Source organism: Hermetia illucens, chromosome 5 (assembly GCF_905115235.1).
Source record: "Hermetia illucens chromosome 5, iHerIll2.2.curated.20191125, whole genome shotgun sequence".
Classification (NCBI taxonomy): Eukaryota; Metazoa; Arthropoda; class Insecta; order Diptera; family Stratiomyidae; genus Hermetia; species Hermetia illucens.
Window position 1 is genome coordinate 71,536,769 of NC_051853.1, and position 144,179 is coordinate 71,680,947.

At 39.0% G+C, this 144,179-nt stretch overlaps 6 protein-coding genes across 7 annotated transcripts; 2 read left to right on the forward strand and 4 right to left on the reverse strand.

Moving 5' to 3' along the window:
• Positions 1-5,677: 5,677 nt before the first annotated feature.
• On the reverse strand, positions 5,678-29,791 carry LOC119656651 (cysteine protease ATG4C). The gene is made up of 7 exons (XM_038063116.1): positions 29,017-29,791; positions 8,401-8,601; positions 8,143-8,338; positions 8,012-8,088; positions 6,995-7,270; positions 6,742-6,938; positions 5,678-6,663 (listed from the first exon to the last, which is right to left on the reverse strand). Exons 1-7 carry the CDS (start codon positions 29,549-29,551, stop codon positions 6,412-6,414), a joined length of 1,734 nt encoding a protein of 577 aa, XP_037919044.1. The 5' UTR covers positions 29,552-29,791; the 3' UTR covers positions 5,678-6,411.
• Positions 29,792-30,095: 304 nt separating this feature from the next.
• LOC119656652 (signal peptidase complex catalytic subunit SEC11A) lies at positions 30,096-36,267 on the forward strand. Its single transcript, XM_038063117.1, has 4 exons — positions 30,096-30,294; positions 35,300-35,559; positions 35,617-35,797; positions 35,867-36,267. The coding sequence occupies exons 1-4, from the start codon at positions 30,226-30,228 to the stop codon at positions 35,915-35,917; spliced, it is 561 nt and encodes a 186-aa protein (XP_037919045.1). The 5' UTR covers positions 30,096-30,225; the 3' UTR covers positions 35,918-36,267.
• Positions 36,268-43,307: 7,040 nt separating this feature from the next.
• On the reverse strand, positions 43,308-55,077 carry LOC119657862 (TBC1 domain family member 22B). Its single transcript, XM_038064987.1, has 8 exons — positions 54,448-55,077; positions 54,078-54,318; positions 53,841-54,021; positions 44,650-44,811; positions 44,397-44,583; positions 44,141-44,323; positions 43,854-44,077; positions 43,308-43,791 (listed from the first exon to the last, which is right to left on the reverse strand). Exons 1-8 carry the CDS (start codon positions 54,680-54,682, stop codon positions 43,657-43,659), a joined length of 1,548 nt encoding a protein of 515 aa, XP_037920915.1. The 5' UTR covers positions 54,683-55,077; the 3' UTR covers positions 43,308-43,656.
• A 332-nt stretch (positions 55,078-55,409) lies between these two features.
• On the forward strand, positions 55,410-73,761 carry LOC119656578 (major facilitator superfamily domain-containing protein 10). Its single transcript, XM_038062968.1, has 8 exons — positions 55,410-55,633; positions 64,099-64,542; positions 64,601-64,942; positions 65,018-65,091; positions 68,323-68,498; positions 68,555-68,722; positions 68,789-68,926; positions 73,415-73,761. Exons 2-8 carry the CDS (start codon positions 64,108-64,110, stop codon positions 73,507-73,509), a joined length of 1,428 nt encoding a protein of 475 aa, XP_037918896.1. The 5' UTR covers positions 55,410-55,633; positions 64,099-64,107; the 3' UTR covers positions 73,510-73,761.
• On the reverse strand, positions 73,680-117,159 carry LOC119656579 (prion-like-(Q/N-rich) domain-bearing protein 25). Of its 2 annotated transcripts, none has more exons than XM_038062969.1 (5): positions 116,470-117,159; positions 74,547-74,837; positions 74,179-74,427; positions 74,000-74,121; positions 73,680-73,936 (listed from the first exon to the last, which is right to left on the reverse strand). In XM_038062969.1, the coding sequence occupies exons 1-5, from the start codon at positions 116,612-116,614 to the stop codon at positions 73,733-73,735; spliced, it is 1,011 nt and encodes a 336-aa protein (XP_037918897.1). In that variant the 5' UTR covers positions 116,615-117,159; the 3' UTR covers positions 73,680-73,732. The 2 variants fall into 2 exon arrangements, with proteins under 2 accessions (XP_037918897.1, XP_037918898.1); XM_038062970.1 differs by lacking the exon at positions 116,470-117,159 and adding an exon at positions 78,984-79,127.
• Positions 117,160-135,572: 18,413 nt separating this feature from the next.
• On the reverse strand, positions 135,573-137,024 carry LOC119656580 (omega-amidase NIT2). The gene is made up of 5 exons (XM_038062971.1): positions 136,850-137,024; positions 136,453-136,787; positions 136,221-136,389; positions 135,828-136,061; positions 135,573-135,771 (listed from the first exon to the last, which is right to left on the reverse strand). The coding sequence occupies exons 1-5, from the start codon at positions 136,866-136,868 to the stop codon at positions 135,674-135,676; spliced, it is 855 nt and encodes a 284-aa protein (XP_037918899.1). The 5' UTR covers positions 136,869-137,024; the 3' UTR covers positions 135,573-135,673.
• Between the last annotated feature and the right edge of the window lie 7,155 nt (positions 137,025-144,179).

The following is a 144,179-nucleotide window of genomic DNA, read 5'->3' on the forward strand; positions in this document are numbered from 1 at the left end:
TTTCGTTCCCGGGTCCGACGTTGTAACATCCATCCAGTCCAAGGCTCCTTTCGCGGTTTTGTGACATGTGGTTTTTCATCCAGCTTTGTCAACCCTAACCGACCCCCAGCCCGGACCACTAATTAGTAGGATTTGTCCCGTTTTTTGGGCGCAGAAGACTCGCCTTTTCCGTCTGCAGTTTTTCATTAAGAAAGAACCTTCAGCGATTCATAGTAGAGCTTTTAGTGTTGGCTCAGCAGGCTTCATCCATACCAGTCCATTTTCTACCAAGGACGTATACTACCCTTTGACCACCAACTATAAATACTATACGTATATGTAGATACAAAATTTCGCCATATTACGTACACAAATCCGATTAGGAGAAGTTCATTCTGCTAGCGGGCAAGGCCAGAGCCCTGCCATAGATGCCAGAATCGGCTCAGAGCTAACCCTTCCCCGTGCGCTTTAGATTTATTTTTGTGATTGTATCCCCTACATTATAAGGCCTTTTGACCGTTTAGCTTCTTTGGGATTGAAATTTTCGATGGTATCAATCTGCCTTGAGAATTCACTTCTCTATTACAGTAGTTTACCCCGGGTTTACCCGTGATAAAATCTCTGTGTCCTGACAGATAGATAGATAGATAGATAGATAATATTTGAGAACTAAGAACCCCGGCCCTCATCTCGCCGAACTGCTAGCATTCAGGTTAGCTTCAGCGCGTGCCGTCCGGTTCTATATATTATCTTACGCAATCGGTGTTCACGACTGGCAAACCTGTTAGGGAAATTTGGTTGGTTAACAAGCTTGGTGACCATGTTGGTGCCTACTCCCACCGTAACCACTACAGTTGTTGCGTAATGGTTAGATAAATGGATTACTTCGATACCAATAAAATTATCGTAAGAGGCGACTAAAAGGGATAGAAATTTGTGGGCTAGAAACCTGCAAATTTTGAAACCTTATTGCTACCGAAACGTCAACAACGTCTCGGATAGGAACTGACTTCACAGCTATCGAAAACGAACAACGATTGGTTTCTAGAATGCCCGCATACTCCTTATTGACGATATCGAAGGAACCCAGTATACTAGCTTTCTTAACTAAAGCTAGAATTCCAAAAATATAAGCTGGACATTCTTTGCCTAAACGAAGCAAGGTGGTGGGCTTCAGGAGAATGGTGGGATTGTTACTGACGGTTAACACAAGGATCGTTCTCTTCATCTAGTAGCCGATTTCCGACAGACTTCTGACTGCGAAATTTCGGTCCAGGTTAAGAAGCATCACAATTCTACAATGCTACGCACCAGTGAAATTTTCCGATATAGTAGAGAAGAATGCTTTCTACAAGCAACTACTGGCAATTCAAATGATGATTTGAATGTCGAGGTGGACTCTAACAACATCTTGCTTGGACATGTGATGAGAAAATACGGTCTTGCCGACCGTAACGATAATTGTTGGAGATTTGTGAATTTCTGCAACTTCCATCGCCTCATCATTGGTGGCATATTGTTTGAACACAGAGCCTGCCATAGGATCAGTTGGGTTTCAACTAATCGACATCCTCCATGCAACCAGATTCACTACTTTGATCCGCAGTAGATTTAGAAATTGTCATCTGGATTTGCGGAATAAGAGAGGTGCCGAAATCGGCATCCGATAGTCGCTTAGGTGCGCTTGAGTGTTGCGTCCGCCACTTCTCGCAAGGTTGAGGAGGTGTGACCCCCCAAGTCCTACATCAACCGCTTGTATGATCCAGAAATCACTCGACAGTGGGAGCGCTATCTTGCCAATCGGATGGCAGGCTTAGCAACCCATTACAGTATATCGATGAGCATTGGCTGCCATCGAAAATGTTCTTTCCTCGGGCGCAGTGCAAGTCGTCGGCCACGTTCCGAAGGGGCGTCGTAAGAAGTGAATAGCTGTGAAATCGTGGAAGCGGAAAGGGTTGAAGGTTCTATTGACTCTTGTGAGTAATTGTGGCATGACAGTCTCAAACTCCGATGCCAAGCGAAATCCCGAGAACTTCAGCGTAGTGTTCGTCATGACAAGAGAGAATTTGCTATTATGTTTGTCAGGAAAGCGAATAATGCCGCAGAATGCAATGATTTCAGAACTATATACCGCATTACGAAAGAGCTTGCTGGTGGTCGCAAAACATTAGATAGTCCTGTGAAAAACCTTAACATCATCCACGATGCTGCTCTTCATCGATTTCGAGAAAAATTTCGACAGTGTGAACAGGGAGTGTACCTGGAGTGCTTTACAAAGACGGGCATTCCAGAGAAACTAATAGCTGTTGTTAGAGTGACATATGATAACGCAAAATGGGACATGCTACAACGAAGTAAAATCTGTCCAGTAGTTAACCCATACCGTGTTCCAATATAAGGCTGATATAACAGCGTTACAAAAAATGCGGTGGACCCTTTCCTGGACAAGAGCCAATACAAAATCCATTATAGTGGTCATTCAAAAAGCTAAAAAATGAAACTATGCACTATGCACTCTGTGCTTGTGAGGTACATTTCGAAATAAAAACCTCATTAACGTTTTCGCCCCTACAGAGGAGACGGCAGAGTCGGAGACGATACCTTTTACGAGACAGTAGAACGAATCCCTGAAACCTATCCTAGGTATGATATCAAAATCGTACTAGGAGATTTTCACCACTAAATAGGAACACAACTCATATTTATACCACATATTGGTTGCCATAACTCACATGAAAACATTAATGATAAAGTCGCACAAAATGGTTATTGGAAGCACCTGACGGGATCATTTTCAACCAAATTGATCACAGATTAATTGAACACCCCCGAAAATGTACACTCGGATTACTATCTCGTTGGCATAGTGTCCCGAGCTGAAATAGCAACACCGCCTAGAATCTCCACTGACAATTAGGTGAGAGTGGACACTGAAGCCATCCACAACAAACCCCTTCGTAACACATATAAGGGAAATGGATATTACAATAACCGCAGTTGACAGATGTCCTGAGGATGAAATATTGACAAATGATCTTCACAACCACCTGAAGATGTATTTTGTCCCAGTCGGAACGACTGGTACGGCGGTGAATGTAAATTAGCAACAGAACGGAAGAATAATGCATACTGGGCAATGCTGCAGTCTCACAAAGCGCGGACTTCACAGATGGAAGAAGAAAGTCTGAGGGGACTTACCAATAAGTCAAGTCAAGTAAACTCAAAAAGTACAGGGAGTAACCGTACCAATTACATCAGGTGGTTCATCGACTAATGATCAAAGGCAGCGAATCGATGTCGAATAATTGACAAAGAAACATTATCTGCCTTATACATAAAAAGGGGGATATCACGTAGGGCCATAATTAAAGGGCTATCATGTCAGATAATCCGATCCGCCCAGAACATCATCAGTATATATAGAAGAGGCTTCACTCCAGGCAAATCAGATGAGACTTTCTTTGTGCGGCAAACGATGGGAAAACTGTAGGAATATAGCCTTCAGTTGCATCAACTTTTCATCGACTTCGGTGCTGCCTATGATAGCACAGTCAAGGTAAGACTACACACGGCAATGAGAGCATTCGGTATCCCGACTAAATTAATAAGACTGACTGACGATGAAAAATGTGCGAAGCCTAATAAAAACAGCAGGTTCGCCTCGAGAACGTTCACCATCAATAACGGTGTAAGATTAGAGGATGCCCTATCATCCATCCCTTTTAAGCTGGCCTTGGGAGAAGTGATCCATGCTGCTGAGGTAAATGTGAGAGGTACCTGCTCCTTTAAGTCTTCCTAACTACTGGCCTATGCCTGGGAAGAAAAACCTGAGATGTACAATCTGCCTTCATCTAGATCTGTAAATCTAACATCCTTCCTTATCGTAAACCAAATTTATCAGAGAAACATGATCATAGTTAAGATTCATTTAGATTTTTAATTATCGGGGGCAGAAATATATTTTTATTTATCGGGGATATAACACAAATTCAAGTTGCTCCTTTTTACCGTAATTTGCATTTGAAATTTACTCAATTGTATTTTTATTGGTGTAAATACCATTCGAATCTTAATAATAACTTATTAATATAGGTCAGGACAATCATGATTACTTTATCAACTTGAATTGTCTTTACAGTCGCAATAGGTCACAGCAACGTAATTTACACATTACCAACATTATTAACGCAATTTTCAAACAGCTGTGTGGATAATTTAATCTGAATAAATGCCGTGAATATGGGCTTGGTGCAATTTTCGATTATCGACCTTGGAATTGTTCGTGTAACTCTGTGTAATTCTGACTAGGATTTTTCGCACTCATTTATTAAATTTTAATATTTTTTTCGTCGGTCAGAAAACTAGGCTGATCAACCGGAAAGGAAAAGCTGAGCAGCTTAAAGCCAATGGTTAGTAGCATTTAATAAACGGATGGTGTCATTATCCTGCAAGAAAGCAAATGGAATATCTTTCCGTCCCCTAAAAATGGAAGTAAGCAAGCCTCAAAGGTTCTGGTATTTCTGGTACTTTCGCTATTCGAGCCGGAGAAAAAGCCAATTGGACTTTACCGTAGATACTAGTAACCGACAAAGCCATAAAGGAGACACCAGCGAAGTTTCAACCAGAAAATATTTATTAAAGATACGAAAATAGCCAGGGCGCCGAAGAGATAGAAAAGGGAGGACCCGTTTCTTCCTCTTACATGTCCTCTCCGCTCCCTCTTCTTCTAGGGGTGAGGTTGGCAAATCTTACTTTACTATGATGATATAAAAATGTTCCCCATTTATAGCGCCATAACATTTTAAGGAGGGTAACCGCCGCAATTTTTGAACAGGGTTTAAAAAGGAGGACTTCCCTCTTCTCCCATCGTACCGTCCCTTCCGTTAGCGAAGTAGGGTTCAAAATTAAAACCTACCCTTTTGATATGAAAATAGCCCCACTTGGGAGCTCCATGACTTTTAAGGGAGTTGCTACCGCACCAACTGTTTAACGAAATTAGAAGGGTGGAAACTTCCACTTTCTTCTACATGTACTCCCTATCCTCTCCTCCTTATGAGGTAGAATTAAACTTTAAAAGTGTACGATGATCATATCAAAAAATTCCCAATTCGACGAATCATAATGTTTTAAAAGAGGATGGGTGACCACCACGAGTTTTGATCTCATTTGAAACGAAGGAACCTTCTCTTCCCCCCAAAAAATTCCACCCTCTCCGGGGATTGGATTTAAAATTCAACCTGTACCCAAAAAATTATTTATGCCTAATCAATTAAACACAACATTTCAAACGTTTGAATTTCACTTTCAAAAAACGCGTAAATTTTGAATGATATGAATATACCATGTAAGTGATTCCTAAGAAGCGTATTTAGATATTGACGGGAAACGTATTCACTTGGTCTCTAAGGGAGCAATCATTGAAAAACACATGGGCAGATCTATGCTTCTCGAGAAGCCTTTTTTCCAATAGGAATGTGGAAGTGAATATGTTAATAATATACAATGAATGTACATATTTCGATATATTTAAACTACATGTTTAGTTTGAAAGGGAAAAAGCAGAAGCAGAAGAGAATTGTACGTCTGAATCGAAACTGGAATTCATTTAAATATTTTGATTAGGTCCTTAGAGTCAATAACGGAAAAATTAACAGCGATACATATGAGCAGAAAGGAAAGCAGGAAAATAAATCCTAGATTGATTCAGTAGTATCTTTATTGATGTCAATATCCTGCTCAAATTGTTACAATTTCCAAAAAGAAACTCAATTATTCACATTTTTCATTATATACATAATAAAACCAATCAACTATTCACTAAGAATAACCAAAAAATCACTTGCTCCATTAATCGCCTAACATGTCTAAAGTAAATAAATATCATTAAAGTATTATCCAAAGACTACTGCCTACACTTACAATATTTACACGTGCAATTGATTCATGTTGAATGAAATTGAAAGAAAAAATCAAAGTTGATTCACTTCTAGATTGACTCCGTAAAATAAATAAGAATGGAAGTGAGTGTATGAGTTTTTCATTAAGTCTCTTTATATATTCAGTCTTCTTGTTAAATAAAAAGTCCTATCCCAAAGCTAACATTAATGCATATTTGTGAGCTTTGATTAGTTTCGTTTCCTGATGATAGCGTTTAATATCAACATTAGCAGACTCAGGAATTTTCGCGGAAGAAAAGCAAACACAACATCTTCGTTATGTATGTAAATGGATTAGTGGAATAGTTTCACACTTTTGTTACGAGACCAGTATCCCATTTTTCGCTTGTATACATAATACATGCAAAGGATTGCCTTGTCTAATTGTGAAAAAGAGAAGAATGATTGCACCTGTAAATATATGCCAATGCATAATAAACTTAACTAAATCACTTCTACCATGTATAAGCAAAACATAGTCGTCCACTTAAAACTATTAAAGTATCACAAATTCTTCGCTTTCATCTTCGTCATCGTCGTCGTTGTTATAGACCTGCTGACGGATTTGCGCCAACTGTTGGTGCAATGGCTTGTACACCGACTCGGCAATCTCATCTGTGTGAGTGTCAGTGTTTCGACCACGAGAGAAAACAAACATGGGATAATTCAATTCTTGAGATTGCTGCGATGATGGGCTACCACTAGCTGGGCGATCAGTTGGCTGTAAGTTTCGAACCGGATGCAGGTACTGGAAGGAATTGAATACATGTTAGCGTCTAGCGAGGTTATTTTCGATCAAATGATTTATTATAAGAAGGCTACTTACTGGCTGAACACTTATTATGAAGTTATCGAACTCTGCTCTTGTCTGGCAATAGAATCCGATACAGCAGCTGGGATCCATCTTGTTGATTTTCAGCTTTCGTGGTGATTTGCAATGAAATGTATGAACCGGAAAATTCTCCTGATTTACATCAACCATCTCTTGGCAATAATGTGGATCAAGATGTATGAGTTTGTCTTCTGCAGTTTAACAACAATGAATATACATGTAGATATTGAATATCATGAACACGTACCTTGAAACCCAACGAAATATAAGGAATGTTTCGGTCGCCCGCCAATAATTCCAATGCAATATTCAGTACTTAGTAATGATTTCAAACTATTCCCATAGTTCAAATTGATGTATTTGTCAGCTCCCAATCTTACAGGCACGAGTATGATTAAAGCTTTCCAACGCATTTGGTTTTGAGATTGAGTTTCCCCATTGGCAGTGTGTTTGAAGGGACGTTGCCAAGGAGCAGGTGGCTGCTCTTCAACAAGACATTCATCTTGGATGTCTTGGATGTAAACTGAAAGGAGCAAATATATAATAAGGAATTATTCTTGCTATGACTCTGTAAAGGACAGCATTGAACCTAAAGAAATTTTTAGCATAACAATCAACGGAATAAGCGAGACACTAAACAAAGTATCTGATCAGTGCTATGAACCTGTCTATCGAGATGAATTTGGAAGGAAAAATCAAATAACAATAATAATAAAGAAATAAGGTCACTGATGTTAGTCTACTTATCTATCCATTTGTAATGATAGCCAGAAGAAAAACAAAAATTGTATTAAATACACCAAATCAGCAATAACATGATACTTGAACTCAAATAAGAAAATATGATAAAATTTCAAATGAAATAAGCCTACAATGAATTACTAAATTGTTGGCCAAGCCCATTTCGGCTCTGAAAAATAAAAGCTACGTAAATTAAAATTACTTTGATATGTTTCTGCACACAATTGAACTCGCCTTTATCTATAATCTCTAGAACAAACATTCCATATAAAAACTCCACCACATGCGTATTTTTGATTACAAAAGCGATAAGGAGTCGCTCTACAACAAGCAATTAAATACAAGTAAAATACTGAATTGAACTCCAAAAACCAACAAAACTAAGAATGTTCTGATAACAGTAACAGGGTAAAATATAAACGAGACATAGTTCAATCACTTCATCGCGGGTTTTGTTATTCTTTTTTGCATACTCCCCTTAGATGTAAACACTTATTTATTATTCACATATCAGTTTACTCACTTGTGCAGTCTTTTGCCACATAAACATTTATATCATCCAAATCAGCATTTTCTTGGGCCGCCTTTTGCACCGCTCGCCTAAAGTAAAGATAAATTATATTTACAATGGGATTGTTGACAATTTGTAATTACCTGATAAGGTGGGCAACGGATGACGGTCCATACCAATCTCCAGGTTTTTTCCCCATTTCTTCCCCAAGGGTTACTAATGTGTGAATAGAAAAGGGACTATTTTTCGAGGACGTATCACCAAACCATCTAATAATTTTCCGATGCATATTATCTTCAATTGTGGAGTGTATTTGTGTTTCCGGATCCCAGCGCCATCCTGCATGAGGTTATAAAGTTACGTGGGTTTCTTCTTTCTGCGTATTTTTTAAAGATGTTTACCTCTTCCAAGGAAGTGACAAATTAACGCTTGCGCAAGTAACATTTGTCCACTTCTCAACATACAGCCCCATCCACAATCAGAGGTGTAATTAGAACCGTTCATAATAGGAAATTCACGGCGATATGTCATCCATAAACGACTATAAAAATCACGTTTAAATCCTTCAATTCCTTCCTCCCATGGATTTTCAGCATTTTGTCCTGAAATGACAAGATATACAAATAAATTATTTTAGCTTTTCCACTAAATACTACAGAAAAAGAATCTAAATAACAATTTCAAAGAAAAAGCTGGCCGTCTACTTGTTTTCAAACTTGGTATTAACAGAAATACGCCATTTGAAGACTAATATTGTTAAATACATTTTCCTTCATAGGTAATTTGGAACCTGAATCATAGCCGCTCCTCTCTGGTACCTTTTCAGATATAAATTTTTCCAGACAAAGAAGCAAAGCCCTACGGCTATAGTATTGTAGATTAAATTTTAATTCCCTCCAACCATATTTTACACCCTAATTTATCTTTAAACTCAGTTTTCCAAAAGTTTCCCCAGAACTATAATACAAGGTGTTTTTTGTTAGTAAATAATTCGTCACCATAAGGTGTTTGCGGATTATTATAAGAGCGCGGATAATATCCAGGAACCAATTCAATAACGATCCTCCCAGAACAGAGGTGCCCTGGACGAAACCCTTGTCATCTGTATTTTTTGTACATTAGGTCCTAACCCAAATAGAGGGGTCCATGTACTAAAAAATGGGAGAACATTTCTCTCCAATTGTCCCGGTCCACCATCAAGTGGATGGCCGATAATAGATAGTTTTATCCAAACCCTACTAACGCCAACAACCTTAAAATAGGTTAAAATTTTCTATTTCGTGTGAATTTACTGCCCCCTAAGATATCATACATAGTATACATTCCATATGTATATATCATCAATGTCATGATAAAGTAAACCGCCTAAGATACGAGGAGCTAGTATTGTACATATGGCTAAATTTTTAGAGGTGCTATCGTTTTTTCGCTTTATCTAAATATTTGGATTTATACGAAATATAGTGCAATTAAAAGTATACATGTCAGATTTTATTTGGGATACTTATTGCAAAGTCCGATTTCACACTTACTTTTTTGTTGCGTTAAAATTTTAGCACATGAGTGCATTATCAGCATAAGAACCTAAACAAATGCTCCCTTGCCGCAGTCACATTGACAGGTATTGCAGATGTGGATGTGTTTGATTTGTTTATGGTATCACATTCATTTTTGGAACCTTCTACTACGTAGAATATAACAAAAATTGATCAAATCTTAAATCTTAACAAACAGTCTACATCTTTCACCAACGTTCGGGAATATAGAATGTTGACAATTAATTATATTTTTTGATATATTAATAAATAAATCATGAAGACAAGACATTTTTCCTCTTTAGGCGATGGTAATAAATTTTATGCGATAAGTTCTTGGTTAAGCTGCTTGGATACGAAACAAGTTTATCAAAGTATGCTAACTTCAGCTGATTAATTTCGTCGTTTATTTGTAGGATCCCCAAGTCACGGTGGATATTGTAGTTTCTGATGTACCACGGTGCGGAAATAATCGTTCTCAATATTTTAGACTGCATTCTTTGAAGGATTTCGATGTTGGATGTGTGAGTAGATCCCCAAAGTTGTTCACCATAAATCCAGATTGGCTTTATCGCTGCTTTATATATCAACACTTTGAATTCCACGGGCAGCTTGGAAAATTTGTTGAGTAGCCAGTGTAGGTTTTTGAATCTTAGGTTGACCTGATTTTTAATAAGTGAGTAAGCCTTCTGTCTAGGTTCCTAGGTATTTTACCTCCTTAAATGAGGAATGGATACGCCGTTAAACTTGACCAGGGGGCATGTTCGTTTCTTCAATGTGAAAGTGACATGACTACATTTTGTTTCATTTACTTTGATTCTCAGCGGGCCAACCATTGCTTAATCTCTTTCATGTTATTCACGAGGTCTCGAGATGCAACACTAGGATTGGAATGTGTGCAGAGAGTCGTCGTATCGTCAGCGAATGTAGAAGTAAAAAGGCGCTCGTTTGTTAGCAAATCTGCAGTGTATATCAAATAAAGTAGAGGGTCGAAGGCACTACCTTGGGGTACCCCCACTTTGATGTTACATTTTCGTGAGGTGAAAGGTTTTTGTTTAATAACTCTCCTGCCAGTTAGGTACGACTCAAGAATTTTATGCGTATTCACAGGTAGCTTTTCATTGATTTTGTAGATGAGATCTTCATGCCACACCTTATCAAATGCCTGCGCAGCGCTGAGCAGTACTTTCTACCTCCCAAAGCGCAGTTTATTTCGGAAGTAAGTCGATGAACAGTCCCATATTTTCTTCTGAATCCAAACTGGTGGGAAGGAATAACCCCTTTTTCGTCAAGTGTTGTTCTACCTTGGATAGTAGAAGTTTCTCGAATAGCCTCGATAGTGAGGGAAGCAATCTTATCGGTCTATAGAACGTGACGAGCATAGCATCTTTACCTTACTTGGAGATCATCGTTATTTGCGATAATTTTCAGCATTTCGGAAAGTAGCTAAGGTGTAAAATACCATTAAATATGTGTGTCAGTTGAGTGAATGCAGATCTCGGCAGTACTTGGATTATTTTGCCCCCAATAAGGTCGAAACTAGGAGCCTTTTTGGGATCAATGTGGTCTTGCGAGAATCTTAAGACTTGGGAAATGTTGAAACGAAGCGGTTGGTGTGCACCGTTGGGAATCGAAGGTAATAATTCATCTTCCGTTATATGTGGGTTCGGTTGGAAAACGCCTCCCAAGTGTTGAGCAAAGATTGAACCTTTCTCGGCATCACTCCTCGCCCAACTGCCGTACAACAATTGGATTGGTGATTCGCGCAGGATTGGCCTATTGGGCTTCTTCACCGCTCTCCAAAAGGAATAATTTATGGTCGGAAAAGGTGTTAAATTTTCAAGGAAACACTTCAGATCTTTATGTTTCTCCTTTCTAGCCGCTGCCAGATTTTTTCGAGTTCGGCGATCCAAACTGTTGCGATTCATGCCTGTTTTTTCTTATAATATAATAATCGTTGGCGCAACAATCCATCCATGGATTAGGGCCTTGAAGTGTGTTAGAGCACTTCATTCAAGACCGTTACGGTACACTACAGGACTAGTATCCTCTTGGAGGCAATGTGGTCAGCATTGCGCTCACCCGAGATTATTACCCTGATTTGACTCAGGTACTCATTCACAGCTGAGTCGACTGGTATCCGGCGTCAAATCACGATACAAATTCCACTGCCACCAGTGAGATTTGAACCGCGACCTACCGTACGACAGTCTTGTGCTCTAACCACTCAGCTATCCGCTGGTCTATTATTTTTGAACACTTTGGATGATCTGAAACTGCAGTTTCAGATGGGACTTCGATGCTACATGCAGGGCAGTAGATATTAATACATCAGTGAAACAATGTACCGCCTGGTCGAGTTCGATTGTTTGATTGATGCGAAGAGATATATTTTTGATACTTAAGCCAACCAGATTTCTTTGCCATTTGTTTGGTAGATTCGGTAGGCATTGTTTGAAAAAGTTATGCGAACCGATGAATAATCCGAAACCAAATCAAAGCCGGCTTGCGCAGATAGTTGGTTTCTTTTTATATTTATCATTATGCCAAAGTCGATAAGATCAGGTATTTTATGGCGATCAGTTGGCCAGTAGGTTGGATGGCCGGCCGATAATATATCGATTGCATAGTTCGCCGATATGGCAGCCCGGAGAGTTTTGCCTCTAGGCGAGATCAGTCTGAAGCCCCAATACGTGTATCTGGCATTGAAGTCCCCAGCTACAAAAAATCTTCTACCAAGCGAGTTGAAGAAGCTTACAAACTGTTCTGCAGAGATAGTAAATCCCGAAGGGCAGTATACAGCGGAAATTGTAGCCAGATCCGCCCATTCTACTACGCATATAGATATGGCCTGCATATAGTCCTTAGCAAAGTATTCCATGACGTAATGCTTTACTTGATTTGACCATCACTGTGTTTAGTATGGTAAAATTTGTAGCCAGGTATCATAAAATTATATTTGTTGATGAGATGAGTCTCCGATATAAAGAGGATGTCGAGCCCACTGTTGACAAGAAATAATTGTAACTTCATTTTATGTTGGTTATAGTACCATTTGCATTCCAGTGGCAGATTGTAGTAGAGCTCATTTTTTGCGAAAAGGGTTTGGACCGAAAGCTGGGCACTTTTGGTATAAAGGTTTTGTGTTTATCTCATGTAAAGAACATATGCACTTTTTTTTGTACATAGCTAAAAATTCAAAATATTCCTTCATATACCTCTAACCTAGCTCACTTTATATTATGATAAAGTCATAGAGTCCAATAAATTCACATGAAAACAAAATACACATTTTGTGCCTTCACTCCCTTATGTTTCATCTAATATTAAAAATGTAGTCTAGTCTCGATAATTCGTATGATCAAGGGACAGACGATTTGGTACGAAATATCGGGATTACCAATTATCGGGAGTGCAAAATAATGAAAGAAAATTCTACAGACCGGCAAATTTTGTACGAAATAGCCGGAAGTACGTATAATCGATGTTCGAATTATCGGAATTTCACTTTAATATCATTTTTGAAAAGTTATCGAGTCCTTTCATTGGATACTCCATATTACCATATTCTGTAATCTCAACCCCTCCCCCTTAAACCTAACGCAAAATGAAGTCGGTCGTTGGATGCAAAACGACTCACAGACCTCATCTTCTCACCACATTCCCTGATAATAACTTCAACTCTTTCTGAGTAAATCGTTCTATAAACCTAGCGGTAGGAAAAATAATTGCAAAGATGTGATTGAATAGAGGTAAATCTCTCCTACAAACTACTGCATAGGCCGGGCTAATAAAAAAAGCTTCCTTCTAATTAATGGACTTATAGATTTATTAATCTTTATTATTATTATATTCTCTTTTAGAAAGTCGCCCAATACCATAAAAAACTCAGCTTTTCGTGCTACTGGGAATAGCATCATACCAGTCGATCGATAGGTGTACCGAGTTATGTAAGTCACACTGTGACTATTCATTATCTAAATGAAAATTCATCAACCAAACAATTCGTTTTCATCATTGTGGATGCGACTGTCCTACGACGAATAATTCAACCTATCATCAGAATGAAGCTGAAGACTCTCTACAGCTATTTTCATAAAAAATATATAAAATTATTCTCAGGGAAAATATCCATAGTAAATTCCGTTGTATTCAATTATTCTCTTTGGACTTTTTCTAAAAATAGTAACATAAAGACAAATTTATGCATCCGCCGCGTTGTTTTTGAACTTACTTACACTAAAGGCGCTTGCTGGTCTATAGACTTTGAAAATTTTCTCAAAATCAATAATGAACGCATCCATACACTTCTCTCAAGCTTCCGAAATAGCAAATATATCTATTGAAAATTATCTGTTTTAATTAAAATGGCAAATAGGAAAAGTCGAAAACATTTTTAACTTGCTACAAATTGACACAAAAATTCTGTTTCCTTTTATTCGCGCGTCACCATCATCAACTGTTTAGCATCCTTTTCGACTAGGTGTTAATTCATTAAAAGCTTTCATAATTACATTAGCAAACATAGCACTATTCAATACAACTTCCATAAATCAAACACAAAGTGTCCACGTATAATCATCATACAATAGCCATTGTCAGTAATGAAATAGCCACCGCCTTGCGAATCTAGTCATTTGAAGTCGATATCCAATCTATAAAGCAGTAACTGTCGAAATTTTCGATATCGAGTATTCCACTCGTTAATTGATAAAACAACAATACTGAATAGCCTAGGTTGTATCTTCTCAAACGTAAGTTTCCACGTGATGGAATGTTATAATTTTCCGCGCGAATTATCTATTTTAGCACATGGTTGTCAATTCTTTAAATATTTCTTAGAATAACTAGATCGGAATGAAAGAATTTATATTCCGATAGATACTTGCAATTTTTGCTCATATATATACAAGCCGTTGATATTACGCAGAACTTTTTGGCGTGGTTACAACTAAACCACATTAGATCACCCATTTATTTTATATTGATTAATTGTATTAATTTCGAAACGAGCATAATAATTTATGTCGTGTAGATCGAAATTTAATATTTGCTTCAGCTGACCACTGAGATTTCAGAAACGACGATTAATAATTATGACATACATCATAAATTATTATAGTAACAGCAAATGAATTGGCCAGCAAAATGCAAGTTTCTATTTGAAGGCATATTTATCTGGTCATATGAAAATGTTTCTAATGGGCGTAGCGGATAGCGACGCATAACTTGAAGAGTTCTCCATATTATAATTGAAGAAGATATTGAGAGAGAAATGTAGAGAAAATCAAAGACAGAACCTTACAGTAGCACATCTAAACTGGAAGCAGATGCAAGAGCATCAAGTTATCTTGTAAAATAGGTAAGCGGGTTGCCTGGTTGGCAAGGAGTGCTAGTATGCTTCTCTATTAGATTGATTGATTTTGTTGAGTTACCATCTGGGAAAGAAAAGGAACAGTCCACCCGCTGCCATCAAAACACTCAATTTCGCACACGATATGAACTGAGTTTGTAAAGTCCTAAAGGGACCCTGATACACGATTTCCTTCTTTCGTCATACATCTCGTTTGTCGTTAAGATTATCAGGTTGTCCACAAAGTTTTCGCACAAATATTAATGTGACAATTAAAAAGCAATTAGCAGACAAACCAAAACAGCAGGTACAACATGTGATATCCCAATGGAAAGGTCAGAGTCCTAACTATAAAATGCATGGTAAATTATCCTTGAAGGATCAGTGTTGTGAAGGATATTCAAGGATAAACATGGAATTCGACAAAGTACATTTTCGTCATTGCATTTTGTACGAGTTTCAAATGGGGACGAAGGTGCCGAAGGCGATTGAAAATTTGTCGAAGGTATTCGGTGAAGGAAAGGTAAAGCGCAGGACAGTTTACGATTGGTTCGAAAAATTCTACAGCGGAGACCTGACACTTGAAGATGAACCTCGCTCAGGAAGACCCTATACGATTGACGACGATATCCTGCGCAACAAACTGGAAGCGAATCCTTTTCTTTCGACACGTGTGCTTGCAGAGGATCTCGGTGTATCAAAATCAGGAGTAGCAGTAGCCATTACGCGTCTTGGATATGTTTTGAAGAGCACAAAGTGGGTACCGCACGAACTGACTGAGCGAAATCTGGCCGATAGAGTGAGAATTTGCTCCGCTAACCTTTTACGGAACGAAAACGACCCTTTTTTGAATCGATTGGTAACTGGCGATGAGAAATGGATTGTGTACGAAAACGTAGCGAAGAAACGAGCCTACACTCATTGAGATCAACCGGGTCCATCGGTAGCAAAGCCGTCTATTCATCAGCAGAAGCGAATGCTCAGTATATGGTGGGACGTTCGTGGCCCCATACACTACGAGCTTTTGGGACCAAACGAGACCATTACCGCCGATAAGTACTGCGAGCAGCTCGACAGATTAAACACCCAGCTACGTTCGAAACGACCAGCATTGGTCAACAGGCGAAATATTGTCTTTCATCATGATAACGCCCGGCCGCATACATCTTTAACTACTCAGCGAAAATTGAGTGAGCTTGGCTGGGAAGTTTTGAGTCATCCTGCGTATAGTCCCGACCTTGCTCCTTCTGATTACCATTTGTTCAGGTCCCTCCAACATTTTCTGGATGGTAAAAAAATGACTTCTGAAGCTGACCTCCAAAGTGCACTTCGCACGTACTTTGAGGGGAAGGGAGAAGAGTTTTATAGAGGGGGGATTTTGAAGTTGCCCGATAGATGGAGGGAAGTCGTATCTAATGGAGGCAATTATATATTAGATTAAATAATTAAAGGTTTTTATAAACTTATCTGCTGAATTCTGTCTTTGATTTGTGCGAAAACTTTGTGGACAACCTGATAGTATAACTAATATACGTCTCTATTTCTGAAATTTTCAAACTGCTATCTCTCAGGAGGACCATAAACTGATGGCTCAGGGGTGGAATATATATGATTGGTTTTACGGTAATTTCAGTTTACTTAGCTATTTCTAGTAAAGTTTCTGTTCGAAACGTTGTATCAAGAGAAACAACGAAAGAAACAAAAACTGATCAGGAATGATTGTAAAAAAGTGGCATCAAAATGAAAATGCAACATTGATATACACTACCGTAAGAATTTGATAGCCACATTACTACACTGACAAAGAAACAAAAGTTATCTAAAAGCAAATTTAAAGTTAGTTATGACGGTTCTTTTTGATGTAATATATTATGATATGTGCCAGTTTTGTCGACATTATCTGGAGTATGAATGTGAAAACCAAAGAGTATGGAAAGAATTCAGTTTCATTGTATTGCTTATTGGGCATTACTGGCATAAAATAGAATAGAAGGAAAGCGGAAACTGAAAACTGAGTTTTTCGTGCATTGACGTTTTAGTAGTAGCAAGTAGGTTTTTGATTATGCGCGCAGCCAGAATGCAATTGTATGTCCCAGGTATACAACTATGAAATGCGGATATTTTCTCCATTTGGGAAGAATGCTAAAACAAGATTTATTCAAAGTATGCTCCATTATCAATTACACATTTTCCGACCTTTCAGGCAATTTCTGGAAACCATACCGGCACTATTCCTCCTTTGCCACGAGACATTCATCGAGTCAATTTTTCACATCTTTCCATGAACTAAAGCACTGCAAAACGAGTTCGTCGCCCAACGATCTAGTGAGTAAGTATCATAGGAAGTTCTCAGTTGAGTGCTTCCAACGTTTCACGAACTGATGTTACCGCATGTGTTGAGGCATCGTGACGAAGTAAAAAGAACCGATTTTGCCTTTTTTGTATTCTGAGCCTTTTTACCGAACTTGAACAGCTTATAATAGACTCCGTTCTTGTGGCTCCACGAATCGCAGAGCGATTCGGTCTTACGGTCGATGTGGGCTTGAGATTCTCAAAAAAAATTTGTTTTCATCATCACAAAGTCCATGAAAAACAACCTCCTTTTGTAACGTGTAGGCAAAATTTCACAGGCCTTTCCATCACTCCCTCGTTCAACTCAAGTGTTACCTATTTGCCGGTCTTCTGATTCTGTCCCTTTTTTTGTACGTGTTCAATTAATACGCGTGCAGTGTTTGTATTTGCGAAAAAGTAGGATTGTCCGTGAATACTTCTTATTCAGTGTAAATTTCGACATATTAAACACAGTAAAATGGCGTAAATGTCAAATCACTGTATTGTGGTGCACCATGTTTTCTCCAATTCGCATTTCGTTGTTGTACACCTGGTATATTTTAGAGTGTCAAGCAATTCACTGTATCGTAATTTTGCTATTCTATGATTTTACAGAATGAGGTAAATTCATACAGAAAACACAGCCTTGAACAACTGTAATTTTCTCCATAGAAAAAAAATAGTTCGCATATTATTATTAACTCCATTTGGCTAGATAATCGAATAATGGAAGTACGCCTGATAAGTTCGCAGTCTAAGATATTTAGCAATGACTATTCATATCGGCTATTATTATTTATTTCCGAGTTGTCACAATCTCGGCAGATGCCGAATTTTACCTAATACTAGCATGAAATGCCAAGCATTTAGTCTCCGGCGATCCTACCTACTTAAAAACTAAAAGGGCGCTAGTGGTAGAAGCCCGGCCGTTGAGAATTCCCCGTAACATCAAGCACGTATGCAGAATGGTGTACTTCTGCATGGTTTGAACCAAACTATGTGAGAGCCCCAGGACATCAAGGAAAGCCGTGAGGGATTAAGGTACAATACCTGTAGCTGACAATATTATGGGAACCACAACCACCGGCTCGTGACGCCAAATTTCTTTGATTTCTCGAGCCGTTCAATGTCGCTATTATGGCGAATAGCCACATCAATAATATACGCGGAGCGTCCCGTTTTGCAACTATTATTTATTATTATTGGTTAATTGGAATTTATACCTGGAACAAGCAAAAACACCATGTCAACGAAAACTGGAAAATGGAACAAATAGAAGCACTGTATTGTGTTCAACTTCTTTATTGAAAAAGGAAATACTCCACAATAAACTTTTCAAAACATGTCATCTTAAGGATGCTGGACCTTGATAAACGGATAAAAAAATAGGTTCAGCTTTTTCAACAAGGGAGAGAGACCTGTGAAGATGAATCACCGCCCTGAAGAAAATGTTCAAAAAGTCAAAAACTTAGTACTGGCCCATCGAAAGATAAAACAAGTTAGAAACCTGAAGCTAGACCCTTCAGGTATAAAACGTTTTGTGTTTCCCTATGTGAGGAACGATGAGTCCATGGCCGTTCTGTGTGTACATAGTTAAAAATTCAATTGCCTTGTATTTTTGAAAGAGCCATTTACACAAAAAATTTGATCTGCAAGGCACTGCATTGATAATAGTCAACCTCATACGCTTCACACTAGGAATTCAACATTATTGACAAATGTGAAGAAGTTTACCTACAACAGATTCAAACAAGTCGGAATACCGGAAGCTCGCGCTTCGGGTATAAAGGTTAACATATTGCTTCATATTTTTCCAAAGACTTATAGATTTTATCGTCACCCTAAACAAATAAACTGCTTATTACCGAATACTGTGCATATACATATACGTATATAAACCGATCGTACCCATATTTCCGAATTACTTCGTGCACAAAAGCATACATATATACATATACATAGTATAGCCATAAGTTCTGTCAGTCGAGGCGTAAAGCGAGAAATGTTAGGCCGCCGAAACTGGCAACATTGTGCATGCCCCGCTTCCGTCAGACTTTCAGCTTTCGAAGGTCAGTAGCGCGTGAACGACAACACGATGAAGTTCGGTAACTACGAAAAAAGAATCGCAATTATTGCGTTGCACCAATGTGGGAATATGCTGAAAAAGATTCATAGTTTGTTAAAAAAGCTACCGATAAACGAACGATTCGTTTTTAGGACATTAGCTCCATACCGTGAAAGATATCGGAGCCGAATGTATTTTGAGGCCTAGATTTCGTAGAGAGGCACCACTGTGATTTGTTTCAGATTTTTTGGATGGGATGTTCTGAGAACGACACCTGCTTCACTTTTTGGGGCACACATTTTGAGCCCTCACTCGTCTATCTTTCATCCAGTATCAGAAACAAGATCATTTGTAGAAAGTACTAATCGAGCCTTTTCATTCGATACTCCCGTGTGACCATATTCCATGAAAAAAATTTACACCGCTCTTTCACATGTATCAGGAGCCCCCCCCCCCCCTTAAACTCAACACAAAATATTTTTTTCTATATTTGAACTTATATTTAATAATGTAAGTTTCATAAAAAAAATCTTTTTTTTTTTCAAAAATTCACGAGAAGGCCACTTTGATAAAAAAATATAGCAACGATTGGAGAGCTCTAAGGATCTTTGGAATTATGTCAGAGTGATTTGGAAAAAAATTTGCAGCCGCTTTATCACCGTTGATGAAATTTGCAATTATCGGTATGATGACAGTAGAAAATCATTTTGAGGAATATTTTTCCCGACACATAAAAGCATGATACGTCAGACTATTTAGCGCGTTCGAGAGAATAATCCTCCGAAAAATTACCCGTATGAGTGAGGATGCGCCAGCCCAGAAACTCGATAAGGGTAATATTTATGGTAAAAAAGAAGACCCTGCCTCAAATGGAGCGATGGCGTAGGTTAGGACGCCAAACAGATTTTAGGTATATCCAATTGATGGACCTTGCGCCATTGATGACGATTTACATTGATGTGATAGTGGTATTCTACGATGTTCTGAGGTACATTCACATGAAGGAACAACTTTTAATAATAGTACAATTACCTTCAAAATTTCCAATATTATGCCTTATAATGTGCTTTTCGTTTTGCCAAATTTTGTAATTCTAGTTTGAATTTAGGGATGGCTTACCAATAAAATTCGACAATATAGTTATATACCATCGGGGTATGATTTCGAGGTCATGGGTTTACATAAGGGCGCCATGACTTTTTCAGATCTTTAATAAGATATCTTCTTACACAAAACGTCAAAAGGTTCGTTTAAGGTTCTTTTTGGGGATTTTTATAAAACAAATCCTTTTTGGGCGATTACCAGGTGAGGTTGACAATAGAAATTCAACATTGGGTATGCTGCTCATTGTGGTGTTCACATTGCGAGAATTGTGAGTGAGACCGCCCTTCTACTTCTTTCGCTTTACTTAACCCGGTAGCAATTAGCTAGAAAAGAAGAGTAACTAAACAAATTATAATTCCAGGCAAATATCTCCAAGTAATTAACACAGCCCTATTTTATTGAAATCAATTCAAATAGACTCCCTACGTTAGAAAATAACTGTATGTTTTTTCACGCCGAAATAGTAGTTTCTCCTGCCCAATTACCATATCTGTTGAAAAAGCCAATTCTGAATTCTCATAGAGCGGAAAAGAAAAGCGGCAATTGGCTAACATTTCATGTGAAGACACAGAGCAAGTAATTTGAATCTTATCTACGTGAAAGCGTAAGGTTTAGTGTTTGTTACTTGTTACTTTTGAATCAATCAATCAGTTTTTAACAGAAAAGTGGTAAATTGTTGAATGCAGGACAATTCTTCAATTTACCTTACATTTCGGTAGTAATGATAACACGCTATATAGCAAATTCTGGCAAGTACAACGTCCCCGAAAAGAAAGGTGCCAAAACGGGAAGTTCAATATGTTGTTTACCCGATATTAATTATACTAAATATAATAATAATGTTCCAATGTTGATGAATATCTGTCTACATCTATTGCGTTAAACATATTTTCCAATTTACAAGTTTGAGAAACTAAATTATTCCAAATCTTCGCCATATTTCAGACAATGCAATGGGAAAGACCAATTAATATGCAAGGATAATATTTACAATGCTTTAGCTGAAATTACGCTCGAACACAGGTGCACAAGAAACTTCATTTTCATTTTGGAAGATTTGCAGGCCGCAATTCGAACCTTGGGTCAGTTTATAATTCTACAAAATCTTTTCCCCTGTGACTTGATTTGAATTCCAAGGTATAACCCTACATATCAAGGACTCTAGCTCAAATGAAAGCCAAGATACAGCGCCAACTAAGCGCCATATCAGCCACAAAATTGCATATTCGATCACTGAGATTAATTGTTGTTGGGAGTGGTTAGTATTTATTTTTTTAGCTTTTGTAATCAATTGTGGTCTCATTCAAAGTAATCCCCTTCAGATATAATACAATTATAACAGTACATTTTTTAATCCTTTTGATAAGCACTTGTTCGTATTGTCTTGAACTCTTCCAGCGATGCTAAATCTTCAGTTTTGATCTTTTTGAACAAATCGTGATCATCATTGAGCGATTCTCACGCGTTCTTCTAGACACATTTAAATAATTTTGAAAGAAAGTTCACTGATACACGTCCACGCCCAAAGCAAAAAAATTGCTTGGCACGAACTACACGAATGCCAACCGACTTTCAACGTTTTCATCAGTTGTTAATCGGTTGGGGCGTTCAGAGTGAGACTTATGATTTCGATACTTTCTCGGCCTTTTTGGAAGAATTGTGATACAAATTTGCTTTCGCTGTAAATGTTGCTGAAATTATTCTCAAAGACAGCATAAATATTAGACAATTGTTCTATTTCTACTAGCCGATGTTAAATCCACTGTGTTGCCTTAAATCAAAAATACGCTAAGGAATATTGCTTTTTACATTCCCATAAATATCCATGTTCTGTAGGCTAGGAAAAGCAAAATAGATTATTGTTTGAGATATGAGGGATCCTAAATCCACATCCACTTGATGTTGGACCGGACTAAAAGGAGAGCAACTCATTCCTAGGTTGTTTGTCCCACGGACCCTTGTTTGTGGCATAGCACCCAAGCACTCAAAAACAGGGACTAACGTTTTCGTCCAGGGCTATTTGAAAAATCATTTTGATCTTCAAAATTTAATCCACAAAAGTTCTCAGCCTTTTTTCCTCCATGTACCAAGACAAGCGATTCCAACTATTATAAAAAAAAGCTTATCATTAATTTAGCGATAAAAGATATCTATTACGAAAAGTGATTGATTCCTACATTCATTTAATAATGTTCTTAAATTTTCGCCTGTGAACTAACCAGGAAAGTGAGAAAGAGAATGTGGAAAAGTAAGGTGTCTCTAATTCAAACACAAGTGGCGCATATTTTCTGAATAAATACTGTATTAACGCCGACGGTGCGAGAATGTATATATTGCAAGCATTATCAGTGGCCTGTTATTGTTATTTATTTGGCTCAAATTTGAAACGCTTCTAAGAAAAATAACTTCATCAAGCACAACAAATAAACTTTAAACACGCGAAAATAAACTTTATCGAAGATGAAACAACTTCAACTAGAACTCAAACTGTCGTAAAATTTTATACTCGTGATTCACATCATCTGGCGGCTATCAAATGTGCTTTATTGAACTTCGTTGTTCATTTTGAAACCTCAATCTGAACATGTATTTGTTCCGGATTTGTATTTTATCAATTATTAAAGTAGAAATTCCAATGCAGAAGTGACTAATATGAAAACATGACGAATTGATGGGAATCACCTTCACTTTCAAATAATTAAATGGTGGATTGGAAATAACTATGAAGTACTCAAATAAATCATTCAATTCAACTATTTCTTCGTAACAAACCAGATTGATTCTTGACCTGAAATTGCCAATAAGGTTGAAAATTTCGCTCTTCAGAAATGAAGACCAATTTCAGGATATATTGTAATATTTTAAAACCACTAGACATATAGATATCTCAATCTTTTTATAGAACTAAACCTATTTGATTGATTTGATTATCAATTCGGAATATTATAAACATGTGTCAAAAAGTTTAATTAGACCCTGTTAATGATTTTATATGCAACTCAACTTGTTTGTTACGCACGAATTACGGTCTCACTATCTAATTAATTTTATCAGTCAATCGCCAAAAGCGTATCAAAGCCAATCAAATATCTCAACATGAGGGTTTAGTAGCTCACTCAGGGATTTTATAAATACTGTTTTGCATTTACTAGTCGTGCCAGGTTCATATTTAATAATAATTTTACTTGTACGGTTCTTACTTTTGCATTACGTTCAATGTGTCTATGGGATTTTAATGTCCATTGTCATCTGTACGCTTTATTCATTCTTATAATGTCCAAGATATCCACCAACTATTTTCACTTACATTGTCTTTTCATTTATACCACGCCATTCAGACACTTTGTAATCTGCGATTCATTCATCTTTGTTATTATTGTTTTTTTGGATTGTATGCTGACACCTGCTTCCAAAAAAGATAGATGGTTCTGTTGTCTTCTTTATAGAAAATTTATAGAAAATGAGCTGTATAGAGAATGGCTAAAAAAGCAAACTAAGGCACTGACGCTACTTTATTTTTCCAACCAATACATCAGTTTCAACATTTAGCAGGACGCAATTTTCAATATGAATGAATAAATCATTGATGGCGCAAAAGGTCAATTTGAATCTAGGTCTAAAATGTTTAAAGGCAATGTAGTTTGCATTTTACGGGATTTATACCTTAGATAATCATTTGTAGCGGAGCCGACTGATATCTGATAGTTAGGAATGTTTTAAGTTCAATAATTTTTTTTCTATCTTGTTAATGACATTCAAGCGACAGAAGAAGGCATTGCGGAAGAAGGTGGAGCTCCTTAGAAATGAGGACACGAATGTGGATCTTACCATCAAGCGCGGTAATGTCCAAAGAAATCGGACGCAACGAAGAACAATCTTCGTTGGAAGATGGGGACAAATTATAATCCTTAGTGAGACCCACATTGGACGCAGTGGACTCTTCTGTCAACGGTAATGTGCGCAACACCAATACACCTGCGATAGATAAGTTTTATTTCGCTCCACATTAGAGCCTGCATCCATGCTTCTCGCGGGGATTAGAACACTCGACAATGGAGCTGTGCACGGAGGATAGTGTGACCTCACAACTCGAGCCAAGAAACTTCAGTAACCCGGCAACTGGCAGTTACTCATAAAAATATAAAACTGTCAAAATTAATTTCCCGCGTGAAATGTCAAGGAGGACGATGGAATATTGTTTCGTGCCTTGCACCACAAATAACGCCACAAAAAGCCTTTATGCCTGTTCTGAAAGGAGATTTTCGGAACAAGTGGATGGCCATCGTCCAACGGGATCCAGTTTCTTTGGAGTTAGGTTTAAATTGTGAGGACCATTTCAATGTGAGTTAACATTTTTTAAACTTTAACTCCAATGTACGATTGCGTTAGAAATTTTTTTTCATTGTTATTCAAATTCAAATCAAGTGACAAGAGAAGAAATACCGCCGAATATTCAACGTGCCCAAAGTTCAAATCTCGCTCACGTACGTACGTTTTATCGCCATTCAGGAAACAATGTTAGAACTACTATAGTTACTACTATTTCGGCGTAAAAAACATATAGTCATTTTCTAACGCGATGAGTTTATTCTCAGAGATGAGGACATTGAGACTTCGGCGGTACGTTGATTACACACCAACTGTGGCATGCGCTGCTAAGTATATATTAGATTAAACTAACCTGCAGCATGCCCAAGGCTCCATCTATCTGCTGGCAGCGAGGCTAACAAAGCTGCAAGACTGCCCTTATATTTTTCAAGAACCATAGCTTCAATTTAAGAAAATTGGTGGTATTGGATCAGTTAAGGCGAATATAATCTTTTACAACGAAAGATCCATTAGTACAAGAATTTATGTCTTGATGACAAAACAGTAGGAGGCAACAATGTTGAGACAATTCTGTTGCCAAGACCTAGTTACGGTCATCCTACAATACCTGATTAATTTCCAAAGGAAAAAGGATATAGTTAGCTCTGTGTACTTACCCTATGATTCTTTGTGTCCTCCTCCAACGTAGGAATTAATGGATCTGGCAGCGTATACAGAATCAATTGGTCTCGAACTAGGTTGTGATATGAACGCTCAATATATTTGTTGGGGGAGTAGTAGATGCAATCCAGAGTTGGATAAAATCATAATCATGATTACGTGATTATGATTATGAATTTCACATTACATGATTGTAATTATAATCAGGCTTTCGTGATTATGATTTTTATCGCGTAATAATAATCATGTAATTGATGTTGCTATCCCCCATAATAGCAGTGGAGAAGAAGGTGAACTATGAGCCATTGGCTCGAGAAATCAAAGAAATTTGGCGTCTCGAGCGGTTGGTTGTTGTTCCCATAATATTGTCAGCTACAGATATTGTACCTAAATCCATCACGGCTTCCCTTGATGTCCTGGGACTTTGGCCCAGTCTGGTTCAAACCATGCAGAAGTACACCATTCTGCATACGTCCTCGATGTTGCGGAGAGTACTCCACGGATTCTCCCATTGACCTACCACCGGTCACTACCACCAGCGCCCCTTTAGTTTTTAAGTTTTGGTAAGTTGGTAAGTTATAGCGCATCAAGCAAACCTCGCGGTGAGCTGAAATCCCCTTCAGCTCCCTTATACTCCCTGTTCACGCCAGCGAAAGTTTTCTTGAAATCTATAAAAAGCAGGTTGAGTGAAGATCTAAATTCCACGCACTGTTCCAAAATCATCCGTAGAGAGTTCACATACCCTGGAAAAGGTCTCGGATTGATTTCCACATTAGTGGAAATAGCACATCCGCAGTAATTGCAGGTGCAGCGATAAATAACTCTGCGGAAAGACCACCCTGTTTGAGTGCATTGATGGGCGAAATGATTCTCTTCTGCTTGAAGCAACCTGTATCTGCACGTGACGATGGCTGCCCATTTCAATCACAAGAGAAGGATGTGATGGGATTAGAAACTGTGGTGATGTACTTATCCCACTTCCTCAGTTGCTTGACCGCTAACGTCTCTCACAGGACCATCGAAAGATTTACGAACAAATGCAAACCCGTTTATGATGCAGTAATCATTACGTTCTGCGGCATCCTCCACTTGCCACTGTAGAGCGACAACTGGATCTTACAAGCGGTCGATGTTGAACTTGGGAGATCGCAGCTCCACAACCCGGCGAGAAGTGGCAGATTCAACGCGCAAGCGAAAGCAAGCGAATTATTAGATTGAAATAATAAAAACTTGTTGTTTCTTTTTCGTTGGTGTGGATTATTCTTATTCTTGCAAATACCGATATTTTGGGACCACTTGTTCCCTTCATCAGTGCTAACAAGTTGTTAACAATTTTGCAAGAATAAATATCCACACCAACGAAAAAGAAACAACAAGTTTTTATTATTTCAATTAATTAATCGTTGGAAACACCGCATAATTTCACTCAGAATTATTAGATGATGATCCCTTTCAAGACCGATATCAGCGCCTCTCTTGTTGTGCACATATATAAGACAACTCCTAAATCTACTGTTAAAGGCAAAGTGTTCAATCAGATTGTTGTTGGGTTGTCGATCTGTTGGAACCCAACTGACCTTATAGCAGGCTGTGTGTGCTCGAACAAGGTGTCAACAATGGCAAGGCGATGGTAGTTGCAGAAATCCAAATCCTCCCACCATTATTTTTACGGACGCCAAGATCGTGTTACCTTTATCATATTGGCATTCAGTCACCTATGACAATCACAATGCCACCTTTAAGAAGGCTCCCCTGAACTGCGTGTAATCACTGGTAGAAAGCATCCTTCTCCACAGTATCGGAAGTCTCCGTTAAAAAATTTCAAAACTTTCAGGTTGTTAGCCTACAAATTTCTATCCCTTTTATTGACTTCTTGCGACAGGCAAGAAAGACTTTGAATTTATTCTTAAGCCCAACGCACAGGGCTATGGCCAGCATTTAAGGGCGATAGTCAAGCTGCACTAAAAGCATTGAGTAGTCCTGCGATCGCCTCGAAAATCGTTCAGGAGTGCAGACCGATCGAACTCTATTTCTAGATTCAATGTGACGAAACTAATTTAAGTGCTCGGTCAATATGGTGTATTGTGAAATCTCGGATGCCACAGCAAAAGAGTAGTATCAGTAGCATTGGCCAAGGTTGCTATCAAAAACTGAGAACAAACTTCCGTAATGACAGATGGCAGAGCCTAAATGTTGCTAGACACACCAAACTTTTCAGAAACTGACAAACATACTGCAAACTTTATCCTGTCGAAAAGCAGGAAGACTTACAAAAACTGGGCATATGTTCTGAATAGGAATTTTACAAAATGATACGCCTCATGTCATTAGGAAACGAAAATCACGAAGCCTGTGAAATATGTGATTGCCCCGCCTATGGACGCATCAGATATCAGATCTTTGGTGCTGATGGGTTCCAATTGCAGTGGGTAGCATCACATCTACTAGCTTATGTCCTGCGATTAATAAATGTGTTTGTTATATTTCTTTAGACGAGAGAACCGAATACCATGGAGCACTAGTCTGAGTGCTCAGGAACTATCCTTCTCCCCATGTCTCAAACAAACACGCAAACAACACCCTCTGTGCCGTGTGAAATTGTTAGTAAAAAATTCCTTATAACCTGCTTTAACAGTTCTTATGGTAATGATGCCCCTGACCCAGGATAGAGTCTCATTGTAGTGCGGTGCAGTTGTATATTTATTAAAACATTCCTATTTCATGCATGACGACCTTTCAAGATAAGAAAGCGGGTGGATTCACAGCGCTCAACCTAAATTGTGCATTCCTGTTTAGCTAAACTGATTATTTCACAACAAAATCGTAGATCCACATCGAGAGCAAATTTTCCATTATTACTCTATAGAAATAAACAAATGATTATTTTCATAACAGTAATAAACTTATGGCGAGCGACAATTGTTTGGAAAGATGCTCTGCAGACAAGTCATTCAATTTCATACACAACAGATTAATTTAAATTATAAACAAATTGATGAATGCACTCTGCCATTAGCATATCTTACATAATGTCAACAATACAAATCGACTGCAGTGGCAATCACGTGTCAGAGCCTCAGTGATTTGATTCGGAGGAAGCTTTGTTATTGCACGACTCTTTTATTATCGTGTGAATGGTGAAGGGCGGCCGATTAGATAATTATATAGACCATAAATCGTTTAATCGAGAACCTGGAAATCCCTTCAGACGCTTTATATTAGGGAAATCCATTAGCCAATCTGCAGTATCCGGTATCATGCCAATCAACCGCCTATTCAGACGGAAACATTTTAATTACTCATTATCTGCGATTGATAAGATACCGCCTCAAACAAGTCTCACAATAAACAATTCATTTCGCGCTGATAGCATCAGACTTCCCAAATCAAGTCTGACTCACTTAAGTGGAACTATGAGAAATGGCATGCGAGATTTAGCGATCAAGGCACTTACGTAGGCCGCGAATTTGGTTTATTTTTATGCGCACGAGACATCTTAATTTGGTGATGAAGTGGTGACAAATTTTGCCGGCGCTAAACAATAGCGAGGTTGACACATAATTACTCAATTGTTTGACTTTTGGAACTCGGCTAATTGCTGCCGGATAAGATTGTGCTTATCAAAGCTGAAAGATCTTACCTTCAATCGCGTCCATTCCGTACTCCTGTATCGAGTTGTCGTCGAACAGATGGGGTTCCGAGTCGTTTATGATAAGTTTGTTCTCCAAGGACACGGAGAGCTCGGCCGAACTCTCCATAGAGGATGGCGGCGTGCACTTTCTGTGGTAGCACCTACCCAGGAGCCACACAGGTTGCTCTTTTGAAAACGTCGACCTCATTTTTCCACTGAGCCCATATCGCATATTGTTCCACATCGACATTAGCCTGGTCTCCATCCCTCGAGTAGGCGTTCGACTTGTTGACGATGAGGAGCCACTGGAAGGATGGGCATGCAGCTGTTGCTGGTCCGACTCTTCATTGTTCCCGTAGAATTGCGTGAATGCACTCATAAAACGATTTGCGGAAATCTTGCGAGACGGGGTCGTTGCTTCAGGGCCCGACGCTGGCCTTTGTAATTTCATCTCGTCCTCAATGCCGCGCTCCTCGACCGGCGGGACACCGAAGGTCCCGAGCTTATCATCCGACAATTTCGAAACAAGCACATCGTAACTCATTTGCGCGGAATTCTAAACAAAACCACTGCCAATTCCGATCTTATCGATACTGAATGTCTTTGCACACTGGGGTTATTTATAGACTCAATTTGTTTACTTCACGATTTTTTTTTTCTCGCTCACATCCAATCGATTAGCGGAGTGATGTGTAAATCGCTACGGAACACAATCAATTGACAAAGAAAACAAAGATATGACCGTTTTGACGTTCTATTCTCAAACGATTGACGGAAAGCAGCGTCACTGACATATTTTCATGCCAATGATGCATTGTAGTGTGCCGCACGCCATCCCGTAGCCAGCATTTGAATAAATTCGAAATTAAATTCAGACTGAATGCTGTCTTATTGGACCAGATGTGACTATATAAAAGAAATCGTTCTTTTATTTAGAATTCAGGTTTTAGGTTTCATCAAATAGTTTAACAATTTAATAATAAGAGTTCACCAATAAACACTGAAACAAAACAACTGACCCGTGACTTATCATCCAGGTTGCGTACGCTCATGCACTTTCGGATGACGTTTGTTCGAAAATAAACTGACGTGGACTTGTCAGTGGTTGGGCCTTCAAAGCGGAGAATCGTCAACGTCAAACATTGCTCACAGGTCCCGGTTGGAAATTTCTTTTATTTCAAGTATTTTACGTGGACTTGACAAAAGATACCGTAAAAAATGGGTGTAATGGAATCGTTGCAACTTGACAGCATGCTCGGCGACGTACAACGTATGGATAAAAGACAGGTAATGTGGAAGAGTCCTTAATAAACATAACCTCGATTGATTGTTTCTCAGCAAAAAACCTGGATTTTGCTAAATAGATTATGGAGATAGTACTGTTTCGCAAACGTGAACCCTGTTGGTATCAAAAGTGCCGAAATTTTAGGTCGTAGAGTTAAAAATCGGCTCTTCTCATGCCAGGCACGTTTACCTGACGATTCAGTGATTGGGCAACGTAATCAATTTTGCCGTATGCCATTAAGTGCTGAATGTTATCTCAATTAGAGATGCAATTGTCTTTCGTTTCGGTTCGTTCATTATAATAACTTCAAACGGAGGGGACTTTGATACTTTCCATCTGCGCCGTTACCCCTTACTAAATATCAATTTATTTAATCCTCAGGGTCCTACCCAGGCACCTGTGTGTAGTTTTTATCATAATAAACGCTTCAAGGACCTAATTGGCAATTCTGTATAGTAAAATATTCCTTTTGTTATGATTAAAATTGCATCTTTGAGGGTTGTGTCATTCCAGTTCAAGCTCAGGTGGAAGTTGCATTTAGAAAACCACATTCAGAATTGTGCCGAATATAGCAGCTTTTGCCAATGCATTTGTTCACCAGTACTTCATTAAAAACGGAATCTAGACCTGCAACCTGGTTTCCAGTTAAAAGTCCTAAGATCCTATGATAAGCATGTGTTGTTGTTGTTTTGCGTTACTAAGGTTACAAACCGCGGTACATTGATCTGGTTGTCAACTTGAGGCCCCATCAACAAATATATTTTTTTTCAGGTATTTTTGCAACCGTTGCTGTAATTTTGGGGTTGCTCGCCAACTTTCCGACAGCCTTGCAACTTGGTTGACAGTCAGGTTGCTTTGTTGGCATCTTTAGGTTCATGCGCGGGGATATTCTAGTAATTATTGGGTCGTTTCCTATGAAATTAATAAATCAAATGTCTAAATTCAATTATTTCTTTTTTGTTTTTCGTTTATTGTTTATTTGTGATGTATCAAACTAATTGCTCATACTATGGACGCACCTCTGCCATTCTAATGAGAAATCATGCATCCTTTTTCCGCAGAAGCCTGGCTCACGGGAGTCGATGAAACACTGAAACACTCCTCACAGCTTCTATGTTTTTTTTTATATCAAAAATTGTCGAAATTTTGAAAGAAGTGGTAATCGATTGTGCAAGTTCTGGCGCACACAGTGGGTTACGAAGAGTTTCAAACTCAAATTCTTGCACCTATGGACGGAATGGAGTTGAATGTTGTCTTTCGAGAGGACGGAAGCAGACCAATTGATCAAAATCGGTTTAATTATAAGATTCCGCTTCATTTCGTCTAGTAGCTTGCAGTAAACATCCGCCGTGGTCGGTGTACCATGTTTCATACTGCTGCAGTCGATGGCACCTGAACCAGATCACCAAAAAACACCATGGGGGTATTTGTATTAATGTCCCGTTCATTTTGGTATTTGATGTCGATTGTTGGCTGCATAGTATAGTGAGGTTACTCTGTTCTAGCCTTCGGGCGTGTTTCCCAATCATCGCTTCGATAGTGGTGCGGGTGTACCCCCCACTTAAGAGAGAAAAAGGTTATATACCAGCACATCCAGTATTATTTGCAGATATTTAGTACTAACTCTTCGAATTAGACCAAAAATTTACAAATCCGCCCAGTTGGAATTGGCCTGTGCCCTGATAAAGTGCTTTATTCGAAAGTAGCATCTTAAAAATTCAGACGAACCAGCGAGGTCGGATCTTGCGCTGTTTTTGCACCGATGCAACGTCCAGTTCGGTGCCACCGTCGGCAGAAACGATGCTGCCTTGATCAACGCTTTCGATGATCTGCACACGAATATATATAGGAAGAGTGAGGTGACCCTCGTGATTGAGAACCTTGGTTTTGTTAATATTTATCTTCAGTCTCGACATTACCCATCTCTCTTTCCAATTCCAGAGTCATTTGACCAAGTTTCATTATTCATCATGGTCGAGGGAAAATGTCATGGTCCATTGAAATCCTCCACGTCCTCCGGACGAAACGTCGATAACAAGAAGAAATAATATCGGTGATAAGATGTCACCTTGGCGGACTCCGGTGCACCATGAGACATTTTGCGTTATCGTGTGTCGGTTTGATAATAGCTATTAGTTTCTTCGGAATGCCCCTCCTGCGTAGAGCACGCCAGATACAATCCCTGCTCACGCTACCGAAATCGATGAAGAGCAGATGAGGCGAAGATCTAAACTCCGCGCATTGTTCCAAAATGATCCGGAGGGCGTTGATGTGGTCAATACAGGGGAATCTAGAGCAGAAACCAGCCTGCTCCCTGTCGATCAAGCCTTACAGCGATGAATAATTCTGATTTCTGATGATTTCTCCTCTGTTTGCATCCGCTGCGGCGCGAGTTAATTAAATATCATATGGTTGTGAATTGTGATGATGTTATCCTTCCAACTCCTCATCCTACTCGATGCGTTGTTGACGTTTCGATGGCAGTAAAATTTTGAAATTAAAAAGCTGCTAGTCCACAAGAATAAAGGAATTGGTGAAAAAAGGTTCTTACCCTTAGACAGATTTCGAAAACATTGCATTTCTCAAACTCCAACGTTAGTAAACACCGGCAACACTGCGGCGAGTTGACGGTGGAAAATTCGGCAAACAGAAAAGCGTGACTTTTGAAGAAGATGAAACAAAGAATCGTCCGACAAATACCCCTTGGAGTCCATAATAATACTGCAGAAGTCAATAGATGAGAAAGTATTTGTATAAACTTAAATAGTATTTCAAGAGAAAGCGGATTCAATGGACATCCAAAGGTGAAAAAGCCACTTCTTAACGTGAGGCATAGAAAAGTTCAAAAGGATTATGGTTAGCCTGATGGCTTACTGGAATACTTTGCCATTTTATACGAATGTTTGTTTGGCAGTTTAAAATCATAGACTCTTCTGAAAATAACATTTTCTAGGATAACAACCACCCCAAAAATACTGCCAAAGTTTGTAGGGAATGGTTTGTGGGTGAAAGGATGTTCTGAACTGGAGTCGGACATCGGTATATCCTCGAAGTCAGGGACTGGAAACAAAGTTAAAACCTCGCGAAGGGCATTGCGAAAATGTTTGCGGTACGTATGCTATATACCTTTGAAGCTATTGTTGAAAATTCTGCGTAGAGAGAGGGAAATATTACCAATGAGGTGCTCGACTAAGGAAGGGATAAAGAAGGAAAGGTTGCACATAGCCGGGGAAGGAGAGAGGGAGAAAAAGAAAAATAGAGAAGTTATATACTAAAAAAATCACAGCATGAGCCACACGATAATTAAAGCAAGCCTACAAAGGATCCTAGAAACTAAATGATAGTGGGAGAGGAGTAAGCGATGTATGTATCGATGTACGATATCGATCAATGGAAATATTAGCTTTGATTGTCTCATCTAGATCGAATGGGCCACTCTGTTCGGTTATGGGCTTTATCGAGGGGATCGGGGGGTTCTCAAATTACCATCTAATGTATCAAGCCTATTTTCGGTCAGCCTTTGAGACATTTCCAATTGACTTCCATGTTTAGGAACGAGCGAATTGCCAACGCGAATTACATGTCCATACCATCGAAGACGTGTTTTTCCGCAGTTTCTCTACATTGGGTGCCATATCGATCGCGCCGGTCTCAGATATGATTTTAACGTATGACGCCACAGATCCAGCAATAAGTTTGCTGCGTTCGCTAACTTTGTACCTCACCAGCACTTGGAACAATAGGGAACGGCAGGGCAAACACTTCCGGAAATTTTGAGAGTTAGACATTCGTTGATGCAGCGATCGCACAGGCCGTCACCATTTCATCCAAGTTGCGTTGATCCGTGAAACAGTTTAATGGCTCAGTTCACCGAGCATCAATGTGAGAAACTTAAATTCCACAGTTCAGGTCTGGCAGCTTAGCATACCAGAAAAGTTTGTGTAGCACGCGACCAAACATCTTATGTATTTCCCGAATTGCAATATAGAAAAGGCGATGCTTCTGACGATGCTTCTCCATGACCGCATAACGTGTATTGCTCGAGTTGCTCCACAGTTGTTGAAAAACCTCGCTTGGTTCACAGTAATTTGAACGATGTCGCGAATGCGATTATCAAGAGTAAATCTTCATATTAAGGGATAACAACGAATCGGTATTTGATTAAAAAATTCACTGAGGCAGAGTGTTAGGTCCCAAATCTTCGCTTTCAATTGGCTGGCTGCATTGTTTTTAGATTTTTAGATCCTGTTGCTTTCATTTGCTTGCTAGCTTCTTGACGGTGATAGCGTCCTGTTTGGAAAAATGGTAAATGAGCTAATTCTCCTTTGAAATGGGTTAGAAATATTCTCGTCAATGTTTCGAGAACTTGGACGATTGTGTCAACTACCAATGTAAAGAAGGTTGTAGCCGTTCCACCGCGTTCATGCTCTATTTCGGAGCTCCTGGCACCCCACCACCAAGTTTCTTACAAAGCGCCGATGGCAACGCACCGCTTCTGAGAGCTCTTCCAAGTTCCTTCATCTTGCCAGGTACCGATATTTTTCCTGCAGACTCTGATTTGTTTGTTTACATGACGCCGTCGTTGCATCGAAACCCCTTTGTGATTTCTCAAAGGGGCCGGGCGGCGAGATGGGCGCCTAAATATTTCAATCTCTCGTAAAATCTGTCACCATGAAAGATCAAGTAGAATTCACTATCATAGTGGAGTCACTTCACTTATACTTCATTTCTGTCAAATATTAAGGAGTGTATATTTACTTTCAACTATTAAAATGAAAGTATCGCGGAGTGCCGCATTAAATTTTGAGAATTTAACACAATTTAAAATATCGGAATCGTAGCACGAAACTTTTATCTCAATAAGCAGCAGTCAGTTCGAAGACGCCTTCTCTGAAACGGCTAACAAGTGAAACAACCCTTCAAAACGTATGCAATCGAATTCAAACCTCACAATATTTGCCTTCTGTCTTTTAACTCAATTCTCATTCTATATTTTTTTCATTTCAGTTTTTATATCAGGTACTTAGTTTTGGTATGATTGTTTCGTCTGCGCTTATGATATGGAAGGGTCTAATGGTTGTGACTGGAAGTGAATCACCCATTGTCGTCGTGCTCAGTGGCAGTATGGAACCAGCTTTTCATCGAGGGGATTTACTGTTCCTGACAAACTACCGTGAAGAGCCCGTCCAAGTAGGAGAAATTGTCGTATTCAAAGTGGAAGGACGGGACATACCAATCGTTCATAGAGTAATTAAATTGCATGAAAGGTAATAGGTTCGATCACAATCAAATAGGAATACTCATTTTATTAAAACATTCCACAGTCGTAACAATGGAACCGTAAAATTCCTCACAAAAGGTGATAATAATTCCGTAGATGATAGAGGATTATATGCCCCCGGTCAATTATGGCTGACGAAAAAAGACATTGTGGGCCGAGCGCGAGGCTTCCTTCCATACGTAGGCATGATTACGATATACATGAATGAATATCCAAATTTGAAGGTAAAAATAGCTTTCAACCTAGTTATTCCTCATGAATGTTTATTCAATCTTATTTCCTTTTACTTACAGTATGCTATTCTGGGAATTCTGGCGATTTACGTTCTTCTGCATCGTGAATAATACATAAGAAAAATCTCGGTGTATTATTCCATACGCAGCACAAAAGAGTGTAATTTACGGAAAAGAAGAGGCGAAAAAAATACGAACACATTCTTTATTTTTCAAAAAACAAAAAAAAAAACAATCGAATTGTCCACCTTCCATACACTTAATTTTTTCCTCTGTTTAAGATAGAGAAAGGAGGCGGAGGATACAGGATTAATTAACCACACGTTTATGTGTGTTTATATCGTTAAGTACTGATGTGAAAAAAAAATAAAACCTGTGTGTGTAAAAGACTTCGAAATGTGTTGCTAGAATTGTTTTCTTTTTTATATATTTTTTTGGAGGAAATAAATTATAAAAATAAACTATTGGTTTCCAAGTGTCTGCGTTATCAATGTATATTTTGGGTCGGGTACCCTGTTTAAAGACGAAGCAGAATAGGGTGTGTTTTTACTACAAGATCATTATTGATTCAAGCACTAGTCGGTTCATTTACGCTTAGATATACCCCAAAATAACTAGTTTCAGCCACGAAAGCCTACGCTACATCGTCACGACTGATTGGATCTTATGAACAATGATGAACATCCTCTTCTATGTGATACTGGTGCATTACAAAATAGAAGAAACATGGACGTGGCAACATCGTCATACACACATTAGCTTTATTAGAATTTATTTTCGGTGAGCTTTCTTCCCTCATCCTAAATCCAGGATCATTTCCCGAAGACGCCCAAATCATAAAATAATTGAATCACCTTCGCATTACCAGTATTTTCGGTAGATGTGTATTTTTGGGTTTTGCCAAATGTCATGCGAACTCTAAAACTGCACTCGTATTCAGATCATTCGAGGAGCACTCTCTGTCATCACTTCAAAAATTGTTTAGAAATAATTAAAAACAGATAAATGGGAGGCCCAAGCGATTAGGCTCGTAGCCGAAAATTGGGTTAGCATGAGAGAATCCTTGCATAACCTCTATAATGCTTTCGTGAATTATTCGGGCTAGAGATATGCATACATAACTAATAATAATATTGTCCTGCGTCCTAAAAGAGCTATTGTGACCCTTTACTGGATATAGTTTACCTATAAACTATAGTATGTCGTCTAAACCTATAACCGACAGAAACTTTATTATGTTCCCTACTTCCAAGTGTTTCAACCTGACATCTGGTATTAAACATTCTCCCAGGTGCCTGAACCTACTCTGCACAAGTGCCGGGCACTGTCCCAGAAGATACGTGGAGGTTTCATCTCTTTCATCACAGCTAGCTAGCTTCCCCATTTCCGACTGCACAGAATGTCTCTGGCCCGTATAGCGACGTGACTGCTCCTTTGTGGCCTGGAACCCAGAGTATCCAGACCTTATTGAACGAGGCGACCATATTCAGTTTATTAAGTTATTCCCACACTAGTTTGAAATTTACCTGGTAGAACCTAAGTGCTTTAATAGCTGCTTGACGATCGGTTAAAATACCAATGTTCTGCCCCCAATAGTTCCTTTCGAGGTTGAAGGGGGCACATCTGTCTATGGCGTATATTTCCACCTGAATGTAAATACATTCCAGCTGAACTATTGCAAAATGGAGGAGAATTGCTTTGACAATTGCCAAAAGGGGTAAGCTAGCCTGTGACAAAAACTGTGGTATTTCATTGTTGTGCGTCTTAATAGATTCTGACGAAAATCATTAATTAAAGCCAACCCCCAAGCCAAAAATAACATATATACTTCGTAAAATCCAGCTAAAAAATCTCAATTTTAAACAAAAATACCAAAACATTTCTATTCGTTTTGAGTAACAGCTATTGCATGAACCTACATTCAAACGAAAATAGGGAGTTTCCGAGAATTTGTATACTTTTGAAAGTAAATAATCAAAATTTGGCCATTGTTCGTGGGAAAAAGTTTGCCCCATCGTTAAAAAATTCTTTGTCGCTAAAAATTGAGTGCAATAAATCAATGATGTAGATCGGGTGAGTAATTTCTCCGAATTCTTACGACGCGCACTGGAAAAGTTTGTTTACAGAAAAACTCGTCTAAAAGTTGTAATGCCTTAAAGAGAGGGGAAGACCATCGAACCGCACTGCTCAAACGGGAAGAATAAGAATAGGGAACTACAACTTTGAGACCGTTGATAATTTGTCCTATCTAGGGTCGAAAATCACAACCGATAACAGCTACGACGATGAAATCCGCGCACGGTTGTTGTCAGCCAACAGAGCCTATTTCAGCTTACAAAGACTCTTCCGCTCGAAACGTCTCACCATAGGGTCAAAGCTCTTACTGTACAAGACTATGATCTTGCCAGTCCTCATGTATTCCTCGAAAACTTGGGTTCTTAGCAAGAAAAATTGTGAACTCTTGGCCGCGTTCGAGAGAAGAATCCTCCGAAGAATTTTTGGCCCCCTACATGAGGATGGACGATTCCGCAGCCTACATAACGACGAAATCTATGAACGATACCATGACCGTCCGGTTGTGGATAAAATCCGGCTCAATAGGTTACGGTGAGCGGGTCACTTAATCCGTACGGATGAGGATAATCCCAACCGGAAAGTATATAAGGACAATATCTATGGTAGAAAAAGAAGACGAAGCAGACCCTGCCTGAGATGGAGCGATGGCGTAGGCCAGGACGCCAGACAGCTTTTAGGGATATCGAATTGGTGGACCTCGGCGCAAAACCGGGATGTCTGGAGTTTTATTAGGGCAGGCCTAGACCGGATACCGGTTGTTGCGCCGTTGATGATGATGATAAAGACCATGCTTGCCTGTAAGCGCTGTATAATGATAACGAAAGTAAATATTGATTTGAAAAACAGGTATTCTTCGAGTATTTTTCTACGAAAAGTAAAAAATAAAAATGCAAAAGAAATTTGATCAATAACAGGTTAATAGTCCTTAATAAGGAACTCCAGATATCCCAGTTTTACGCCGAGGTACACCATATCTATATCTAAAAAATTCTTCGAAGAATTCCCCACTCGAACACTGTTAAGAGTTTGCCGTTTTCTTTGTTCATGGCCATATCGAATCATGAACAAGTTTGACTTACCCGAAAAACTGGTACGATTGACCAAACTGACTAAGATCAAATTGCATTCAAAGTGCTTGGTAAACTGGCATGTTTCGAAGCAACCTGGGGATTAAAACAAAGAGATGAAGTCGCCCTTATGCTCTTTGAACTATCCCTGTATACATTAATTGTAAATTGACTTTAGACACCACGGGAACATTGTTCCATAATATGTTCGGAGGTAGTAAATTTCGCTGGCGACATTAACATCAAATAACATACAATCCCAGCCGTCAAAGGGCTATTTATCCAGTTAAATAAGGCAGTACAAGAGCACCTAAAAACAAACGAAAAGAGACAAATATTTATATCATGGAAAGGTAAAAGACACAATATGACAAAACTGGGGCCAACGAAATCGGCGGCTAATGATAATGACCAACAAATCCCATTACCAATCCTACGGAAGAGCAAAGAAGTACACAGGAAGTTTTGAATTTATAAAACAATAATAAGACTTTTGCCGTTGTAAACCTGAGAGCATGGATTCTGATCTATATCAGAATCACTAAAACACACTCGAACACAAAATCCTACGTTGAATAATTCGACCGGTAAAGGATGTAGTTCACAGGCAAATTAAGACAACGATGAGTTGTTTAACCTCTGACGACATAGCAACATCGTTTGTTATTAAATTGCAAAAATCGTAGTGAGTTGGTTACGTACCATGAATGGACAACGAGCGAATATTTGAAAGAATGTTCGAGGGCAAAGTCAATGGTAGTCGACCAGATGGGAAGACCCGACGGACAGGGCCACTAAAAAATGATCGAGGGCCACTAAAAAAGGATCGAGATGAAAAGGTGCCCAGCACAAAAAGGGGCAACTTTTACTGTATATCATTCGATATGCTGATTCTGTGTAAAGTTTTAGCCTAATTATTGTTAGTTTCAGATAGCTTTGTTGATATCGAAATATTTACCGCTAATATAATAACTTTCCCCTTTTTCTGTCACGCTATGTGTCATAACGGTTTACAGCAAATTTATAACTACTTTCCTAATTTTCTCAAATTCCTACTATACTGGCTACTATAACCCGCAGAAACTGATTTCTGCTAAGTTTAGACCGTACCAATTCAAAATGAAACTTTTAAGGGAGATTCTTACTGGACAGGTCCTTAGGATAAAACACAATTTAAAATTATGACAGGTTGTTGGGTTTTTTTTATAGGCCAGACATTGAGTTAAGCGTTCTATGCAAGTTTACAAACATTGTCTCGATTTCTCCATGATTGCATGAGTAATGTAGTATGAAGTAATAGTAAAAGTGATTGTTGACTATTAGGTAACATGGAGGGTACGAAGCTTAATTCGTTGTGGATGATTGCCTCTGCCTTTGTGCCGTTCCTCTGCTGTAGGCTTATCAATTCCGCAACATTAAATGTAATGATAATGGCATGCAAGCGCAGAGCAAGAAGCATTTGTTTCTCGGAGATGAGATAAATTATCCCGATATTGGAACTCGGTGAACCAAGATCAAAATTATAACGATCCCCTCCCCTTGAATAGGATAGGCTTCTCGACTTCCTAGTCCACCCTTTATTAACAATTTTTGTAAAATCTTGCTCTGCACATGGTGGAAGATTTTCATTAAAAATCTTATCATTGGAAACATTGTAGCCAGCAGCGTCATTTGCAATATATTATTGTACCCTTCGGTGACAAATAACCAAGTTACGTTTGCCATCTCAACCAACCCGTTTGTCAATTCTTCAAACCTGATCACTCAGAATGGTGCTCTTTTTGTGCACTCCGTGGTTATTGATTTCAAAACGTTGGTTATGGAGACCGTGTGTATTGTAATAGATGCAATTTAGATCAAACTATGAACCTCTACTCCGAATGGCTCAGGGGTTAGAGTGCTGGGCTGCGATAGGGAAGTTCGCGGTTTAAATCTCACTGGTAACAGAGGGATTTGTATTGTGACTGGATGTCGGATATCAGGTAATATCAGGTAATAATCTAATGATTTTACAGAAAGTGAACAAAACCTCATCACCATTTCAACCTTAAATATTGGAAAATCACTTTATCCATTCGACACTTGGACGCAAAAAAAATGTTTTCTCGAACCCGATACACGGAATGACCTCTTGAGCATTTACACAGGTGGGCATAATTATTCGGAACTTTTGAAAGTGAAATAAAAATATGAAGAATATTAGGGACGATTCCTGAATAACAGTGTAAATAGGAAGTTTCCTGATTGCGCGCTCTAGCGGTTTTATTGAATGACAAAATAATTTCAACATCGGCTATAATTATTTCAACAAAAGTATTTTGATACAAATTCATGTAAAAAAAATTAAAATCAGAGATTTTAGTTAAAAAATAAATTAATTATTAATTAACAAATTGGTATGCCGTATAGATCCCTTTTCCATCAATCATCTTTCCCCTGTAATCGTTCGGGTATAGATACTATTAAATTTTGTATCTAAAGTGGTAGAACTCACTTGTTTTGGGCTAAAAGTGAGTACTAGACTGTTTGGGCTTTCTTGCTCCAATACTTTTTATGAATAATCCAACAACCTCAATAACATTCAGGTCGTTTGGACTCTAGCTCTATTTAATTAAGTTTTCGCCATCTTTCCTTTTTGGTACTGCACAAAATATTTTTCTAAAAGTTGAATCTTGGAAATGTAAGCCTTTGTTAATAACAAACGTCTTTTCGTGTTGATAGGAAAAATAACCCGTACATTTCGGACGACGTAAATTTTTAAATTTGATTCTCTTCAAATTCTATGAGCTATTTTCTTACTCACCTCCACACCTATAATATTTTTTCCATCTAGGGACAAAAGCTTTTATTGAAATTGTTAATGCGGAATGCAGAATAATGCGATCCGGCCTTGAACATGTCAGTCGTCTCCGACCTCATTTGACTCTACTTTTCATCGTCCTGTGTATTTTTTATTTTCTAATAATGTTATATATGATGTATTTTTAGATATGCTAGTTCCAAAGGTGAAATTCCTACTTTGAACTTCACAGAACGGAACTGGATTCTTAGCTCTGGGTCTCACAATTTTTAATTTACCCTGCACAGAATTTTTCATGAAATGCGACTAAATGAGATTACCAGCCAAACTATCGCTGCCAGTTATTAAAAAAAAACTGCACTATTTCATTATTCATTTCACACTTAATTGAAATAATTATGGCAGGTGTTGAAATAAATTGGTCATTCAATAAAACCGCTAGAGAGCGCAACACAACTTATTATGTTTACTGTAATTCAGGAATCGTTCCTAATATTCTTCATGATAAAGCTGCTTTCAAAAATATAATGGGAATGTGAAAAAATCAGTTTCGAAGTTAAAATTTGTAGAAAAATTCTATGTTGAAATGTACACCTGTGTAGGTTCCTCGAATAGTAATTTTAGGGAAGTGCAATAACTAAAATGTTTAAGCTCTTTCTTTCATCAATATCGTTTTAGCGAGGATTCCATTCCAAATTGAAATGCGACTTCCCGAGAATTTCTAGCCCATTATTTCTAAATATCATTCAGCATTGAGTTCCCTTCTGTTCCGGAAAGTGTTTCAATTTCGAAAAACCATTGTTAAACATATTAATACCCACCGCGATTCTATTCTTCTATATTCGAGATAAGGGAAAAAGCCTAAACAATGAGTTGGTTCGCCCAGATCATACGACGTTAAATATATTGTCCCCCATATTAATAAAAATAGGATCCTATAATACTTTCCCAATTGTACGGATATCTCTTCATGTTGTTCTACAACCCCCCCATTTTGGGGTAAGTGAAGGAGCTACTTTCCAGGGTAGTTTTAAAAATTGTGCTTCTAGACTACAACGGAAGTGGAAAGCCCATAAACCTTTTAAGATAACCGCAGTTTTCACGATCTCCGGGAAGATGTTATGGCGAAAAACATAGCATGGATGTAAAAAAAACATAGCAACATCACTCTTAGTAGAGCAAAATTTTTTGATATTTACTCCCCGTTTTATGACCGAATTAATACACTTTCTTCAGGAGCAAGAAACTGATCTTAGCTTTTACGAGAACAAACCCCACCAACTTAGAGTTGTTACTATCTTCTGAACTGAAAACTGGAAAAAAAGAGGATAAGCGCCTTGCAATCATGATAAGTGGGGTATTTAAGTGAGCTTTTTAGACTGCAGTAAAAATTCCGATATCCGGTTGATGCAAAAACATTCGAAAAATGAAACCAGAACTGTTTCATTACAGCGTTGCATGATTTCCTCTTTTCGATCATTTGTAATATTCACTAATTTCCAGTATTATTTAAAATGACAGCCAAAATTTGTAAATTGTGGTTGTAGTAAATCATAAATTAAAATTTTTAGTGATCTTAAAATTTATTCGAAATTTGTTTCTTTTGTTTTGAAGAAAAAAAAATATTTCATATGGTCTTTCCGCGCATGTGTACAATGTAATAAAAATGCATGATAACAATTACACCATAATATCATGAAATTCATTCATAAGAATTATTCTAGTAGTAGATATTAGCACGTCCTAAATCAGAGCAAGTGTCCCGACAACTCTCCTCACTAATCTTAACACATAGTACAGATAATCAATTTTCCTTTTTCTTCAGTAGCTGTTGTCATTTATATACATTTATAATAATGATAATTAACATTATAATTATTTTTTGGGTTTTGGTATTCCAATCGATGTCAACTTTTCCCCTCCAGGTGTTTAGGTGTGTCGGCGTATGTGAACTTTAGTTTAAATGCTTCCGCAACTAGAACACTTATATGTCGATCAGCCCAATTGTGTGTTGGAAGATTTTGGAGTAAAAGCATTAATCCCTGCAGTAAAAACTACTATGTAGACCCGCGATATCTTCAAACAATGCGACAAACCAAATTACCTGAAAATCTTTCTGCTGAAGTAGTTGCTCGCGCCAGTGCAAAAGGAATGCTGCACAGACATACAAATGAAATACTGCAAAACCATCAGACTCCGCTAGATATGTATCCCACAACCTTATCGTACAGTGCAAAGGTAATTCTCTAGTCAATAAGTTATTCATCCAACGAAAAGAAAATTGTAAATAGTCTACACCGTGCAATTGTAAATGTTTATGTAGGGTACCTAGAAATTAAGGAGGAAAATTCGGTCATGTGATATATATCATTAAAAACGTAGTAAACTTACCATCAATTCGTTGAATTAAATCTTTCAATTGGTTCACCTTAGCTTGAATACCAAGCTGGGCAAAAATATAATTATCTTGAATACAATCTAGAAATTTTGAGAGACACCAAAACGAATCTGCTTCAATTGAATTACGACTTTCCAATGACAAATCCTCTAATTGTACATTCTCGAGTTCTTTATCTACGTGTGAGAAAGTAAATAATTTCAATAAACAACACTATCTTCAAATTAAAACGTGAGCCGACGTATTCACCTGGTCCAATGATTTCTTGTAGAAATACAATGAAAAATGGGGTGACTAAGTCGTTGATGCCTTGAACATAGCCCGAGGCTGGATGGCGTATTGCCCATATAAACAGTATACGCTCAAACATATCTTGAACAGCTTTTTGTTGAAATAAAGGTACGTGGGGATTCATTCTTGGCACATCTATATGAATCTGAATTATTGCATAAAACAATTAATCGATATGTTGGGATTTCCTTTCGCAAATTCATTTTCTTACTTGTCTATATGTATCCTGCTGAGCTTCATCCCTGCTATCGATTCGAAAGTATTGTGCTACTAAATTGTGATAATCCAATCGCTTTCGTTCTAGCACTGAGTCTCTACGTTCTAAACTGGTTGGAAGGTACTCTGATAATAGCCGCCACGTTACTGCCCGCACCTAAAATTTAGAAGGAGCAAATGACAATTAGATTTCTAACTAGACACTATGTACAGTTTCTTCAATTTATATACAATAAATTCAGTTTCTCATAATTATTTGTTGATTTTTATTAGGAATTAAAATTCAACACCATCTCCGTTGCTAATAGAAATTACGTATTGATTATGATTTTTATTAGCTTAATCAGAATTGTCCTATAATTGAATTATATGTGAGAAGACATCGCGTGCCGACCGCGACACGTTGGTATTGTTTCGAAAGTGGGTTCCTTTACAAACAAACTTTGATCTCTTCAAGCGCGTGAAGTATTTCCAACTGATTCCACCTTAAATGAATTGAGGAAAATATAGAACTAACCTTTAATAGTGGCAATTACTTTCTAAGTGCTTTTCGATTACAAACACGCATTGAAACAAAAATAAGATGCTATCATTAGGATAATCGCTTAGAATATAGTGTCAGAGTATCCTTCGGTAATGATCTTTCTTGAAACTGCTAAACCCTTGTCTCTTGTCTCAAGTACTGTTAATAAAAGAGAAAGAGCAAATATCCTGAGCCACAAAGGCAAATTACAGGGAGGGAAATATAACTAATAAAACAAAACTGACATTCAGTGAGCGACAACAGGTCCGATGTCGATAGGCATCCGAACTAAATTGAGCAGTTTGTTTCTGTCCCATACATGAAAAGTAAGAGAAAATGAAAGATGAATTCTAAATCTGCCAGCGGAACTTTTGAAATCCTTTCTTCACACAATACGAAAATCCGGACAATAACAATCAATGAGCAGTGCGTGGTGAACGCATTCATCTTATTGAGTTTTGCCAGGAAAAAAATCTGAACCAAGCCGACATAACGGTCACAATTCAGTAAAACCGTTTGTTCGTTTTCTCATCCTTATCGTGTAAGAAATGCCAAGAAACGCCTCGAGGTTGTAAGTCACGCGGATTGTTGCTGCACTCAAATTTAATGAAGAAAGTTGTAGTTCTTCATGAAGTATTCGCCAAGCAACCCAACAACAGCTGCATATTTGTAGGCAGGGCAGTGATAGACATTGTACAACAGAACGCATTACAATGTCAAGATTTTGGAGTAACCTTACTGTGTGTAAAAGCTCCAGTTTCTCAGAACCCTTCCCAGAATAAGTAGGGAATTCGCTTTATATAAGTAAACCTTAGGAAAATGCGGCTCGACAACAAATGCGCGCTTCACCATCGTCAACTCCATAATGGTGATTGAACTTCGCTCAATGAAAACTACGTTTGCTGCACTCTCAACTCTACCTATTCCCAGCATCCTAGGAGCAACATGCGCTTGAGACTGCCCAATTTAAAATTGCACCCAACTCCCCTCTCTTCAGTATTTACTGTCTTGCCCACTTTTTCAAACATAGCGCCATAAGGCCAAATTTCATAACTTCATGAGATAGCAAGCAAAATTACCCTAAGAACTTCAGACAAATCGACATAATTCTTGCTGAAATATTTGGAGAAACTGGTTGACCTAAAGTTGCACCTACTAAATGAAAACTAACAAACTTCTTAACGTGGAAAGTCTTATGAGTCTGCTCGTCATTCTTTGGTTTCAAAGATAGAGGATGCAACTTTGAAAAGCGAGTACGCGATGGCGGTGTTTGTGGACTTTTCAAGGGGCGTTTGATTGTGTGCTATGTGATCACAAACTTTATGATCCGCCAGAGAGCATGATGTCAATGATACTTTGATTTAATTTATGATATGCTAACGCAGAGATTGCTATGGGCCAAAATAGATGCTGATCCTTACCTAACAACAGAAGCAACGATAAGCTGCTCCAAAAAAGTGTATTATTGTCACTTCTGTGAAGTATGTTGATTGACTCACTACTATGCGAACTACAAAATTTGCCAATACACGCATAAGCTTATGCTGACGACGTGGCTGTAATTGCGCGGTGTTTCTTGTGATTATTTATTTGAAATAATAAAGCTTGCTTTTCTCTTCGCAAGTCTGCATGTTGTTAGCACTGTGAAGGGAACAAGTGGCTCCCTAAATATCGGTATTTGCAAGAATATATATCTACACCAGCGAAAAAGAAAAGACAAGTTTTTTATTATTTCAAATAATTAATCGCTGGAAACACCAAATAATTACACACAGACACAATGGTATTATTTACAAAAAGGGGGAAACTGAATGGTATTTGCCTGAGATGAGGATTACAACCCTTCAACTCTCCGAAAAAGTGAAATATCTTCTTTGGATCAAACAGGTAAAGATAAACGAGTTCTCGCAGCTTATGGGCTGTGCAGATGGTCCTTTGCTTCGACACAGGGGCTTAGACCTCATGGATATACGTTGCTACCGTTAGGCCGATTCTCGCTTATGCATTCGTAGTGTGTGGTGTTGAGATAACTGCATTTCCAGATTTTAGATAAGGCAGCGAAAGTGGACCTAGCGCTGTTAATGTGTCGGACTATATCCAGTTCGGTACTACCGTCGGCATGCTTCCTAGATATACATATTGATCGACGGCTTCGATGCTATGCCTGTTAATGCAGATAGAGAGAGTGCGATGAACCGACAGACTGAAAACCTTGATTTTGTTGGCGTTTATCTGCACTTGCCTCTCTTCCCAAATCCAGAGCCATTTGATCAAAGATGCCATCTACGTAGTCGTTCAATGACATCTTTCCCCAAACGCCTATATGATAATAGATAGTAACAAGATTTTCACATGCAAAGAACATGGTTTTTGCGAACAACCGTTACTTCACTTAGCAGTTATCTTTGCTTGTCATAATTAAAATTTGATGTCTGGTAATACGGTATTGTTCGGTGATGTTGCAATGTTTGGTGATGCTATAATGTTTTGATCGCGCTCGCGGATGGTAATGTGATTTACATTTTAAGGTGATATCACTTCTGTAACATTACATACATCACCTACCCATCTCTTTTTCTCAGGATGAACTGTATGCGATCCTATGGTAGGCAACCTGGGTGATTGACGAGCAGTTCAAGGGCAGGCCCATCATAATCTGCACGCTGCATTGAGGGCGTTGAGTAGTCCTTGGCTAATGCTGCCTTCAGAAACTGGGAACAAACTTCCCATAATGACAGGTAATAGAGCCTAAATGCTGCTAGACACATCAAACTTTTTTTGTCAGAACCTAATAAACATACTCCATAGCTGAGTGTTTACAGCACAAGACTGTCGTACGGAAGGTCACGGTTCAAATCTCGCTGGCGGCAGTGGGATTTGTATCGTGATTTGACGTCGGATACCAGTCGACCCAGCTGTGAATGAGTACCTGAGTCAAATCAGGGTAATAATCTCGGGCGAGCGTAATGCTGACCACATTGCCTCCTACAGTGTTCTGTAGTGTACCCTTACGATCTTGAATGAAGTGCTCTAACACACTTCAAGGCCTTGATCCAATATGGATTGTTGTGCCAACAATTATTATTAATCAACATACTGAAAATTTTATCCTGTTGAAAAGCAGAAAGATTTGCAGAGGTATTGTGGGCATTCTGACTGGCCATAATTCACTAGCTGGGCATATGTTCAAAATAGGAATTGTACAAAATGATACGTGCCACTCCTGTATTGAAGAATCGGAGCCTCAGACATCAGATCTTTGGGGCTGATATGCTCCAGTTTAAGCGAGTAGTACCATATTCACTAACGGAAATCCTGCGACACAAAAACGTACCTAGAATATTTCGTTAGACGGGAACATCGAGTATAAGAGAGTACTACGTTCTGAGTGCTTAGAGACTTTGCTTGTCTCCGTCTGCAACGATAATATGATGATGTTATGATACACTTCACTCCTTCAAGTTCTCTCCCATGAGGGCGTGCCTTGCGGATAATATTACCGAAACGGAGACCGATTTCACACGCTTACATCTTACTTCGTTTAACCCCAGTCTATCCAATCTATTTTATAGTATTATATATCATTCTCGGAAATTGCACCTTCCTTGCATGTAATAGATACTCGCTGTAGAACCTCCTCTTCCCTTCTTCAAGTGATTGGTGACGAGATTCATATGGTGATTCTCTAAAGTCACGTACGTGATACACTAATGGCAATAGTAGACAATCCAACGATTTTTAACATGATAATGTATCTGTACATATCATCTTTAACCTTTGTCCCAGTCGGAAGCAATGTCAGCTAAATGTATGAATCATAAGCTTGGGCATATTTCAGGTGCTAATGTGGTTAATGCTACCCTTTCAATTATCACACTCAACACGGATCCTTATCGAGATTCTCAGGTGGAATATTCAATTGGATCCTATAAGCCCGATATGAGCCTCAATGCATGTAATGAACGAGATAGTTCTTTGCTGAGTTTAAGGAGCTCTCCTTAAATGCAGTAGGAGTAGCATAAGATTTTATCTTCGAATATAGAATCTTATATCTATAGAATAATATTCAATACAATACAATGAATACAATAAAGCACAACAAACAATGTAGATAACAACAAAAAACAATCTGCCCAAAAGTATACAATCTGGTTAATAACAAAACATACAATCTGTTCAATGTATATTATTCAAAAAGTTATAACATTCCATGAAATACGTGTGAAGTAAACAGTTCGACAGTTGTACAAATGAAACTATTGTGCGCCAAAATATTTTATTTAAAAAGCCATAAAATCTTTCATGCCTAAAGTTTCCGATTTTCTTTTATTTACCTTATATTATTCTCTAGTTTCTTTATTATTGGCTTTTTGATATTTCTAGATTTGAAAAAAAAAATGGAAAAAAAAATAATTTTTGCAAAAAGGTCTGAAACCCCATAGTCTGTGCTTCACCGACACCTGAGACAAAAAAAACATTCTTTTTTCTTTGATTCCATTTTAATTTTGCGTTCGTTGTCATGAACGCCGCAAGATTTCAGATCTATTCTGAAGCGAGCCCTGCTATTTGTATTGATATTTAGACACGTGAAGTTTTGTACGTGACGTGAATCTGGAAAATCTAAAAAAGACGGGCCTATACTCACGAGCCTGGATAACCGATAGGTACGTAAAAGCGTATCGACGAGGCGCTTCAGTTAGTGTTTCTGATTCCCTCCTTAGTAGTGTATAGAACATGGACACAGAGAGACTGTGTATCCATTTCATTATCATAACATTTGATGCTGTGCAACCGATAAGTTCACAGCAGTGAGACAAACACAAGGCGAATATAGACATCCACGATGACTGGGCGCTTCAATTAAAGTATTTTTGTCGGATAACTCTGCCTGTGTGCTTGACCATCGTCAATCCAGATGGTCATTTTGTTATCCCAACAACTGCATTTACTGAAAATGGTCTTCGGCTTTGGTGTCACTACGTAACCAGTCTGGTAAATTATCAGTCTATTCAATGTCAATGATGTTAGAATTGTTAAATGTTACCCACATGAGAAACGTTTCGTTTATTACACTGAATGAAAGCTTGAGATTTAATGTTGATACACCGAAGCTAGGTACTTTGTACAATCTTCAGTAAAACAAAAATAAAATGTTGAGATCAGAAAAAATATAAATAAAGTACTCGTATTGTTTAGGATAGTGCTTAAACCTAGCTTAGACTCAAACTATTGGCGGTTTCACTTGGATATGATTCGCAACCTTGCGAATATATAAAGGAGCCTTTTCCACCTGTGGCCACTTATGGTCACGCTGCTCCCCTAGACGAAACCGTTAGTTCCTATTTTTAAATAAAGTATATTTGGAGTTATTCTACTATGCTAAATCCTATCTGATATCTCTTGGTCGGCCCGTGACAGATCCCGCCACAGGCCGACCAAAAAAATGCATCCAATGTCGATACTAACAACATGATTGAATCGAGTAACAAACCTCGCAAAAATGCTAGGTGCAACTGAGGCGGAAGGACGGGTTCTATCGCGAAATGAGCAAGGTTCTTGACGCATGACGTCAGGATATAAGTAAATTAGTGCGAACAAAACAAATACGTGTCCGAACGCTAAATATTGACACCCTCTCTGCAAAGACCGAGGAACTCGTAAGAGCCATTCGTAAAAGGCGTACTGATATCTGCGCTCTACAAGAAACCCGATGATTTGATGCTAAAAGTTGCAACATAGGACGTGAGCGCGGTAAAAAGGCCGATAAACTTCTCTATTTTGATAACCCATACTCAATACGGTGTTGGCATTGCCTTTTCAGGTTTCCGTGATGTCATTAAAAAAAATCGAACGATTTGATGACCGACTGTTGAAGCTCACCATTATATCAGTGGCTCGCACTAACCACTTCTTCACCGCATACGCACAACAGACAGGTCGACCTGATTTCGAGAAAGATTCTTGGTAACTTCTCAATGGAGAGATATGTAACGTGCCTGCGGATGACTATATCATTGCAGGCGACCCTAAGAGTCTTGTGCGTGAAAAGGCGAATGGCAACAGGTGCTACGGGGGAAAACGGTTTGGAGCACGTAATGACGGTGGCGAGCATATAGTCAATTTTGCGGACACCAATGAACTTGTATTTCTGAATAATTGGTTCACCAAACGATTGTCTTATCTTCCTAAATTTTGTAGTGGGAACAGTAAAACGCAAATCGACTATATTCTTATAAAACATCGACATTTTACCACCATCACTGATTGCATAGCCGTCCCCTATGAACCTATCACATCGGTTCCGATCCGATTGTTGTCCCATACCATGAAGATTATTGAATGCACTCTTGGCAACTGTATTCGCGAAATCGTTCAAATAACCGTGAATCAAGCCGAGTTTGTCAAGAATTGCGGAACTTCTGACGCATGACGTAAATAATGTAAGTAAATCATGGAGAAACACCGTAAGCATCGTCCTCTCTACATTGCATTTCTGGATCTGGAGAAAGTGATTGATCGTGTGCCGCACGGACTCATCTGGTAAGGTCTACGACAACATCTAGTGCCAAAAGAACTCGTGCGCTGAGCTAAATTGCTCTACCATGATCCAAAAACTAAACTTCAAAGTATGGCAAGTGTGCAAAACCACTTCGTATCTCTGTCGGTGTTCATCAAGGAAGCGCCCTCTCACCACTCTTTTCCTAGCATCTAGTAGCAAAAACAGATCTCGAGCAACTACTCCAAAAATGGAATGATTGCCTCATGCAACATGATCTCAGATTGAATCTGAATAAAGCTGAATTTTCGACCGGTCCCTGTGACCTGCCCAGAACTAAGCAATTTAAATATCTGTGTGATGAAATTGCTTCACGCATTTGCGCAACCTGGTATTCTTTGGGATCGGCGTATCATCACAAATATAAAATTTGCCGCAGGGTCGTCCGCCCTCTCCCCCTCTATAGTTCTGACTGTTGACCGAAATGAAGATATCCGGGATCGATATGGGGTTGCACCGATCGTGGAAATATTGCGAAAGAGGTGTCTTTGATGGTAGGATCATGTGATAATTCGCGCTAACGGTAATTCACTTGCCGGTAAGCTACTAAAAGGCCGACCGAAAGATTTGTGTCGTTAGGATAGACTCTTCCGATGCTACCTCACCTCTATCCTGTCGGGCATCATGACCGAAAGCGACTGCTGGTGTTGCTGACTCCAATAATTGATCGAAGAGCCTGACAAGGCTATGAATCATATCGAGCAAACCACCGTCCAGTCAGACTTTAGGTGGCCTAAAGGCTTAGTTTCACTTACTTTTTTGAAATTTTGTTTGTGGGAAGAATTAATTACAATTCAATCAAGCTTGGTCATAACTACCCACATTTCGAGCAGCTTTTGAGAATTTTTTGAACCATTTGAGCGAACAATAACAAAGTAAGGTGATATTAGTCCCTGAAGGTCGTAACTACAGTTTTTCAAATGCGGGGCGCGTATTTTTATATGAAATTATTTTCCAAGAATATGAACCTCACCTGCAGGTGAAATCGTCAAAATTAAAAATTTTTTCGCTAATTATCCAGAAAGCACCACTGAAAAATTGATTGTTATTTTTAATTTAAAATTCTCGCGAAGGTGAAAAAAATACTTTTGAAAAAGACGCAATTGAAAAAAAAAATTGTTTGAATAGATTAGGAGAACGTTTCTCACTCTTAATTACAAATCAGATTCAGTTACTACAAATACAAACGCGCTCGTACAATGAACTGACGCCAAGTATTTATAAATACGATATTTACATAGCGCTACAGGATTACGTAAGAACATAGAGTGACCGCCTGGGCGCTCAAGCTTTTGGCCTATGCCCGATAATCACTCGGTTCTCGGCTCATAAAATCTAAAGGAATGCGAATTGCGTTTTGAAACTTTGACAGTGTATTCTGGGATGGTTAAGTTAACGATCTATTCAATTAAAATAAATCGATTCAATTAAAACAACCTCCTAATATCGAATATTGCCGGGTCCCCATTCTATTTGATGGCAGACCGCACGGTGCATAAATCAGAATGTAAGAGCTATTTACCCTTCGAATGCAGTCCAATATCAAAAGAGAGAAATCTCATTTGCATATTGCGCCAGCCAGTACACTCGTTTATCCTTTTTTAACTCGTAAAGTACGTCAGTCTATAAAACGCACTAGACATTATGTAGATTCTACATACTCTCATATTTTCGAGAGATAAAGACGAAAGTTGAAGTGAGAAGGAATCCCTTGTACAGATGCCATACGATGCCCTACGTTTCCAAAAAAATCGATGAATCGTTTACATCCTGTGAACTGTAGCTTTTTGAAAGAAATTTTCTTTGTATACAAATGCGTATTGAGATAATAACACATATTTAAGCATTGCATCTCACTACCTCCCCTTCAGGCATCTCATTGATATAAAAATTGATAAGGACGGAACGTGCGTAAATCTATACATAACGACCTTCGATTCCCAAAGTAAACGATTACCCAAATTTACACCTCTTGCATATCATAGTAAGTGCCACGAATTAAAAAGGTTAAAGTAGGTCAACAAGATTCTGTTTTGTTTTTGAAATATTTCCCCGTCTTACAACAAACTAACATTTAGATCCATTGCCCAATAGCATGCGAGTTTACCTTCTTTGGGATTCCCGACCAGCTCAACTTCTTCAGTGCAATCAAATCTAGGAGAGCAGCATCGAGTAAAGGACTAAACTTTTCTATTTTCGACTCGTACTCAGCATCACACGAAGATGACGAGGACAGTTTTTGCAACTGAGGACGACCGGGATAGGCGTGGAATTGTCTAAATTTCAACCTAAAAGGCAAACACATCAGTAAAACACGAATTGCATGCACACAACTACTTTTTACCTGGTGCCGTGCGAGTAGTCGGACGAAGCATTTTGACTGTGATCTTCCAAGTGTTGTACTCCGTTATCTCCCAGGTGTTCCTTATGTTTAGCATCGTTCTCTTTCTCGGGGTCGTTATCGTCGTGATGGTTTTTCACCCCTGCTTCTTGATTCCGCGGCATACCCGCAGAGACACCCGTTCGGTGTGTTTGAATAACGTTGAAAGCTGCCGATTGTGAAGCTCGTTTTGATATTTTCGTATCTGAAACAGAGTAGTTGGCCAATGTATAGACAACATGAATTTCCACTTAGGAAAAAAATCGCCGTTGACACTGAACTTTCTTTGAGATTTCTAGAGCAGATAACGGCCTGCCGCGAGGGAGATACTCACCCGCAATGCCAGTTATTATGCAAAATTCATCATCGCCAAGGTCCCACGCATCACTCACTGATTGTTGATAGTCCTGGAACGATCCCAACTGACCCTTGCCCACCTTGGCAGTGTGTGCCGCAACTTTTTGATCTTTCTTCGGACTAGGACGACCCGGCACCGCGCGACCATTGTTGCGCCAAAACGATGACGAACTCTCATGATTGCTATCCATAGTCCGGGCGTATCTGAGCATTCGCCGAGGTCGCGAAAACCGTCCAAAGGTCTACGCTATTGCGGTTGGATATCCTAGCCTTGAAGTTTTATCTCACTTTGACGGCTCTGATTTTCTACTACTTCATACCCGCGATTGGCTTCCGTCTTCCATATACTACGTACGTGCCAGTTTTTCTGAATTCTTCCCTGACTTTTTCCCCTCTTGGCAAGTGGGACGACACAAGGAGAACCACAAATGTCCAACGCACGAATTCTTCGACCGAGTATGTAATCCTTGACCGAACCGAACTGTGTAGTATCCGATTTTCGGTTTAGAGAACTTTTCCTTCGACGACAGAAATTCGGTCCAAATTTATTTACTTTGACATATCCAATTATCAACCACATCTAAACGACAGCAGTGGAAGAAATTTTCGAAGATTTGCAATTCGAAATGACATTAGCTGGGGGATGCCAATGGCTGAGGAATCTCAACATGAATTGAAAGCTATCAGATGCCATGAATGCATCCCATTTGTAAGGTGTGTATTGGATAATTAGATAAAAAGCAAGAGGGCTAGGCAAAACATCTCAAAGTAGACCAGTATTAAAGATTAATCTTAATAGAACCACAACGCTATCAATACATATTTAAATATCACTCCACTGAGATGTGTTCTGGCACGCTTTCCATCTTAAAGTTAAATACATCAATTGATGGAATGCTGGCAATGCCACCGCAGGTTGCTTGACAGATGACACATCAGCCTGTTGTTGTTTTCATATGCGGGAGTAGAAAAGTTGTTGGTTGCGGGTTTGGTTTACTTGTGGCTTCGCAAGCATGCCGACACTAAATTGGAAAGTATCTTAAGTGAAAGTGATTTCTCAGATAGTGCGTAAGTTGAGTGCGGCGAGTCACGACCTGTGTTTTTCTTATTAGGTGGTCAACAGCACAAAGGAATTAGAATCAACGCTTCGTGAATTTTGTCATGTGAGTAGGAAATCATCAAAACTTACTTGAAGAAATCAAACTGTAACCCAAGAAATTTTTGTGACATAATTAAGAATTGTTCTCACTCACGTATTCATTATTGGTCGCTACGTGCATATAATTAGTTACCTTCGTGGCAGAAAGCCTTCCGTTAGTTCCATAACCGTGTCATTAGCAAACGACGAATAGTTTTTTTATCGCAGTAATTTCAGTTATTACCTGTTGGTCCGATTGTTTGCTGGAGGCTTCCTTATCACATCATCTTCGATTTGCATAGTAAATAATGTTTAAGTCCTTTAGTTTTACTTCACAAAAGGTCTAAAAACTATTAATTCTTTTATTCCTGTTTTTACTAGAAACCTTATAACTACTTTACGAACAAATATAGAAAGAACGCTTTCAAAAGAAAATTAGGAAAAGATCTTTAGCAAACAATACGTTTCCTTCGATAAAGTAATTGTTATTGCCGGGCTTTCCTATGGCTTCCACGGGGTAACGAACTCGATACAAGTACGGTTGGTGTTCTTCAATCTTAAGTACAGTATTTCAGGGATTATACTGAAAAAGTGAGGTATTTCCTTAGAAGTCCTGACTTGGGGCTATATGAAAAGAGAAAGGAAGTAGGCAAAGCAAATTGAAATATGGTTTATTATTCTTTTATTGATCTTCCTAGTTGTTCGTGCATTGAACCACCAGCGTAGCCACTTTTCTTTGAGAAGATCATATCGCGTTTTGCACACATATTTCTTTATTTTTCCAATTAAAAACTACTTCACCTCAAAATAGTACTCAGAATAGTTTCACCATATCGAATCTAGATAAAGAGTTCAATTTCTACATTCTTGAACGATATTTATGGTGATCCTTAAATAGTTCGTTAATAAATTTATTTCTCCTACTAAATAGATATATAAGAATCCGAGAAACAACATGCATTACAAGAACTGGATTTAGATTTCGCAATATCTCTTTCAATGTTCTATGTCCCTCAAATCTGCTGTTTCCCATAGACCTAGTCTATAACAAATATGTATACCCAAGGGCAGCTAGTTGAATCCAACATATATCTCCATTACCACATGAGGCCTAAGTCCCCTTGCCGCGGTGAAGGTCCGTCTCCACAGTTCATATACTGTGAAAGTTTGTTTTATTTTTGCCTTACATTTTTATTCCAAAGAAGTTTCTTATCTACAATAACTCCCAAATACTTCACCTATGGAAAGTTAAAAGGTTATTTCCGTCATCTTTGGAGAGGTAAAGTCCATTTGGTTTCCTCCGTTTCGTAATAATTCAATTGTGGTTTTATTTGAAATTTACTGAAAGTTCATATCTGAGGCACTAACAGTAAATCAACAACTAGCACAGTTACATCATTCACATAAGCTCGAGTTTGTATTGGCAGATTTTGCAGTACTGAAAGCCCGTGCCTGAGGCTTCAGCTCTCAATCAAATCAAAGGCGTTTTGTATATTTTTACGCGCCGCTCCAAAGCCGCGGTCAACAGCTAGCTACCCCCATTATCCACTTATGGTTACGCGTATATTCGCACTGTTTGCAGTACGCATAGCAGCGACAATAACACGTCTCCTTAAGGCAGATTACGTTCTTCAGCACGCAGCAATCTCTGCATTAGCACAGCGTCCATTCACTAAGCTAAAATATCATTGACACCATAAGCACAGTCAGCTCATTTAATGTTCACGAACACCCTATCGAGTGTGTGTATGTGTGTGTTTGAGGTGGGGGAGAGGGAAAGCCTCCCAGCACGCAGAACTTTCATTGAACTCGATTCCGTGGATTCCGCTTCCTCATTACAGGATGGACACGTATCATCTTGAACAATTCCTACTCTGTGAAGAAATTGCGATAGCACACCTGCTTGAAGACAGCCGTTCGTCGCTTACGTTGTTAGGTAGCGATCAACACTCACTTCAGTACACAGCAACCTCTGCGCTCTACGCTATGCTAACTCCACTTTATTAGAGTTTCGTCAACACCATGCTCTCTAGTGACCTCACATAGCTTTTGGAAGGGCGCATAATCAAAAGCCCCTTCAATATCCATAAACACCCCTATCGCCCCTTGCAACACGTTCGTACTGAAGGGTTTGCAGAAACCATCAATTCTCTTCTTTCCACTTCTGACACCTGTTCTCTCGAGTGGTGTACTTCTGTATAGACTCAATTCTGGAGTTCGTGAAACGAGTACTCATCTTTCAGAGTGATGTGCTCTACCGTGAAATAAATAGACAAACCCACAAGATTTTCCACATCAATAAATTTGATGGTTTTCATATAGCGGGTACAACTTTAACGTCTTCTGAATGTAAGGCGGTGTCCCCATGCTACATTTTTCAACAAATATAATCATGTTGGGTGTCAGATGAAAGGCCTCGATTAGTACTTTTCAAGTCAGGTATTAGTTTTAAATTCGGTGGCGAAGCGGGCGAGTAAGGGTTCCATCAAATGGTCACTTAAATTAAGGGGCAATTCTCGGAACCTATCCACCATAAAAATCTGAAAACAAATCAGGATGATGGCCCTATATGATGACAACCAGGCCCCAAAATATTCTCCACACGGGTATCTGCTCAAATAAAGTTAATAATAGCATATTAATACACTTTTAAAATTTACAGGATTTTATCTAATACTAGCATTAAGTGCCAAGCATTTAGGCTCGGACTATCCTATCTGCCTAAAAATAAATCTAAAAGGGCTCTGATGCTCTTGGTGACTGGTGGTAGATTAATAGGAAAATCCGTCGACAGCTCACCGCAACATGGAGCGTGTGTGAGAGCCCCAGGGCATCAACAAAAACCGCAAGCGGTTTAGGTGCAATACCTGTAGCTAACAATATTATGAGAACTACAACCAACTTTTCGAGACCATCGAATTTCGTTTCATTTCCCGAACTAATAGCTCGTAGTTCACTTTCTTCTCCACACATTTCCGTTCAATGTTGCTATTATATGAGATAGTAACATCAATAATACACGCGGAGCGACGCATCTTCTCATCTAATAGCACGTCAGGCTTGTTGTGTGGTAAGCAAAAATATCGAGTAATGTCTGCGGTTCCTATCGGTACAACAGACAAGTTCCCGTAATCGGCCCATGCTTGCATGCAACGTTTTGATCAATCTCATTACATACACCTTAATGTCCATCTGTGTATTACACTGGCGCCATAATAATCCAGCTAGAAATGAGATGATCCGACTTCTGCAGCATGAAACCACATATTCTGCACTAGTTTTTCTCCACCTTCTTTTTCATTTTCAGCTTTTTATAAGCCATAGCCCGAGGGTTGCCTGTGCCAACTTTGTGGTGATGTTGCGCCGCAATGTCAACCACGCCCCTATCTCCGATGTTACGAGGCAGATTCATTCAGCGGCGGGAGAATTCAGGTGATGTATTCGGAATTTGGATACAGTAGTCTATATCTGCCGCTGGACGTTTTCTTTCTTCTTTCATAGCTGGGAGGGGAAAGCCACCAAAGCTATATCCGGCATGTAGCTCATGATGACCTTTCCCGATGGCTTGGATTTGACACTTGTCTAGGTCAAATTCTATCCCAATATCACGGCTGAACATGTCTACTATTACAATAGACTCCTACGATTTTCATCAATACCAACATACAATTGATTTTATCTAAGTATATCACGTAGGTACGACTCGAACTTATCACATAGGCCATACTTAATTGCAAAACCATGCCTTCTAGTGTCATTCAGAAGCCATAATACCATAGAAAACCAAAGTATCTCCTTGGAAAATTCCCTTCCGTATGCGGATGGGCTCTGGGGCGTTGGTACTCTCAGATGAACGCATTGACAAGGTGGTATGTCACTCCTCCATGACTCGCCAAAAATTTTATTAGTTTCGCATGAATGCGATAGAGACCTAATATATCGATTAATCAGGTACGCAGGACACTGTCAAAATTTTTGATGTAATCGATATTGTAACCAAACAGATTTCTTGGCCCTCTGGTTGCCTGTCCCACCACTACCGAATCGATAATGAGTTGCTCTTTTCAATCCCTTGATGCAACTCGTTGGTCTTGAGGTACGTATTAACCCTTCCACTATAATGGACGTTATTAATTTGTAAAGAATTGGTAAGTAAGTTATTGGCCATGTATCTGAAGATCCTGCACCGTGTTTGTAGTGAGAAGCTGGGTTCGGCCGACTAATGACGTAATTTATGCTATATAGCGACCGACCGTGTATACTGGTGAATTTTTATAAAAGAAATTCTGCACAAGATTCAGACCAGAGCCCAATCAGTTCTTCGAGCTGTTTATGACTCGTCAAATCTCTTCTTCAGTAACTTCTGCAAAATGCATGCTCTTCAGCGATAATACACTCGACATGCTCAGCTGCAGTATTCGGAACACGACTGCATATGACAGAAAGTTTTTGTTTTAGTCTGTCCAAAATTTCAAATTCATGTGTCTCACTGAGGATGGCATAGTTCCGGTAAACTCACTTCACTTTATTCTTCGCCATTCGCTGGCATTGTAAGTGCTGATATAAGTGAGCCTAGCAATCATCATCATCATCAACGGCGCAACAACCGGTATCCGGTCTAGGCCTGCCTTAATAAGGAACTCCAGACATCCCGGTTTTGCGCCGAGGTCCACCAATTCGATATCCCTAAAAGCTGTCTGGCGTCCTGGCCCACGCCATCGCTCCATCTTAGGCAGGGTCTGCCTCGTCTTCTTTTCCTACCATAGATATTGCCCTTATAGACTTTCCGGGTGGGATCATCTTCATCCATACGGATTAAGTGACCCGCCCACCGTAACCTATTGAGCCGGATTTTATCCACAACCGGACGGTCATGGTATCGCTCATAGATTTCGTCATTGTGTAGGCTACGGAATCGTCCATCCTCATGTAGGGGGCCAAAAATTCTTCGGAGGATTCTTCTCTCGAACGCGGCCAAGAGTTCGCAATTTTTCTTGCTAAGAACCCAAGTTTCCGAGGAATACATGAGGACTGGCAAGATCATAGTCTTGTACAGTAAGAGCTTTGACCCTATGGTGAGACGTTTCGAGCGGAACAGTCTTTGTAAGCTGAAGTAGGCTCTGTTGGCTGACAACAACCGTGCGCGGATTTCATCATCGTAGTTGTTATCGGTTGTGATTTTCGACCCTAGATAGGAGAAATTGCCTAGCAATGCCCTGCCTTAATGAGTCGCGCTCACGTTCCAGACGAATTTTCTATGGTGAATCTCTTCGGTCACTCAAATCAATAATATGAAAACAAATCTTCTGACCGTGCAATCTAACAGCCGCACCACAGTACACACGTGACTGCAATTGCAGGAGCAACATACCAGCACACAGCCGAGCCGCAATCTCATCATTGATTTGAGATAGAACTCTCGTAGTCGCTAAAGATGGATAGAGTCTGGGGATACCTGGTATATGCAAAGTCCCCATTTCTGAAAATTCTATATATGCTCTTGGAGACTCGTCCTGAACTTCAGCGAAGACTTCAGCCGGATGATGAAGAAAAGTGCTTCGGCGAGTACTGAAATTATTGCTAACAATGCCGCGTGGTGTTGTTGATGGCGCCGCCTCTGCGCCCATTGACTCTCAATAACCAGTTTTCATCATAACCTCACATATTACACGCGCGTATTGCGGGAAACGAATCGACGAATCTTTAGTGCATCAAGGAGCGGTAAGATATTGCACCTGCGCCCACCGTTGTTATTTCATAGTAGGAGCGAAGTTAATTTCCTTCGTCCACTTATCTGCGAACCTGCTCAAGGGCTCGCCATAGATTATGGCGAAACCGCTGCAGCAGGCGGAGCCAAGCTCTTGCTTCTCGCTTGGTTCGTGGCGCCTAGATGTCGAACCGCCCTACGATCAGCGGTTTAATGCCATGCTGTCCATTACGGAAGCCCGACCCAGTCACCAAATCAGACAACTCCCGCCGATTATCCGCGTCAGACCTTCTCATCATTTAATGGATTTGCATTTTATACCTGTCATTGGAATGATGGTGACTCTTTTCACCTCTTCCTTTAAAAGAGTTGGGGACGTCTATGGTGGATTTCCAAATTCCTCATAAGTTTAGTCGAAATAGTTTGATTCGTGAATATTCAATAAACAAAATAACCACTCATTTTCTTCTCTTTCTTTAGCCTTTAGCCTTCATAAGAGGAGCCGGATTGTCGTGATTGGTTGCGCCATTTTGTCCCATCAAAGGCCTGATCTGAATGCAGTCACAAGACTTCCCAATTCTCACTCAGCGTATCATGTTACCGTTGTTTCGCCTTGGTTGTTTACCATCGATTTCGATGTTCAGACCAATCTTGACAAGTGAATTCTCGTTAGCACGAACAATAGGCCGACCACCTTGTAGTAAATTTTAGATTTGAGACGTTCTCTGATACGTCGATCATAAAAAACACCAGTTTGAAAACACTCAATTTGTGCTAATGCGTGAAACAAATTCATAACGCAGTTCTCAGTTGGCTGATAGCATTGACCCGACATATTTGAACCGCCCAGTTCTGGGCAGGTCACTGCCACTGAACGTAATAATGTTTTATTCGATTTTATTCAGATTCAATCTTAGTCCATGTTGCATGAGGCAATCATTTCATTTTTGGACAAGTTGCTCGAGATCATCTTTTCTATTAGACGCCAGTAAAACGTCATCTACATAAAGAAGTGTATAGGGCGCTGGACCTGAGATGTCCCGTGTAACAAAGTCCGTAACAAGAACAAGGAGGATTGGTGAAAGGGCGCTTCCTTGATGAACATGAAGCGGTTTTGATACACCTGCCGAGCTTTGAACTTTACGTTTACTTTACGGATCGTGGTAGAGCAATTTAGCCCAGCGCAAAAGTTTTCCTGGCACTAGGTGCTGTGGTAGAGCATACCAGCTGAATTCGTGTGGCACACGGTCAAACGCTTTCTTCACCGGTGATCCCGAGGGTTGCCTAGGCTGCTTTGTGGATCGTGTCTTTAATTTGGTTCTTTGATTCTTTCACATTCGCAATGGTTGGTAAGCGCGTGAGATCATTGCTTCTTTATTCTCACTAAATCAGCACCATTTAATGCACGACTGGCCTGTACGTTCCTCACGTTGTCTACTTCGCAAGATGGCAATCAACGGCCGATGTTGCACTGCGTGGCGGTCAGTGACGGTGGTAAGATGCCGCTGTTTTATGAAACTATAGTCGATTTGCGTTTCAAGTACTAGGTCGTAGGTGTCCGCAAAATCGACAATATGCTCGCCACTCTCATTGTGCGTTCGAAACCCATTTTCCTCTATGGCACCTGTTGCCGTTTGACTTTTCACCCACATGGCTATTAAGGCCGTCTGCAATGATGATATAGTCATCAGCAGGCACGTTACAGACCTTTGCATCGAGAAGTTACCAGAAGGCATCTTTCTCGACATTAGGTCGACCTATCTGTGGGGCATATGCGATGAAGAAGTGAATAGTGCGATCGACTGATATAATGGTGAGCTTCATCAGCCGGTTATTAAATCGTTTGAATTCTTTAATGGTATCACGGAAACCCTCTGAGATGGCAATATCAACATCGTATTGGGTGTGTGAGCTACTAAAATAAAGAAGTTTACCGCCATTTTTACCGCGTTTGCGTTCTATGTCGCAGCTTTTAGTACCAGACCGCCGGTTTTCTTGAAGAGTGCAGATATGAATGCGACTTTTCCGAAAGGCTCTTACAAAATCCAGGATAGTGGAATAACCTAAACTACAGTTTTCCTATCTCTTTTCCTGATCTCCCTCAAGCGATTTGAGTAATATTTTCATCCCTTTTTCAGCGAAAAAGTGAAAAATTTATTGTCTCGAAACAAACAATAAATAAACAGATCTTGTGTGTATATCAAAACAATGTCAGACCCCATTATCAGTAATAATTTTACCATATGTATCAAAAGTCTTACGAAGACTAGTTTAATAAAAAAAAAGTTAGCGCATTTAATGCTCTTACATTTTATCTTTTATTGCTAAAGTTGACTAATTTGTCTTTACTGTTTTCTAGTCGGTATATTCTATTATTTGGGTTTAAATTTTTGTTAGAATTGAGGTTTTTATTGAAGCTCATTTTGGAAGCATCGTATTTTTTGCTTAGAGTTGAAGGGACATAGGCAGATCTAACGGAAATTGCTTTACAACAGTAACCAATTCGTGGCAATCGAGTTCCACTATCTTTTCTCGATAACTTTATATCCCCAAGTAATAATCCGGATTGTTGAAAATATTATTGCTTTGGCAATATTTGCTTATAACTTTCATTTAGGCGTTGGCATATGCATATCCTTAACAGAATCATTATAAGTTGATTCGAAAACTTTTGTTTGCTTTGTTTTCGTTTAAACATGTTTTCTTCGCTTCATGTATGTCAATTACTTTAACAAAAAATTTGAATACTTTTTTTATCTAATCTCCGTTTATTTTTATTACAGATACTTGCTATGTCTGGAGACTCAAATGAAATCTTTCACAGGCGAACACTATCCCAGGTGAATGGGACTGTTCAGTATGGAAAGGCAGAAACGACGAAACATGGAAAACTTCCAGAGGAAACCAACGCGAACAGGAGTAATCCGATAGTGTACATTGTTTTCATCTCACTTCTTCTGGACCTACTTGCTTTTACAATGATTCTGCCCTTATTTCCATCACTTCTCGAATATTATCGAACAAATGACAAACATGGGTTATATCAAAGCTTATCGAATAGTATTAAGTATTTCCAACAGCTTGTTGGGGCACCAGATAAATACAATTCCGTCCTATTTGGAGGTTTTCTTGGTTCGATGTTCAGTTTCCTTCAGTTTTTAACTAGTCCAATTGTCGGTGGATTGTCCGATGTGTATGGAAGAAAACCAATGATGCTGTTGTGCGCGGTATAAACATGAATGCTTTGTTTGTATAAATCCATTCTATTGAACTTTCTCTTTCTAGACGGGAATATCATTATCGTATTTATTATGGGCATTCTCGAACAACTTTGCTCTCTTTGTTTTGGCTCGATTTGTGGGTGGGTTAAGTAAAGGAAATATATCGCTTAGTATGGCGGTCATAACAGATGTTTCGAATGCGAAAAATCGTGCCAAAGGTATGGCGTTAGTAGGAATAGCCTTTTCGCTAGGCTTCATTATTGGACCAATGATTGGAGCAATTTTCGCAATGACTTCAGACAAAGGATCTGGATCATGGTTTTGGTTACCTGCCATGTTCGCAATGAGTTTGAGTGTAGCGGATTTACTGTTTTTAGTAGTCTGCTTGAAGGAGACATTGCCAAAGGTAAGGAATATTTCCTTCTCTCATTCCTTAAAGTATTCATAATAAACAAATTATTCAAATTACTTGATATTACAGGAGAAGCGGGCTTCCAATATAGCAACGTCAGTTGCACAAGCGTTCGACTTTATTAACATCTCCTCGATCTTTCGGTAAGAATGGAAATTATTTACAAAGTTATATACTAACCAAAAAGTCCAGAAATGCTGTCAATTGCTCAGCAAGATTACATTACATTACAATAATCATTCGGAAAATATATGACAACTTAGCGATAGAGTATTTTTAAAAAAGCAATAAATTCAAAGCCTCCCAATAATTTTAGATTAAGTGATTTGATAGTGACAATTGAAATAGTTATTTATCCGCGTTCTCAGTGATAGCGGGAGTTATTGCACAAAATTAGTGATACCTTTATTATGAAAACAAGTCGGGAAACCGGAAGCTTGACGCTTTAGGTATAAAAGGTTTTGTGTTTCCATATGTGAGGAGCGATGAGCATGACAGCTCCGTGGGTACATAGTTAAACATTCCATTGCCCTCTGTTTTTTAGAAAAAGATTTAAATAAATCCTTTGATGACAAGAACTGTATGATAATAGTTAACCTCATACGCTTCACACTCCGAGTTTAATATTATTAAATGTGAACAAATTAATCTACAACAGATACAAAAGGGCTAGGGAGAAGTAGATTCTTCAGGAATGTAATTTTAATATTGCACTCGTATGTCAATTATTCCCGTTAATTATGACGTCAGCATCTCATTTGCATGGCTTAGGATGCGGTTAATTCGCACAAAATTCCCAAATTGAGTCCTCTCTCACTTTAAGTGTGTACATTTTAACTCCTTACTCACGCACTTTACAATCCAGGTCCACTAATACCAGTTTTGGAAAGTACTAAAACCTTTCATACTATATCCGGTGAAGAAAAATTTAAATCCCCCCTTTGCATGTGTGGGGAGCCCCCCCTTAAACTCCACCTAAATTTATGTCACTCGCTGTATGCGTAGGATTTCATAGTTTCCATCTGTTTACCAAATTTCGTTTGGATCGGTTTAGCCGTTTTGGAGAAAAGTGCGTGTGACAGACAGATAGACGGTGAATCGATTTTACACAGAACCTTAAAAGCATCATAATCATGTGTTGGCTTGCGAATGGAATGAAAGGACAGGAAATGTTTATAATGTACAAAAGAAAACGTGTCAATCACAGTATTCATTTATTCGCAACTATTATCTTATTGCTCGTAAATTATCGGTCAGTTGATACCTAACTGACCTGACCTTATGGTCAGCTCTGTGCTCGAACAACGTGCCACGCTTGCGCAGTAAGAAAGTTTCCCCATCGCGACTGCCGAGCCGGCCCATATTTAATTTGAGCAGGATATCAGTACCTTCTTTGTTACGCACACTCAGAAGACAATTCCCACGTCAACTGCTGAGCACGATATACTCGATCTGATAAGATGTTCATTGCCGATCAAATGAAACCAAACGGATCTTGCGGTAGGACCTAGGCTCGCGAATAATATGGGGTAAAAACCGTTGACCGTTGCTGTTAGGGTCACCATAACCATGTCTCTCCATGATTGGATCAGGGCCTTGAAGTGTGTTAGAGCACTTCATTCAAGACCGTAACGGTACACTACAGAACACTGTAGGAGGCAATGTAGTCAGCATTACGCTCGCCCGAGATTATTACCTTGATTTGATTCAGGTACCCATTCACAGCTGAGTCGACTGGTATCCGACGTCAAATCACGATACAAATCCCACTGCCGCCAGCGAGACTCTCCATGATTTGCCATAGGAAAATTTTGTCAGAGCCCACCTTAGTATTCGGATTACTCATCACGATCACAATATCACCTTTGGAAGAGTGTTCGCGCGTCTTGCGGTTGCCGTAAGCATTAATCTAACACCGAATTCACGCTTATTTCCGTCAGGCTCTCTGGAGTACAGTAGCACAGCGCCGCAAAAGAAAGGCGAATGCTGTCCAGAGTTCCGCCATCTAATATTACTTAAGCTCAAAATGTCCAGGCTTTCACGCTTAAGTTGGAAAAAGCAAACATTCTGCATGCACTCGATACCGCTATCAAGGAAAATGCACACATACCGAAAACCAACTCGTGACCTAATACGATAGGGAAAGGTCGTTGCCGGAAGGCCGTCCTTATCCGAGGCATGAATAACGCTTGCATAGCAATTGGAAATTCAAAGTCTGCAGGTTGGTAGCCCACAAATTTCGATTCCTTTTAACCGCCTTTTAAAATAAGCTGCTGAATGCGTAATCCCCGTCCCACAGGGGAGTGACTATCTCAGTAAGGTAAAGATGCGATTGAAGGCCCCATTTACTCCCTGAGGCGCCTGGATATCACACGGCCATTCAATCTATAGTAACTCGTCTTTCCTCCTTTCTCGAACGGGCTTCAAACCACTCTTGGTAAGTCATTTTACGAAGAAAATAATAAATAAGTCAGGTTTTTTATCCGACTTCAGGATTGCATTTTGGGATCAAGACGAGTCCCATTTGAAAGAATATTTAATTAAAGTCAAAATTTGATTACATTAGTTACAGATCATGTAAAGTCCATGATGGTGAATGAATAGGACTGTTATGAATAAGTGAATATGTGGTGCCTGGGTGTGCCGAAAGGCTTAGCCTCTAAGCAATCAGACCATAGTGGTCCATTGTTTTCGACACTCCCGACTAACAAAATATCCCAGGTTGATTTATGTACTGCAGATTCCATTAGTGGATGTGGTGCTTCCCTTTGTCGCTGGAATACATCCGCATCAAAAATTTGATCTGATGGTGTCATAGGCGGGACACTCCCATAGGAATTGTTCCGTGGATTCCGCGTCCTCGTTGCAGGATGAACACATATCGTACAATATTCCAATTCTTAGTGTTCATAGTTATGGCTAGATAGAATGCCCATTGCATTTCGACAGATCAAATTTTGCGATATTTTCCAAGAGGAATAAACAAGTTTTGCAGATACAAAAGTGTATACGTGAATTCTATTGCGAAATTTCTGCAAACTTTATATATTTATAAGGTGTATTTATTTACTTTTATAGTATATGTTCATAGTATTTGTTTTCCAAAAAAGAGGAACACCTGCATATTACTGGTATTATAGCCTTTTTTCAGTAGAGATTCAGGGGATGGGAAATCCCACGAACGAAATGAAAAAAATATTGCAGCTCAATCAATCTCATCCAATTGATTACATATACGAAGGTTAATATTTTCCGCTAATTTACTATGGATTGCTTCCTATGTAATGTTCATTATATATCTCCGAACGAGTCCTTCTTTATTTTGCAATTTTTTATTCTGGCATGATAAAATTTAAATAATTTCCCAATTTTAGATTCGCTGCTGTGAAAAATGTAAAACAAGCAGATGTCTACATTTTAAGGCATCTCGGATTTATTCATTTCATATATTTATTTATCTACTCTGGATTAGAGTTTACCGTGACATTTCTTATGTACCATAAGTTCGATTGTACGTCAATCGATCAAGCGAGGATGTTCTTAACAACAGGTTCATATTTCCAGCATAGGGGTGAATCTTTTAATTAATCATGTTTTTTTATAAAGGCGTAATCATGGCATTGCTTCAAGGATCCGTCGTTCGAAGACTGCCTCCTCAGTTAGTGAAGAAATCGGCCGTATTTGGTTTATACCTCATTGTACCTGCCTTTATTTGTGTGGGATTAGCGAAAAGCCTTGTCCTTCTCTACTTTGGAATGATACTTTTCGCAATATGTAAGTTTTAATGTTATTGTCTGTCTAAATTTCATGCTAAAGTATAATTTATGCTTTTTCTTTCAGCAACGGCTTTCGTAGTAACATGCATGACAACCATAGTATCAAGATATGGACAATTTGATCAAAAAGGAACAGTATTGGGCATTTTTCGCTCTTTGGGTGCTTTAGGACGTGCTTTGGGACCAGTTATTGGATCAATGGGTGTGTATAATTTATTGTTAATTATTTTATTTTCACTGAGGTACAATACGACGTTTATCTCACAAGACAACAGAAATAATTTAGAGAATCTATTCAAGTTAATAAGACCGTATTTACGATAAATGCGAGCTAACCGTCAAACGTTACGTCATGCGTAATGCTAAAACCATAAAAATCCGATTTTTTTTAGTTCGGTTAGTACAGTTCTATTTTTCTTATATAAACATAAACAATCTCGGTGAGCAAGAAAAAGAAAAAGATAACAAATGCAATCAAGTATTGTTATTTGAATGAATTTATCAGAATCATAAACAATCATTTACGTCTCAGTGTCACATTAAACCGCCTCTATGTTTTTTTATTGTTACCATGTTTAGATCTATCTAGAACTACGTGTAGTAAGCAGAACGGTTTTAGTACCTACCTTGTCTATCTAAGCGAGAATTATTGATGTTGATATGCACTAGATGACATGTAGGCACACACTATAACTTAAAGTTATTTCGCTTTACAACATGTGAAGAATTGAGGATCGCACCTTCACTTATAATCCAATACTAATTCTCTCTTCGACTATGTCATTTTCAACTTAGGATGCGATGGATGGATGGAACCGATTAGTGTTCTAAGTCGAAATGTTATTAGGTGTGATTGAGTTCCTAATCCGCCATCAAATTTGATTCGCATGCCCAATCGGTTCTAATAGAGAATTACTATGAGTGCAATATAAATATCCTGTGGCTTAATAGCATCCCGTAACTGGTTGAGAAACACATGAAGGAGAAGCTAATATTCTTCCTTCTTTTCACAACCAGCCTGCTTTCAAGTCTGGAAAACGTTGTGAAAATTGAGAAGCAGCAAACAGAAAATGAAATCATTATCGTAGTCATGATAGCCATAGCAGGTGTCTTGAATGATTGCTTCTTCGGAGCAATGGTATCAGCCATTAAGAAGGAGTGTATAGAGGGTACTACATGCAGAACTCTACGATCGTATCTTCTCTACTGTGGAGCCTTACAATAGATAAAGAACTAGTATTACTATGAGTGGTTTTCCGGATGATTCAATTGGTTAGAGCGCTGGGCTGTCGTAGCGGAAGGTCGCGGGACAAATCTCACAGGTAGCAGAAGGGATTTGTTATGGTGACTGAATGTCGGATAACAGTCGACCCAGCTGTGAATGAGTACCTGATCAAATCAGGGTAATAATCTCGTACGAGCGCAAAGGCGACCACATTACTTCCTACAGTGTACCTTCAAGGCCCCGATCAAATATGGATTGTTGCGCCAACGATTATTATATTTATGAGTGATTTTACTCACAAGTATATCATCTACGTACTCATATCGGGGGAATTCCCAGAACAAGCTCTGTGTTTATTTACCAATTTACCAAAAAGAGAAAGCTGAATGAACTCAAACTTTGGCCCTTTTTTGCTGAACATCATCAACTGTTTAGCGAGCCTGTATACTTGGGAGCTATCCTAAACATTTCGAACAAGTAATAAAAATTTCTTCTATTTCAAATATGCAAAACTCCTGGAAATCTCGTAAGAAATGGAAAAAGTGGGTGATCGTTAAGTTTTAAAGAAGAGCACTTGAGTGCGACGATTACAGAAATAATCGCTGAAATCATCCTCATCCACCAAAAACATCTCAACAGCTTGTTGGCCAGAGAGCAAGCAATTTTGGTTCAGAACTCCTCCCTGTACCGACCAAATGAACACCCCTGGGATCACTGTGGAGCATAGTGCGAAGTTTAATTTTAATCAGTGCACCCACCTGCTTTTCATCGATTTTGAGAAAGCTTTTGATAGCCTCAACAAACTTATAGCTATTAACAGAGCGACTTATGATGACACAAAGTGGCATGTGATGCAACGAGGTAAAATCTCAGAGTAATTAAACCGTCGACCACTAAGATTGCATCCTATCACAGATACCTTTTCTTCCCGTAATCGTCGACGGAAATATTATAAATCATATCATCTTTCCTCATACACCTCAACTAAGCTTGTTCCTGTCCATGGTGACACCGAAGTTAATGTCGCATTTACAACACTGCATCCGTCTTTGCGGTTTTCTTCAAAATCTGAAAATGCAACTATTTCAACATCACTATCAAGTTACGTTGTTCCGCACCAACATTTCCTCTGTGCTGTTGTGTTCCTCGGGGTAGTACAGCCTAAGTAACAAGCCAATCGATGGAAGATAGCGATGGGTTAAAGGCATATTAAAATAATACTCTAGAGTGGGCAACAAAAGTCAATGAACAGGAAAAGTATGTAAGCTTAAAATAAAAACCCTGATAGGCTTAATAACCAGCGATTATCTTCTATTGAAATACTGCACACGATAGAGATCTATAACGAAGACCGAACGACATGTAGACTGTAATGAAGAAGAGGAGATAACCTTACATATCATATTAGATAGCCCCGCACTCATGCAATGGAAATAGACCAACTGGGGAACAATACACCTTGGAGAAGGGCTCAATCAGGTACACCTTGTAGATTATTTCTTCAGGCTAACGAGTAGGACAGCAATTTTTATGTGAATTAACTATGGTAGGATATACAATAAGTCAACAGGCTGTAGTACGGGGCATCAACACCCGATCTCATACAAAGTCCCCCCTCCCCATTCATCTATCTCGCTAAATAACTTTTCATAAAATTCCATAGAAGTAACCAAGGGCAGAACCCACTGTCTGCCTGAAAAGTAAAATGGGTTGTTCACCAAGAATATGGAAGTGAATCTTAACCCACAGTACAAGATAGTATCATGCTGGTTGATACATTGATATCAATAAGGAGGAGGAATAAAGGAGACTGTGGAATAGCGAAAGAGGTATGCTCAGGGATTAGAGTAAGATTGACAATGGGAATTTTGACCTTAGACGGTCTAAGATAAGAAGTCATTCTAAATTATAAGCACCTGTTAAAAGTCATAAGGGGCAGCGAATCCCTAGAAAATATTCCAAAGCTATGAAGGCGGACTAAAGTTATCTTTTTTGTAAAAGCAGAAGAAATATTTTTTTTCATCCTAAATTATTCAGATCAATTTTCCATTCGCAAGAAAAACAGTAGGGAAGGTCCCGCAAATGACATTGCTACTAACGTTCTTACGCGTAAATCCCTGCAATCATGCCAGCATACATACCGGGTACGAAAATCAACTGAAACCGCCACGTGACGCAATAGGTCTATAAGATAGCATAAGTTAGAACACGGGGTTTAAAATGCGAGAAACTGCCTGAACCGAAAAAAAGATCGGTATTCTTTCCAGGTGCTACCCCGAGTTACTCATACCGCGGAACAGAATTAAAACGAAGTTTCATTTGGAAAGGGAATATGGCAAGGACCCACTGCTTAAATTAGCAGATGATATCCTGGTTGATAGCAGAAGTAGATGTCGCAAAAACATATTCCATAGGCAAATGTGTTTACTCCAACCTCTAAATGTACTATAGGAAGCAGAGCATTGCAAACCAGGTGAACTGTAAACTGATATAGGAATTGAATACACTCGACCGGTATAAACTGGGTTTCGAGCCACATTGGGTTAGTGGCAGCAAATAAGCTAACAGAGAAGAGCAATGTATGGAATTAGGAAGTGTTTCACCGTCATGGCCCACAGAACTGTTTAAACTTGCCAACCTTAGCATCATAGTATATATATTAAAGGCCACTGAAGGTTAAACTACTACCGAGGGAAACTGGATATATGTGAGAACATTATTTGCAGATTTTGTGAGGTCCGTATACATCGTGAAACAATGTCCAGCATTCAACCACAGAATATGAGTTCCAGTTAGAATAAGCTCCACCACAGAATGCCGAATATAGGCGGCAGGCTTCTGAAGGGGAATTAAGTGGGCAATATTCAACTAGTAGCCCGCTCTCCCTTTCTTCGTAACAAAATCTTTCTTAATGGAAGGAAGGCAATGAATGTGTCCAACATATACGGAGTTTCTACTGCAAATTACTTCACATCTGCCTTCCAGCAATAACGCGATCCCTGAACACTCGCGATCTCCGCATTCCCAACAAGGGAACATTCCAGCTTTTTAATCCTGTTTCAGTAAGGAATCAATTCTGTCATGGCAAGTTGTGTAGAAACCTTTCCAAAAGTCTTACACTAATCGTATGATGGGAAAAGGAAGCAGCCATTAATATCTTCTGCTGGTTTTCGAAGGAAGCAATGTGGCACCTTTTATGGTGGACTCCTGTACGAACTTCACGACCATTTGGTATAGTTTGTGCGCACTTCCGATCCGCATCACATCAGATCTACCCAAAGTCGTTAGTGTACAAAAAAATATAATATAATTTCTCCTTTGTGCTACCAATATTCTTTTCAATTTTCTTCAAAATTACCTCTGCCTTCATTCCACCGTTGTCCGAAAATCTTCGTCCCCATAACTCCTTTTTAAATTAAAATGTACGAATAAAACACTTAATTTGAAAAATTTGTCCTTTTCCAGCATTTTGGAGTGTTGGAGCTTCAACGACTTATGTCTTTGGAGGCCTCATGTTACTTATCCCCGCCATACTGCTTAATCGTTTGCAAACGTCATAGTGACTATGCAAAGTAACCCGAATAAGTGCAACTCGAATCACATTCCTGAAGGTATTACCTGCTCAAGTATCGTCGTATTGCAACATACAAGTATTTTTGATAATCTACTTATTTTTAGTAACTTATGTAAATACAAGTATTTAGAATTTAATGAAATAAAAAAGATCCAGTGTTACAAGCATTTTGTTATCAACATTTTGTATATTTTTTGTATGATTATATATTATATAAATAAATAAATTATTATTATCAGTGCTAAATATCTTTGGCTAAAATTTTTCTTGTCGGCAAATGAACATTGTCCATTTTCTGTATGTAGGTTATTGCGACATGTACATCGTCCGTCTATGCAATCCAGCTCCCCAAATGGTAAGCAGTTCTCGGTGGCCTCACATATCCCACCGGCTGGAACGCTCACCCAACATTTCTGCAAAGTAAATAATCTTTATTCCTATATCCTTATCTGAACAAGTCTAATCTATATGCATACAAAATTGTGTTGATGGTAGCCTTGTTTGCAACCACATGTATAGTTCGCATCACACACTGAATAGGGAATACGCTCTGTGCATTGGTGATCTTCTTCACATTCATCTTGTAGATGTTCAGCCACTGCAAATAAAAAGGCCAAAATTATTGAAAAAATAATTGTTTCTTGAATCGTACAACCTTTAAGGCACTTGTTCCCAGCTTTATTGATTGTGTGGCTTATTTTACAGCGGCAAATGTCAAGGCATCGTGTATTGAAGTCGGTACATTCTTCATCAATAGAACATTCCTGACCCAAGTCGACGTTTCTAATGCACTGGGTAAAATCACGATTTGCATGCTTTCCATAAGGGCATTGGCATACACCTGATCTGCACACAGCCTCGTCAATAATACAATTATTCTTAAGTCTACAGAAATCTCCAATCTCTGTTTAGGATAGAAAGAAAAATGAATCGGAATATGAGAATCCGATGAAAAATATAAACTTTGTAATTGAATGAATTCTAGAAAGATATTCTTGCAAATGATTGTAACTCTGTACTTACTGGAAGTTTTATAACAACTGTTCTCGCGTTGGACATAGTGTGTGCCTTCCTTGCACTGACATCTGTTGTTTAGACACTCAGATTCAGTGCTTAACGTTATCATACACTGTTCATTATAAGTGCACACGTCATTAATAGTTGCAGCTGCCTTGAAGCACTCACGATGTCCATTTTCTGATATGATAATATACCCTTTATGACACAAACAGATACCAGTCGATGGCGGATTCGATCGCTCGCAATATGCATTCATGGGGCAATCAGAGTTATCGTCGCAAACATTGCTTGTTCCTGAAAAAACGAAAGAAGTAAATTAATGTAATGATCTGAAACTGCATTAAAACTGATTTAAGTGCAAAATTCCTCCTCTCCGTCTTAGATGTTTTCATTCAACCATAGGCGTAACCATAGCGTAAGCTAAGTACTGAGGAAGAGAGTAAGTAGCTCTCGAAATACGTATTTACTAACTATTAAAATATATTGTAGTAGGAGGAAGCTACCTAGTTTTATTTTTGTTCCTACATTGTATGAGCTACTATAAATTTGTCAGTAATACAACGATTTTCACCAAAGTTAGTATAATAATAATAATAATCGTTGGCGCAACAATTCAATTGGATCAGGGCCTTGAAGTGCGTTAGAGCACTTCATTCAACATCGTAACGGTACACTACAGAATTATAGTACCCTGTAGGAGGCAATGTGGTCAGCATTGCGCTCGCCCGAGATTATTACCCTGATTTGACTCAGGCATTCATAGCCCAATCGAGTGGTATCCGACGTCAAATTATGTAACAAATTCCACTGCCACCAGTGAGATTTGAACAGCGAGCTTCCGTGCGACAGCCTTGTGCTTTAACCATTCAGCCATCCGGGCATAACATAGCATATATTACTGCGAGGGGGTTTTGCAGTCAATTTCTAAAAAATATAATAATACGCTATTATAAGCAGCTCGGATATCAACAAGAGAGGTGAGTCATTCTTTGATTTTATTATTACTTCAAACCTATCGGTGCGTAACAGGGGCAGTACACTAACCTTCCATTTCCCCTGCTCGGAGAACTGTGACGGTTGGGCGGAGGTCCTTGATATCACCCTAATAACCGACAATGGGATTCTTAGGGTGGAGGACTAGAGAGTGTCTGACCAGGGATCCTTCTCTGATCAGAGTTGGATACTTTTCAGTTTAGATCTCACCGCAGGTCTCCAAAACCTTCAGAGACCCCAGGAGGATGGACTGAAGAAAGTTTGGCCAAGTAATTAAGAACAAATCTCCGGTGCGCAAATTGGTAAGATTGGCAAGACAGACGAACTGGAGTCAAAGGTCGGGGCTCTGGAAAAGGCATTCGATACCACCTTTAAAATCTCGGGCCCTACTAAGTACAGCAAAAAGACACTGCCACCGTGGTGCAATGGAGATCTCTCCAGCCTCAGGAAGCTGACCAGAGAAATCTTCAATATCTGCTACAGGCAAAAATATTTACCGCCATACAAGGACTGCCTGAAGAAGTACCAGTCGGCCCTCAGGACCGCCTAGAGGCGGTCTTGGTTGGACTATTGTCAGAACATCGAAAGCACCAGTGAATCCGCGAGGCTCAGTAAGATTCTGCCCAATGAACATAAGAGCCCATCCTGGACGGAATCTTTTAGCGAAACCTTGGAGCTGCTGGTTCAAACGCACTTTCCCGCCAACAACGGACTGTGAGTCAGAACCTTGCTTGGAGGGTTTGCGACCACCCCAGATGTTCGAGACTATAAAATCGGTAATTGCCGAGGGTAAGATCGGCTGGGCTATAAACAGCTTTTCCGCATATAAATCTCCAGGCCCAGATGGCATAATGCCAGTCACGAAAGGGTGGTTTTTATACCGAAAGCGGGGAGGCGCGGTCATGAGTCCGCGAAGGACTTTCGACCAATCAGCCTGACTTCTTTCGTGCTGAAGACCCTAGACGAATTACCTCGGGAAATCTGGGCATTCCCCACGGACTATGTCACCCGAAAGCTCAATTTCACGAGAAACTTTGCTGTGGACTTTCCAACCAGGGTAAAGTGGAAGATCGGCGGCGTGTTGCACGGTTATGACTCAGTATTCTTTACCGACGGATCAAAAATGGCGTGTGGAGTCGGCACGGAGGTTTTTACGAATACACACAGTGTATCCAAGTCTTACGATCTCTTAGGTTTCCACAGTGTATTCCAGGCGGAAGTACCCTATGATGGCGAGTGCTTACTAGCTGTGCCAAGTCAAGGAGAATTTGGTCCGCTTATAACATAACCCGATCACGAGAGCTCCTGTGCCAGATTGCGATTGCCCAGCTCTAGCTAGATTCAGGCTACGGACACTGGGTAAACCATTCTTTGGGGACCTCAGAGAGGATTCTAGCTGCAGGGTGGGAGAGTTGATTTCCTTCGTGAATGCTACGCGCTGGCTCTGAAGATCCGAGCCGGCTAGACTCTGCCTCCCTGCTCCATCAAAACGGGGCACCACAGCGCTAATTGGGCTCCTTGAACCGGCCACTGATACTTACCTACCTACCTACACTATTATAAAGCTCATTTGAGCAGATATCGGTATGGAGGGTATTTTGAGCTTTAGATGCCAGGGGGCAGCTTTATGATTTTTTTCAGATTTTTCGTTTTTAAGGTTAGTGTTTGCAAAACAAAACCTTATTAAAATCGGTTCAATGTCTGTCTGCCGGTCCGTCAAGCACTTTTCTCAGAAACGGCTATACCGATTGACACGAAATTTGGTGAGAAGGTGGGAACTGTAGACCCCTAGGCATGCAGGGAAGGATATCCTTCTAGGTTGAATTGAGGGGGGGTGGGCCCATACATATAAAACGGGGGTGTAAATTTTTTTTTTCACCGAATGTAGTCCTGTGGAGTATCAAATGAAAGGTCGCGATTAGTACTTTCCGAAGCCGGTCTTAGTTTTGAGATTTGTTAAAAAGGCTCTTTAACACGATACCCAATGGGTCCGTTCTCAGAAACTGCCCAACCGAAAAATCTGAAAAAATTCACGAAGCTGCTTCTATATGGTACCCAGGCCTCAAAATACTCTCCACATCGATATCTATTCAAATTAAGTTAATAATAGTATATTACCATATTTTTGTATCTCAGAGTTATAAAAGCTGGTAGTAGTATAAAATATAATATGGAGCATATTATCCCCAGGTTTTATCAAAATCATACTAATACTAACAAAGTTACAGTAGCTCAAAATTGACTGTAAATTTACTGCAACTAAATATCACATTGAAGTGGGTAGTCAGACATGCTAAATGCAAATACATAATGGGCTACGTACAAATGGAATAGTTCTGCACTTAATATACTCACAGAAGAAGCAAACAAAACCTTTCATACCTGAAGCGCCCAGCTTCCGGGTTCCCTACTTGTTATACTTCCCGAGAATGTGAAAGAAATTCTCGTTTTATAGTCCCCGCCTTCGGAAGTGATGCCTAACATGACTATATGTTCTTCGGTGAAGAAAAGTATACAACCTCTTTTGCTTGTATGGGGACCCCCTCTTGAATTTGATGTAGAAAGGTCTTTCACTGTATGCCTGGGCGGTCACAGTTCCCACCTCTCCACCAAATTTCATGTTAATCGGTACAATTGCCCTTAAGAAAATGCGTGTGGCAAACAGACAAACCGACAGTGAACCGATTTTAATAAGTTTTTGTTTTACAAAAAGACATAAAAGAAGTTAAGCAATTCGAATACTAAACGTGATATAAAAAAATGCTAATGTATTGTTTTGAGTTTTCGTGTGCGACTTTTCCTGACTTCCCTTCACACAAAAAATCTCAAAAAACCACTGCGACCACTCGACTTGAACTTTTGCCGGATGATTCTTGAGATTACATTCTATTGAACTATTGCGCAACTAAAAAAAATAAAGGGTCTGATTGTGAAAAGTGCATTTAATGCGCCCGGCGACAGTTCGTCCCGTTGTCAGTAGAAATCAGGCTTCCTAGATATACAAATTGATCAACGCCTTCAATGTACCACCCACTGATCCAAATAGTAAGAGCGCGATGAATAGTTATCACACGGAGAACCTTGGCTTAGTTAGTGTTTATCTTCCCAGGATTCTCGATCTCTTTCCAAATCCAGAGCCATTTGGCCGAGGTTTTTGATCTGATGGGAGAGCGAGTAAATATGATCTGCGTATTCGAAGTGTTTGACGAAAGATATCATAGTTTATTGAAGTCCTCCCCGTTCTCCGCGTCGGCTACAGAATGCAACTCTGACGGATGCCGCTATGGACTTCAAATTCCTCAGCAATTTAACCTCAAAACCCATCAATCCTGTGAGAAGCAACAGAGACAGCACGCAAACGAATGTTAGCGGTCATCATAAATTTCTAGCTATACACAAATGGGAAAACCTACATCCAAAGTTCTTCACATAAGAAAAATACAAAACCTTTTGTATCCAAAGCGTCCAGCTTCTACTTTCCCACATTATTTTTGAAGTGTTCGATTTCAATATTTCAAGCATAATTAGTTTACTCGTTTAATTAAAACTTGGTGAGAGGAATGATTATTGCACTAATTAATACAGTAACTATTATTAGTGCTTCGTTGTCGTCGCTCGTATCACCTTACCAGCTTATGCCATATGGGGAAAGAGGCCGGTTAAACGCGCCCCACAAGTACTGCGAATGAACAATTAACAATGCTCGGAAGACTGGACAGACGCGAAACTAAAAACTTCCGTAACGCTACGGCAAACTGTATTTAACATGCCGTTTACTGGGTGACAAAACAATGTTCCATGAATACTTTTCAGTACATGGCGACTTTGTAATTGTAAGTCTTCTTTATCGTTACACATGTTCGTTCTTTAGGAGCGCTTGTAATTCTCTTTTCCGTCCATGCAAGGGAACCATTGGAAAAAGCCAGTGATGAACTGTCGGCAAGTTCACGTTGCCCATTCATTGTCTACTGAAGTGTGTTCTTATTTTCCCATCGAACAGTAATGTACATAATTGTAGAAGCGGTGAGTCGAGAAATTTTCTCTTTGACCGTACATAATTATTACTTTGTGATGAATGGCCGTTGATGGCGTTCAAAACTTGGTTATTATTCATTATAATTCACTTTACGACCACAAATGAAAAATTATGGAAGGTTATTAAAAGGTAAGTGTTATTTCAAGTCTGTGTTCATTGTAAATGCTCAGCGAAATATAGTGTATCCAGAGATATGATAGATAAAGTATCTAGGAGGAAATTTCTTTTAGTTCTATTTATTGGCTCAGATTGGTGTTTACTTTTGATTAAAGGAGAATTAATTGATACTGCTGAAGTTTATTATTTTAAGGTTGAATGACCTTGGAATGGAAAATTAAAAAATTAGAAATGGAAAATATCTAAAAGTGGAATAAGGAAACGTAGATTTCAAAGATGAAATTTCCGATAGCCTACTATCAAGCGTTATAGATGGTGGACTCTTCTTCCACAGACCACATTGGATTCGGCTACATCATCATCATCATCAACGGCGCAACAACCGGTATCCGGTCTAGGCCTGCCTTAATAAGGAACTCCAGACATCCCGGATTTGCGCCGAGGTCCACCAATTCGATATCCCCAAAAACTGTCTGGCGTCCTGGCCTACGCCATCGCTCCATCTTAGGCAGGGTCTGCCTCGTCTTCTTTTTCTACCATAGATATTGCCCTTATAGACTTTCCGGGTGGGATCATCCTCATCCATACGGATTAAGTGACCCGCCCACCGTAACCTATTGAGCCAGATTTTATCCACAACCAGACGGTCATGATATCGCTCTTAGATTTCGTCATTGTGTAGGCTACGGAATCGTCCATGCTCCATCGCATTCGGCTATATGGTAGTGTAAATCAATTATTATCTTTGTGCAACATCGTTCAAGCTCAATTGGGAAAAAGGGGAAATTCCTGGATTCTAAATCAATTTAGTCTAGTTTCAATTCATGCCAAAAACTTAATTCACACAAAAAATTCTGTTATTTCGAACCCTAAACGTGGTGTGCCATCATCTATTGAACATCAAAACAATTTCCACACGTACTGTTGTTCACAATCCGGTTAATCTGATTGAATTTGTTACAGATTGCCGATCAGTTAAGATTTAATTGATCTTCTATATAATTCTGTGTTGTAACACATGTTAATGTTTTGTATTTGGTGCTGAAAGCAACAGAAATTCGAAGGTTTTTGCTATTTCCAGTAAGCTCTGTTAAATTTCATCAATGACTCAGTAGAACAAATTGGTCATTGGTATTCGGGATCGTTTGCTTCCAGTCTTCTCGGATCCATGATCGTGTTCTCCAGTTGGACAATCACAAGGCAGTCTGTTGTCCGCCTCGATTGATTCTTCCCATTTTTTTCGTTATACTTCAATGGGTGGTTGGTTGGACTGTAGCTCAGATTCTTCATTCATCCATGCGCTGCACGTGTCCAGAATAGCATGGTCTAATGCAGATGGGTTTTCGTTGCATTGCATGGGATAAAATACTCTGAGCTCCCTCCTACTTATCCGAGGATTCTTCGTAAAACATCCCGTTCGAAAATATTTATTGCATTTTATGATTAATATACCAACGTCCACGTCTCACACCCATTTGGTAACAACTATCTTTATTTGTTTTGTATGAGACTCTTGTCTCTGAGGATAGCTCGATTTTTTTGAGTTTGGCCTAAAATCTGATGTTTAACGCGTCCACAAACGGAGCACTCACGTAAAAAATGTTCCGTGGATCCCGATTCCTCATTACAGGATACACACGTAACATCTTCGAGAATTCCTGTTCTTAACATATGCCCAGTTAGTAAATTATGATCAGGCAGAATGCCTACAATACTTCTGCAAGTTTTCTTGCTTTTCCATAGAATAAACTTTGGACTATGTTTGTTTGGTTCTGACGGGAAAAGTTTGGTGTGTTAGCAGAGTTAAGGCTCTGCCCCCTGCCATTATGGGGAACTAGTTCACAGTTTTTGATAGCAGCATTAATCAATGATACTGATACTCCAATAGCTGGTTCCTCTCCGAGCATGGTTTAAATTGAACCTTCTTTTGCTAAAACATCCGAGGTTTCATTTCCCTCTACATCACAATGATCGGATACCTAGAGTAGTTCCATCGTATTGAATCTAGAAACAGAAACGTCTGCCTTTTAACCCCTCGATAATCATCCAAGCTGCCACTCTTAGGATCACATACACTTTAGCCTGAAAGACCGTTACATATTGTCCCAAGGGAAAAGCCCAGCGTTTTTATTTGAGAAGTAGATTCCGGCTCCAGAACTCTGTTCTATTTTTAAGCCATCGGTGTAGAAGACATCAATATATCCTGACACGCAGTCTTCTGTTTCGTCCCAGATTTCTCTTCGTTTCAAGATAACAACATCTTCTACTAAACAGAGGTGTGGCAATCGGAGAATCAGAAGGCATTGCGAAAACTGGATTCAGTTCTTCCAATAACTCTTCCAATCAAATTAGTCTATGAAGTGCTCTCGTTGCAGTGCACTGAATAGACATATCCAAGGGCTGAAAATTGAGTAATACATTTAAAGCTAGGCCGGACGTGGTGCTCATGACACCGAGATTACCCGGACATTACCTTGATTTTGTGCAAGGGGATTTTCTGCCACACCCAATAAAAAGCCTTAGCTATGTGAAGTCTGTTTTGTACTGTTTTGATTGTATTAACTAACTCAATCCGAATTAGTGTTCAGGAATTACAGTAAAACCCCTCTATGTCGAATTCTCCAAACATCCAAAAGGAAGGTATACATTTTCTTTCACTGCATATAGTCATTTGAGGTATCAAATCAAAGATCTCGATTGCTACTTTCCTCTTCTATTTGTCCTCACTTTTGACATTTGATGCAAGAATGTAACCGAATTCCATCTAAGGCAGAATTGTTCCTCGGAAACGGAAATAGGTCACAGGGTGCTAAGTCAGGCGAGTGCGGCGCGTTTTCGAGCACTGGAGTGCCGCAGCTACATAACGCTTCACAGACAGCGGATTATGGTTAAGTGCGTTGTCCTGGTACAAGCTCTTGCTTTTTAAGGTTTTGTGTGAAATAAAACGTTATTAGGATCGACTCGGTGTCTATTTGTCTGTCACACCCGATTTATTCGGAAACGACTGGACCGATTGTCACGGAAATTGGTAGGAGCGGGCGGTCTGATCTCCCTTTGCATATAGCAAGTGGTGCCATTTTGTGTTAAATTTAAGCCATACATGTGAATGGAGGATGCAAGATTTGTTTCCACAGAATGTGGCCATGTCGACTATCAAATGGAAGAGCTCAATCAGTACTTTTCCAAATTGGTGATCGGGGTGAAAGGTCGGGGAGGGAGGGCTCAAAATATGACCCCCAAAAAGTGTAACAGATGTCGTTCTCAGAAGTTTGGCCATCTCAAGCTAGAACTACAAAATTTGGCAGTGGCATAAGGGACAACATAGGGCATAACTTTGGGAAGTTTGAAAAAAATTCAAATATTATTAACAAAGTTATAGAAAGTGAAACTTTTACATTTTGTGTGAATTTCGTGCGTTCTAAAGCATGTATGACGTTACCAAAATATATCAATACGTCAATACCAAGACAAAGTGAGCTCACGTTAATGGGAGGTCGCATTTGTACATCAAACAAGCGGTGGAATACCGCTGAATATGTACTTTATATATGTATACATTTGTATACTTTTATGCATAAAGTAAATCGGAAATATGTTTACGATCAATTTACTTACATACGCATGTAATACAGTATTCGGTAAACGGCTATGTTTTTTTGTTTAGGGTGAGCATATCTACGTCTGCAATATGTACGTATTTCTTGCAGTTTGAAAAAGATATGATGGAATATTTTGGGTTTTTAGCCATATACGAATGGAAAAATGTGCGTAGAAAGTTTCTCAGATAAGATGAACACAAAACCTTTATACCCGAAGCGCCAGTTTCCGGTATTTCGACTTGTTTAATTTTTGGCAATATAGGAGTTTTCCGGTGCATGGATTGCCGTTTAGTGTCAACAGTTTCAGCTAATCATCCAAATGCTCATACGACGATCTTCGCTCAAAGTTCCATTGATTTTGATCACTGTTTCGAGTGGAAACAGGGGCAAATTCACCTGGACATTGATCATCTTTGGTGCTCTCTCTGCAAATAAACTAGGCAATATTCTGTCGTGTCGTTAGCCAATCTGTTGTGTCGTTTTCAGTGGATGTTAGAAAAATTTTCGTGTCGTTACCAGTGGCCCGCCCTTTTAGATTCGAATAATTGGTCGAATCAAGGGCTTGTCCGGATAGCTGAGGGGTTAGAGCGCAAGGCTATCGTACGGAAGGTCGCAGTTCAAATCTCGCTGGCGGCAGTGGGATTTGTAACGTGATTTGACGTCGGATATCAGTCGACTCAGCTGTGTGAGTACCTGAGTCAAATCAGGGTAATAATCTTGGGCGAGCGTAATGCTGACCATGCCTCCTACAGTGTTCTGTAGTGTACCGTTACGGTCTTGAATGAAGTGCTCTAACACACTTCAAGGCCCTGATCCAATATGGATTGTTGTGCCAACGATTATTATTATAAGAGCTTGAGACCGGATAACTTGGAGGGACAATTAATTGAGGATTTAAGGGCCGTGTAATAGACATAGTTTAGGTTTGTAGGAGTTTATGGTTCATCGCTACGAGGTGTGGGAGTGTTGTGTCCGAGTATTTATCAAAAATGTTCAGTAGCGATAAAGATACCTATAAAATTCTCACTCAAAACCTAAACAAACATGAAATCTGGCCGGTTGGTGTTACGGCCGTCGATGAAATACGGAATATTCAGGCGTCACTTACAGGCTTACAGAACTGTAGGTGGATGGCGGGCTTTACCGATAGTATAAGGCTTTCCCTCCGCTGCCTTTCTGACTTCTGGGGCTATTTTGTATTCTGAAGATTCATTAGGGGATTTTTTCGTGATTTCGCTATACGCTAAAGCAAGCGCCCTTTCACGCTCTTCAGTTGATATTTGTACAATTTCATTTTTTGTCCCTCCAATAAGTTGACGGCTTGGCAGTATTTTGTTTCATGTGTTATTTATAGTTTTGTTTTTAAGGTCGACGAAGCAATATTTTATTATCATATGCACTAGAGTATTGCTTATTTTCCACTTTATGTAAATTGAGCCACACATTTACAGGTGAAATTTCGCTGGGGCGAATTGTTTTTGCTATTTGGACGCAACGAACAGGATAGTTCTAGCACTAAAGTATATCCAGAATGCAGTAACAAAAGTAGCAAGATAAGAATGAACACAATCGTTTTCAACGCTGATTAAGATAATAGGGAAACTAAAAATGGCCACGGATTGACAAACACTTTTCTACCAAATAGATTTCAATAATTCCATTAAAAATAAATAAACAAATTGAATCACAATTTTCAGTATATGCAGTTGCTGAAATTATCAATCCACACTAATCTGCCTTTCTTTCAGTTACAAGACGCTTTGATTACAAAAAATTATGTGATAAGGTTTAAGATACTTAAACAAAAAATTCTACGGCGGCGCCGTGAGCTATAATTTCCTAGGGACTGTGTCCACACCAGAAAAGCGCTACTGAAAAAAGAAAAGGGAGTGGCGTCTCCGTCCAGTAATATCAGCAATTTTTCACATATTAATACTAATTTGAGGTATTTATCGTACATACGCCATCAGCTGACAAGTGACTCTTCTAAAAAAAGCATAACCATGGGAAAATGACCTGATAGTCAAACAAATTTTGCACCTTCCGTCATCGCATTCCTGATTTTTTAGTGAATTATGAATCCAATATTTAGTCTTGCATTTTGGTTCATTTTGGGGAAAGGGGAGTTTATTCACCGAAAAATTGGAGAAGAACAGTTGCTGATTTAGATTTATAAAAAAGAAATGAGAAATCTATAGATGGGGAATAAAGGTTGGGTTTTGGCTAAGAAGACTACATACAGGGGGAGCAAAGGAAGTTTTTTGGGGGCACGTATATATGACTTCATCCTGCTGACTAGTTAGGAAAACTTACGAACTAAAACAAAACAAGTCGGGAAACCGGAAGCTGGACGCTTCAGTTACGAAAGGTTTTGTGCATTTCTTAGTACGTAGCATGTAATATATGCATATACAATATTATGTGAGAATATCCACTTTCGGATGATATTGACATTTATAGCCTTGAATTTGCAAAGAAGCGACAACTTTGACGTATTATAACTTTGTTAGCAATAGTGCGATTTCCACCAAACTTGGTAACGTCATGCTCTATGTTACACCCTATATTGTTGCGAAATTTCGTCGTCCTAGCATGAACTTAAGGGGGGTTTTGCAGCGAATTACTAAAAATTATAGTAATATACTATTATTAACTTTATTTGTGCAGATATCAGTGTGGAAGGTATTTCGGAGCCCAGGCACCATATAGTGGCAGCTTCTTGATTTTTTTCAGATTTTTCGGTTGGGTAGTTTCTGAGAATGGCCCCCGTAAAGGAATGGTCACTTTCAACCCCCCGCACTCCCCATCTTTCCAACAAATGTCAAAACTAAGCCTGTTTTCGAAAAGTACTAACCGAGACCTTTAATTTGATACCCCACATGACTATATTTGATGAAAAAAAAATTACACCCCCCTTTTGCATGTATGGGGACCCCCCCCTTAAATTCAACGTGAAAGGATGTAACTCACTGTATGCGTGAGCGTTCACAGTTCCCACCTTTCTACCAAATTTGGTGTCAATCGCTGTAACCGTTTCCGAGAAAAATGCGTGTGACGGACAGACAGACAGACAGACAGACAGACAGACGGACAGACAGACAGACAGACAGACAGACGGTAAACCGATTTTAATAAGGTTTTGTGTTTACACAAAACCTTAAAAAGGAAACGATTTTGGAACGGATGGTAAATGTCCACGTTTGCGGATACTTCTCTCAGCAAGGAGTTGATACATTTTATACTTTCATCAGTATCAAAAAATATTTTTGAAGTTTGCTATATCTTTGCATGGGACGGATCCGAGAAAAATGGCTTCTGCAAGAGAATAGTGATCCCAAAATCGTAGTCGATTGTATGCTCCTCGGCGAAAGGAAAATTGCATTCTCACTTTAGAATGTTATGTTTTTTATAAATTCCATAGAAATTGCTAACGCGATCATGAACTTTGAGTTGAAAGAGAAGATAATACAAAGGAGGACACGACTAAAAAACGATTATGCAGAAACAGTAGCGCAAAAATGGAACTGCGACGGGAACTGGACACCATATTAAGATACAGCAAAATCTCTCTAAGTCGAATTCTCTTTTGCCAGGAAAAATTGTTCGAGTTATAGAGATTTCGATTTAAGAAGCTATTCTAGTGTTAGCAGATTTTTCCTTCAATTTTTTTTAGATAGATAGATAATACGTTCAAGAATAACTGATTGACTCAGGTATTCATTCTCAGCTGGGTCGACTGGCGTCCGATATCCAGTTACGATAACAAATCCCTCTGCCACCAGCGAGATTTGAATCGCGACCTTCCACTATGACAGCCCAGCGCTCTATCGACTTGAGCCATCCGGGCCCTGTTCTGCATAAAACCACCCTAAATAGATACTTTATGAATAATTTTACCCAAAAGTTAAGAAAAAATATATCAACTTAGAGATTGAATTTTATATATTAAGTTGTTGCACATGAAATGGCCGATTTGGCAATCAAGTGAAGTTAGTTGCGATTTTGCTGTATCAAACCACCACCAGTTAGCACTGTTGATGTCGGATAATGAAATATAAATACTCCTACATTTAATCAAATCATTTCAGTTTTGACCATCGTTGTGATAACAGTGAATAAAAAGGAAAAAAAGGATGGAAAAGAGCCAAGAACGTATACTTTTTCTGTATGAGTTCAAATTCATAAAGCAGCGGAGGCGACCGGCAACATCAACAGTGCATTTGGAGCTGATACGATAAGCGAACGATCCACATGGTGGTGGTTTAAAAAATTCCGGTCAGGCGACGTAAACCATCGATTGACAACGACGAGCTGCGTTTGCTAGTCGAATCTCACATACGTCAGTGTATAAGAGACATTGCAAAGAAACTGGGCGTACCCTATTCGACAGTTTCCCGGCACTTGCAACAATTTGGAAAGGTGAAATGCTCGACAAATCGGTTCCGTATGCCCTTACGGAGCAAAACATGGCGCTTCGAATGGAAATTTGCAGTTCCTTACTCTCCCGCAACAGAGGCGAAAGCTTTTAGCACAGAATAGTGACATGTGATGAAAAGTGGATATTATACGACAATCGTCCCCAATCAGCACAATGGCTAGATGCTGATGAGCCACCGAAGCATATGCCGAAACCGAGCCTCCTTCCAAAGAAGGTAATGGTGACTGTCTGGTGGCCTACAGCTGGAGTTATCCTTTCTTTTTTGGCACCCGGAGAAACGATAAAGGTACAGAGATACTGTGCCCAACTCGAGGAAATGCACCAAACATTTAGTATTCAGAGATGGCGTGATAGTCCTTCACGACAATGCACGACCTCATGTATCCAGAACAACGGTTCAAAAGTTGAACGAATTGCAGTATGAGACTGCATCATCCACCATATTCACCGGACCTTTCGCCAACCGACTACCATTTTTTTAAGCATTTGGATAATTTTTTGGCGGAAAAGCAATTTAGGAATGAAGAGATCATCAAAATTGCCTACGACGAGTTTATCAACACCTGAAAATTGGAAAAGAAGACGAGGCAGACCCTGCCTAAGGTGGAGCGATGGCTTAGGTCAGGACGCCAGACAGCTTTTAGGGATATCGAATTGGTGGACCTCGGCGCAAAACCGGGATGTCTGGAGTTGCTTATTAAGGCAGGCCTAGACCGGATACCGGTTGATGATGAAAATTGGACTTCTACGAAACTGGCATACATGCTGTTGTATCTCACTGAGAGAATTGCTTTGAATCGACTGACCCCTTTTTTGATTAATTAAATAAATTTTTTAAGCTTTACAGTCGTTTTAAATCTTAGTAACAAATCGGCCATTTTATGTGCAACAACCTAATAAATTGATAAATTGACGGGAACGCCAATGAAAGACTGAAACTTCATAAAGCACGTCAGTTTCACGATTTACGTATTACTTACGTATAAAATGCATCCAGGAAGATATGAGAAAAACTTCAGGTTTATTATCACTAAAGATACTTTTCCTTATATTCATTTCGCTGTGATACTTCTGAGCGTGATATTATAACAGAGCTTATTAAACAATCTTTTACTCTTGTAAAACATACTGTAATCCCTGGAGTATTCAAGTTAGGCAGACCAATCTTCGTACAGGATTTTTGTAATGCAGATTCATGTTATTTGTTTGTCATCCTTATCACGTTCACCCTTTATATTAAAATCTCCTAAGTATCTCAAAAATGCTTTGTACTCCATTTTGAAATCAAGCTTTACCTACTAAGTGAGGCAGTTGTTTTTTCGAAGTTTCCATCAAACCTTCCAAAATTATTCACAAGCTGACCAACCAGATCGATAATTGTCGACTGAACAAATTACCACTGTGGTTTATGTTTGAACCACAGGTACTTACTTTTCCAAGTACATAGTGCATAGATATAATCCGCCTCAACAATGTCCATTGAAATGGAAAATTACTTCGCTACCAACACGCGCAATTAAACTTTCCGGAACAAGAGAAATTTTCTAACCGTTGCACCGCACCGCAGTACAGCTAAAAAATTCTTTTTTCACTGGATGACTACTCTTCTTTTTTCTTCAACCAGAAAATTACTAAAAACGAGCCGGCGAGACATAAAAAACAGCTCATTATTTTGGTTTTTTGTTTGTGATCCAATGTTGTGTAATTTTTGAAATTGAAATGTTTTCATCATCATCATCATGGCTCGTTAAAGCAAGATTGTCGATGTTATAGTTTAAAAATATTGCCGGCCAGTAGCCATCGGGTTTCACTGATTTTGTGAAAGTCTTTGCACTATAAAAACGTGTATTGCATGAATAAAAATGACCCAAAAGACGAATTTGGCAAATCCAGATAAGCTTCGTTGAATAACTATTATAAATACGTACAGTATGTGTTTTAACACTGCTCAACTCCATTTACGAGAAAGTCTAAGTGGAATCCACAGAGGCATGTAGATAGCAGAGGTCATTATTTTGAATTATGACTGTGAACGTACAAGTGAAGTTGTTTTCTCTTGGGAAATTATTATTCCATATTTTTACTTTCGAACGTACATTGGAATTATGAATAGCTCCACAAAATTTAATTTCGATAACAACTGGTACGCAATAAATTTAGCGCGAAAAGGTTGAATTTAACAAGGCAATAAAAATTACTCTAAAAACTTAAACCATGAAATCTTGATTGTTTCAATGAAAACACAACCCAAAATTATTATTAATATATACAAACAGCGTGAAACTCTATGTAATGCCTAGAAAATATTTCACGCTAAACTGAGTATTTGAAAGGAATAATACTTTAGTTCAGTAGTATCAACGGTACATTCTTAGAACGTGACTTGTGGTTGAACTTTTGTCAAGTGCCATGAAGATTAGCTAATTTGTTTAATTTGTTTTACACACTTCATTTGTCATCTGTATATATTTATATTTTTGATGTCGTATAATATAGGAACGATTATTACTCCGCCGCATTTGATTCTCTTAGTTGTACTGGCAGAATATCGGAACTAAACCCCGTCATCAGCGTTCAGTTCGGTCTGTCAGTTACGTCTGAAGAATCCGCATTTGATCGGTGCGGCCGTAACGTGAGTGGAATGAGGTTGGTCTGCCAGTATTGACAGTTCAGGTGGTCGGTGATCGAATGAAAAATGATTCGGCCAACCGGTCAGATGTTTATTTAGTCTGTGAGCGAGAATTTTATGGGCATCTTTATGGCTAATGAACATTTTTAATAAATTATCAGACACAAAAATATTTCAAATTCTCAGCTCAAGGCTTCCCACGTCCACAGTTGAACCAATAGTGTGACATGCTGATACGTAGGGGGTGCTTTCAGTTCAACTGGCGGCCGAATAGAACGAGGACTGGCAGGCTTAAGAGTGTCAATACTGTCTTCATAGATACATGTGCTAATCTTTGTATGTTGAATGTTTTTTTTTGTGTTAAATTAAAGCCTCGAAAGTTTGAAAGTTGTTTGTCGAAAATGGTTTGACATTTCTTTCCTTTAGGCAATAGATACTCCGATTCTGGCAAGAGGACTGAAGTATAACTGGTCTACCGTAACCAATCGAAAATCTAAATGTGAATGGGTAATGTTACGAGAACTAGATATAGCATTGACATGAATGCGTTACAGTCAAGGTGGATTACTATCAATTTTCATCAAATTGAATTATTTGATCAAGTAGTATACCAACATATGATATGTAATGACGAGCGATGGGCAAAAGACCAGCCCGGATGACCGAGGTCAATTAACAAGGCAGTGCTATACCAAAAACGAAAAGATCTAGCCCTGCCTCATTAAGGAACGTCAGATATCCCGGTTTTACGCAAGTTTCACCATTTCGATGTCTCCAAAAAACTGGCTGGCGCCCTGGCGTACTTCATCTCTTCATCTAATGCATTATCTGCCACGTCTTCTTTTTCCACTGTAGATATTGCCCTTATAACTTTCCGGGCTGGATATCATCCTCGTCCACACGGATTAAGTGATCCACCCACCGCAACCTATTGAGGCGTATTTTATCAGCATCGTTATACATATAGGCTGCGGGTCGTCCATCCTTTTGTAGGGAGTAAACAAATTCTTCGGATTCTTCTCTCGAACGCGGCTAACAGTTCGCAGTTTTTCTTATTAAGAACCCAAGAAGACATGAGGACCGGCAAGATTGTTGTGTTGTACAGTAAGAGTTTTCAAGCGGAATAGTTTGATGGATTTCAACGTCGCAGCGGTTGTCGGTTGTTATTTTGCATCCAAATAGAAGGAATTATCAGCGGTCTCAAAGTTATTGTCTGTTGTTGTTGTTTCTTTATTTTTTGGTGCTATGTACTTCGACTTGCCTTCATTAGTGTACGGCACAAGATCTTGCCACCTGCTCAATCTAGATGAAGGCAGTTTGTACATCTCTGGCGCTCTTCCCAGGATGTCGATATCGTCAGCATATGCCAGTAGTTGAGTGTACTTGAAGAGGATGGTGCATTTTGGATCACTTTTTCCAGGGTCAACATAATCAGTCTTATCCACTTCGTCTGAATATAGAATTCTCGCATGGCCGTATACAGTTTTACCCTGGCTATGCATCATATGCAGCCTTGAAGTCGATGAAAAGATTCAACTGGTGGCCATATTTCAACAGTTTTTCCACCGCATGCCGCACAGAAAAAATCTAATCTGTTGATAATTTGCCTGGAGTGAAGACTCTTTGGTATGGACTGATGATAGCGAAGAATATCTTAAAAATGGTGTCGTGATACTTCTATAATTGTTACACCCCGTGATAATCCCCTTTTTACGTATAGGGCCGATAATGCCTCTTTGCCAGTCATCAGGCATTGATTTACTGTAACACACCTTGATAAACCACTTGGTGTAATGGGTCGCCTCCATAACCAGAGAGGCTATAACTCCGTCGACGCCTGGCGACTTATGATTCTTTGCACGGACCGGTTTCTTCTATGTGGGACCTCCAACTCGCCGATATTTTGTTTGTTGAGCAGGCTCCAATATGTCCATTCTCTCGGAAAACAGATTTCCCTCGTCTCAGTAGGATGAGCATCGAGCTGTATAAGGCTTCATCCTGCTGGCTTGTTGGTAAAACCTCCGCGCCTAGTACGGTTCCCCTTGTAGTTTCCGAGTTCATTGACCTATTCGTTCTCCCAGACTTCTTTTCTCTGTCTGTGAAGTCAATTCTCCTTCCGACGAAGTTCGCGATTGGTCTCAGCGCTTCCCGCGATCCCGCTTTCTTTGAGAGTGCAGCATTCTTCCAATCTGTTGGTAGCTTACATTCATCGTCGAACCAATCGGTACGACCTTTTTGCGACTGGGGCCAAGAACGTTCTTCGGCTGCTTGTGAAAATCATTCGTTGATGTTCCACCTCCAGGATCTTTGTTGCCTGCGGTTACGCGAGACCCCCCCCTCCCTCTCACGTCGCTAGTAACATTTCACATGCCCCTTAAATCTGCTCTACATGCGGGTGTATTCGGAAAACTCGAGACCCGAGTGCTGCGATCGAGAGAGAAGATCCACGGCGGTTTTTGAAAAGAAAATGATGGATCAAATGCATCTTTCATCAGCGTTGTGTACTACTAGAACGAAACGAACAAATCCTGAAACCACGAATACTGCAGGGATACTACAGATAAAGCAAAATATGATTTTCAGATTCCTTATCTTTTATATCAATGAACTCTTATTTTCTGTAAATGCGCATTTTTATAGCTGCTTGCTAGCGTCTTAAATGGAGTCCTCTCCAGAGAATTATTAGTTTTTCAAATCAGTATATATGGTTGATGGGAACTTTTTAATTAGATAACTTGGGGAAGCTGTCGTTATGGTCAGCTTACCATAAAATTGCCTTATCGTGAGGTAGTTTGCCGTCCACCAAAAACAATGGTCATGAGCATTGCTCCGCTTATTGGCCGTTGTCCTAGAACCCGTACAAATTGAGCTCGGCGCGGCTATGACAGGTTCTGTACTCGCCGAAGCACTCTCCTTTGCTGGACTGAAGTCTCGGTTGAATTTAGGACGGAATTCTAAAAACCATACATAGAATTTTCGAAACTGTTTGGACCAGGCTCTATATGCATCTTCATCAAACTAAAATTACAGGAAATTCAATAAAATATTAGATGTAATGAGATTTCGATGTTCCAGCATTTCTGCCATCGTCGAATTAAGCTCGATTTTTTGGCAATGGCCGCCAGCGATTTGGTTATCGCACATCTGCAATTTATATTTCTTGGTGTTCGCATATAAGTAGCTGGCTTAAACATTTGTGTGAAGTTTTTAACAGCAGTACCGATGTCATTCGCATTTTCAGATAATAAATACAAAAACTTTCAACAGCGAATTTACCTGACATGTTCGCATATGAGTTTAAGAGAAGTTAGGGATAGTTATTGACGGTAGCTCCGGTGCGTTCATACCGAATAGACCACAAGTAATCTATAGGGAGGTTTATGCCTTCTTATCTAGCTTGGGTTATCAAAATCAACAACATTTTTCAATTATCGCCCTGATGCATCTAAAAATCGATTCTTTGAGAGGTCAAATAACAAAATTCTATGCTTATAAATAAACCTCGAATATTACTGATAAGTATATTTGACATTAAAGCCTTATGCAGCAACACATTTGCTTTTTCGCGAATCGGTGAATTTTTCCAAATAATTCTCAATAATTCCAAATAGCTATATGGACTTTTTTCTGGATCGCATTATCGCCGCTTTTTCATGATACTATTGTTTGTAGATACACTGCGCTGATGCAGTTTTCCTTATCAAAACTGAACTGATTAAAAATGGTATTTTGTTTCCGAAAAAAATCGATGGTTAATAAATCCGATTCTGTGAAAAAATATGAATCAAAAAGGCCGGTGATGGTCCCACGACAATGCAATACTTCGATTGTGTACATAGGATCCAAATTTATCTGGCTGCACAGTTCTTATATTTAAGCGTAGTAACATTTTGGAAATATAAATATTTAAGGGTGATGAACAAGAGCAAAAGTTCCGTACTCAAATTGAAAGACTATAATTTTTACAACAAAACCAAATTGGCACATGATTATACGTATATACACATATAAGCATATCGACGTAATTGAGGTTGGTTTTTATTCAAAACCTGAAATCATGTTAAAGACCACGGTAACCCTCGTTAAATCATGTAAACATACGTATGCACTCGAAATTATTAATTGTTAGGTGGAATTGCTGATTCAGTTCAACGAAGCCATTGTTTATAGACTTAGTAACCAAACAAATATTTTCATTGCTATTGGTGGAAATGTTTACTAAAACCTAGAGGAAGTTAAGTTTGATTCATTAACCGTGGAAGAATGCGACTTTAATGTAAGTTAAAATAACTCACACATCATATCAGGCACATAACAAGCCTATCAGGTGATTCGTCGTCGTCTGGTCACTGTTAATGTAAGTATAAGGTAAACATCAACAAGTTGGTAATTAAGTTTATATAAGGCTAACCCACGCATTTCAGCCACGAATCGTATAGTTGACAATCTGCGATGTCTTTCCGGAAAGTCTGAACTGAAAAATATCTAACTAAGTAGTTACAGTCGGTCACAAGAACCATTGTAAAAGGCTTAGAGGCTAGTTTCGAACTGCATGGCAGAAAGCCCCTGCAGTATTTTGCAGATTACTGAAGAAGCTACCACGCTGTACAATATACATCGCCATATGAGGGAAAGAGTGAGTCTGAAGACATAAATTTCCTTATTCTGAGAACGGTTGCCATTAAGATGAAACGTTTACTGCAACTGATCTATTTCAATTTTCATTAACCACTTTAGTGGATTCACGTGGGTGGAATGAAGTGCATGAAAGTAAACAATGCACTTACCATTCGGTCCTACTTAGCCAGCAAAAATAACATCATATTGTTCCTGCTGCATCAAATATTTCTCGAGCATTTATCGTCATTACTCGCGCCGACCCTATCATGGCCTTCAGGGGAGGAACGTATGCGACCCAGTATCATTGTGGAGCTTTGAGGTTGAGGATTGATAGAGTTAGAAGTGATTCTACCGCCTCTCTATGAGGACTAGATTTAGTATTCGCCGAAGCAATCTTTACCAAAATCGATGTCATATCAGTTGGCCTCTAGTGTAGAAACGGCTGCATTTGCAACTCATAATTTTAATGTGTATAATGCAATTACTTTAAGAGCTTGAGCGGACTTTTTGGTACCATTCCTCGTAATCACACACTTTCAATAGCAAATCAGGCGAATTCAGAGTTGGTTATTTGCTGAGACAGCAATGCCCAATCAGAAAAGCTCAGGAAGGTTTGCACTTGCTTGCGATTTATATACCTACATCTAAACCTGGATTCTTCGCAAAATCAAATAATGAAATTCTAAGCATTTAGATAAGATAAATATCGAACCCTAATGGTCATATATATTTTTATTAGGATTTCCTATCGTGACAAATCTTTTCCCATGAGAACTGTTCAAAATAATTCTAGATAATTCAAAATCAAGTGCACATATTCTGGATTACAGTATCATCGTTATTAAGGTTTCGTGTAAAACAAAATTCTGTTAAGATAGATTCAATATTTGTTTGTCCGTCTGTTTATCTGTTATTTCTGACTTTTTTCACTGCACCCCATAATTGCAAAACAAACCGGAAGCTGGACACTTCATACTAAATCATGGTCAAGGCAGCCAAAGGGTAGTATTTGCCTCAGGTCGAAAGTAATGGAGTACAAACCCTGGAGAATGGCTGGATCAGCATCAGCAGCTTTACTGCACGTGGCGATCACTGACAATTCTATGTTAGTGGAAATCTATAGACGGAGAAGCATGAAGGCTGGCTGTTGGTGTAGGGCTAAAGACTTTGCCTGCTACGAAGCGACGAAAGTAGCATCAGACTGGATTGGAAATAGGAAGTAAGACGCGCCCACGGAATATAACTAACACAGAGTACAAAACGAAAGCTGATTAGGAATTCGCCGAAAAAAAACGCAAACTTGAACGCCGGAACCCATGTTGAATTTGACCTGTCAGTTACGTCTGAACATTCCGTAATTGATAACTGGCACGTGGATGGGATGTGGCTGGCCTGTCAGTTTGTACTGTCTAAGCGGTCGGTGATCGAATAAAAAACTATTCGGTCAGCCGGCCAGACACGTTATGCTGTGAGCGAGAAGTTCATGTTTCTTTAAGGGGTGAACGAGATTTGCATATTTCTTTAGGCTGTGAGCCAGAATTTCATGAGCATCCTCATCACTGGTAGATTTTTTATAAATGCTCACAAGAAAATTTCTCAAATCTTCATCTCAAGGCTTTCCAAAGTTGAACTAATGATACCGCTTGTCTTGCCGGCAGTTCAACTGGCGGCCGGATGCACTTTCGGCTCTTCTGGCATAATTGGCTGACCGAACTGAACGTGGATGACAGCTCTTAGGATGATATAGTTACGTTGCAACGTACTCGACAGTGATGCTGATAGTACACTTTGAAACAATTCATTATGAAGTCGTTCATAGCGAATGAAATGGATGTCAAACCATCAAACACCTTTGCAACCATAGCCGCCAGAGAAATTAAGACGAATTTTCTAATGATAAGCCACGAATTTTATAATATAAGCCAGCAACCTAACGAAGGAATGCTTTATACCGGGCTGCTTCAACAATCACAAAAAAAACCTTAAATGCCCATAGACTTACTGCAGGATCCGTCCACCGGGAACGGGAACAAATAAACAACAAATAAACGGACTGAAATCGTATACGCCTAAATACTCATTCAAGTCAAGTGAAGACGACGTAATCCAGCGGCTTGAGAACCATAAATAGCCAGGACCCGATGAAATTACAGGCGACCAAGCAATGCATCAACTTATGGGAAAAATTTGAGACAACGAATCCATGCCTGATAATTAGTAACGGGCATATATAAAAAAAGGAGATATTATTTAGTACCATAATTATTGAAGCATCTGCGTCAGTCGATTGGAAAACTATTGGAATGTTGTAAGTTGTACCATGCTTTCATCGACTTTAAAGCTGCCTGTCGTAACTAGCCACGACCGTTAGAAAATTCGGTATACAGATAGAGTTAGTAGGACTGATTAGGCTAACCCTGACTAATGCGAAAGGCAAGATAAAAGCGGCAGGTCCAGTTTTGCGATCTTCCACCGTTAGTAATGGTAGAGGACAATGATATGATCTATAATGCATCGTGTATCTATAATGTGCCCCAAGGAGCGTTGATTCATAATGTAGAGATGAACCCAATAGGCACTATTCTTTTAAAGGCTATCTAACTGCCCCTATACTGACGATACCGACATAATGGGAAGAACATCCCAAGATGCCAACCGGCCTTAATCCAAATCGGACAGATGGCAATGAAATCCGCACGGTATCCAATAGAATTTATTTCAACTTACACATACTGTTTCATTCCAAATGTCTCACCAAAGGGTCAAAGCTCATAATGTTCAAGACAATAATCTTGCTAGTCCTCAATTATTCTCGGAAAACAAATAATTTTCGGCCCACTACAAAAGGATGGATGATTCTGTAGCACCCGCAATGAAAAGATCTATGAACGATATTACGACTGTTTAATTGTGGACAAAATGGAACTAATAGGCTGTGGTGATCCACCCCGGAAAATATCTATAATCGAAAAAGAAAACGTGACAGATCTCGCCTTAGATGGAACGATGACTTAAGTCAAGATGCCATGCAGCTTCTAAGGATGTTACGTTGGTTGATCTCAGTGAAAAACCAGTACGTCCATAATTATTTAATGTAGTAGGGCTATACCGAACACCGGTTGCGCTTATTGTTTCGTGCGCTTGAGTATCGGTTTTTTCTATTATTATAACATTTTTTGAACTTTATTGTCTCATCTGCGAAATTTCTGAGAAATTCGACTAAATATTGCCCTCGTCGTGGTTTAATTTCTCTTTGTTTCACGAAAGATTACCAGACTTGAAATAATAAAAACTTGTTGTTTCTTTTTCGTTGGTGTGGATATTTATTCTTGCAAATACCGATATTTCGGGAACACTTGTTCCCTTCATCAGTGCTAACAAGAACTTGAAAAAGAAACAACAAGTTTTTATTATTTCAATTAATTAATCGTTGGAAACACCGCATAATTTCACTCAGATTACCAGACTTTCTTTTCCTGCTGTTGCTGGATTCTCTAAGTACGTATACGTTGTCCAATATGATGCTAAGTCCTTCCTCTGTGCTATGCCGTGCTATCATCGACTTCAGAGATGGGCTCTTCCCTTTATTTTTCCTAACGATTTTCGCTTCTCTGCATACTCGGGGAGTACCGAAAAAAATCAATCTTTTTGAGTTTGTCCTATGTAACTTTCCCCACAGGCTGGAGACGTTACTTTATATATTCCGCTAGAACCATGTTTCAATTTTCAATCTTTTTGAGCTCCTAGTCTGGTTTTGATTTGATGTATCTTTCTCCTGTATTAATTTTCAAACCTAGAAATGGGTGTTCTCCATCGTCTTCAATTTCCATTATAAATCGCAAATTTTCGACCGAACGTCTCATTTCTAACATCTCCTTCACTTTACCTTTACAGGCCATGCTGAGAATGCCATCTATATATCTCGTCCAGATTTTAGGAAGCAACCCTTGAGAATGTAGGCTCATTATCAATGCTAATCATAAACAGGCCACTCAAGAAGGTTGACAGGAAGTTCCCTATTGCCACATCTCTAAAAATCTGGTAACTCAATGTCATGGATATACTGGCAAGTTTCATGAACTTACCGGTTTCTCGTTTGTACATGAAGGATGTGTAGGAATATTTCTTCAATATTTTTTCTACTCTTTTAATTTAAGCTTTCCTCGATTCAAAATATTCTACCGTCCGAAGCTTTTCTAACATAGCTACATCGTACTCTGTTTTCTCTACTACACGTACTGGATTCTCTTTGTACTGGTTTTCCAGGCTGTTTTTGCGATTTCGTTATTTACTGAGGACTGGTTTATTACATCTGGAGAGGTATTAATTGTATGAACGGAAGAAAGGCTTAAGAAAATCACTGTTTTCAAATTGAATGCCGGTCTTAATATCGATTACGATATGTCCCTTCACCAGACGTGGTTGCTGGAGTATTTAAGCCCATGTTCAATAGTTTCTCCCAGTCCTTGAGTTGAGTTCTTTATAAAAAATTGTTTTATCGAAGTTTCTTGTTTGTTAGAGTACGACAATCTTGGCTGTACTTCCAACTGGTGTGCTTTATATTTCCGGCTAAATCGTACAAATTTGCCGGTGCCCAAAGTTAATTTTCTTTATGTTCTATTCCCGATAATTTATACAAAACCACCAGTCCCTTGACGATATGAATTATCCGGATTTTACTGTACATTTGTATGAATATCCTAAATCCGAAATTTGTTCAAGACATTAGTCTCCGTAAAATCTTGTAAACGTATGTATACAGCTAAAATTAATAAACTCAACTTTGATTCAGTTCAGTGGAGATTTAAAGCCATTGTTTTTATACTTACTAACCAAACAAACATTTTCACTGACATCGGAGAAAATGTTTATTAAGCCTAGAGGAAGTTTAGTGCCATTCACGTTACCTTTGAAAGTGGCGATTGTAACGCAAATTAAAATACGTGACGCATCACATCAAACACATACCATGCCTATCAGGTGATCCGTGGCCTATTAATCTAGTAACTGTTAATGTAATTATGAAGCAATGAAGCGACGAATTGCTAATGAAATTCATACAAGGCAAACCTACGCATTTCAGCCACAGAAGGTAGCCACTAATCAGATATTAAATCTTTCCAACTAACAATGTGCGATATTCAACGAAGAAATATAATGATGGCTACATTTTTCTTATTTTTGCAACTGCCTTAAAAAATCGGTACTTTGCAAATTCATCTCTTCTTCTGCTTTATATTTCGGATTGTGTACATAATCCGCAATTATATCTTTTTCTGCGAAATGCAATGAAGTGATTTTAATCTCTTAATTCCATCGAAGCGTATTTCATACTTGCACATGAACTTTTATGGATTCAGTTTTCTTGGATGGAAGAAATTCTTATTGAAATTATTTAAAAAATATTCTACCAGCAGCAGATATGACTTAGATGAATTGATAGCAGTTCGCAGATTTGGCTTCCATGAGAAAGAAAATGAAAAAAATATAAAATGCAATTGTGTAAATTGATATACAATGGAAGTACCAAAATTGAATCATGGAGATTGCTATACGTTATAATAGGTTAAATCAGTGCAGTCATTTTTTTATACGTACTTTCGGGATCCATTTACTCCAATGACATTGAGAAAGTATCACCTTCAATAGAGTGGTTCGGTTCTCGCTGCGTATTATGCCAAGCGAGCAAGAGAGAATATAATCGGCATTAGCGGCAAGTAAATTTAGAAGAGCTCAATGCTCCGTAGATCTTCGCCTTTACGAGCAAAACCCTCTACGATTCAAGGTATTCACTTTTCCTCTAGGTAGCAAAAGGATAGTTGAAGGACACTGGAAGAACAAAATTCCAGCACCTAACATTTTGGGCGATGTAGCGCGAAATAATGAAGAATGAGCAACTTTTATCTGGTTTGGTGATAAAACATGGCAGCTCTGGAAAATCACCAAGGATGGGAAATATCAATCTGACCGGGGGGGAAATTCAGGACGAAAGGAGTGCAAAAGTAAGTGGGAAAATGAACCAAACGAGGCAGTTGACGCTTGGCAAGGGATGAAGTTATTCGCCATAAGCAACGCTTGTAAAAAGGAGTGGACCATAAAAGGAGAACGACCTGATGAAAGGAGAGGATACGATCGGAAACGATCATTATCTCCAAATGGAAGAAGGGCAGATATAAGATCTGATGTTGCAACGGTGGTACTACCATGGGTCAGTTGGCTGAGCGTTGGCCTCTCGATCTCCGAGTTCCCGAGTTCGAATCCTCCTTGATCTTTGTTGTTTGTGTTCGTCTTTGTGTTTTCTCGCTGCTGAGAGAGACAAGAGCAAGGAATCATGAAAGCCTAGTAGCAAATCTAACTGAAGAAATAATAATTAAATGGTGGTCCCCTGGGGACAGAGTCACATGGTGGCTTTTAATGGGTAAATGTCCCATATGCGCTGCTCTAGCGGTGCCGCAGCAGACGTGTTTCTCTAAGATGTCACCTCCCTTACGAATCAGAATGGAATGCTCTCGTTGTCTTTAAAGTGGTCAGTCCCAATATTTTCACAAATCAAACAAAGCCGAAACTTATGTCGAGTAGCCGTATCAGTAGCAACTATAAATAACAGCGGGGCTCACAGTAATAATCTGAATTATAAGCAGCATTCAGTTTAAAAGGGCCAGATTCTACATAAGAATATAAGAAACGACAAGCTGTTATTGAGCCATTGTAGAAGCTATATGTTGTAGAAAAATTATAATTTGAGTACTTCATTTAGCTAGTTTTAAACAGAAAGTGTCGTTAATAAAGTTGCTACAGTAAGAACTGCGAACTCTTGGCCGCCTTAGAGAGAATAATCCTACGAATAATTTTTGGCCCCCTATATGAGGATGGACGAAATCTATGAGCGATACTATCCGTCCGGTTGTGGATAAAATCCGGCTCAATAGGTTACGGTGGGCGGGTCACTTAATCCGTATGGATGAGGATGATCCCACCCGGAAAGTCTATAAGGGCAATATCTATGGTAGAAAAAGAAGACGAGGCAGACCCTGCCTACGATGGAGCGATGGCGTAGGCCAGGACGCCAGACAGCTTTTGGGGATATCGAATTTGTGGACCTCGGCGCAATACCGGGATGTCTGGAGTTCTTTATTAAGGCAGGCCTAGACCGGATACCGGTTGTTGCGCCGTTGATGATGATGAATGAGAACTTTAAAATTCCGCGATACCTCGCTTGACTCATGACTGTGCCTAACCAAAAACACACTGTAAAACTTTTCGTTCTGGGGAATTCCAGAAGCGACAATATGGACTCTTGGCAAATGTATGAGTATATATATGAGGACTAGATTTCGACCATTGCAAGGACTTAGACGGTGTCTCACCCCAGACCTACGAGCGAAAGTGGTTGCCAAATATTGTTCGTTCCCTTATATACATTCACAAGCACGACATGAATGTCAATTATATTGAGGACGAAGGTCGCCAGGCCCAAATCGGTGAAAGCAGAACTAAACCCCAAAAGCAAAATTAAATATGTCTCTAAGACCTCACACTAGTCCGAAAAATTAAGCATATCTGCCATCGACTTATGACACAAAGTAGTTCATGCAAAAAAACAATACAGCCCTTACGTGTTATAAGTAGCCGTTCTATTTATTATCCTAATCGATGTACCTTCTCTTAATATATTTTACAATGGACAATAAACCTAAAAAACATTGGACCTTCTAATTTTCTCCTGCAATTAAGTTCCAAGAGTGTTAATGTAATGATTTGTAGTTCTTTTTTAACTTTTTCTTTATGTTAGATTTGAACTCAAAATCAATTTTTAATTAAAGCACGAAGAATTTGGAAACTATCCACGAAGTGACTTACATAATTTCACGTAGGCTTCAATGTAGTCGCGATCTCTGAAAGTTGTAAGAAAAACAACACAGTGCTTCCATACAACATCCAGTCCTCAAAGTATATTGAACATTCGATTAGTCCAGACAAAGGATATCCCCGTAAAAGGCAATTAAAATAGAAAGAAATTTATGGGTTAGCAATCTATTATTTTACTACCGAAATTTCAACAGTATAAACTCGAGTGTATGCTCGCCCTTCGACAAGTTTTCGAGCCCTTTCCAAAAGGATATCCCAAGAGCCGGCTTTTACCCCACCGATAGAAATATCGAATTGGACCCAGATAATACAACCCTACTATGAAACGGAATAAAGGTTAAAGAAAAGAAGAAAGTAATCTTTTATTTCGACAAATTTTTCCTAGAATTTGTTTGGTTGATAACTTGATATATTCCGATAATTTTAAAAGGATTGTTTAGCTATAAAGGAAGCGAGCTAGCATACCAACAGATTTTATGACTAATTGTAAAAGAAAATCATACACATTTTTATATGTATTTAATTTTACTGTTATGTATGTCGTTTTTCCGGCTTGTTTTTAATAAGAAAAAAAAAACAAAAAGAAAGGATAAATTTAGTTTCCTGAAATTGCCGAATAAGAATCTTTATTTCCCATATACCGATATTGCGAGACCAGTTGTCCTATTCCTTGTCCTGGAAACATTAGTATATGGAAAACAAAAATTCTTATTCGACAATTTCAGGAAAAATTTGTATTTTCTTTTTGATGTTTTCTTGATATGTGTTGTTAACGGGGAATTGGGCGCTTGATTTCAACTCAAACAAAATTTATCGTCATATATTTTGGAAATTTGTTAATATCAGGAAAGAAACCTGAAATAAATGTTGAAACATAATTTTATGCCAATCGAACTTTCAGGTTTATCAATTTCTATACCCATACTATAAAAATTTGTGAAAATCAGTGGAAAATGGGAAGGAAACATCACTAATTTCGTTCTAGATGTTGATTTTTGTCTTAGGTAAGTAGCTTATGAGATGTCAGCCTGTCATGCTATCTTTGAAAAAATAAAAATAACAAGCGAAAGGAATATCGTGTAGAAATAAAAACAGACTTAAGTGAACTACATTCTTGAAGGCTTATACATATCTGTATATATTTTGCCTTATGTATTCTTTTCTCAAATAATGGGATCCTAACAACTCAACTAATCTGCCGATAGAATTTATGGCACAAGTAGATCTGAAATAAAATCGAATGAAAGTCATGCTTTTCGGGTTCTAAGAGAGATTCTACAGCTATCTTATATAAAAAGATAAAATGGATACTATTTATATCCTTAAGACATTTGTTGAACCCTACAACTAGGTGTGTAGCAAGGGATGTAGTTAACATCTAAAAGCCTCCCATTTTCCATCCGTGCAAACTAACTCTCTTAGAAAGTAATACATACGTATGAATTTGCTTAATTTTTTACACTTAAAGAACGCCCACCTAGTTTTTCTGAGTCCTCCGGCAGTCATAAGCCTATAGTAACGAACAAATAAAACGAGCCGGGATTTGAACCAGAAGAAAGAAAACAGAAAAAAATATGGCAAATGATGGTGAGACCTGACGAGTGAGCATATTCCATATTGCTGGAAGGTTGATAGTACAATGAGAGTTAACTAAAAAATAGATGACACTTAGTAATCACTTTGTATGAGCTGTCGAATTTCTTTTTAAGGATTCTGAAGAAATGAAGGATAAAAAAAATGTTTACTTTCAGATTAGTAAATCTTCACTCTCTTCTTTGATATTAGAAATGCAGAAATGATTTCCCTCCATTTGATATTATTCGGATGTATTGAAATACCTTGGCTCAGTAGACTATCGCTTTCAAGTAAATATTCATATATACATATATAGAAATTTGCACGTACTTATCTATAGAATTATTGAATGTTGTTTACAAAATATTACTATAGTTAAGTATATGTACTCCAAAGCCTTTTCAATGTGTTTCAAAATCTTAGTTTTTGGGAGAAAACCCTCTGCAGTAGTTCTCAATTATCTCTTCTTAGAGACATGTTCCTCGCGAGGGGTGATAGCTTCAAACACATTTCTTAGTCGTCTAAAGAATTTCATTATTACTTTTTACTGAATCGGTGTCAGATTCAACCTATCCTGCTCAAACTTTCTGCCACCTTTTTTTGCCAAGGCGCAAATAATCCCCAATTTTCCCAAGATAACATAGTCCAAATGTTCCACTATTTCCATAGGGATTTAAAGGTAGCAATTACACCTTGGTCAATGAGCATTCTTACGGATATTCCTCGACAGTTGTGCAAAGTTCTGTTTTGAGCCACTCAATGAATAATGCCGCAGCGATCAAATTATTCTAACTTCATCATCTAAAATCTTGATTTTCGAAATATTTTTCATCGCTCAGCAGTCACATATCACTTCATTTCTATACCGTAACGACAATGTAGTCAGCACTACGCTTGTCCAGGATTCAGGTACTCATTCAGTCGAGTCGACTGATGTCCGGGATTAAAATAGAATACAAATCCCTCTACCGCAACCTTCTGCCTCGACGACCTAGTGCACTAACCACTAACCCATCTAGACATATGATAGTACATTGAAAGAAACTTATTCGACTGATGGTTAATTGCAGGGTCATAAAGAGGAAAACGGGGCCGGGGTGAAGAGCATGCGCTATTCCCTCCTTCTGTTCTTGGGCCCGGATAGTTTGCAGTAAAAACTAATATAAATACAATCGAAATTGGAACTGGAATGCGAGTAACCCAAACCCCTGTTAAGCTGAAATTATGCTCTTCTCAAGAACATATGACATTTATCTATTTCTAATATCTATCCTTATATCACTTCGCGGAAAAAATAACGGCTCATAGATTTTCATTAAACGCCAAGCTGCAGACTACTTACTGGAAATGACAAATATGGACCCCATTGAAGGAATTTTGTATGCCTGTAGATGTCAGGTGAATCCAATATATCAGCAAACTATTGTCTCCCAAGACATAAGATCATACAAGAACAGTTCTTTAAAACCTTGGGGATCAAATTTATCGCTACGAGAGATTTCAATACGAAACGAACTCACTAGAGCTCAAAGTTAATTTGTCTTAAAAGCAAAAAATTGAGTGAGGCAATCTTAGGCAGCAAACTTGACCTCACATCAGCGGGTTAGTCAATTTACTGGCCGACGGACTCAAACAAAACACCAGATTTCATCGACTTTGGAATACCACGTCAATTAGACCAGCCCACAAAATAGATTGACGAACAAATCCACAGAAAGGCGAATATACACATATATCTACATACAAAAACACTGCGTACACCTCCTCTCATTTAGTTTTTAATATTAAAAAAGCGAAACGAATCAAAAATTTTCCAGAATTTGTTTCAACCATCGGTTAAGTATTTATATAAGTATCAATCACTTGGCACACTGATTTTCTCAAAAGCACTATCTTAAAATTGTCCTGCATCTGTCATTAATTGGGTTTTATTTATGCACGTGATTAGAAAGTTTGTGTTGTAGAAAACCTTTCATTTTGCCGATTAATCGAAAAAAAGCTCCTTGCCTTTGCTAAACAGTACGTAAATGATCCCAAATCGTTTTGGAAAAATGTTTTGCTTTCAGACGAAAGCAAATTTTGCATTTTTGGAATAAAAGGACGAAAATTAGTATGAAGGAAATCAGGGACTGCATTCCAAAAAGAAAATTTATTACCTACAGTGTAAGACGGTTCTGGCGGAGTAATGGTTTGAGGGTATACGTTCGTTAACGGGTAACTTTGAGTTTATTGAGTCAACAATGTATAAACCAGCTTACCTTAATATTTTAAGGAGTAATTTGGAACGAAGTGCTAGACATCTCCGCGATCACAAGCATACAGCCCAAGTTGTGAGGCTCTAGTTACGGTATCATCTCCACAATCTCCAGACCTTAATCCCATTGACCATTTATGAGACTCACTCGAAAGAAGGATTCGTCAACCACAATATATAAGTTGAGAAATATTCTCAGAGAAGAGTGGGAGAAGGTGACAGGTGACAACATGCCTAACTGTCTACAACAATTTATTAAGAACCGAGGATACCCTACAAATTATTAATTATATATACATATATATGTTTGTAATTATTAGTAATTTTAAATCAATTATTAAATTTGTACGCCCAAATTTTCTAATTAGGTAGTAAAATGTAACGATTTCTCAAAAACTGTTCCGGTCTTGAATGAAGTACTCTAACACACTTCAACGCCCTGATTCAATATGGATTGTTGCGCCAACGATTACTATTATTATAAACGAAAACACAAATTTTCTTGAATTGGCGCGTACATAGGATCGGAGTATGACCAATGATCAGAGACACACCGGCACTGTTACAGCAACTTGAACCAAAAGTAATGAAGCCAGAGCATTCGCAGCTCACCTGAAGGAAGTATTTAGTTCAACCGGGCCCCAAACTCCACTTAAACTTTCTAAAGCTCCAATCAATGCCAAGCAAAATTAGTAGTGTTTTTAGAATTGTGATTTCTCGGAAATGAAATAACATATTGATTTGCGGTTCTTCTTTCTTTGAATTTAACGATAAAGCATGAAATCAAAATAAAAAAGTATCCGGTTGTTATACGTAGGGTTATATTCGATGTTAATGTTGACTTTTTTTAAAGTTGGTAGAAAGGTGGGACCTGCGAATCCCATTGCAAAAGGGTAACATAGTTCCGCGATGAGATTAAGGGTGTGGGCATGCACTTAAAAGAAGGGTGTACAACTTTTTTCCCCGAGTATAGTCGCCTAAAGAATGAAAGGTCTCGATTAGAACTTTATGAAGCCGATATTAGTTTTGAAATTGGTTACAAAGGGGAGGAATGCGGGGGCCCGAAAAGAGTCAGTTACTTCAATGACCCGTTCCCAGAAACTACCCAACCAAACTATTTGAAAAAAATCACATGGTACCTAGACCTCAAAATACTCTCCATACCAATACCTGTTCAAATAAAGTTAATAATGATATGTTACCATATTAATTACAAGTATATTTTAAAATTTGACTGGGAGCCCCCCTTAAGTTTATCCTAGAATTATTATTGCAGTAATATCGGCTATGCTATAGAGCATGATACTGCCAATTTTGATGGAAATCGTACTACTACAAACAAAGTTATAATAGATCAAAGTTGTTACTTTTGTGCAAATTTCGTGCATTCTAAGACTTTTGAAGTCGGTGTCATCAATCAGTAAAATAGGTACAAATGGGACGAATGCCCACCCAAAAGTGCTTAACTAAGCAATAATAGAACCTTTCATACTTGAAGCGTTGAGCTTCCGATTTCCCGACTTGTTTGAGAGTTGATCAGACTTTTTCTGATTTTTTACCGAACCGTGGGTGGTTCTTAAAACTGTATTCTATCAAATTAATAATAATAATAATCTTGATGCAACAATTCAATTGGATTAGGGTCTTGAAGTGTGTTAGAACACTTCATTCAAGACCTGTAGGAGACAATACGGTCAGCATTGCGCTCACCCCGTCCCGCTGATTTGACTCAGGTACTCATTCAGTGTGTGAGATTCTCCCGCATGACAGCCTTATGTTCTAACCATTCAGCTATCCGGACCATCCGGAATCTATTAAATAAGTAGTAATAAATAAATATATAAATACAAGAAAAGTCCGACTGTAAAAAATCCTCCTTAAGCGATGCTCTTGAAGGAAGGAGATGCTATACAACACTGTTTCTAGTTCGGCAGTTCGCGGGTGTAATGAAAATCTGTTTCCAAAAAACTACTAATGTCGTCTTTAATGAAAAGCAGTTCCAGGTGAAATGCGAATATGCTCTCGGTGAGGAGCATAAGATCAGAGCAAGAGTTCCTTAGATGAATGTGTGCTTTCATATACTGTATCAAAAGTGTTTTCTATACAACTGGAATGCCAACTAAGAGAAGTAGAAAACTGGCTCCATATGTAGAAATGAAAGCAAACCAGTTAAAGTTTGCGCCAAAAAAAAATTGTCTTAAAGTAAAAGTCAACAACATCGTTATGCTCCTAGCAAATGACGTTAAATAACTGAAAATACACCTGGATATAAAGCTTACGTGAAAGTGGAACATAGAAGCGAAGAACCAAGAACTCAAAATCAAGTTCAAAAAATGTTTGTGAATGCTTCACAAAAAAGCATCACTTTCTCTGAAGTTGTTGATCTAGATGAAAATCGGTGCTTGAGCCTATGGGGACATATAAGGTCCAACTACAGGGCTCTTCCAAACCATCCAAAGTTAATATACTTCTGCGGTTTCAGTGCAAAATTCTGACATATAGCTCTGGTACTTTCTGGAATTTTTATAACATTGACCCCCATTTGGTGACTAGAACAATACTCGGAGAAATTGAGTGTTCCGTAGTGAACACTTAGCCAGGTTGAAGAGTCACCCCAGCGCAACGGCTAAGAGAATTTTGCCGTACTGAAAATTTAAGAGACTGATTAGAGTTGGCCCCTTTGATCTGGTTTCTGCACAAAGAACTATTTGAAAACTTCTGTTTTTGCTCAGCCTAGTTTCTTCTAAAACAGCTTTTTCAATTAAATTTATTTGAAAAACAGCAAAGAAAGAAAAACACTAATAACCCTCAGTAATGGCCTGGGGTTGTATACGTTATTTATTAACTTTAAGAACTTATTAATTGAAAAAAAGTTGAGATGTGTTAATGAATCAAGTGGTGTCTATAATCCAAAAGGAAGTAACTACAAGTATCCTAGGTCAATTTTTTCTTGTAATAAACATGAAAAACATCATGCAACCCTCCCGCAAGGCCCTAAATGCCAGTATTACCATTATCTAGTTCCCTAGATAAATATATTATTAAAACTAATTTAGTGGGATTGTGTATCTTCTATGAAACCCTACCAAGGAAGATAATAACTGAAAAGACTAAACGATGCTTACATGTGCATATGTTTCAAATAGAAAACTAATAAAAATGTGGAGCATATTTTCAAATCAATCCTCCATTCAGTTTCAGTCTAGCCATAAGTACTATTTAAGTGCTAAATTGAATAGGGAGGACTTATGAGTGCACTAGACTTGAACAAGCGGTCTCATCTTCCACAATGTGTTCTAACTAAAGTGTATACAATGGCTCCTTAGCACTAAAGACCTCCAATAAAACAGCAAATTGTAAAAGATCAACGATTGATAAGCTCCCCTTTAAGTTCGTTTAAAGTTTTTTATCTCTGTAATTAGATCTAATTGAATTCTAGATTAATCTCCCATTGCATGTGTGACTGAGAACGATCGATACAGAGTATTGAAAAAGAAAATGAATTTCATTTGAAATAAAATTAGGAAAACGTAATTATTGTAGCGCCCTGGTAAAAGTTCATTTTAGAGAAGGCATGGCTAATTTCAATTTGTTTCACAGCACAGTCTTTTGTATTGCTGGAAATAGGTGAGAATAGTGATTCAGCAGCAAACGGTAGAGGTGGTGTGCTTCCTGGGACTGGCGGGATTGTGTGAAATATTTTCACATTGTTTCCCCTTGTTATGCAGCATCTAGCACTATTCATCTATGCAACCATTGTTTTCAAACCACAACCTAATTTTAGTTAAAATCTAAGCTTGACGAATGTTTAGTTTCCATTGACCCAATTTATGTAATCCCGAAATCCATTTTTCATTAATGGTTTTCCTATTTTCGTACAATTTTCTACACAACAGGAAACAAATATAAATTACACTTCCATACTATCAAGGTTATGATTACTGCAATAATTTGAAATGTATTTTCCTCGACTAGACAAATGAAAACAGCACCAATCCCTCATAATTTGAAACAATTTAAAACAACCAGCGCATTGCAATGTAGTAGCAAAGCTCGTCCACGAAATTTCAAAAAACTTAAATACCGGATACACCGGCAATAAGCACAAAAAACCTAGAAATCCGAATATGTTAATTATATCTAATTTGTACCACTTCAAAGCAAGATCAAGCTTGGAAGTATCTGTTATTAACGTCAGCTAATGCATGTTAGTTACGTAAGTTTTGTGATGGGTTGAATTCAATTGTTCAATGCAAAAGTGTGGAAACAGAATAATTCGCGCTGCGTAGATGGTTTTTAAGCAGTTCTAATTTGTTGCGCAAACTACATTTTAGGTTCAGGATAAATTTAGTGTTTTGGGATAATGAAAACAGGTATTTTGACTATCTCTGAGAACTGGCATTCCTATTCAAATTCTTGATGATTAATTCGAAGAACTATTCATATGTTTAAACGACTTAGTTTCTATACAATCCATTGATAGTGATTTGATCAGATAGTGACCAGTTCTTGTCATGCAATGCGAATGGCATTGGCATTTGAGTATCTAAATTTCAAATCGTATTTGGTGTCAAGAGACGAATGAATCTTATACCCTTTTGGAATTCTCTATTTAAATGTTGGGAGTCAATATACGCTTCCATATACATATGTGTATATTATCTGAGTATCATATTTATTTACTATTATATAGAGTGATAGTTGATATTTATCGCCATATAAATTTTACCAAAAAGTGAAGGTCGTTATGTTCCAGATATTTACGACTTACGTCAATAGTGTCAGATAGTGCATTTTCAACCTATCCTTAGGAACAAGCCTCTTTGTCTTGAAACTAAAAATAATGCTTTTGGGAAATTTCGGACATGATGGTTTGAAAGACATGAAAAACGTGTTAATCCACATATGCAGGTAGTACCAAACATGATATGCTACTTGAAATCGAACTAATGGAAAGAAGTCCGTATACTACTGAACGCAGTGTACGTGCCGTTAGTGGAGTTTTAAAATTTCGATGCAAATAGCTATGTTCGTGACAATTGAAAATGTTGGGTACCGTGTTACATCCTATTCCAATGAATTTAAAATATCGGCACGAACTGAGGCCTATTTCAGTAAATTATGTATGTTTAGATAAGCGTGTTCCAGCTGAAAGCTAGAACGTGCGTGCAGTGATTCAAATTTTACAAGCGAAAATAAAAATGTTGATATTTAAAGCAATTAATGTTTTGAAAATTGAATCTAAAGATTCCAAAGATATATTGATTTCGAAAGAAAGAGAAAAATAAAAAGCAATGATTTTTTCAAAGGAGAAAGAATGTAGATCTTAAATATTTTTCAGTCCACACTTTTTGCTACCATTTGAAGTGAACTTTGCTAGATTTAATTGAAATAACACCACGAAAGGCTCAATTGTTTTCAAGAAAGAAAAGGCAATACTATACTAAATATATAAAGAGGTTTTCTTTAAGATCGTCGATCACCGGACAGGATATTGCACCTTGAACATGATTGGGAGCTGGCGGTGTATATACGGAAAATGTGCTGGGTTATTCGATAGATCAAAGTTAAAGCGATTTTGTCACTCTACGGGACAGCATAACTGGCCCTTTCGAATTGGTTTCTGTGAGTGTTAAATCGACAAAAATTAGCATTTTTGACAGCATCTTCGTTTTGCCTTTAATCGAGATGCGAAGGCCACGGAAACGATTCAAGAGATTTGTCCCATGTGCAGAGTGGCCGATATGTCTAAAAACTTCTCGAAATTGGTGTACATAGTTCTAAAATTCCGACCTGAAGGACGATGCCAGGTCCAGACGCACCGTTAAATTCAATTGAATGCAGATGTTGTCTGCGTGTGGCTGGGAAGGCACTACGAGCTGCTCGATCGGAACCAAACAGAGAATGCAAAACAAATGCGATCATTAAACGAAGTCATCTAACAAAAAAACCTGCATGAGAGCCATAAGGTCGTCCTGCAACACGTTAATGCCCGTTCTCCCACCCATAAAATGACCAAGGAAGTAATTCAAACACTCCGTTGAGAAGTGCTACTTCCACGTCCTTATATTCTCAACTTGCCGCCATTAGATTTCCATCTCTTCCGATCACTTGCGCCTTGCATGATATGTCGTTCAAGAGTGACGTTAAACTGCGGGTTTCGATGGAATCGAGGCCAAGCCATTTTTACCGTCCCGGCTTTGAGATAAAGCAGATCATAAACAATCACAAAGAATGATGCTTTATTATATTTTATTAACAAGTCGGGAAACCCGAAGCTGGACGCTTCAGTTACGAAAGGTTTTGTGTATTTCTTAGTACGTAGCGCCTAATATATGCATATGTTATGTGAAAGTATCCACTTTCGGGTGATATTGACATTCATAGCGTTGAATTTGCAAAGCAACAACTTTGACGTACTATAACTTTGTTAGTAATAGTGCGATTTCCACCAAACTTGGTAAGATCATGTTCTCTATTAGTGGTGCTAGGATGAACTTAAGGGGGGTTTGCAGCCAATTACTAAAAATTATAGTAATATGCTATTATTAACTTTACTTAAACAGATATTGATATGGCGAACATTTTTGAAAATCTTTGATTTACTCTTCGGAGAGTTTCATACTACTTAAAATCCGTTTTTATACGGTCCAGTAAACCAAAATCTTCACGCTGTTGTCAAAGTTTTATTTAAAAATCTATAGCAGACAAAAAATAATCTGGAAATTTCCAAAAATTACTTTTAAAAATACTTTAAGATTCCAATAACATACATATATGCAAAGTTTCAACAAGATATCTACTTTTTTTCTTAAAAAATGAAGCAGTTGATCCGTCCTCCAGATCCGTCACGTCCCTTTAAACTTGGTCACAACGCGGAGGAGGTAACCAGAAGCATTTGCAGAGAATTTGGTGCAGAAATGGTAAATGAACGAACCAAAAATTTCAGTCAGACCTCATGACTCTTAAGAATGAACTACGTGGACAACTAGGATCATCGATCGACAATAACGAGCTGCGCTTGCTGGTAAAGTTTGACTTCAACCTTTTTAAAGGCTTGGATCTATTTTCAAGGTAAAAACAATTTAGTAATGTATCAGTTATCAAAATCGCCTTCCATGAATTTATAATACAAAGTCGGGCCACTGTAAAACTGACATATCTGCTCTTGCATCTCATTAGAAGAAGCATCTTTTCGATAATAAAAATAATATTCCTTATAGTTAGTTGCAATTTTACCACCTATTTCGACATTTCATCTACAGCAATTTAATAATCCAACATGGACCCGGCCGTATTGGAAAATCCTTTGTATATCCCTCAAAATAATTTTCAGGTTTAGGTTTCGGGTAGGCGGTCAATCTCTCTGACACCAGTTTTCATGGCCATTGAAATATTTATCAACTTGTATGTAGTCGTATGGGATTCACAACTTTTCTGGAACGGATGGGGCCGGATGAGGTCAAATCATCACCTAGCCTGACCGCTGTCTTACAAGCTTATTATCATTCAATGCGTTCTTCTCGACAATGGATGTAACACCATGTGATTTTTATACAAATTATCAAGCCGGTAAACCTACTGCACAAAACGGGGTTAAGGGGCATTTTGGCATTCTTCACTCACTTCACGTCTGAAGAGTTCTATTGAACACCTTCAGGCCAGCGAAGGCAGAATGAACGTCACCGATTAAAACAAGGAAGAGTATCGCTGACAAAATATAACATTGGTAAACCTTACTTCGGATTTTAACTTCGTTCGACACTTTACCTCAATACAGCACATCAAATATGTTGTTTGACAACGCACAGTGGGATGCCCGGTTCACACACCCCTCGCACCGCTGTAGCCTTGTCACTTGCATAGTATTAAGAGTGATTATAATGAAGGTAGATGGGTAGATAACAGGGATCGCTCTAAGGATTCGAATTAGGGCTGTGGTGCACCGCTTTGATGCCACAAACTCCTAGGATCATGGCTGTTCTCGCAAGAGCAAGGGGGTAGAGTCGGCTCAGATCTTCACAGCTGGCCCGCAGCCCTCACGAAGGAAAGTAGCTCTCCCACCCTGGAACTAGAGATCTCTCTAAGGCTCCCAAAGGATGGTTGACCTAGTGTCCGTAGCCTGGTTCTAATTAGAGCTGGACAGTCGCAAAGGATGGGTTTAAGAGTTTCTGCCTCTTCGGCAATGTGAATTGTAGGGTACGCGACATGGTCAGCTATAGGCCAGTGCCAAGGGCAGACCGCCATAATATTTCTTGTATGCATTTGCTCGGATCTGGCGTAAGAGCTCTCGCGATCGGATCTTGTTCTAGACGGGCCAAATCCTACTTGATTTGGCGCAAGTGGTGAGGCTTCGCCATCTGCGTTACAAGTAGTGCAAGCAGATCCGCACTTAACAGTTGCCAGCAGGACACAAACTCCACCGATGGATTGCCAAGCTCAATCCCCTCCCTGTTCCTATGACCGGGCACCCAGAGGAGAGTGACATTGAGCGTTGCACTCAAACAGTTCAGCGCGTTTCTGCACTAGCCCACCAGCCTAGAAGATATCTCCATTGAGTACAAGGCCTTAATAGCCGCTTGCCTATCGGTCAAAATGGCTTTGTTACGCTGGGGGCTCAGATCATGCCCTAGGCAACGACAGGCTTCTAGTATCGCCAGTACTACATATTAGAAATTCTGGCAGTCTGTAGCACCGACTCTATAGACTATCTTTGATCCATCGGTGAAGAATACTGTCATAGCCTTGCAACTCGTCGCCAAGTTTCTCGTAAAGCGCGACTTGCGTGTGGCGTAGTCCATGGGGGATGCCCAGAGTTCCTTTGTTTAGGATGTTACTATAGTCGTAGAGTTTCGCTGTCCAGCATCCGAGGTCACGTTGTCTGACAGCAGTGTTTTTAGTGTAGAGGTCTAGGGGAGGAGGTGTACGTTGAGAGTATCTGCCGGGCAGGACTGCAAGCCCCGGTAGTACCTGCACATGCGATTCTTTGAATCCTTGAACCTGCCACCGCACAATAGAACCATACGTTAGGATGAGACGTACCACGACTGTGTACATTCAGAGAACAATCCCCGGCCAGGAGGCCTTGCAAAGGTGGCTTGCAGGCATAGACGTCTATACAGCCTTCTTAACCCTCAGATCTATGTTCAATCTCCAATTTAGCTTCGGATCCATCCCATTGGAAAGCGCTTCGGAACTCTTTTGTTCTTACATTTTTGGTAGGCTATCTTCTTACATGGGAGACTGTGTAATTTTCATCATTCAATCTTCGATCTGTTCCTGTGTTAATCTCCGACCAGTCTGACCTCGCTATAATTAACGATTTCGAAAAATCTTCAGCAGAAAATAAATTGTTGGAATTCCACTGCTAAATACACAGTAATCACAGCCTCTAAACTTTTAATGCATCAATAAAATCAATTTTTATTACAAACAACGCAATATCCAGCCAGGGTTTTGCATTTCGAGAACCTATCGCCGCGTCGACTTCTAGAGTCTCTTGAAACGATAAACAGATGCCCACTTCAATAGTTCCTTCCAATGGCACTGCCTAGCTTCTAAGTAAACCACATCCAAGAGGCTCATCAGATTATAATAACAAAAATTATTGATCTTTTAATGCACATGGGAAAGTGTGGAGCCGATGGAGGACGCCGCTCCACGGCGGTTGGGGCATTGTTGGTTTTTTGGCTATCCATCAAATAGTGGTTCGATGGCTCCGTGAAGTATTCCCGGGGGAGTCACAGTGAAGACGTTGAGGAGGAACCTGTGCAATCGACGTAAACCAAAAACTTACTTCTTCGCGATAACTCGTGGCCTTGGGGTCCGGCCAAGCACAGGGACACCACCGATGCCAGGGCCACGCTGGTGGCGAGCATGATGGCAGGGTTACTCGAGCACAGGGAGCCGACGGCGGTACGGGTGCGCACCTTGTTGCACATTGTCCACGGAAATGAACAAGAACGAGTACGGGTCACGAGTACACAAATTCAAATTTGATTGGCTTTGCAACGGCACGAAATTCCAATTACGCAGTGACTTCATCACTGAACATTTTTTCACGACTGAGCGCAAATTTCGTCTGCTTCATGGGTGCACCTTATCCACTTCCAGTTCGCGTAACCACCCGGCTCTGCGGGTGTTATTTTCTCATGCTACTTGTTTGCACACGCTATTCTTATCACACCAGATGCGACCTTGTACGCACTTTGAAAACTATTTTCAGGAAAGGTAAACACAACTTTATGGAAATCCACGGACGCAACGTACGCTGTAAGTAAATACACTCAACCGGCGCTGCACGGACCTACGAGCAACCTCGGCGGCGGTTTTCGGAAGGCGTGACACGGACCGCGGCTTCTAGCAAGAAATCGACAGTGCAACGGCGACGCAACGGGAACCAAACGTGCCAAGCAAACATTGAACACGAACTGAAGATTGGGGTCCGCGGAGCTTCGAAACACCCGGAAAACCACGCTGCCGTCCGGCACGGTGAAGTGGATGAGTTGCGTTTCTCCTTCGCCATGGGTACGGCATTTATTTTCTTATTACGCGCACTCAATGGGGAGCCCAGCGCCGATCGCCACAGTAACATCGTATATTATTGGGAAGGATCTATCTAATCCGAACATAGTATCTACCACAAGGATGAAAGCAGATATACGCATACATAAATACATGTGTATGTACACGGATATGTAGCTTAGAGATAAAAACCTGGAAAAAATCTAAAATTCCATTGGTTCTGTGAAGATTTTCGCCTCTTCAGTCTTTAAATAAATATGTAAGTAACACAAAATATTTTAAAAATATGCCAAGGTCTACATCGTAAATACATAACAAATAAAGTAAATTACAGAGAAGGTTGGATTGGCTAAACAAATGTAATGCATTCGAGAAAGAGTTTAGATTACTTTAGCGAATTATAAGCTATGCTAAGATAAATAGCTCTAGATGTAAGTCAAAAGAGGGACGAAGACGGCTACGGTTTCGTACCAGGACAGAAGCAGCTCGTCTCGTCCTGGAAGCAGCGTGACCGAAGTAACCCGCAGGTGTTATATGCTCCCTTTCATAATTCGCAAAACACGACAAGGGTGCGAATCATATTTAACGTAAATCCGCTCACAGTTCAGACCAAAGCTTGGCCGCAGCTAGACAATTTTTGTTTAGGCATTGAGGAGTCCTAAGTTCGCATCCACTTGATGTTAGACCGAAGCAAATGAAGAGCAACTTACTTCCGCCCTATATGGTCCACGGACTTCTCTTTTTGGGTTTACGCGCTGATGAGCTACCTCTGTCCTGGTACGAGACTGTAGCCGTCTTCAGCCCTCTTTTAACTTTTGTTCAATACTACTCTCCAAACTATCATTGTTTAAAAGTTACTTGAATATAGCAAAGGCGGCACTTGCCTCTGATCGCCGTCGAACGGAAATAAACTTGTCTGTCAGGACTTCATAGTGGATTCCTCACTATACAGGAGCTATTTAAATTAGTCGCAGCTAGTTTTTATATTAGCAATTACTTTGCAAATACTTTCCATGCAAATCCTACGTGGTGGGGGAGCCTGTAGTAGTCTACTACTCCAATAAGAGTGTTCAAAATATGGATATGGAAACGAAGGATTTAAACTCTCCAAGTGGTAAGAAGTCACAGTCTTCGAATCCACCCGCGACTATGAGTCATCATGTCGTGACGGAGGCGCGGACTTTGGATGCCCACCACATTCATACCCTCCTATAGATAAATCTGTAGAAGGCGTGCTTCCCGGCTCAGTGGAACGCTTGCAAATCTACCTGCGAAGGGAAGAGGAAGGCTCGGCGAAAGGGAACTTCGATCACTAAGAAGAGGGGACTACAGGCTGAATTATGCCTGTTAGAACCTTCTCCTTCACCCTTATCAGGAAGACCGGAAGAAAGGGAAGTTACTGACGTGCACGCTACTGGTTTAACGGTATGTGGAAATGGATCCGCCAAGCCGGTGGCAGAAGAGGGCACTGCGAAGGAAGATGGAACACCTTGGGAATGAGGACATGGACATGGCTGTACCACTAGGCGCGTCCAGAGAAATCGGACGCAAGGAAACGGAATCTTCGGCGGAAGGTATGGATAAACTGGTAACCCCAGTGAGATCCACACTGCACGCACCAGACTCTTCTGTCTGGTAATGCTCACAAGAAGCGCAAGACCAATACACGGTTGCGGCCAACGCTCCGCACCAGGGCTTACTTCCACGCGTCCCGCGAGGATTAGGTCATCAAATCAGCGAGAGAGATCTCAATGAAGCTGGTCTCTCCCATAGGAATACGGACACGAAGGTGGGAAGGAAGAGGACGTATGCGCAAGCTCAAGCCTCAGTTCTGACTAATGCCGTGGGAGTTTCCTTCAGGGATAGCAAAATGTCAGAGGGACAATTTGCCATCCTCCGAGAATGCCTGTGGAAAAAAATGCTGAAGACTAGAACGAAGCCAAGATTTAACTATCAAGGTTTTCGCGATGGGCTTCTCCATTTGAAGTGCCTTAAAGTGCCTCTAGTAGGCAATCCCGGCTTTGAGTTCTGGCGGTCGGCCCAAGTTCACTATTGTGGACACTAAACTACACAGGATAGAACATGTCTGACGTTGGTTATCGGGCCCTTGAAGGAAGGCAGAGGACATAATCCGCATGCTGGGTGAACAGAATCCGGGCATGGAGTTTGGACACTGGAGGGTAAAGTTTATGAATGCCAGGAAATTCACAAACGGGGAGGGTTTCAACTTGTTATTCGGAATGGACCAAAAAAGTCTGAATTTGCTCAGGGGCTCCACTTTTCCTAGATAACTTGAAATTAAGTCATATCAGGAAACTGTAGAGCATCATCACCATTTTGAGAGCGAAGAACAATGATTGTCTTCGACTCACAAAATATAGAGCAACTTACAGAATCTTCGGTGCGCTCTCCCACAATGGAGCTGCGCGCGGAGGCTAGTGCATATAGTGGCGGAACCCTCGTATGGGGGTTCACACTGGTGAAGGAATTACGGACTGAATCCTACCTGTTAGTAACTTCTCCTACACCTTCCAAGGAATAGGCGGAAGAAAGAGAAGCCAGAGACGTGAGCGGACCTGACTTGATGCCAGTTCGAGTGATCGAATATATGTAAACCAGACACCGCAAACCAGTCAAGGTGTTAAGTGGAAAACAGACGAGTTCTCTGCGGAATGAGATGAGATTTGGGGGGAACTGCGCTATCTCCAAGTGCGGGATTTCTCAGAGAAATCCAAGACGAGGGGATCGAGTCTCTGGCGGTACGGTGTGGGAGAAATCCCGTCACACGCGTACCGTGGGATACGCCTCTGTTTTCTGTTTTCCATAACACATTAGACTAAGTTTATGTCGAAACTTAAAGATTCGTCAAATCAACCTGCAGCATGCCAAAGCCTCTTCCTAACTGTTGGCAGTGAGGCTGACAAGGCTGCAGGACTGCCCCTAGATTTTTCTGATGCAAGAGCCGTGGGTTCGATTTAACAGAATCTGTGGGATTGGATCAGTAAAGGGGGCTAGGATCTTCTACGTTGAAAGATCCATAAGACTGAGAGCTTGTGTCCTGATGTCAAGATGGTTAGAGGCAAGTTAAAGGCGACCACGCTGCGATAGTTCTGTTCCCAGGACTTAGTTACGATAATGGTACAATATCAGATTAATGGCGAGAGGAAAAACCTCATAACTGCCTTCTCTTATTTACCCTATGATTATTTGTATCCTCTACCGACGCAAAAACTTAGGGATCTGGTAGCGTATGCAAAATCACTCCTTTAGAGTGCACTGTGAGGAACTGGAAGGCGAAAGAGAGACTTCAAGCCTGTGCAGAGTCCTTAAAAGGAATGAGTCGGCCAAGTTGGACTCTCTTAGAAAACTCGACAGTACTATCACGAGCTCCAGACTGAAATCAGTACAGACCCTCCTGGAAGTACGCCACTCGGGAGAACGAATGAGTGAAGTGATAGGAGGAGATTAGATGATTCTTGAATCCCCTTCAACACGCAAGTGCTGCAAGAGGAACCGGAACACTGCGAAAGCGGTTGTTACCTATGAAAAGGTGAGACCTGCCATACTGTCCTTTGAACATTTCAAAGCACCTGGCATGGATGGCATCAATCCGGCAATGCTAAAGGAGGGTATGGAGCACTTAGAGTAACTTCTAAGTGATATTTTTCGAGGATGTCTTGCTCTGGGCTACATACCTTCCTCTTGGCAAAAGGTAATGGTAGTCTTCAAACCGAAACCTGGGAAAGATGAGTATTTTAATCCAAAGGACTTCAGGCAGATCAGCTTGACTTCATTCTTGCTGAAAGGTTTGGGAAGACTGGTTCAGTGTCACATTCGCGGCAACGCACTTAGGTCGCACCCACTTAATGAAAACCAACATGCTTACCAGCGTGAAAAATCCTGTGAGTCTGCTCTTCATTCTTTGGTTACAAAGATGGATATATTTATGGAAAATTCTCCTTCGGAAAGTGTTTTGAAAGAACATTCGGCTGTTATATACTAAAGAATTGTGCATATTGTAAATCGACCAAAAAGGTTTGATTATCTATTGGTTCATCGCATCTAGTTTACGAAGAGTAGTCCCACGAAACTGGTTTGCAGTAGCGCCTACAATGCCAGCAGTACCCATATGCTTAACTTGTATCGTTAGTTCACGCTTTCCTTCTTGCTGATCACCTTGAAGGCACCAGGAACGGTGGGTATTTCAAGCAATGGGAATAAATCCACAAAACAAAATTAATTGAAGATATCAATATAAAACTTTAGAAGTTTTCAAAATAGTTTCCCTGAGCATTAACACACTTCTGCAGGTATGAAACATCCTTCATAGTTTGAGTGCAACCCGTTTTCACACCGTCCAGGGTCCCGTGATAACATCCTTTGTTTTTGTTTGGTGGCGTCCTTGATTTTCACTTTTAGGAAGAGGAAAAAGGCTGACGAATTGTTGCGATGCCATTTCTTGTCAAATGATCGGCAACCATGATATAAGTGTGAAATCGCACATTGTCGTGATGGAGTTTCCGAATGCCGGCACTCGGTTGACCCCTGCGTCGCTTCAATTTTTTTAATACATCCAAGTAGGAGGCACAATTGACTATCTGTCTTTCGAGAACGAATTCTGAATGGACAACACCCTTCTTATCAAAGAAAACAATCAGCATTGAAAAAAAAAAGTCAAGCGACGACGGCTTTACGGTTTCTTACCAGAGCAGAGGCAAATCGTCAGACGCCGCGCCACCTCCGCCCTGGGAGCAGCGTGACCGCAGCGGCTCGCAGATGTTGAACGCTCCCCCATATAATTCGTAGAACACGACATGCCTACGAATTATATTGAGCGCAAATCCGCCTCATTGACCAGAGCTGGCCAGAGCTGAAATATTCGTTTTGAGAATGAAGGGGGTCCTAAGTCCGCATCAACTTGATGCGGGACCGGACCAATTGGGGAGCAACTTACTCCCTCTTTTCTGGTCCACGGACCCCTTGCTTAGGGCTTGCACCCAAACTTTTTTAAAAAAAGTCAAGCGACGACGGCTTTACGGTTTCTTACCAGGGCAGAGGCCTAAGCAAGGGGTCCGTGGACCAGAAAAGAGGGAGTAAGTTGCTCCCCAATCGGTCCGGTCCCGCATCAAGTTGATGCGGACTTAGGACCCCCTTCATTCTCAAAACGAATATTTCAGCTTTGGCCAGCTCTGGTCAATGAGGCGGATTTGCGCTCAATATAATTCGTAGGCATGTCGTATTCTACGAATTATATGGGGGAGCGTTCAACATCTGCGGGCCGCTGCGGTCACGCTGCTCCCAGGGCGGAGGTGGGGCGGCGTCTGACGATTTGCCTCTGCCCTGGTAAGAAACCGTAAAGCCGTCGTCGCTTGACTTTTTTTAAAAAAGTTTGGGTGCAAGCCCTAAGCAAGGGGTCCGTGGACCAGAAAAGAGGGAGTAAGTTGCTCCCCAATTGGTCCGGTCCCGCATCAAGTTGATGCGGACTTAGGACCCCCTTCATTCTCAAAACGAATAATCTGCATTGATTTGATTCTGGACATACAAGCCTCTTGTTGACGCGGTGATTGCGGAGTATGCTATTCGCTGCTTTGCCGTTTTGTTGCAGGGTCGTACTCGAAAATCCAAGTTTCATCCCCGGTTATGACGTTATTTGAAAATTTAGGGTCTTCTTCGATGCATCCCAAAAATCTTTTCAAATGATCTCACGGGTTTATTTCTTTCTGTTCATCCGTCAACATTTTCAGGACGAGCTTAGCGCAAATCTTCCCCATCTCCCAAGATCAACTGCTTTAAGAAAGTTTTTAGATCCAAAGTAAACTAGCACGTGCCATACAGTACAGTAATAAACAGCCGATAATCTTTTAGGCTAATTTGTAAGACTTTAATTTGCTGGTGCTATTTTTCTACTCCCCTTATTTTATGTATGTATATCTACTATTTGAATAACGAGTGGTCAGGCAAAAGCTGGTAGTAGTAATTGTACACTTATTATTATTATTTAATTTTTATATGTAGAATAAGATGCTTTATGACCTCAATAGCCATAATTCTACGTAAGTTAACTAAAAAGGTGGTTGCAGACAATTGAATGTTAAAAACTAAACAAATTGAAACCAGTAGTAGATTGAGTGGGAGATCCTCCAGTAAGTCGCCGAGGTCACCTCTCAGGAAATTTTCGTAATCTTCGCCATTTAAATTATCAGGGAGAAAGTAAGGCTCAATAAAATTATTAGAAATGATGCCTATCCACACATTCACGCTGAATCATCGTTGTGACTCCGACTTACTGGAGGATCTCCCACTTAATCTACTTCGAGACATGTGGTTTCAGCCTGATGGCTACCCTGCGCATTTCAGGAGAAGTGTTAGAGAATAGTTGGACACAAATTATCCCAACAAATGGATTGGACGAGGTCGGCTTTTACCCTGTCCAGCCAGAAGTCCAGACCTAATCCCCGTGAGTGAGTCCAACCCAATTTCATCAGTTGAAGTTCTGAAAGAAAGAATAATTAATGCGACGAATGAAATAAGAAGGACTTTGAGTGCGGAAATGTGTGCAAAACAGAGATAGACATGTTGAACATGAAATTTAGAGGTATTTTATTCCAACATAAAAGTTAAATAAATGTTATTTTGTATCATCTATTGCTTTATTTAGTTATCTAAGCTCAAAGAATAAATTAGATTAAATAAATCCAATTATTTTTAAATTCCATGTAACATAAGAAACTAAGTTTTTTCTATGAGTTTAAATAAAACCCTATATTGTTATACCTCGTTGGATAGCTGATAAAACGTAGATATTTTTAGGCACATCTGCAAAGCAGTTGCCATTGTTTTTTTAGATATTCTGTAAAGAAAGTTAAACTTTTTAAATTTGTACTAACTTTCAATCGTCTACAGCGACCTATTTAGTTAACTTACGTACAATTATGGTTATTGAGGTCATAAAGGATCTTATTCTATATAATTAAATAATATTGCAAAATACCTAATTTAATAGTCCAAAAATCGGCCATTTTTATAATAGCAAGTCGGGGAACCGGAAGCTGGGCGCTTCAGGTATGAAAGGTTTTGTTTGCTTCTCCTGTGAGTATATTTGAGTGTAGAACTATCCCATTTGTACGTAGCTCGTTATGTATATGCATTTATGATAACATGTCAGATTTAGTACTTCGAGTTGTAAATTTACACGGTAAGGACAATTTTGAGCTACTGTAACTTTGTTACTAATAGTACGATTTTGATCAAACTTGGAGATAATATGCTTCATATTATATTGTATACTACTACCAACCTTCATAACTCTGGGATAAACTTAAGGGGGGTTTTACTCAATTTTCCCAAAAATATGGTAATATACTATTATTAACTTAATTTGAGCAGATATCAGTATGGAGAGTATTTTGAGACCTGGGCACCATATAGAGGCAGCTTCATAAATTTGTTCAGATTTTTCAATTGGGTAGGTTCGGAGAATGGGTCCGTTAAAGAAATCATCACTTTCCTCCACTCCCACTCTCCACCTTTCTAACAAATCTCAAAACTAATCGATTCCTTTTATTTGATACCCCACATGACTATATTCGGTGAAAAAATGTTCTACACCCCCCTTTTACATGTATGGGGAACCCCCTCAAATCTCAACCTAAAAGGATATCACTCACTGCATGTCTGGGCGCCCATAGTTCCCACCTTCTCACCATTCCGTGTCAATCGGTACAGCCGTTTCTGAGAAAAGTTCGTGTGACAGACAGACGGACAGACATTGAACCGATTTTAATAAGGTTTTGTTTTGCAAAATCAGTCAGAAACGATATGTACTACACACGTTTAAAGGATGTAGGTCGACTTATACTGTAGTCCTGTATATAACTCGAATAATTAGGCTTTTTAATGCTTCTCAGGATTATTTCGGCTCTTAGTAAGACGTTAATATGATACTTAGAAAAAGCTGAAGTTAGTTTGTGTGTTTAAAAAAAATATCAAGTCCACAAGATAAATTTTCAATGTCTGTATGAAAAGATTTTTTCCCTAAATTTATGTCCTCGAATTTCCTTTTAATTGCAGCAAATAGGAAGGAATGCTCGTTGAAATCTATCTCTTATTAAAATGTTCGAATTTTTACTAACATTACTGTTCTGCCAGAAACTGCTTTCTTCCCTCAGTACCATCCCATGTTTTCAAAACTCCCTTACACGTCAAACTGTCTAACTATGTATATTGTTCGTTGGTCTGCTGGTTTTCTCGGTTCACATCATATGTACGCAACCCGTGAGTTCTGCCTCCTACAGTGAAATGGTTTTATCACACAGGTAAGAGTATAGTACCTCACCCTCACAATATGGGCCTCGCTCGACTGGGAATGACGTAGGTATTGACGGGGACCATACACTAAAGTACCTTCCATCTACTTGTGAAATGTTTGTTCGATACTCCGGTTCACTTTGTTAACGACCTTTTAGGGTACATTTACATTTAACTGGTACACATACCTATGATCGTGTGCCGAATGAATGCGGTTAGCTTAAGCGTTTCTGTGATTTTGGCTTTCCTGCAAATAATTTCAATATCGCCCGCACGAAAGCAGCATATAAATATGCATCCCAAGAGGTATGTTAACATGCATGTACATAAGAGTCACGTGCCAAGAGCGATAATATGAATTGTCTGTTCAGAACTACGAATCCAATTAAAATATGTAAGGCAGCTTCTTAGATTTTGAATAAGAAAAGAGAAAATATGCGGAACTTATTTTATAACCATAAATGCATATAATTTATACAAATGTTGACGAAGGTCAACTACATTCTACTTTCCCATATTTCAAGTTCAAAGCTACCTTCGATATGTTCTTAATTTGTTGCTAATTATTTCTTTGAGTGTTCACAGTTGCATGGTTCAGTGGGCACACTTGCGTGTAGTGCATATAGACGCCCTAAGTTTCTGACTAACACCGTTCACGCCACAGGTATCATAGTACAACCTTCTCTCCAGATGACCGGTAATTAGTGCGGAAAACGAGAATGAGGCCACAAAGAAAGGAGATATGTTCCAGCGCACAAAATACCATATTGTGTACGCACCGTACACGCATGCCGGTGGAGAAGGCTCTTTGGTCGCGTTGCATCACTCAACAGTTGGATCTGAAGAAAAACGCGATGAGGAAACCGTCCTTGGTCAAACGATACCATAGAGTTTTCATTGAGAGAATTGACCGGTATCCGGATGGGCATTCATAAAATTCGAGTAGGCATGACATGGTCTCCTCCATGCGGCGGAAGCAAAAATGTTGGTCTTCGGTCAACGATGTAGGAAAATGAAAGTGTTATTTGTTAACAACAAATAAATTACATGCGCAGTCGAATGCGTGTGTGCAGACTGAACAAACAATAGTCATTAGTGCAACTCATTCACTGGCGATTATAGTTTGTTTTGTCCACAAATATCGTCTTGAATGATTCCTAAGCGCGTTATTCTACACGCTCGACAAATTCTGGATTTGTATATTTACGCAAACGGAGGTGGGCACTTACTGTTCATTTCACCGTAAATAAATACCCGGCATTTGTTACGGTTGGGGCACAAGCACACAATTTCACAATTGTACCCAGTTACTTGTCGGGTTTCTCATTCAACTCGGACAACTTTGGAAGATGTGAATGGTGGAATTTAATCGACTTGACGATATCTCATTACACACCACGGTATAATAAGTAAACCTAATGAACGTGCTGTAGTACCTACAATGTTTTAAACTGTAAATTACATGCTGTGCCACATGAGCTCAGACATACTATATTGTGCAAATATGCAAATGTACGCGAAGAGAAGATCAAATAAGATGTACCTATGCAATACTATACATACTAGACTATACTGCAGACTATACTATCTTTACTAAGCCCAATCAATTAGCGGTTTCTTGTCTATATTTCGTCTTTGACCTACTTACTCAGTCAGGAATATAGATCAGTCACACGCGTATATAGTGTTCAGGTTGAATAACGAACATCCCCGAATTTTTGATTTTTCGAGGAATTATATTTCGCAGACTCAGATAACACACAGGTATTGCAACAATAGTACTTACATTATATTGAGATCACAATAGCAGTTTAGGGAGTCTTTTGGAGGTAAGTAATATGAGGCATACGACAATGAACTCGATATATGTAGCCCATTTTGGAGGTGTCTGGCCAGGGTTCAACTGACGATGCCAACACTAGTTCACGATCAACGGTAGTTATATTATGAGTTTTTTCTCAAAATATGGTGCTTTTAGAAAATAAACACAATGGATACAATCATAGAAATGTATATATAAGTGTTCAGAAAAGGGGTAAAGGGAATTGTATGTATTTTGTTTTTTACAAGAACGTAACGTACAGCCTGTTGCATACAATGCGAAGAAAATTAACGAAAAAGGATCAGTGCGAATTCAAATTAAAGAAATCTCAGGTGAGACAATTTCACATTGAATAAAAAAAACATTAAAATTACCGCTTTTAAATTTAAGGATTCTGAACGTAGAATAACGCCAAATATTCAATATTCCTTATCAACCGTGTTTTTTTTTAACGGCCGCCTGCGCTGAAAGCCGGCATCCTCCAATTTCCTTCGCAAAGTTCGCTCGAAAATTTCTACGTCAGCATCATAAACCCATTTATTGAGCTTCCACAAAGGAACCCTACGGTTCGCAGTAGCAATGGCCACAATTTTCTGTTCTGGCCTAAGCCTGATCTTCTTTTTTCGTCCACATTTGCCTACTTTGAAGAAATCGCGTATCACTACCCAAGGTGAAATTCCCTGGAGATGAGAAATTATTCAGTGATTGCTTGTTCTCAACAGTGCAGAAATTGCATTTTTTTCTTTCGCACCTTTACAAAATTTGCACCGAAATATGAATTTTGATTAGTTTTTGTTTTTTTTTATATTTTATTTCATTTTACTTCAACAAAACTTTCAAATCGAATCAAAACTTTCAATCGAATCAAAACTAAACTAAACAGATTAACAATTGGCACCTCTCACACCTCTGACTCGTCCTTTTATATTTTCCAACCAAGAAAAAAGACCAGCTCTTCGTTTTATTACCGTAAACTAATTAGGTAATTCCGACCAATAAACACAAATAACTGCAGGAAATGATGAAATTTACAGGTTTTTGTAATTGTAAAATAACTAGGGACTGGAAGCACCCAAAGTCAGAAGAAATCCAGAACAACCTTCACTTATTACTTTGACAATATTTTCAAGTCTAGTTCGATATATACTGCCTGTAAAATATTTTTTCTCTGAGGGTATTATTCATTGAGTTCATTTTTCTCCTATCAAGAACGTACTTAGTTCTCAAAGGCCAGGGTTATTGTACATGTTATTCTGAATATACTCTGTCACCTCATTCACAAAGGAAACAAACATGTTTGATAAAGCCTGTTTGCGACCCTACTATTAAAGCCGCATAAATGTTACAATTAATCTCGGTATTTTTGGTGTTTTCCAGAATAAGTTTTAAAGTACTAAACGTTTCTCGGAGTGATTAGATTATTGTCTGTTATTTGTAGTCTAGCCTAAAATTGATAGACAAGGGGTAGCTTCCTCCAAGCTACAATTTTTAGTTTTCAGTGTCAATATATATTTCGGGAGCAACTTACCCCCTTCATCAGTACAAAACTACAGCTTGTCTATCAAATTTCTCTGAGTACTGTAGGGTATAGGCAAAGGTAACTATATACTGTTATTATGTAATAAAGTTCCTTTTGTTTCGTCAATAAATAGTCTCATCTCCCGGGGGTTGACGGTGAGCTAATGCTGACATTATCTGTACAGAAAAGTAATCTCAGTCCTGACAAAAGAAGAGAGGATTCACCCGGGCGCGGAGTTTTCGAGAGGGTTTCATTGATAATAAGGGGGGTCGTATAATTTTCACGCCGCATGGTTTTTATCTTGGCATGTTTAGTTCTAATTGACTAATCAAATCTGGTTAGATCTTGAAATACTTCAGATACAGATTTTTTGGTTGAATAGTTCCTGAGAATGGGTCCTTGAAGTAATTGATTCCCTTTGGAACCTCGCAATGCCAAAACTAATACCTACTCCTCAAGACCTTTCATAGGATACACGGTTATATTCGAAGGAAAACAATTTGGCAACCCTCTTTTGGGTGTACGCGGAACCCCCTTAACTTCAAGGTACAGCAATGTAATTCATCGCATTCGTGAAGGTTCACAGTTCGAAAGCTTCCACTAAATTTCATGTCAATAGGTATAACCGTTTCTGAGAAAAGTGCGTGTGACAAACAGACAGGCAGTAAACCGATGTTAATAATAATTTGTGTTTAATATTCTTGATTTAGATCTAGCAACTGAAGTTTCATTTCACCAGCACAACAAATATTTGATACATTTATTGCAATTTACGGCTGGTAACCAGAGTTTACCTCAATTTTTAATTTCAGTCTTTAACTATAGTAAGCAAGATAGCACTTTTCAAGTAGCGAATAAATGGGCTTCTTATCACCTTTGGGTGTGAATTGGCCGCAAACATCATAAAAAAAGTTAGGAGAATTGACACACACGCACGAAATTTTATATATTTAATTGTGTAATGTGAATGTTTTGATGGTCTATACTCAGACAAGAAATATTTTTGTAATTACCCTCAAATAAGAGTTGTAAAAGGTAAATTAAACAAATGCTTAGTTGTCTATATACATATACACATATTTTGATAGTGATATTAAATTTTTTTACTCTTTGTATATTTGGTGCACCTTAAATGAACCACTTTTCGATATGTCCATAATATTTTTAGTGTTCTATAGTGTCATCGTATCTGAAAGACATAGAAGAACATCAACGTTAAGCCGACATTTCTCCTGCTGTACCGCCCTTCCATTGTTATTATATGGGAGTAGCACCTCAATAGTACACTGTAGAATTTCTTTGCGCCATCAAAGTATTCGTAAAATTCTAGGCGTAAGAAGTATGGATTCGCTACACAACAGAACAGGATGACCTCAGCTTGAGTAAATGATTTCATGCTCATCTTCCCAGAAAGGACCTCCATAATGAGTATGCCATCTTTCGCTACATGAATGGAATGGTTACCAGAAAGGTTGGTAGAAACTGCCAAGGGTCAGTATCGGGTCAGAACATTTTTTAGAACTCTTCACAATGCTTGTCGATAAGTTGCAGTAGATTAGGATGTCATTCATGAAAGTAATATATAGGGAACGCATGTCGTGGCCATCGTTAAGACATATTGAGGGAGAAAAGAAGGGTAACCGCATAATTATCATAATGGGAATAAATTTCTACTGCATAATTATTATCATAGAAAAAGGTAGGTAACATATAAATAATAAGGTTAAGAAAAATTTATGAAGAAATTGACTGAAAATTACAAAAAAATTGGAAAAGAGGTGATGTAAAGATGGGTTAAGAAATTGGAAAAGAGAAAATTAGAAAAAAATTGATTTAGATAAAATATAGGAAATTAGGAAAGATTTTGGCTAAGCTAAGAATAAGATAAAAATGGGCTAACAATTTGGAGGTAAAATTTCTATGGTGCGAACCCTGAACTAGTGCTAAAAATATTGAGAGGTAGAAAGTTTCTGCCACATTTCTGTCATAATCTTTTTATTAAATTTCTGGGGAAATCCCTCTTAATTTCATCCTAGGAATGCAAATAAATGTTAGTATAATACTACTATTACATCCTATGGATAATGTTTACTGTGAAAGCTATTGTGAATTTCCATGGTCTGTTCTGAAAGAAGTAGGTCTCATTTTAAAAAGAAGAGAATAATACAAACGATTCGAATTTTTTAAAGTAGCATCCTTCTGCATCTACACACTGCTGCCAACAATTTTTCCATTTTTCGTATGTTTAGCTCGCTCAGCACCGCCTGTTGAACCGTATCTATGGAACTATGTTGCTTCCCCTTGAGCGTCAATTTTATTTTCGAGGATAGAAAAAAGAGGCCAAATCCAAAAAGTCGGGATCCTCATTCACAAGATGAGGAGGATTTTGGTAGATTTCAGTTAGCCTTTTGTTTCTCTGATAAAACTCGCGGCACAAAATTCGCACACAATTTTCTCATGACGGTTTTCTATCAACTAGGCCTCATTAATCATGTCGTGAGTCTCTTTGACAGTTTTTTCAAGCTTTACATATATACAAAATTTGATCGCGTACCCCTGGTGCAATAAACGCTCCATGATTCTCGGTGACGAGGCGTTTCGCTAGAGGTTCACACTGCAAGTTACCTTCCCTCTTCCACGGCCAAGAGCCAACTGCCGATTTTTGTCATGGTGCCTAACATCTACCTCCACCGATCCTGCGCGTGCAGACGGCGTCTTGTTCGCCGGGGAAAAAGCATTCCTACTATCATAATTTTAGAACAGACCATGTTTTTGCAGGTAAAAACCGACCTTCGTCCTCCAAGACAAACAATCACCAAAACACACAAGGTTTCATAGCTGAACCTAACTGCCAACCTTCTGGAATCGAAACCATTCCTTGGTGAGTATTGGCTTGATTTTCGAGGAAAAATTGTATGCATTTGTTAGTTTGATTTAACATTCATCCTTACAAACACAAGAGTCGTTCTAATAGGGAAGGATTCACAAGCACAAATATAAGTATCAGTAAATGGACTCGAATGACAATCAACTGAAAGTTGAAAGTCGGATTTTGGAAACATTCATCAAAAGCAAGTTCCAGGGACACTACAAGAAAATGTATTGGACATCAAAATGATAAAAATTATTTATTTGATTGTCATTACTACATAAGTGGAGCGGAGCCTTTGCCTGATCTTGACAATGTGCTTATGTGCTTCAGTTCTCCCTAAGACTCCTTGAGAAGGTTGCACTCATTCTCAATTCTCAAGATGATTTACTCGATAGAACTATTGTACAGCATAGTCGGAATCGGAATTGTTGCTTTTTCTCAATGACCTAAATTTTCATCTGTTGATCTGCACTTTCAATACCCACATGTTACCGAAATTTTTCGTTTGATATTGTCCCAAGCTAGGGTATCCCAATAACATGGCGGGGACATGAGTTAATAAAAGATTGCATTCTTTGTCGCCGTGTCCGGGTAGCTGAATAGTTAGAGTACAAGGAAGGTCGCAATCCAAAATCTCACTGGTAGCAGTGGAATTTGTATCGTGATTTGAAGTCAGATACTAGTCGACTCAGCTGTGAATGAGTACCTGAGTCAAATCAGCGGGACGTTGCGAGCGCAATACTGACCACATTGTCTCCTGCAGGTCTTGAATGAAGTGCTCTAATACACTTCGAGACCCCAATCCAATTGGATTGTTGCGACAACGATTATTATTATTATTAATTTGATAGAATGTAATTTTAAGAACCACCCCTCAAACCCACGGTTTGGTAAAAAATCAAAAAAAGTCTGATCAACTCTCAAAGGAGTCGGGAAATCGGAAGTAACGCTTCAGGTATGAAAGGTTCTATTGTTGGTTACATAAGCACTTTTGGGTGCGCATTTGTCCCATTTGTACCTAAGTCGTAACGTTTATTTATTTAGCTTATCAGACCATTCACTGATTGATGATACTGACTTTAAAAGTCTTAGAATGCACAAGATTTGCAAAAAGTAACAACTTTGATCTATTACTTAAGTCAAATCAGGGCTATAATATCGGGCGAGCACAATGCCAGGTTGCTGTAGTGTACCGTTAAGGTCTTGAATGAAGTGCTCTAATACACTTCAATGACCTGATCCAATTGGATTGTTGCGCCAATGATTATTATTATTATTCAACAATGCTGGTCACCTTCCGCAGCACCATGCACAACCTCAAATTGATGTTGGTATTGATGTAACTGTTCCATATTTTGAACAAAAGACGGAGGGTGTCTAGCGGCATCAAGTTCAGTGCCGTCCTGGATATTCTGTCCCTTAATGCAAATAGGAAGCGATGAATAAACGTTTAGTGATATTCATCTTCAGTCTGACTTTGTTTACTTTCTTCTCCAAATCAGGGTGATGACTCATTAAGAGAGCGAGATGTCTTCAGCGTAGTCTGTGCACGGAGAAATGACGTGGTCCGTTGAACCCTTCCACGTGCTTTAGCCTAGGGAGTATGAAGAACATCACTGATCACTGCCTCTCCTGCGTAGAGCGCTGCACATACACTCTCCAGTGTATGCTCCCTTTCAATCAAGCTTTCGTAGTACTTTGATGCAAGCTTATTTTACCTGTTATCTTTGCAATAGTAGGGAGTATCTCTAGAATTATCGCATTCAAGATGGATGTTCTTCATTGGAATCTTAACGATTATTCGCTTCTTTCACTCTTGGGGAAGATATTACCTTCCAAAGGTTTGCGTATAAATAAAAGCAACAACTCTACAGAAATAGGAGCAAAGTAGGCACTAGACGATAGATGATTGAGAATCATGACTGATAAAAAGAAAATAGGAAAAAAATGTAATAATTACAGAACAGGTATTTTTTAACCAAAAGGCCATAATAACAATTGAATGAGCTGTCATCTAGAAAACCAGGATTAATTAATAATAATAATCGTTGGCGTAACAATCCATATTGGATCAGGGCCTTGAAGTGTGTCAGAGCACTTCATTCAAGACCGTAACGGTACACTACAGTAACACTGTAGAAGGCAACCTGGTCAGCATTGCGCTCGTCCGAGATAATTACCCTGATTTGACTCAGGTACTCATTCACAGCTGAGTCGACTGCTATCCGACGTCAAATCTCGATACAAATTCCACTGCCACCAGTGAGATTTGAACTGCGACCTTCCGTACAACAACCTTGTGCTCTAATCACTTAGCTATCCGGACACACCGGACAGAAAACCAGGATTACTGACTTTATATCATCAAATATAGAATCTGATACATTATTTTAATATATTACGATGACGTTTAATGTAATTTTATATACACATAATGGTGTGGTGTTCTCAAAAGACGCAACAATATGCGTCAGGTGACGTCTTTTTCTGCAGACCCTATTCACTGCCATTCTCCAAGTCTTCCAAGACTTCAGCAGTGATAGGATCATCATAAGATGCCAAGGTAGGATGGGGCCTCGCTTCAACAAAACTTGTCATATTGATGATCGATCGGATAGGGATAATCCGTGGTGGATCTTTCATTTCTCGAAGGTAATGCTGCAGTTCGCGCATTTCCGGGCCAGTATTTTCTTTTGTTAATCTGCCATCAACAAGATTAACTTCGCTGTCTGATATGCCTTTTCGGGTGTTTTCTTGTTTACAAACTTTGGTTCTATTCATGTGCAAGTTCCAACTGCACTTTCCCTGTAGATACATCAAATTTTGTAAGTGAAGCGGAAAATATTGAAGTGTGCAGTGGATCTTTCTACCTTCCCGACCCTAGCTAGCACAGAAATAGGGTTTACATGGCATTTTAATTGAGTTGAATGTAAGTGCTGGCGAATCTGCACGGTCAATCTTCTTTAAGCTGTTGGGGTTAGTTTTATTATATTTATTGGCTCTGTTTAACGTGGATGTTTATATGGGTCTAGAAAAGGGACAATATAAAGAGCTCTTTTAAATCAGTAGCTCTCGTATAAACCCGTACCTTCTGATCAGTCCAACCATATAGAAGTCGCGTTGATAAAAGTTGCTTCATCATGTTAGCTTAATTAATTGAAATTTACGAAAAATACGTGTTAAATAGGAGAAAACCGGGTCTCGATGTGAAGCAAATTGGTAGTTTTAATTGCGAACAGTGGAAAATGAATGCGCCAAAAAAACTAAATCCACCATATGAATACCGTGAATTTACTTCATATCAGTGCCCCGTTTTCTCCCATTTAACGCGTAATATCCTTAAATTTTCAATAATTAAGCCAATCATTTTTACACATCATTTCAAAGCTAACGTAATGAGGCAACTTTTGTAAACTTTGCAGATTTGTACATTTAAAGTACCGTTACAGTAATACATATTAAAATTTACATGAAAAATCGATTTTGAAGTTTATTTAAACTTTGAACATTTATATCTTCGAAGTAATGCTGACCTTTGCAATAGGAAAAAAATCAATTTATAAAAAAAAATTATTTAGTTTCCGAGAAATGGGGGATCAAATTATTGAGAGAGTGGAAAATTGTGATTTTTTGAGAAGGTCAAGGTTTTTGATACTATTTCTAAAAAGCCATAACTCTGTAACGGTAAAAGATAGATTGCCCATTCCCTGAAACGATTTTCCTCAAACAAGTGGTATTATCCACAATTGAAAATTTCTACGACATGGACGGGACATCCTGTGTAGTGGATACGGATTTTGAATACCTGCCTTTAGAAATTGGTGTTCACTCCTTGATATTAACTAATCATTCACCTATTTTTTCCAAAAAGTCTATTTTTTCAAATCAACAATAAAAACAATTACAAACGGCAAATAAAATGAATGCACATTGTTCTTAGCGACTATCCCCGTACATTACTTTTCCTTTACTTTTCTTTCAGTTGAATAAATATCCGTTCTGCGTTGAAAAGAAGTAGGTATTTGTTGCCTGACCTTCTCAGTTAAGGAAAGATCTACAAAGAACAGGTTATTATTAGATGAGCTTTGGACGCATGCACTTTATTCTTACCCATGTCAACAACAAACAAGCCTTCCTTTTCATTCAAACGATCGACCACTTTGCCCCAAGGATCGACTATCATAGAATGACCCCAAGCTATATAATCCGCGGATTCATCTCGTGCGACTGAAACGGCTGCTACAAAAAGTTGATTATCATTGGCACGACTGCGAGCTAATAACTCCCAATGAAGAGGTCCTGTGCTCATGTTAAAGGCACCAGGGTACACTAGGATTTCACACCCTGTAAGATTCATGATACAAATCAAATAGAAGTCATAGTAAACATTACCAGTATCGACAAATTCACTGGAAAGCAGAAGGCTATGAAAGTAGTGCGTAAAATGGACATCTTAAGTTGTTTGTCTTGTATTATATGCTATTTATTTATTCAATAACATACCCTCATTCCGATAAATGCGAGCCATTTCCTCAAAACGAATATCATAGCAAATTCCAATACCCACTTTCACACCATCGATATTAACCATAGTGAAGTCATTGCCTGCCGAAAGCACTTCCGATTCCTTGAAGCGAACACCGCCGACAATATCAATATCAAATAAATGCATCTACAGAAAGATTTAGGGTTTCTTATCGAAGGTTTATAAATAATTTTGTGAGTGTACACAAACCTTACGATGTTTGCCTATTAGATCACCGGTTGGTGACCACACAGTGCAAGTGTTGTAGATAGCCCCGTTATCTTTTTCGGGTATGGTTCCACCAATTAGATATATGCCCTGTTCTTTGGCTACATGCGATAGTATCTGGCATGTGTAACCGTCGGGAATGCTTTCTGAATATTCACCGAAGTATTTCGTTCCGTATGGACAATTGAAGCACTCCGGTAAAGCGATTACTCTTGGTTTGGACTCCTTCACCATGTTCAGGATACCACGAATAGCATTTTCCACATTTTCCCTCTTATTCTTTCCCACTTTTAGTTGCAAAACCCCAAAACGGAGCGCTGGAAATATTTAAAATTTAATAACAAATTCACCTCAGTTGCTTATCAAAATATTCACTTACACCTCGCAAGAGCAGTCATTTCTGAAAAGGCACTATAACACTAAAGCAGCCAATAAAAATCCTGGAAGATATTGGAGCATTAACTGAGAGGCCCTTGCCGCCTAAGAAAAAATTCGCACCACAATTGATAACAAATGTCAAATCGTTTAAATAAATGCTTACGAAGTATTGATAACAAATGCCGAATTTGTTATGATTTCAAAAGCTAAAACCAGAAGCTAGCCCACGTTACATTCACGTATAGATGGCGCTACTTGCATAGCAAAGGCAGATAGAATGCTGTTCAAGCGTATCGTGAATTGACGATGGATACCGAACTACAAGAACTTTAGGTGACTCGTTCAAATATTTAATATTATATATTTATTATTATACTTCCACACTAACCCCTTATCATGGGATTGAAAGATTTGATAAGTTTTCGTTACTTTGTTAAATCCAAAAATCTAAAGTAACGGAAAAACGGAAATTTATTTTTAGAGTTATCTTTCCTTCTATTTAATTGGCTTTATCAAGCGGAGAAAGAAACGAGTGAAATAGTATTTAGTACAAAATCTTATACAGATCTATCCATCAAATTATGAACTTTTTTGAGAAAATTTACTATATCACTGGGTTTCTGATTGTGAGGCAAACTCAAAATATGGTGTTATCTCTATTTGTAATTCTATTACCACAACACACTAGGGTGAGATGTTAAAATAGAATTAAAAACGTTATTTGCCTCCCAGTCGTTTCATTCTGTGGAAATTCGTATTTTAAGCTGGCTGAGTTTTCGACATTGTTGTGCTTTCTGCAGTTTTCTCGGGAAAATTGGAAAACTAAGCTTAAGCTCAACAGTACAAGTAAAAACATTGATTTTATTTTGCATATACACCTCAGTTTTTCAATAATGACAAATTAACAGGAAATGGGAGGTAATAAGGAGATCATCCCGTACATCAATTGTATCTAGATACAGTATAGGATATACGGGCAAAGTGATGTTCTTGATATTCAAAACGACTTCATTAAAGGGCAAGAATTGAAGACAAGGCTTTACATGTGTTTCTTGAACAAAGGTTTATGGACTAGGTCAAGCAGATTAATAGTCAGTTAAGATTTTATGGTTAAAAATCACATTATACTTTTTAAATGCGTTTTTCTCGAAACTGCATGTTGAGAATCTGCTGCCACCATAGTTCAAAATATATCCAACGAAATTCTTTGAAATTTCCACGACTTATTCAGAACATATTTCTACGGTTCGCAAATTAGGATAATTGCGATTCATTCGGCCGTTTTTTAAGGTTTTGTGTGAAACAAAACCTTATTAAAATCGAGTCGGTGTCTGTCTGTCTGTCACACCCGATTTATTCGGAAACAGCTTAACCGATTGTCACGAAAATTGGCAAGAGTGTGTAATCTGCTGTTCCCTTTACATGCGGCAAGTGGTCCCATTTTGTGTTAAGTTTAAGGGAGGGGTTCATCATACATGTGAATGGAGGGTGCAACATTTTTTTTCATAAAATGTGGCCATGTGGGATATCAAATGAAAGGTCTCAATTAGTACTTTTCGAAAATGATTTCATATTTAATATTGGGTGAAATATAGGGGAGTGAGGGCTCAAAATATGACCCCCAAAAAATGTAACAGCTCTCGTTTTCAGAACCTATCCAACCGAAAAATCTGAAAAAAATATCAGTGGTGCATCTCTACGAAATCTAGGCCTCAAAATACATCCGGTTCCGATATCTGCACAAATAAGTTAACAATAGTGTATTTCCACATTTTGGAAATTTACCCGGCAACCCCCTTATGTTTATCCCAGAAGTGCAAAATTCGATACGGACATAAGGATAACATAATGAACATTATTAACAAACTTATAGGGGGGTGAAGCTGCCATTTTTCGTGAATTTCGTGCATTCTACAACGTGTATGACGTCATTATCACATATCAACTCAATACCACACAGAAGGAAGTTCGTTCCACCAGTAGTTTGGTCTTCTACTGAGGAATGAGCACCGCCTAGGCATGGACGCGTCACATGCTTTGGCGATGCATTGAGCCAGATGGACGGCTCTTTCCATAGAGGCGCCTGCTTTACCAGGTTGATCTAACCACACTTCCATGAAGGTTTGCACATCCAAAGATTTTGCGGACCAGCCTGAAATCTTTTTCGGTTTCGGGCATGATAGCTCTTAGCCCTGTGGCTTGAAGAAAATCCAACTATTATTAACGAAGTTATAGAGGGTGAAACTTTGCCATTTTTTGTGAATTTCGTGTATTCTACAGTGTGTATGACGTCAACATACCCATATCAATTCGTCAATTCCACAACGAAGTGCGTTCATATGAATGGGGTCGCAAAGAATTATTTATTTTTTAGTAATTTGTTTATGAATATCAATTCCTCCAAATAGACATGCGTGTATGTAAGTATATAGTATATGCGTGCTAATGAAGTTTGCGGGTAGTGTCTAATTCAGACAGATATATTTGTACATTAAACAAGCCGTATTTAATATACGTACTATATATGTACATATGTATGCTTTTTTGCACGAAGTAAATCGGAAATAAGGGAACCAGTTTTTATCCGTGCATATAAATGTACAGTATTCGGAAATAGGCAGGTTGTTTGTTTAGGGTATAATACCTATAGCTGTAATATGTACGTATGTTTTGTAGTTTTAAAAAAATATGAAGGAATATGTCGGATTTGTAGCTATATAAGGATAGAAAAATGTGCGTTGAAGTTTCTTACATAAGATGAACATAAAATCTTTATATCCAAAGCGCGAGCTTCCGGTATTCCGACTTGTTTATTCATTAAAGAAGCCGTGGAAAACACCAAAATTTACAAAAAAAATTTAACAAGCCACCAAAAATTTACCTTTAAATATTTTTTAATAATCCGCCCTAGTCTGCGAACTGTGGTTAAGTCCGCATGTTAAAATGCCGTTTATTTTTTCCTCCTCTTTAAGACGATCAGAGCGCCCTCTAGCGTGGCAGCAGAAAAACAATTTTTTTGGGAGATAGGCGTATAAGTTGGTCTGTACTTCAATAATGAACTATGCTATCGAGCTGGAAAAAATATTACGTATGGTCAAGATATTAGTAAATATATGGTAAAAAATTCGTAGTTGTATCTTTATCCAGTTCTTCACAAAAAAATCCAAAAAAGCGAAAAAAAGGTCTTCGCAAGGGATGACCCCCTTTAAGGATGAAACCACATTCTTCACGTACTTATTTGAGACTTTTTTAGGAACAATCAAATTTGGACATTATATTAGTCATATTCCGAACAATTTTTGAGAATTTTTTGAAAAGTTTAAGCCAAAAATAAAGGAGTCCCGCGACAATATTCTGTTGAAGGTCGTAACTGAAGTTTTTTAACTGCGGGACGTGTAGCGATTCCAATTTTTATCGGAAACCAAAACTTATTTTCGAAGAATATGAACCTCCATGCAACTAAAAATAATCAAAATCAAATATTTTGCAGGTGTTCAAAAGAATATTTCCATTTTTACAATTTTTTTCACTAATTACGCAAAAAAAAATTCCCTTAAAAATATGATTTCATCCCAAAAATCTTGATTTATATTCTTGGTTATTTTGTAAGGAATTATACACCCAAATTTCATAATGATCGATTCATTACTTTTTGAAGTAGAATTCCCGAAAATGTGATAAACGTCGTTTTGAGAGAAACATATTTGAAAAATCCCCTTTTGGATATCAAGACATTTATCACTCATAATTACGAACAAAGTACAGTTGCAACAAATACAAATGCACTTGTACAAGGGACTGACGCGAAGTATTTATAAATACACTATCTACATAACGCTACCAGATTTGGTAAGGACATAAAGTGACCTCTATCTCTTCGCTCGCTTCTATCTCTATAAAATCCAAAGGACTACGAATTTCGCTTTGAAATTTCTGTAGCGTATTCTGGGATAGCTGGCCTAACAATCTACGCAATAAAAAAGTCAATTTTGAAAACCTCCTAATGCGGTTTCCCTCTTAAGGTACAATAGAAGATAAAAGATGTGTGCCTTTTGAAAGAGGGAAGATCATACTATGTATCGATTGCCTTAAATGTCGGCGTTTCTAAGTCTTCATCGGCTGAAATTGCGAAAAGATTCACTATTACTGGTGTTAAACCAGAGGTTTTCCAGAGTAGCAGAAAAAACCGCAAGGGAAAACTTAAGGCTAGTGAAAGGGAAGACCGACTAATCCTGAGAAAGTCTCAAGAGGTACAAACTACAACGTCCCAGAATACCTTGGATGACGCAAAAGGCGCTGGCGTTGACATACTATATGCCATCATACACTACCCAGGCGTTTGTGTGAAAACAGTTTGAAACGTAGGAGAGCAACCAAAAAGACGAAGTTGACAGAAGTGTTGCGGCAACGGCAATTTCTATGGGCTCGCTTATACGACGATTGCAATTTGAACTATTTGAGAAAGGGAAACTGTTTAAAAATATATATTTCTCAGCTTTTTTTTTCAAATTTTGCCTTTTTTATAATTAATTAACTAATTTAATTGTAGGCAATTTTTAGTGGTAATTAGATCATGATTGGAAACTGTATTCTTAGCATACCTGATCGCATGAGAGATGCAATTAAAAATGAGGGCGGGGTTACAAAGTATCAAATATAAGGATATGTTGGGCATGAATAATATTACACACTTATGTTACTCAAATAGTAAAGTCATATTGTGTTAATCTAAATTGAAAATTTTGGTTTTGATCGCAGCCTTAAACTTAAATTGAAACTTTGATATTTTCTAAGCGTTCATAATTCAATGGACAGATAATGTATACTATGGAAGATATATATATAAAACAAAACATTAAATTGCTTTTTTAAATATCCTCTATGAACTATTAGATACAAAAGTACCTTATGAAATGAACATCGAAAATTTTAATTTGAATATAAGAATCGTTTGGAATAGGGTAAAATGTTAAATTCTGGATTCATTCTTCAGGTAGTTCGGGAGGGGCCAAATTACTTCGTAAAAATAAAATAACAATGCAACTAGTCACTTAGCAATTAGGTGGGAAATGCACTAGTATATTATGAAGGGGAAGGGCATCAAAAGTACACAAATAGTCGCAGATCGTAAGTAGTCCGAGAGCTGACTATATGCAGATCTTTTGGATAAAAGGGAGCCGCCATTAATTTAAGCCCAATTTGCCCGTATATTATATACGTATACAACCCCACTTCCGACTATGATTTTAAGCGTCATCTTAAGTCATCAAATCACTGAGCAGCCACATTTGAAATCATAGGTTTCGGTGTATAAAACAAGATACTACATGGATGCCCGGAAGAACCCACCAGCAATCCTGGGATACCCCCATCGAAGTTTTGTTTTTCACTGGGCATACTTTTTATCTCGTAGCCTTGTTATCCTTAGCTGTTTCACTTTATCGAATATATCGAACATTGTTTTCTCACTTACGCTTTTTGAATGAACGCTTAAAGTGCTTACTGTTGAGAAAAAGTAAGCTACATTTAGTTTTTCGCCGTTATTTGCATGTCTGATTCAAATACGCCACAATGGGTCAATTCGAGAGTTGTGTGCAGACTATCTGGGCGCCACAAACCTAAAGGGATCCACAATTTATTTTTGCAAATTTGCCGTCATGTTATATATAGCCCCACTCCGGCTATGAGTTTGAGTGTCTTCTTATCTGATTTATGTCAAAATGTAGGCTCCGACATATAGAACAGGGTTTTACACGGCTGGGGAATCTGTGAAGTACCATGTCAAGCAAACAAACATCATTAGATATTTTTTTACACAAAGAAAATTGTACTATCATCTAGAATATAAAATTCACAACCTGATTTTTCTTCCATGAGCCATGTTTACAAATTACTTCTCAATATCATCATTTCGTATTATATAATTGTCATTATCTTCATTAACATTATCATCAAATTGGTCGTTGTTGTTAGCAATTACGACGTCATTTATTTTGTCGCTATTTTAAATTTGTATCGACAGCTGTTCAGATACAAAATTCGAAGCAGAAACGATTTCATTGTGACATTTCCTTTGTAACGAGAAAATTTCACATCAATAGTAGCACAAAACCTTATTGCTTCTATGCAAAATATGGTAAAAGCCGCAATTGTAGCTCTAGGGCGACTAATAAAATATTAAATTTCAAAAAGAGATACTAAATACATAACAGTATGAAAAATTTTAGATGCCGTAACTGCAGGAAGGCCTTTCTATATATCAGTTTCACAAAATTTGCCCTTACGGTAATTTTGAAGCAAGCGAAATTATTCTCATTTGTCTTCCCTTACTTTTCTTTTCAACTTTTCCTTTAACTTTTCCACTTAAATGAAGATTGTGTGGACTTATGTTTGCTACTGTATATGAATCTTGAGAAGCAGCAGCAAAGCTAAATTGCAAAGAGTAATTCATACTCGACTTGAGGCAAGACAAACAACAAAAAATGCTTTGTTAATAGCGTCTTTGAACGGGCATAAATAAAGCGGTAAATGTGGAATTTGCAGGAACTCCTTTCTCTCAAGTCCCGTTGATAAATCGCAGCGGTTACTCCCTTTGAAAAGTTATAGCGTCGCAAATGGGGAGTATTTTGATATCATCATGGTAAAGTTTGATTTGCCAGCCCCACTTCCGGAAGGGGATGGGGTAAAGAAGGCGTGCAAGAGAAAAAAGGTCCCACCTTTGCACCCCCCGCAAAAAACCTGTAACGGTCATAACTTCCTAAAAGGTTTCAGGGCTCTGAAAAGGGACTATTTTCGAAACATTGATAAGCTTCTTTGTAGGGCAGTTATCGTCGCGATTTGCAAGGGGGGTTGCAGAGGAGGCCTCTTTTCGAAGTTAAAGCCTTTGAAACGAAGATAACCCCACTTTTGGGCGCCAGATCTTTTTGCGGCGGATCACTCTGGAGGAGGGGTACCACCATCATTGTTTCCAGGACAGAGGTAAGGCAGCCCTGACATGGAAAATTAACTGTTTGAGGCGAATTTTTCGCTCGAAAAATCAAGCCATACATTTTTCTAGATTATGCCGTTGTTGCTATACCGACATGGAATAGTTGCAATATCGACCGATATATGTGAAAAAGTGATAGGAAATTGGTTACATTGCATCCAGCTGTACAGAGTACAGCAGCATTGTAACTTGTTGTTTTGAGGGAACACTTACCATCCCAATTAAAGGCGATTTGGAATGGCCGGCTCGCTTTCCCAATTTGACCGTTTGTACCGTTCAAGGACCCTACGAGATTTGAAGACCAACATCCAAGAAGAAATTGCTTACATAACGTCTGCTATGC

Coding starts and splice junctions, on each gene's coding strand:
- LOC119656651 (XM_038063116.1), bottom strand. CDS start 29,551: ATGAGTTACGATGTGCTTGTTTCGAAATTGTCGGATGATAAGCTCGGG. Junction 6,939..6,994: donor ATATTTCGTTGGGTTTCAAG/GTACGTGTTCAT, acceptor GTTAAACTGCAG/AAGACAAACTCATACATCTT. Junction 6,664..6,741: donor TCATAATAAGTGTTCAGCCA/GTAAGTAGCCTT, acceptor AATTCCTTCCAG/TACCTGCATCCGGTTCGAAA.
- LOC119656652 (XM_038063117.1), top strand. CDS start 30,226: ATGGGTGTAATGGAATCGTTGCAACTTGACAGCATGCTCGGCGACGTA. Junction 30,295..35,299: donor AACGTATGGATAAAAGACAG/GTAATGTGGAAG, acceptor TTTTCATTTCAG/TTTTTATATCAGGTACTTAG. Junction 35,560..35,616: donor GTAATTAAATTGCATGAAAG/GTAATAGGTTCG, acceptor AACATTCCACAG/TCGTAACAATGGAACCGTAA.
- LOC119657862 (XM_038064987.1), bottom strand. CDS start 54,682: ATGCTCAGATACGCCCGGACTATGGATAGCAATCATGAGAGTTCGTCA. Junction 54,022..54,077: donor GACTACTCGCACGGCACCAG/GTAAAAAGTAGT, acceptor TTTGCCTTTTAG/GTTGAAATTTAGACAATTCC. Junction 44,812..53,840: donor GGTCGGGAATCCCAAAGAAG/GTAAACTCGCAT, acceptor TCTAAATTTTAG/GTGCGGGCAGTAACGTGGCG.
- LOC119656578 (XM_038062968.1), top strand. CDS start 64,108: ATGTCTGGAGACTCAAATGAAATCTTTCACAGGCGAACACTATCCCAG. Junction 64,943..65,017: donor TGAAGGAGACATTGCCAAAG/GTAAGGAATATT, acceptor TTGATATTACAG/GAGAAGCGGGCTTCCAATAT. Junction 65,092..68,322: donor AACATCTCCTCGATCTTTCG/GTAAGAATGGAA, acceptor TCCCAATTTTAG/ATTCGCTGCTGTGAAAAATG.
- LOC119656579 (XM_038062969.1), bottom strand. CDS start 116,614: ATGTGCAACAAGGTGCGCACCCGTACCGCCGTCGGCTCCCTGTGCTCG. Junction 74,838..116,469: donor CCACGAGTTATCGCGAAGAA/GTAAGTTTTTGG, acceptor TCGTTTTTTCAG/GAACAAGCAATGTTTGCGAC. Junction 74,122..74,178: donor TGGGAACAAGTGCCTTAAAG/GTTGTACGATTC, acceptor TTTTATTTGCAG/TGGCTGAACATCTACAAGAT.
- LOC119656580 (XM_038062971.1), bottom strand. Junction 136,390..136,452: donor TAATAGGCAAACATCGTAAG/GTTTGTGTACAC, acceptor ATCTTTCTGTAG/ATGCATTTATTTGATATTGA. Junction 135,772..135,827: donor CTTGTTTGTTGTTGACATGG/GTAAGAATAAAG, acceptor TGTTCTTTGTAG/ATCTTTCCTTAACTGAGAAG.